The sequence below is a fragment of the Pseudophryne corroboree genome, chromosome 8 (assembly GCF_028390025.1).
Source record: "Pseudophryne corroboree isolate aPseCor3 chromosome 8, aPseCor3.hap2, whole genome shotgun sequence".
Taxonomy (NCBI): Eukaryota; Metazoa; Chordata; class Amphibia; order Anura; family Myobatrachidae; genus Pseudophryne; species Pseudophryne corroboree.
In genome coordinates this window covers 19,158,777-19,275,764 of record NC_086451.1, presented here as the reverse complement: position 1 = coordinate 19,275,764, position 116,988 = coordinate 19,158,777, and the positions used below count along the sequence as shown (strand labels likewise).

The window sequence follows — 116,988 nt, the reverse complement described above, 5'->3', positions numbered from 1 at the left end:
CTGTTCTGGTGTAAACCGTGTGCGGCAGGCGGGGGTTCCTGAGGCAGGGTGCGATGTGCTGCATTACCCCGGGCTGTACGCGCCGAGTGTCCGGGACGTGTGCCCCCGGGTGCCCGGTATCTGCCAGCCGTGGGGTCAGCTGGGAACGGTAGGGGGCAGCCAGAGGGAGTGCTCGGTGCCCACTGCTAGCGGGAGGGGGGACCTGCCCTGTGCACGCCGCAGCCTCCCCTTCATTGTCTCCGCGCGGCACTGCTGGGCATGTCTTCGATGCCTCATATGCCGCATCCCCGGTGCCTCATCCCTGGCAGCCCGGTACGCCCCATCCCCGGGAGCTCTGGCCGCTGTGAGGGGTGGCAGCAGGCATGTGGGTGACACTGAGCATATATACAGTGTTGCTGCATGCCGTATGGTTATAGTGCATGTTGCAGGGATATCCCGGGATCAGAGTAAATGGGGCTGTCCCGGGTCGATCCCAGGTCTTAGTGCAGTGTGAAAGGGGTCAGTCCCGGGAATGCATCCCGGCTGTGTGAGTGTAAAAGGGGTATTAGAGTGCACATTGACCCGGGTCGGACCCGTGTATAACACTGCTTTTATACCGGGTTGAAATGCAGGGTTACTCGACCCGGGATATTCAAAAGTGGTGCTTTTAGATTGCACCTCGACCAGGGTCGAGCTGGCTCGCCACGGCAATATCCCAGGATATATTTGCGGTGTGAAAGGGGTATTATTAGGCTTACCATATGTACTATCCCTTTAAGCCGGGACACTCATTAATTACACAAGTTCTGTGGCTGGCTGACTTCAAGCCTGCATTTCACCTGGCTTTAAGCAGCCCCAGAACCTGTGTAATCCATGAGTGTCCCGGTTTAAAGGGATAGTATGGTAAGCCTACTTATAATGATTTCTTGGATCATCAATGTCACCCGGGTGGGGGCTCTTGGCCTTATGGAGCATGCTGGACAAAGTGCGCCTGGGACAGGAGAGATTAGCCGCCCGTGTTTCCTCCAGCTCCAGGTGGTCCAGATGGTATCTGGATGGAAGAGAATGTGGAATATGACCATCAGATCCGAGAGTGAAGAGGAAATAGGCTGTGGGTGCTGGGTGTGCACAGAGTAATGAAAGGAGGAGAATGGACGAAGAACAATAAGTATGATGGAAACAAAGAAGAGGAAAGCAAGCAAATCATCAGTGATCAGTAAAGGTGTCACACACTAGTCACACCTGTGCCTTACACCTGTATCACAATACATTAGTAAGTTTGTTTCTGGACTTATTATGGTCACAGATTTATAAGGCACCACCGTGCGCCACACCCCTGGACAGTGGGGATAGCAGGACATACTGTACACAGACGGGGAGGTTCTGCTCCAGAGGGGATGCGCCGAGTGAGCAGCAGCGGGCTTTTGTATTTTATTATATAATAAAATTGCTGATGTTATTAAAATACTGGAGGGGAGATGTATCAAACCTTTGCACAAGATGAAGTGGAGAAGCGGTCCATAGTGACCAGTCAACTTTCCAGCTATCATTTATCTGGCACAGTTTATAAAATGACAGTTAGAAGAGCATGTCCGCCGCAGTGTATTATGCTGGTGATATATATAAATCTAAAGCCATCAAAACACTGCATGTGGATGTTGTGCCCAGCAATGTGACCTTTTGTCATATTAAATCCCCCGTAATAACATTCTGTCCTTGTGTTCTTAAACAAGTGACAGGTCAGGTTTGGTTTTTATACTGCTGATTGTGTGGTTTACCGTAAAACCGACTATAAACATTACTATTTTTTCTAATATATATATTTTTTTTTAACATGCATCGACAGATCTGTTGACAAATGGGATTAAAAGTCTGGTACATAAAAGACACGAATTTCTGTTGTGAAAATATATCAAACCTTTTATTGATAAACACAGCGAAACGCGTTACACCCGGTGAGATCACACATTTTAATTGATTGTGAAACAGACGGTCTCTCTTTTTGCCAATTTAATAGACAAAGGTAGAAAAGGAGAGAGGAAGGAATCTGTACAGTCACTACATATATAAGGTAACGGATATTTAAAGCGGCGACTATGAGGAAAAGAGCAAATTTAGAGATGAGAAATATTTTGATGATAATGTCTGCTTTGGCTCTTCAGGGTATACGGTACGATAACATACTGTACAGCCAAACATCGATTGTCAAACTTGACGATTATTTAAATGCCTGGTGAAAATGAATATATATATATATATATATATATATATATATATACACACACACACACACACACACACACACACACACACACACAGGTATGTATATATATATATATATATATATATATATATATATATATACACACATATATATATATATATATATATATACATATACACTATCGCAGCTATGACTGCTGGTCCGGACATCACACCAGACATCACAAGGGTTTCATAATTAATGAACTAACACAGGAACTTTGCGCCAGTTAATTGTCTTTCTAAGTGGGCGATAGTTGCATATTAAACCAAGAGGTCTATTTACTAAGCTTTGGATGGAGATACAGACCCAACCAATCAGCTCCTAACTGCCATCTTACAGGCTGAGTTTGAAAAATGACAGTTAGGACCCGGTTGGTTGGGACTTTACCTCCGTCCACTTTATCTCTCTCCAAGGCTTAGTACAGTGGATCTCAAACTCGGTCCTCAGGACCCCACGCGGTTCACGTTTTCCATGTCACCCGGCAGCTGCACTGTGTATCACCAACTGTCACAAAAATCTACATGCGACCTACAAAACATGAACCGTGTGGGGTTCTGAGGACCGAGTTTGAGAACCTGTGGCTTAGTAAATAGACCCCCTAGGTCTCTAATGCTTGTGCATTTTAACAAATGTATTGGTGTTTATTAGCCAAGTGCTGTTCTAATAGATGTAGTTTATATATATTTATATATAGATTTTCATATATATATATTTTACAGTATGTATCTAGAACATTATGTGAAAGTTTTATATAATGTATGGCTTCATTGTTCTAGCATCGCTTTGTGCTTTTCATCAATGCATTCTACATATAATCAGTTGAAGTTTTATATCACTCTTCTGGAACAGGAGATATATCTCCTCTGTGGTTTCAGTTGTAATAAATACATAGAGGGGCAGAACGGTGTCATATGCAGCACAAAGAAGTAGCACATCTACGATCAGCTTCCCTGACACGTGGGGGGACGCCCAGCACAGGGCTAGTCCGCCCCGCATGTCAGGCCGCCCCCCCCCACACAAGTACAAAAGCATCGCACAGCGGCCATGCTTTTGTACTTCAAGAGTAGCTCCCCACCAGTGCATGTCCTGCGCGCTGGTAGGGAGACACTCGCTGCTCAGGTCGCAGCGGCTGCGTGTGATGTCACCCAGCCGCTGCGAACCGCCCCCTCAACAGTCCGGGCACGCCTGCGTTGCCCGGACCGCGCCCCTAAACGGCGGCCGAACGCCACCGGCCCACCCCCTCCCGCCCAGCGACCACGCAGAGGCAATCGCAGGGCTGAGACAGACGTCTGCTGTCTGGCATGCACCGGCGCACTTCGGCGCCGGCACATGCACACTTCAGACCTGATTGCTGCTGTGTGACCGATCAGGTCTGAATCAGCCCCTCTGTGTAATGATTTAAAAACATTCCTGAAAAGCACAGAGCCAAAAAATAAGATTTTACTCACCGGTAAATCTATTTCTCGTAATCCGTAGTGGATGCTGGGAACTCCGAAAGGACCATGGGGAATAGCGGGCTCCGAAGGAGGCTGGGCACTCTAGAAAGATTTATGACCACCTGGTGTGCACTGGCTCCTCCCACTATGACCCTCCTCCAAGCCTCAGTTAGGACACTGTGCCCGGACGAGCTGACATAATAAGGAAGGATTTTGAATCCCGGGTAAGACTCATACCAGCCACACCAATCACACCGTACAACTCGTGATACTATATCCAGTTTGACAGTATGAAAACAACTGAGCCTCTCAATAGATGGCTCAACAATAACCCTTTAGTTAGCAATAACTATTTACAAGTATTGCAGACAATCCGCACTTGGGATGGGCGCCCAGCATCCACTACGGACTACGAGAAATAGATTTACCGGTGAGTAAAATCTTATTTTCTCTAACGTCCTAGTGGATGCTGGGAACTCCGAAAGGACCATGGGGATTATACCAAAGCTCCCAAACGGGCGGGAGAGTGCGGATTACTCTGCAGCACCGAATGAGAGAACTCAAGGTCCTCCTCAGCCAGGGTATCAAATTTGTAGAATTTTGCAAACGTGTTTGCCCCTGACCAAGTAACAGCTCGGCAAAGTTGTAAAGCCGAGACCTCTCGGGCAGCCGCCGAAGATGAGCCCACCTTCCCTGTGGAATGGGCTTTCACTGATTTAGGATGCGGCAGTCCAGCCGCAGAATGCGCCTGCTGAATCGTGTCACAGATCCAGCGAGCGATAGTCTGCTTAGAAGCAGGAGCACCCAGCCTGTTGGGTGCATACAGGATAAACAGCGAGTCAATTTTCTTGACTCTAGCCGTCCTGGAAACATAATTTTTCAAGGCCCTGACTACGTCCAGTAACTTGGAATCCTCCAAGTCCCTAGTAGCCGCAGGCACCACACTAGGTTGGTTCAAGTGAAAAACTGATACCACCTTAGGGAGAAACTGGGGACGAGTCCTCAATTCTGCCCTCTCCATATGGAAAATAAGATAAGGACTTTTATATGACAAAGCCGCCAATTCTGATACACGCCTGGCCGAAGCCAAGGTCAATAACATGACCACTTTCCGCGTGAGATATTTTAGATCCACGGTTTTTAGTGGTTCAAACCAATGTGATTTTAAGAAACTCAACACCACGTTGAGATCCCAAGGTGCCACTGGAGGCACAACCGGGGGCTGAATATGCAGCACTCCTTTTACAATGTCTGAACTTCAGGTACTGAAGTTAATTCTTTCTGGAAGAAAATCGACAGAGCCGAGATCTGTATCTTAATGGAGCCTAATTTTAGGCCCATAGACACTCCTGCTTGTAGGAAATGCATAAAATCGACCTAGTTGAAATTCCTCTGTTGGGGCCTTTTGTGGCCTCACCCCAAGCAACATATTTCCGCCATATGCGGTGATAATGTTTTGCAGTTACATCTTTCCTGGCTTGAATCAGCGTAGGAATGACTTCCTCCGGAATGCCCTTTTCCTTTAGGATAAGGCGTTCAACCGCCATGCCATCAAAACGTAGCCGCGGTAAGTCTTGGAACAGACAGGGCCCCTGCTGCAGCAGGTCCTGTCTGAGCGGCAGAGGCCATGGGTCCTCTGATATAATTTCTTGAAGTTCTGGGTACCAGGCTCTTCTTGGCCAATCCAGAACCACGAGTATCGTTCTTACTCCTCGCCTTCTTATTATTCTCAGTACCTTTGGTATGAGAATCAGAGGGGGGAACACATAAACTGACTGGTACACCCACGGTGTTACCAGAGCGTCCACAGCTATCGCCAGAAGGTCCCTTGACCTGGCGCAATATCTTTTATAGCTTTTTGTTGAGGTGGGACGCCTTCATGTCCACCTGTGGCCTTTCCCAATGGTGTACAATCCTTTGGAAGACTTCTGGATGAAGTCCCCACTCTCTCGGGTGGAAGTCGTGTCTGCTGAGAAGATCTGCTTCCCAGTTGTCCACTCCGAGAATGAACACTGCTGACAGTGCTAACACATGATTTTCCGCCCATCGGAGAATCCTTGTGGCTTCTGCCATCGCCATCCTGCTTCTTGTGCCGCCCTGTTGGTTTACATGGGCGACTGCCGTGATGTTGTCTGATTGGATCAGGACCGGCCTTTTGAAGCAGAGGCCTTGCCTGACTCAGGGCATTGTAAATGGCCCTCAGTTCCAGAATATTTATGTAGGGAAGTCATCTGACTTGACCAAAGTCCCTGGAAGCTTCTTCCCTGTGTGACTGCCCCCCAGCCTCAAAGGCTGGCATCCACGGTCACTAGGACCTAGTCCTGTATGTCGAACCTGCGGCCCTCTTGAAGATGGGCACTCTGCAGCCACTACAGTAGAGATACCCTGGTCCTTGGAGACAGGGTTATCAGCCGATGCATCTGAAGATGTGATCCGGACCACTTGTCTAACAGGTCCCCCTGAAAAGTTCTTGCATGGAACCTGTCGAATGGGATTGCTTCGTAGGAAGCTATAATTTTTCCCAGGACTCGCGTGCAATGATGCACCGATAACTGTTTTTGCTTCAGGAGGTCTCTGACTAGAGATGACAGCTCCATGGCATTCTCCTCCGGGAGAAACACTTATTTCTGGTCTGTGTCCAGAACCATCCCCAGGAACAGTAGACGTGTCGTAGGAAACAGCTGTGTCTTTGGACTGTTTAGAATCCAACCGTGCTGTTGTAGCACTTTCCAAAATAGTGCTACCCCGACTAGCAACTGCTCCTTGGACCTCGCCCTTATAAGGAGATTGTCCAAGTATGGGATCATTAAAAACTCCCCTTTTTCGAAGGAGTATCATCATTCCGGCCATTACCTTGGTAACACCCTCGGTGCCATGTACAGTCCAAACGGCAGAGTCTGGACTTGGTAATGGTAATCCTGTACCACAAATCTGAGGTACTCCTGGCGAGGATAGTAAATGGGGACATGCAGGTAAGCATCCTTGATGTCCCGGGATACCATGTAATCCCCCTCGTCCAGGCTTGCAATAACCGCCCTGGGCGATTCCATCTTGAACTTGAATTTTTTTATGTATGTGTTCAAGGATTTTAAATATAAAAAAGGGTCACACCGAACCATGCGGTTTCGGTACCCCAAACCGTGTGGAATAGTAACCCCGTCCTTGTTGAAGTAGGGGCACCTTAAGTATTACCTGATGGGAATACAGCTTATTAATTGCCTCTAGCACAGCCTCCCTGCCTGCCTGAGGGAGTTGTCGGCAAGGCATATTTGAGGAAACGGCGGGGGGAAGACATCTCGAATTCCAGCTTGTACCCTTGAAATACTACTTGAATGAAACAGGGATCCACCTGTGAGCGAGCCCACTGATCGCTGAAATTTTTGAGACGGCCCCCCACCGTACCTGGCTATACCTGTGGAGCCCCCGCGTCATGCTGTGGACTCAGAGGAAGCGAGAGAAGAATTATGATTCTGGGAACAGGCTGACTGGTGCAGCTTTTTCCCTCTTCCCTTGTCTCTGTACAGAAAGGAAGCGCCTTTGACCCGCTTGCTTTTCTGAAGCCTAAAGGACTGTACCTGATAATACAGTGCTTTCTTAGTCTGTGAGGAAAACTGAGGTAAAAATATTTCTTCCCAGCTGTTGCTGCGGATACGAGGTCCCAGAGACCATCCCCAAATAATTCCTCACCCTTATAAGGCAGAATCTCTATGCGCCTTTTAAAGTCAGCATCACCTGTCCAGTGACAGGTCTCTAATACCCTCCTGACAGAATGGACATTACATTCATTTTGGATGCCAGCCGGCAAAATATCCCTCTGTGCATCCCTCATATATAAGACGACGTCTTTAATATGTTCTCATGTTAGCAAACTAGTATGTTTGACAGGGTCACCGACCACGCTGCAGCAGCACGCTCTGCAGGTTTCAGTCTAGTACCTGAGTGTGTAAATACAGACTTCAGGATAGCCTCCTGCTTTTTATCAACAGGTACCTTCAAAGTGGCTGTTCCTAAAACGGCAGTGCCACCTATTTTGACAACCGTGTGAGCGCCTTATCCACCCTAGGGGATATCTCCCAGCGTAACTTATCCTCTGGCGGGAAAAGGTACGCCATCAGTAACTTTTTTGAAATTACCAGTTTCATATCAGGGGGAACCCACGCTTCTCACACACTTCATTCATTCATCTGATGGGGGAACAAAACACTGCCTGCTTTTTCTCCCCAAACATAAAAACCCATTTTTAGAGGTTAATGTCAGAAATGTGTAACACATTTTTTATTGCCGGGATCCAGTCACGGATGTTCCTAGTGGATTGTGTATATGTCTCAACCTTGACGACACTGGAGTCAGACTCCGTGTCGACATCTGTGTCTGCCATCTGAATGAGCGGGCGTTTTTGAGCCCCTGATGGCCTTTGAGACGCCTGGGCAGGCGCGGGCTGAGAAGCCGGCTGTCCCACAGCTGTTACGTCATCCAGCCTTTTATGTAAGGAGTTGACACTGTCGGTTAATACCTTTCACCTAACCATCCACTCTGGTGTCGGCCCCACAGGGGGCGACATCACATTTATCGGCATCTGCTCCGTCACTATATAAGCCTCCTCCTCAAACATGTCGACACAGCTGTACTGACACACCGCACACACACAGGGAATGCTCTGACTGAGGACAGGACCCCACAAAGCCCTTTGGGGAGACAGAGAGAGAGTATGCCAGCACACACCAGAGCGCTATATAATGTGGGGATTAACACTATAACTGAGTGAAATTTCCCCAATAGCTGCTTGTATATACAATATTGCGCCTAAATTTAGTGCCCCCCCTCTCTTTTTAACCCTTTGAGCCTGAAAACTACAGGGGAGAGCCTGGGGAGCTTTCTTCCAGCTGCACTGTGAAGAGAAAATGGCGCCAGTGTGTCTGAGGGAGATAGCTCCGCCCCTTTTCCGCGGCCTATTCTCCCGCTTTTTTATGGATTCTGGCAGGGGTATTTACCACATACATAGCCTCTGGGGCTATATATTGTGGTATTTTTGCCAGCCAAGGTGTTTTTATTGCTGCTCAGGGCGCCCCCCCCAAGCGCCCTGCACCCTCAGTGACCGGAGTGTGAAGTGTGCATGAGGAGCAATGGCGCACAGCTGCAGTGCTGTGCGCTACCTTGGTGAAGACTGATGTCTTCTGCCGCCGATTTTCCGGACCTCTTCTTGCTTCTGGCTCTGTAAGGGGGACGGCGGCGCGGCTCCGGGACCGAACACCAAGGACTGGGCCTGCGGTCGATCCCTCTGGAGCTAATGGTGTCCAGTAGCCTAAGAAGCCCAATCCGGCTGCAAGCAGGCGAGTTCGCTTCTTCTCCCCTTAGTCCCTCGCTGCAGTGAGCCTGTTGCCAGCAGGTCTCACTGAAAATAAAAAACCTAATTCTATACTTTCTATCTAGAGGCTCAGGAGAGCCCCTAGTGTGCATCCAACCTCGGCCGGGCACAAGATCTAACTGAGGCTTGGAGGAGGGTCATAGTGGGAGGAGCCAGTGCACATCAGGTGGTCATAAATCTTTCTAGAGTGCCCAGCCTCCTTCGGAGCCCGCTATTCCCCATGGTCCTTTCGGAGTTCCCAGCATCCACTAGGACGTTAGAGAAAGGTGCATTAATGTATTTAGTAAAAGCTGCAGGAGGACTCGACAGCCAAGCACATTAAAAATATCTGAAGGTGGAACAATGTGTCAGGGGCCGGAACCACAGCCACCAAGACCTAATACTAAGGGGCAGGGGCACAGTTCGTTGTGAAGACGGGCCTTATACAGAAACTGTGCCAAGCACCAAAGGGGAGGTGGTTGCACCATCTTGGGGGAGTAATTACACCTGCTTGGTGGGACCAGACCCCACACAAACCCAGGTAATTTGTACCTGTCCTCCCCCTCCTCCGCTCTCAATGCCCCTGGCGGGAGCGGGTCAGTGGTATAAGTAGCACTTATAAACAGGCTTGCCATACTGTCCCTTTAAACCGGGGCACTCATAAATTACACATGTTTTGTGGCTGGCTGACTGCAAGCCTGCATGTCACCTGGTTTTAATCAGCCACAGAACCTGCGTAATCCTTGAGTGTCCCGGTTTAAAGGGATAGTATGGTAAGCCTAATTATAAATTCTTATTTAATAACAAAGTTCAATGAATACACATGAATTTGCAATTAGCAGCAGATCAAATGTCCAAGCAACATATTGTTGTACCAAATAGAAACAATATAGATTTTCCGCGCATTTAGCTTGTGTTCCGCTGCAGTCTGGTTTTTTCCACGAATCCCTTCTCTTCCCATCTCAGTGACCTCATCACTAAATGCCTATGAAAAGCAACAGAGTTTATTGTGCATTCTTACTTTGCGTGTGCACACACTTGCTTAGTGTAACTTCTAGAATAATATAATGCAGCTGTGTGTTAGAAGAGGTTTGTGTATCCGCACCATGTGATTATACTGTACAAAGCCGGACAGTATTTTGTCTCAGGTGCGATCGGTGCACATAAGAAAATTGTAAAAGGTTTTCAAACGTTCTGTTTTCTTGTATAGTAATAATCTGCAGGACAAAAGGCCGTTTCGCTTCAACCGCCCTTGTTACTTGTTTCTTTATAAAACACTGATGTAAATGACAATGTGGAGACCCGGCCCTGATTCTGAGACCGATGCAGGTGGAACTGCACGCTGGATTCGCGGATATCTGCATACTGCGCTAGCAGCAAAAAGAAAAGCAGATTTGTGGAAGGGCAAGCGGACGCCGGTGAAACGTGCGTTGCTGAGGGCAGGATGGTCTTCCACGCACAGTAGCACGGATATTTGGCATACGCGAATGGAGTCTCACATAAGGAAGTAGGCTACCGTGCCTGTATGGTAAAGCATCCGCGGTTGCATCAGACTAAGGATCAGACCCACTATGTGCATTGAGTACAGCTGGACACTGTTATATCCATGCTGATATTATACTAGTTCTGAGCAGCGGAGCGAAGCAACCAATGAGGAACATTTATAAAAAAAAAACAATACTCACGGTAACCTGCATCTTCAAAACTATGCTATAAGTGTGATAGATGTTTTCCGCTATGTCCCTCAGTGACATTGAGCGATGTCCCTCAGTAGCTCCACCCTCTGGTAGGTGGCGTGCTGAGTGATTGGCGCAGTGCAGCGTTGCTTAGAAACCAGTTTAATGTGCACATTTGCTGGATCAGAGGCACCTTCCCTGCTCTCCACATCCATCACCTCGTCTGCCAGTCACTTGCTCCTCAGTCAACGACAAGAGGAAGTGGGCGACAATTTGCTGACAGTCCCTACCCGCTTCCACTTTCCAGTGTCAGAAAAGCGGCTTTGACGGACAGTCGGGAGTCATAGTACGAGGTTATCGCGTTACGCCAGAGAATAAATAACTACTTCCCCTGCCACCCTCTAGATGCTGCCAGGTGGGGAATACATAATGAGGTTAAAAGGGATCACCGCATCCTTCTGCCAGAGGCCAACAGAGATCCAAAAATACAAAACTAAACTGAAAAGTTCCTGTAGCAGCAAAGTTCCTCCGTTCACAGTTTCCAGACTTATCCCAGGAATCCCTCATGCATCAGAAAATTAGGAGACCGGACACTCGAGTGCTGCTGTGCAGCCTTTGTCATGACATATATTTCTTTTTAGTTCCATTACAGGCACAATTTATATGTAACACCTAAACAATATAAAAAAATGAATGCACATAAACCCTCCTATTCACTTTCCTACCAAGCCCAGGGCCCGGCCTTAATGTAGACTTTTCTGAAAGCAAACACCTCCCCCACCCACATCACACCCCTGACAAGATCCAGCCTTTGTTCCCCGTAGCCCAAAAGAAATAAGGCATTAGGTGAGGAGACACAGAGGCTACAACAACATGGAGGCACATTCGTCCACACAGTAGCAATGCACCCAATGCAGCAGCTACAGCCACGTTGTACACAAGGCACCGCCTGTTTATGTAAAAGGCACAAAGAAAATATAGTTAGAAACCTTTATGTCAGTTATATCCTTACATTAGCTTTACATTATATTAAGTACAATAGATTTTACACAGACCTTTTCCGTCAAACCTAATAAGCAGTATATATATCTGATAATAAGCAGCTCATATATTCTATGTCAGCAAACAGGTGGGGGCTTTCCTCATTATGAAAGTGCCCCAGGTACAAAAATAAGTGCTTTAAGGAGTGAGTTTGCATCTATACCATAAGGAGTTATTTCATTCCTTCACAAATAAGAATGACGAGAAGGGTCCACAGCTGCAATCCTGCATAAACTGGGGTCTACAGCAGGAGAACTGCGCCACCTACAGGTAGGAAAACTGAGCAGCAATAATTTACCTGTGGCTTTTGCATGTCATACCTTTCAGTAGACCCCTCTGTGTACCCTAATTCCCCCAGAACCTCTGTCCTGTCAGTTACGTCCGTCGGGCATTTACTAACACTAAACCTGCAGCATAACTCAAACCCTGACTGAGAGAACAGTCACATTGCATATGTACTATAGGACCAGGACCAATATACGGGGACTCTGAAATAATCTGCAATGACCACCATTGCACTATACATATGAGAAAATAGGAAAAGGAAAAATAGGAAATAGGAAAATAGGAAAAGAGATTACACCAGCTCTTTGCTGGTGGAATTCTGTAAAAAAAATAAAATAGTTTTTTGTGCAATCTGCGGGGTCATTCCAATTAGGTGCGACTTCACACGAGAATTCTCCAAGCCAATTAAAATGCCTACTCGCGGTACTCGCAGCGGGGGGTTGCAAATTGTCAGCCATATGCCATTTGAGAGAAGGGCATGAAAAAGGTGGGGTGACCTTCCTAGACCCCAAAAAAGTGACAATTTTGTTTGCAGAATCATACAGAGGCTGTTAGTTTGTATAAGGAAAGTATTGGAGGTATATAAACAGTGTGAAATGTCTGATTTATGCATTAAGAAAACAAAATTGCTAAAAAGCAAACTTTCACATGAAAAAAAAAATGCCAAAAAAAAAAGTAGGAAAAAGAAGCTTTAGGGGTACTTTGAGATAACGTTAAAAAATTCTAAAAAGCAATTGTTTAAAAAATAGACTAATTAAAGTTAGGGTGCATAAAGCAATACAAAAGTTGATTTAGAAGTGATTTGAGGCCATTTTTTAAACACCCCCAAAATGACATGTAATTATTGGACTAATTAAGCTAACCTCTAATTGCCTAATTAGTCATTAGGGAGGGGGGTGTCTTTGGTCCAAGGGGTTCAGCACGGTGTCCCAACATTTTATTCTTAAATAAGGATTTTCCCCACATTTCACCCTCAGTGAGGTGCAAACGGAAAAATATGAGTTTACTCTGCCAGGGTAAATGCGAGTTTCTAATACCCCTTTCACACATGCAGCTATATCCCGTTTTTTTGCACGTAAACATGCATCAACCTGGGATTTCTGCACGCATTAAAGGAAACGACCGACCAGGGTCATGGAGCTGAGACCCGGGAATTTGCCAGCTTGCTAGACCCGGCAAATTCCCGGGTCACATCTGAAAGCAGCAGAATTGGATTGCAACATGAATTTGCATAGAAATCTTCAACTTGCACTTCAGTGGATTGACCCCTGAATGTCTTCGTGTCCCCATCTTTCTTATGGGCGGGGTTAGAGCATGCAACAGACTGAAATGTAAGCAGCAGAAGGAGCCAGATCCTCCAGCAGTACATAGCAGCGCCAGAAGCACCCCATATCCATCCTCCTCTTCTGTTCTCGGCTGCTCAGCTGCCTGCAAGCACTGCAAAAAACCATCTCCTGATTGCCCGCTGCGCTTTAAAGTGCGTGGAGCAGATTGCCGCAGAGCCAGCTATAGGTGCAGCCACTCGGTTCTGATAGACCCGATATATTATTCAATATAGCCGTGTTTCTGGATCGAACCGCTGCTTCTGTAATCTGACGACCTGCTCTGACCTTAAGTCCTGAGGGCAACCATAGATCCGAATGACTACATACATCTATAATGAATTACTGTGAGTTACAGTGCACTTACATTACTCTTAATGTAAGCACATTTATGTGTGCACTGCACATAAACTACATTTTCTGGGGTGGAGTTACTGTCAGACTATAAAAGAACGGCGTCCCTTTGTCCTCACGCCGGCCTCCTCTTTTCGCTTAGCTGGGGACTCGGGCTGGAAGTTCTGTAAGCGTCTGTGTAATTGCAAACATAGGGGCTAATTCATGTTTGTACGTGATGGCCGATTATCCTGAAACGGGGCGATTATGGGCAAAGTGCGCATGTGCCGTGATCGCAATGCACATGCGCAAAAGTAATTCCAGTCTCTTTGGGGCTTACTCATCATTCCTTAAAGTACTTTTGTGTACAGGTCTCTTACGGTGACTTTCATTCATCAAACTTTGCCTGTGGGAAACTACTGTACGCCACCTTCAGACAGCTTCCGTTCCCGAAGCCCAGCGCCTTCCTAAGGGAAGTAGGTCCTGGCTTCGAGGATTCAGACTCCTCTGCCCCTCTGCTCTGCGTCCCCTCCAGCACCGAACATACGTGAACTCAGTGTATGCATGCGCGCTAACACACGTTACCGAATATACCCCTAAATCCCTGATAAGCAAAAGGTGAGGCTGCTGTGAAGATAAGGGAAGCATCTCTTTTATAGCGGGCCAATAATTCCACCAATAAGAAACGTAAATTATAAGAGGGACACTGTGAAAGGGCCTCACGCAGTGTCCCCACGCCGTTCCGACAGCACAGAGCAAGTATAAACGGTTTTCTCCCTGTCATTATTATGCAATGCCTGCGGCATTTGGGACGCCGTCAGCATAGAGCCGGAGGGAGAAGTATAAAAATTATATATCCGGAATAAGCAGCTAGAACAATGTAGAATTCCCTAAAACTATTATATAGCAAAATACAGCGACTGGCCCACTGTAATGGGAGGAATATTCATCTATGGGATATATTGCAGGACTAGGTTATTCGTAACACGAAAAATTCTGCAATGGATGCTAAATTTAAGCAATGACGCTCTAGGGCCCGCTGTGGCCCCACTTATATGTGGGCGGAAGCTATTAACACCCCACCTGAGCGGTGAATGGATTCTTAGGGGCCTCATCTGTAAGGGCTAGCAAACCTTAAACTATTTTATTTTATACACCCCTCGAGTAACGTGCATGGACCACTCCCAGCTGGCAGTCTCCAGTGGCCGCACACTTCTGTCATGGTGTCCTGCAGGCAAGGGCGTAGTTACCATAGGTGCAGGCAGTGCAGCTGCTGTGGGGCCAGAGCTGAGAGGGGCCACCTTCCCTGTCACAGTTACATGTGTTATATACAGGGTGTAGCTACCATATGTGCAGGGAGTGCAGCTGCTATGGGCCCAGAGCTGAGAGGGGCCACCTTCCCTGTCACAGTTACATGTGTTATATACAGGGTGTAGCTACCATAGGTGCAGGGAGTGCAGCTGCTATGGGGCCCAGAGCTGAGAGGAGCCACCTTCCCTGTCACAGTTACATGTGTTATATACAGGGTGTAGCTACCATAGGTGCAGGCAGTGCAGCTGCTATGGGGCCCAGAGCTGAGAGGGGCCACCTTCCCTGTCACACTTACATGTGTTATATACAGGGTGTAGCTACCATAGGTGCAGGGAGTGCAGTTGCTATGGGGCCCAGAGCTGAGAGGGGCCACCTTCCCTGTCACAGTTACATGTGTTATATACAGGGTGTAGCTACCATAGGTGCAGGGAGTACAGCTGCTATGGGGCCCAGAGCTGAGAGGGGCCACCTTCCCTGTCACAGTTACATGTGTTATATACAGGGTGTAGCTACCATAGGTGCAGGCAGTGCAGCTGCTATGGGGCCCAGAGCTGAGGGGCCACCTTCCCTGTCACAGTTACATGTGTTATATACATGGTGTAGCTACCATAGGTGCAGGGAGTGCAGCTGCTATGGGGCCCAGAGCTGAGAGGAGCCAACTTCCCTGTCACAGTTACATGTGTTTTATACAGGGGCGTAGCTGCCATAGGTGCAGGGAGTACAGCTGCTATGGGGCCAGAGCTGAGAGGAGCCAACTTCCCTGTCACAGTTATATGTGTTATATACAGGGTGTAGCTACCATAGGTGCAGGGAGTACAGCTGCTATGGGGCCCAGAGCTGAGAGTGGCCACCTTCCCTGTCACAGTTATATGTGTTATATACAGGGTGTAGCTGCCATAGGTGCAGGGGGTGCAGCTGCTATGGGGCCCAGAGCTGAGAGGAGCCACCTTCCCTGTCACAGTTACATGTGTTATATACAGGAGTGTAGCTACCATAGGTGCAGGAAGTGCAGCTGCTATGGGGCCAGAGCTGAGAGGGGCCACCTTCCCTGTCACAGTTACATGTGTTATATACAGGGTGTAGCTACCATAGGTGCAGGGAGTGCAGCTGCTATGGGGCCAGAGCTGAGAGGGGCCACCTTCCCTGTCACAGTTACATGTGTTATATACAGGGTGTAGCTACCATAGGTGCAGGCAGTGCAGCTGCTATAGAGCCCAGAGCTGAGAGGGGCCACCTTCCCTGTCACAGTTACATGTGTTATATACAGTGTGTAGCTACCATAGGTGCAGGGAGTGCAGCTGCTATGGGGCCCAGAGCTGAGAGGGGCCACCTTCCCTGTCACAGTTACATGTGTTATATACGGGGGTGTAGCTACCATAGGTGCAGGGAGTGCAGCTGCTATGGGGCCCAGAGCTGAGAGGAGCCACCTTCCCTGTCAAAGTTACATGTATTATATACATTTTTGCCATTGGGTAGTATGTAGGGGTCCTTTCAAAATTTTTCCTTGGGGCCTGCAATATATCTAGGTATGCCCCTGGACCTGCTCATTGTAGTGTGGTATAAAATGAACTGGAGGGCATTTGAATGTTATAAATAGAATATGAGCCGGGGCACTGTAATGAGGCACAATATGAACAGGGAGTACTATATAACATAATGTGAATTGGGGGTACTGTGCGGCATAATGTGTACTGGCAGCTCTGAAATGTGACATAGGGTAAACTTAAGCACTACTGCGATTCATAAGGCACTACTATGGGGCATAACATTAAATAAGGCTCTACTATGGTTCATAAAATGAAATAGGGCACTATTATAGGGCATAAAATTAACAACTGCTGCAGAGAAGTGTCTCTCTAGAAGCATTGGGACGGGGGGCCCTTCAAAATGTTGCTATGGGGCCCACAAAGTTCTGGCTACGCCTCTGCCTGCAGGGGTACAATAGTCCTGTCGCCCTTCTCTATAGTCTGTAGACAGTGGAGACTGCCAGCTGTTGGGAGTACCAGCTGTCTGTAGCCCCGCACGACCAATGGAGAGGCAGATATAAAATGAGAATCATTACAGATGAGGTTCACCAGTCAGTAAATCCCGTCTCGCTTTTTCCCGCTCTGTTCTCCATAATCTTTATAATCCTCTCTGCGAAATGCTTCTGCTCCCCAGCACGCGGAGGAGTTTATAAGGGGTGTAGTGAGGTCTTTGGTTCTAAAAAATGTGCCAGTAAGCCTCCCTGCCGCTCAGTTCAGTGTGTGTATTGCAAACAAACGTCAGTAAAAACTGTCAGTAATAAATCCCAAAAAAAGGCCAATCAGCATTTGTACCTTGTATAAGTGCTTTCTTCATATTTGCAGCAATAATTCATGAAAAGTGTCCGAAGCAACTCACCGAGCCTCTCATTACCTACGAGAAAACCTCCCCAGCGTCCTCAGCGAACCTTCCTTTGGTTATTACTAACATACACAATATATACTTCTAGTTATCGATCGGGGTCAATATGGCGTGGTTCCATCCCACTCTACCAGGTACTGGACTTTGCCCTCGGGGGTGATCCTCCGCGCCAGCACTTGGTATTTTTCTCCACACGCCAACCTCCCCGCAGCGCCAAAGTAATTTGTGATGGAGGTTTTGAGGTGAGGCAGAGACCGGTCGTCCTCACTGATGCTTTCAGTCAGGGTTAGGGTGTGACAGCCTAGGCCATTGTCAGGGAAGGCCGAGGTCCGGGTGTACTCTACGGCTTCAGGGCCACAGCCGTTGGCTCTGTCTGAGAGATCCGCGGGCCGCCTCTTCGACTCGAAGGAAGTGTGCAGCTTCGAGGTCAGCTTCCTCTTCCTGCTCCCTACGTGACCTCTGTAAGAAGAAGAGAAGGCTTTAGTATGTAACGGCAATTGTTTAAACACCGCAGGCGGTGACCGCCAACAGCGGCACAGATGATACACCTGCGGATTGAGAATGGCGCCCCCCGCTTACCGCGACTCGTACGACAGGCTGGTGGAGGCAGAGCCGGAGGTGCTGGCCGCATCATTGGAATCCAGATCCGATGTGAAGTTCTGTCCAGAACTAGCACTGAAAGACAATGACATGAGCGACAGTAAGACGGGGAAGCCCTTATTGTATGAGTTACCGTTATATTACGTATGCAGACCCAGCCTGTCCGCACAGCCCCCTCCATTAGGTCACATTTGTATAGCTCTGATAAGAAAGATGGACGCACAATGCAAAACTGGCTATATTATGTGTATAACGCACAAGTGATGCTAATATGCGTATAAACTCCTGCACATAATATATGTATAAACACATGAGTGCTCACTAGGGAAACCTGTGTATTATAAGGAATAATGGCCCCCCCTGCGCTAAATTATTACAGACACGATTTCTGAGATCTATAGAACAATGCTCGTCTGCTGCATTTACAGTGCCTTCTAATATACATAGAAATGGCAGAAGTGGGCGCAATATCACGGGCAGCATGGTGGTGCAGTGGTTAGCTTTGCTGCTTCACTGAAGACATGGGTTAGATTCCGACCAGTGCTACATCTGTGTGGAGTTTGTGTGTTTCCCGTAATTTGGGATTCCTTCAGGTGTTCTGGCCTCCTCCCACAAGCGTACTGCTAGGATATTTGGCTTCTGCCAAAAATAATAAGCCCTAGTGTGTGTACATGTAACAGGGAATAGAGGGGGTAATTTCGAGTTGATCGCAGAAGCAAATTTGTAAGCAGTTGGGCAAAACCATGTGCACTGCAGGGGGGCGGATGTAACATGTGCAGAGAGAGAGTTAGATTTGGGTGGGTTATATTGTTTCTGTGCAGGGTAAATACTGGCTGCTTTATTTTTACACTGCAATTTAGATTTCAGTTTGAACACACCACACCCAAATCTAACGCTCTCTGCACATGTTACATCTGCCCCACCTGCAGTGCACATGGGGGGTCATTCCGAGTTGATCGCTCGCTGCCAATTTTCGCAGCGCAGCAATCAGGTGAAAAAACGACATTTCTGCGTATGCCCCGCAATGCGCACGTGCGACGTACGGGTACAAAGCTCTCTGTGGTTGTGCACAGGTTCTAGCGAAGTTTTCCTTCGTACTGGCGGCCGCAAGAAGATTTACAGGACGGGGGCGTTTCTGGGTGTCAACTGACCGTTTTCAGGGAGTGTTTGCAAAAACGCAGGCGTGTCTGAAAAAACGCAGGCGTGGCTGGGCGTTCGCTGGGCGGGTGTATGACGTCAAATCCGGATACGAATAGGCTGAAGTGATCGCAAGCGCTGAGTAGGTTCAGAGCTACTCCGAAACTGCACAAACTGTTTTTGCAGAGCTCGGCTGCACAATCGTTCGCACTTCTGCTAAGCTAAAATACACTCCCCAGTGGGAGGCGGCATAGCGTTTGCACGGCTGCTAATACTAGCTAGCGAGCGATCAACTTGGAATGACCCCCATGGTTTTGCCCATTAGCTAACAAATTTGCTGCTGCGATCAGGTCTGAATTACCCCCATAGAGTGTAAGCTCCACTGGTTCAGGGACTGATGTGAATGACAGAAAAAGTCTCTGGAAAGCGCTGCAGTATATGTGTGCGCTATATAAATAACTGGCAATAGATAAATAATAAATACATGAACATCTATAGATGATATCGGTCTGAGCGATGAACTTACAGCACAAGTCATACTCATGTGCATCTAACCTCAATGCTTTACTCTCATGTTATATATTATATACTGTATACTGTATATTATATACCTTTTCAGACTTTGGATTTCATCCAGGGTAAAATCAAAGATGCTGGCCAGATGGTGATTTGTGCTCCACGCAGACGTAAAGTCGCTCTGCAACGCATAAAGGGGGGAGTGAGGTTACTGCGCCGCTCCCAGCATCCGGTTATACAGCCGTGCGGACTGAACGGGATATAAGTCAATAAGTAACATGTTCTGCTATAGGCTCCTCCGGCTGTCGCTGCATCACGGGAGCAGGAAGACGCTACAGTCACAGTCCTGACGCTGCCACCACTGTGCCCAGCTGCAGCGGGGTTCACTACGGGTGGCCGGCGGTCGGGCTCCCGGCGACCAGCATCCCGGCGCCGGGAGCCCGACCGCCGGCTTACCGACAGCTTGGCGAGCGCAAATGAGCCCCTTGCGGGCTCGCTGCGCTCGCCACGCTACGGGCACGGTGGCGCGCTACGTGCGCCACACTATTTTATTCTCCCTCTATGGGGGTCGTGGACCCCCACGAGGGAAAATAAGTGTCGGTAAGCCGGCGGTCGGGCTCCCGGCGCCGGTATACTGAGCGCCGGGAGCCCGACCGCCGGCAAACAGAAGACCACCCGCTGCAGCGGACTCTTTGTAATATCTCCCATGAAACGCTGTCATCTATACACAGACAGGACTCATGTATACACAGAGGGGAACCAAAAGCACATCGGACTGAAAAAATAAGAATTTACTTACCGATAATTCTATTTCTCGTAGTCCGTAGTGGATGCTGGGGACTCCGTCAGGACCATGGGGATTAGCGGCTCCGCAGGAGACAGGGCACAAAAGTAAAAGCTTTAGGATCAGGTGGTGTGCACTGGCTCCTCCCCCTATGACCCTCCTCCAAGCCTCAGTTAGGATACTGTGCCCGGACGAGCGTACACAATAAGGAAGGATTTTGAATCCCGGGTAAGACTCATACCAGCCACACCAATCACACCGTATAACCTGTGATCTGAACCCAGTTAACAGCATGATAACAGAGGAGCCTCTGAAAAGATGGCTCACAACAATAATAACCCGATTTTTGTAACAATAACTATGTACAAGTATTGCAGACAATCCGCACTTGGGATGGGCGCCCAGCATCCACTACGGACTACGAGAAATAGAATTATCGGTAAGTAAATTCTTATTTTCTCTGACGTCCTAAGTGGATGCTGGGGACTCCGTCAGGACCATGGGGATTATATTAAAGCTCCCAAACGGGCGGGAGAGTGCGGATGACTCTGCAGCACCGAATGAGAGAACTCCAGGTCCTCCTCAGGCAGGGTGTGCCCCTGACCAAGTATCAGCTCGGCAAAGTTGTAAAGCCGAGACCCCTCGGGCAGCCGCCCAAGATGAGCCCACCTTCCTTGTGGAATGGGCATTTACATATTTTGGCTGTGGCAGGCCTGCCACAGAATGTGCAAGCTGAATTGTACTACACATCTAACTAGCAATCGTCTGCTTAGAAGCAAGAGCACCCAGTTTGTTGGGTGCATACAGGATAACAGCAAGTCAGTTTTCCTGACTCCAGCCGTCCTGGAAACTATATTTTCAGGGCCCTGACAACATCTAGCAACTTGGAGTCCTCCAAGTCCCTAGTAGCCGCAGGTACCACAATAAGCTGGTTCGGGTGAAACACTGACACCACCTTAGGGAGAAACTGGGGATGAGTCCGCAGCTCTGCCCTGTCCGAATGGACAATCAGATATGGGCTTTTTTGAGACAAACGCCGCCAATTCTGACACTCGCCTGGCCGAGGCCAGGGCCAACAGCATGGTCACTTTCCCTGTGAGATATTTCAAATCCACAGATTTGAGCGGTTTAAACCAATGTGATTTTAGGACTCCCAGAACTACGTTGAGATCCCACAGTGCCACTGGAGGCACAAAAGGGGGTTGTATATGCAGTACTCCCTTGACAAACTTCTGGACTTCAGGAACTGAAGCCAATTCTTTCTGGAAGAAAATCGACAGGGCCGAAATTTGAACCTTAATGGACCCCAATTTGAGGCCCATAGACACTCCTGTTTGCAGGAAATGCAGGAAACGACCGAGTTGAAATTTCTTCATGGGGCCTTCCTGGCCTCACACCACGCAACATATTTTCGCCACATGTGGTGATAATCTTGTGCGGTCACCTCCTTCCTGGCTTTGACCAGGGTAAGAATGACCTCTTCCGGAATGCCTTTTTCCCTTAGGATCCGGCGTTCAACCGCCATGCCGTCAAACGCAGCCGCGGTAAGTCTTGGAACAGACATGGTACTTGCTGAAGCAAGTCCCTTCTTAGCGGCAGAGGCCATGAGTCCTCTGTGAGCATCTCTTGAAGTTCCGGGTACCAAGTCCTTCTTGGCCAATCCGGAGCCACGAGTATAGTTCTTACTCCTCTACGTCTTATAATTCTCACTACCTTGGGTATGAGAAGCAGAGGAGGGAAGACATACACCGACTGGTACACTCACGGTGTTACCAGAACGTCCACAGCTATTGCCTGAGGGTCTTTTGACCTGGCGCACTACTTGTCCAGTTTTTTGTTCAGGCGGGACGCCATCATGTCCACCTTTGGTCTTTTCCAACGGTTCACAATCATGTGGAAGACTTCCCGATGAAGTCCCCACTCTCCCGGGTGGAGGTTGTGCTGAGGAAGTCTGCTTCCCAGTTGTCCACTCCCGGAATGAACACTGCTGACAGTGCTATCACATGATTTTCCGCCCAGCGAAAAATCCTTGCAGTTTCTGCCATTGCCCTCCTGCTTCTTGTGCCGCCCTGTCTGTTTACGTGGGCGACTGCCGTGATGTTGTCCCACTGGATCAATACCGGCTGACCTTGAAGCAGAGGTCTTGCTAAGCTTAGAGCATTGTAAATTGCCCTTAGCTCCAGTATATTTATGTGGAGAAAAATCTCCAGACTTGATCACACTCCCTGGAAATTTTTTCCCTGTGTGACTGCTCCCCAGCCTCTCAGGCTGGCCTCCGTGGTCACCAGCATCCAATCCTGAATGCCGAATCTGCGGCCCTCTAGAAGATGAGCACTCTGTAACCACCACAGGAGAGACACCCTTGTCCTTGGAGATAGGGTTATCCGCTGATGCATCTGAAAATGCGATCCGGACCATTTGTCCAGCAGATCCCACTGAAAAGTTCTTGCGTGGAATCTGCCGAATGGAATCGCTTCGTAATAAGCCACCATTTTTCCCAGGACTCTTGTGCAATGATGCACTGACACTTTTCCTGGTTTTAGGAGGTTCCTGACTAGCTCGGATAACTCCCTGGCTTTCTCCTCCGGGAGAAACACCTTTTTCTGGACTGTGTCCAGAACCATCCCTAGGAACAGCAGACGTGTCGTCGGAAACGGCTGCGATTTTGGATATTTAGAATCCACCCGTGCTGTCGTAGAACTACTTGAGATAGTGCTACTCCGACTTCCAACTGTTCTCTGGACCTTGCCCTTATCAGGAGATCGTCCAAGTAAGGGATAATTAAGACGCCTTTTCTTTGAAGAAGAATCATCATTTCGGCCATTACTTTGGTAAAGACCCGGGGTGCCGTGGACAATCCAAACGGCAGCGTCTGAAACTGATAGTGACAGTTCCGTACCACGAACCTGAGGTACCCTTGGAGAGAAGGGCAATTTGGGACATGGAGGTAAGCATCCTTGATGTCCAGGGACACCATATAGTCCCCTTCTTCCTGGTTCGCTATCACTGCTCTGAGTGACTCCATCTTGATTTGAACCTTTGTATGTAAGTGTTCAAATATTTCAGATTTAGAATAGGTCTCACCGAGCCGTCTGGCTTCAGTACCACAATATAGTGTGGAATAATACCCCTTTCCTTGTTGTAGGAGGGGTACTTTGATTATCACCTGCTGGGAATACAGCTTGTGAATTGTTTCCAATACTGCCTCCCTGTCGGAGGAAGACGTTGGTAAAGCAGACATCAGGAGCCTGCGAGGGGGAGACGTCTCGAATTTCCAGTCTGTACCCCTGGGATACTACTTGTAGGATCCAGGGGTCCACTTGCGAGTGAGCCCACTACGCGCTGAAACTCTTGAGACGACCCCCCCACCGCACTTGAGTCCGCTTGTACGGCCCCAGCGTCATGCTGAGGACTTGGCAGAAGCTGTGGAGGGCTTCTGTTCCTGGGAATGGGCTGCCTGCTGCAGTCTTCTTCCCTTTCCTCTATCCCTATGCAGATATGACTGGCCTTTTGCCCGCTTGCCCTTATGGGGACGAAAGGACTGAGGCTGAAAAGACGGTGTCTTTTTCTGCTGAGATGTGATTTGGGGTAAAAAAGGTGGAGTTTCCAGCTGTTGCCAAGGCCACCAGGTCCGATGGACCGACCCCAAATAACTCCTCCCCTTTATACGGCAATACTTCCATGTGCCGTTTGGAATCTGCATCACCTGACCACTGTCGTGTCCATAAACATCTTCTGGCAGATATGGACATCGCACTTACTCTTGATGCCAGAGTGCAAATATCCCTCTGTGCATCTCGCATATATAGAAATGCATCCTTTAAATGCTCTATAGTCAATAAAATACTGTCCCTGTCAAGGGTATCAATATTTTCAGTCAGGGAATCCGACCAAGCCACCCCAGCGCTGCACATCCAGGCTGAGGCGATCGCTGGTCGCAGTATAACACCAGTATGTGTGTATATACCTTTTTAGGATATTTTTCAGCCTCTCAGCTGGCTCCTTGAGGGCGGCCCTATCTGGAGACGGTACCGCCACTTGTTTTGATAAGCGTGTGAGCGCCTTATCCACCCTAAAGGGTGTTTCCCAACGCGCCCTAACTTCTGGCGGGAAAGGGTATACCGCCAATAATTTTCTATCGGGGGAAACCCACGCATCATCACACACTTCATTTAATTTATCTGATTCAGGAAAAACTACAGGTAGTTTTTTCACACCCCACATAATACCCTTCTTGTGGTACTTGTAGTATCAGAAATATGTAACACCTCCTTCATTGCCCTTAACATGTAACGTGTGGCCCTAAAGGAAAATACGTTTGTTTCTTCACCGTCGACACTGGAGTCAGTGTCCGTGTCTGTGTCGACTGACTGAGGTAAATGAGCGTTTTACAGCCCCTGACGGTATTTGAGACGCCTGGACAGGTACTAATTTGTTTGCCGGCCGTCTCATGTCGTCAACCGACCTTGCAGCGTGTTGACATTATCACGTAATTCCTTAAATAAGCCATCCATTCCGGTGTCGACTCCCTAGAGAGTGACATCACCATTTCAGGCAATTGCTCCGCCTCCTCACCAACATCGTCCTCATACATGTCGACACACACGTACCGACACACAGCACACACACAGGGAATGCTCTGATAGAGGACAGGACCCCACTAGCCCTTTGGGGAGACAGAGGGAGAGTTTGCCAGCACACACCAAAAACGCTATAATTATACAGGGACAACCTTTATATAAGTGTTTTTCCCTTATAGCATTTTAATATATATATACATATCGCCAAATAAGTGCCCCCCCTCTCTGTTTTAACCCTGTTTCTGTAGTGCAGTGCAGGGGAGAGCCTGGGAGCCTTCCCACCAGCATTTCTGTGAGGGAAAATGGCGCTGTGTGCTGAGGAGAATAGGCCCCGCCCCCTTTTCGGCGGGCTTCTTCTCCCGTTTTTCTGAGACCTGGCAGGGGTTAAATACATCCATATAGCCCCCAGGGGCTATATGTGATGTATTTTTAGCCAGAATAAGGTACTATCATTGCTGCCCAGGGCGCCCCCCCCCAGCGCCCTGCACCCTCAGTGACCGCTGCTATGAAGTGTGCTGACAACAATGGCGCACAGCTGCAGTGCTGTGCGCTACCTTATGAAGACTGAAGAGTCTTCTGCCGCCGTTTCTGGACCTTCACTTTTCGGCATCTGCAAGGGGGGTCGGCGGCGCGGCTCCGGGACGAACCCCAGGGTGAGACCTGTGTTCCGACTCCCTCTGGAGCTAATGGTGTCCAGTAGCCTAAGAAGCCAATCCATCCTGCACGCAGGTGAGTTCACTTCTCTCCCCTAAGTCCCTCGATGCAGTGAGCCTGTTGCCAGCAGGACTCACTGAAAATAAAAAACCTAACAAAACTTTTACTCTAAGCAGCTCTTTAGGAGAGCCACCTAGATTGCACCCTTCTCGGCCGGGCACAAAAATCTAACTGAGGCTTGGAGGAGGGTCATAGGGGGAGGAGCCAGTGCACACCACCTGATCCTAAAGCTTTTACTTTTGTGCCCTGTCTCCTGCGGAGCCGCTAATCCCCATGGTCCTGACGGAGTCCCCAGCATCCACTTAGGACGTCAGAGAAATACATTTTACGGGTGACCATTACCACGTGCGCTGGCATTCCGTGCCCAGTGAGTGGGAGTTATCAGGAGGACGTATAGAAAACTGTGGACAGGTCTTCAGCAGACACAGAGGAAGTCGCCCCCTCGTCCACTGCACACCCTGCACCCGTTACAGATACAACACTGAGCAGACATACGGCTATATGATGACGGATAGCCGTTCCCATGACGGAAGAACCCCTTACTCCGCACAGATATATAGAAACACAGGGGGATGAGCTGTCAGATGGATGTGGATCATCAAATCGACAATGTTTGGGTCGACCACTATAGGTCGACAGTCACTAGGTCGACAGTTTGAAGGTCAACAGGGTTTCTAGGTCGACAGGGTTTCTAGGTCGACAGGTCAAAAGATCGACATGAGTGGGGGGTTTTGTGTCGTTTTCTGCGTACAGTGACCGGCAAGCCCAATTAGTGCACCGTGTCCCCTCGCTTTGCTCGCCATGCTTCGGGCAAAGTGCCGCACTCCACTGCCGCTTCGCTCGCCACAGATTACCGTTCCAATCGTAGTCCACGTGGATCGTGAAGTATGAAAAAGTTCAAAAAAAGAAGAAAAAAAAAAATAAGAATTTACTTACCGATAATTCTATTTCTCATAGTCCGTAGTGGATGCTGGGGACTCCATAAGGACCATGGGGAATAGCGGCTCCGCAGGAGACTGGGCACATCTAAAGAAAGCTTTAGGACTATCTGGTGTGCACTGGCTCCTCCCCCTATGACCCTCCTCCAAGCCTCAGTTAGGATACTGTGCCCGGACGAGCGTACACAATAAGGAAGGATATTGAATCCCGGGTAAGACTCATACCAGCCACACCAATCACACCGTATAACCTGTGATCTGAACCCAGTTAACAGCATGATAACAGAGGAGCCTCTGAAAGATGGCTCACAACAATAATAACCCGATTTTTGTAACAATAACTATGTACAAGTATTGCAGACAATCCGCACTTGGGATGGGCGCCCAGCATCCACTACGGACTATGAGAAATAGAATTATCGGTAAGTAAATTCTTATTTTCTCTAACGTCCTAAGTGGATGCTGGGGACTCCGTAAGGACCATGGGGATTATACCAAAGCTCCCAAACGGGCGGGAGAGTGCGGATGACTCTGCAGCACCAAATGAGAGAACTCCAGGTCCTCCTCAGCCAGGATATCAATTTTGTAGAATTTTACAAACGTATTTGCTCCTGACCAAGTAGCTGCTCGGCAAAGTTGTAAAGCCGAGACCCCTCGGGCAGCCGCCCAAGATGAGCCCACCTTCCTTGTGGAGTGGGCATTTACAGATTTTTGGCTGTGGCAGGCCTGCCACAGAATGTGCAAGCTGAATTGTACTACAAATCCAACGAGCAATAGTCTGCTTAGAAGCAGGAGCACCCAGCTTGTTGGGTGCATACAGGATAAACAGCGAGTCAGTTTTTCTGACTCCAGCCGTCCTGGAAACATATATTTTCAGGGCCCTGACAACGTCTAGCAACTTGGAGTCCTCCAAGTCCCTAGTAGCCGCAGGCACCACAATAGGTTGGTTCAGGTGAAAACGCTGAAACCACCTTAGGGAGAAACTGAGGACGAGTCCTCAATTCCGCCCTGTCCGAATGGAAAATCAGATAAGGGCTTTTACAGGATAAAGCCGCCAATTCTGACACGCGCCTGGCCCAGGCCAGGGCCAACAGCATGACCACTTTCCATGTGAGATATTTTAACTCCACAGATTTAAGTGGTTCAAACCAATGTGACTTTTGGAACCCCAAAAACTACATTGAGATCCCAAAGTGCCACTGGAGGCACAAAAAGGAGGCTGTATATGCAGTACCCCTTTTACAAACGTCTGAACTTCAGGGACTGAAGCTAGTTCTTTTTGGAAGAAAATTGACAGGGCCGAAATTTGAACCTTAATGGACCCCAATTTCAGGCCCATAGACACTCCTGTTTGCAGGAAATGTAGGAATCGACCCAGTTGAATTTCCTCCGTCGGGCCTTACTGGCCTCGCACCACGCAAAATATTTTCGCCAAATGCGGTGATAATGTTTTGCGGTTACATCCTTCCTGGCTTTGATCAGGATAGGGATGACTTCATCCGGAATGCCTTTTTTTCCTTCAGGATCCGGCGTTCAAAACCGCCATGCCGTCAAACGCAGCCGCGGTAAGTCTTGGAACAGACAGGGTCCTTGCTGGAGCAGGTCCCTTCTTAGAGGTAGAGGCCACGGATCCTCCGTGAGCATCTCTTGAAGTTTCGGTTACCAAGTCCTTCTTGGCCAATCCGGAGCCACGAATATAGTGCTTACTCCTCTCCATCTTATCAATCTCAGTACCTTGGGTATGAGAGGCAGAGGAGGGAACACATACACTGACTGGTACACCCACGGTGTTACCAGAGCGTCTACCGCTATTGCCTGAGGGTCCCTTGACCTGGCGCAATACCTGTCGAGTTTTTCCCAACGGTTTATAATCATGTGGAAGACTTCTGGGTGAAGTCTCCACTCTCCCGGGTGGAGGTCGTGCTGAGGAAGTCTGCTTCCCAGTTGTCCACTCCCGGAATGAATACTGCTGACAGTGCTATCACATGATTTTCCGCCCAGCGAAGAATCCTTGCAGCTTCTGCCATTGCCCTCCTGCTTCTTGTGTCACCCTGTCTGTTTACGTGGGTGACTGCCGTGATGTTGTCCTACTGGATCAACACCGGCTGACCTTGAAGCAGAGGTCTTGCTAAGCTTAGAGCATTGTAAATGTCCCTTAGCTTCAGGATATTTATGTGAAGTGATGTCTCCAGGCTTGACCATAAGCCCTGGATATTCCTTCCCTGTGTGACTGCTCTCCAGCCTCGCAGGCTGGTATCCGTGGTCACCAGGACCCAGTCCTGAATGCCTAATCTGCGGCCCTCTGGAAGATGAGCACTCTGCAACCACCACAGGAGGGACACCCTTGTCCTTGGTGACAGGGTTATCCGCTGATGCATCTGAAGATGCGACCCGGACCATTTGTCCAGCAGGTCCCACTGGAAAGTTCTTGCGTGGAATCTGTCGAATGGGATTGCTTCGTAGGAAGCCACCCTTTTACCCAGAACCCTTGTGCATTGATGCACTGAGACTTGGTTCGATTTTAGGAGGTTCCTGACTAGCTCGGATAACTCCCTGGCTTTCTCTTCCGGGAGAAACACCTTTTTTCTGGACTGTGTCCAGGAACATCCCTAGGAAACAGAAGACAAGTCGTCGGAACCAGCTGCGATTTTGGAATATTGAGAATCCAATCGTGCTGCCGCAACACTACCTGAGATAGTGCTACACCGACTTCCAACTGTTCCCTGGATCTTACCCTTATCAGGGAATCGTCCAAGTAAGGGATAACTAAAATTCCCTTCCTTCGAAGGGATATCATTTCGGCCATTACCTTGGTAAAGACCCGGGGTGTCGTGGACCATCCCTACGGCAGCGTCTGAACTGATAGTGACAGTTCTGTACCATAACCTGAGGTACCCTTGGTGAGAAGGGTAAATTTTGACATGAAGGTAAGCATCCTTGATGTCCCGAGACATCATGTAGTCCCCTTCTTCCAGGTTCGCAATCACTGCTCTGAGTGACTCAATCTTGAATTTGAACCTCTGTATGTAAGTGTTCAAAGATTTTAGATTTAGAATCGGTCTCACCGAGCCGTCTGGCTTCGGTACCACAATAGTGTGGAATAATACCCCGTTCCCTGTTGCAGGAGGGGTACCTTGATTATCACCTGCTGGGAATACAGCTTGTGAATGGCTTCCAAAACTGCCTCCCTGTCAGAGGGAGACGTCGGTAAAGCCGACTTTTGGAAACGGCGAGGGGGAGACGTCTCGAATTTCAATATGTACCCTTGAGATATTACCTGAAGGATCCAGGGGTCTACTTGCGAGTGAGCCCACTGCGCACTGAAATTCATTGAGAACGGGCCCCTACCGTGCCTGAGCTTGTAAGGCCCTAGCGTCATACTGAGGGCTTTGCAGAGGCGGGAAAGGATTTCTGTTCCTGGGAACTGGGTAATCTCTTCAGCCTTTTTCCTCTCCCTCTGTCACGAGCAGAAAAGAGGAACCTTTTGTCCGCTTGCCAACAAAGGACTGCGCCTGATAATACGGCGTCTTATTTTGAGAGGCGACCTGGGGTACAAACGTGGATTTCCCAGTTGTTGCCGTGGCCACCAGGTCTAAAAGACCGACCCCAAATGTCCCCTTTCAAAGGCAATACTTCCAAATGCCGTTTGGAATCCGCATCACCTGACCATTTTACTGGTAGAATTGGACAACGCACTTATACTTGATGCCAGTCGGCAATTATTCCGCTGTGCATCCTGCATATATAGAAATGCATCTTTTAAATGCTCTATAGGCAATAATATACTATCCTTATCTAGGATATCAATATTTCCAGTCAGAGAATCCGACCATGCCAACCCAGCACTGCACCTCCAGGCTGAGGCGATTGCTGGTCGCAGTATAACACCAGTATGTGTGTGAATACATTTTTGGATACCCTCCTGCTTTCTATCAGCAGGATCCTTAAGGGCGGCCATCTCATGAGAGGGTAGAGCCCTTGTTCTTACAAGCGTGTGAGCGCCTTATCCCCCCTAGGGGGTGTTTCCCAACGCACCCTAACCTCTGGCGGGAAAGGGTATACAGCCAATACTTTTTAAGAAATTATCAATTGTTATCGGGGGGAAACCCACGCATCATCACACACCTCATTTCTCAGATTCAGGAAAACTACAGGTAGTTTTTCCTCACCAAACATAATACCCCTTTTTGGTGGTACTCGTATTATCAGAAATGTATAAAACATTTTACATTGTCTCAATCATGTAACGTGTGGCCCTACTGGAAATCACGGTTGTCTCTTCACCGTCGACACAGGAGTCAGTATCCGTGTCGGCATCTGTATCTGCCATCTGAGGTAACGGGCGCTTTAGAGCCCCTGACGGCCTATGAGACGTCTGGACAGGCACAAGCTGAGTAGCCGGCTGTCTCATGTCAACCACTGTTTTTTTTATACAGAGCTGACACTGTCACGTAATTTTCAACAGTACATCCACTCAGGTGTCGACCCCCTAGGTGGTGACATCACTGTTACAGACACTCTGCTCCGTCTCCACATCATTTTTCTCCTCATACATGTCGACACAAACGTACCGACACACAGCACACACACAGGGAATGCTCTGATAGAGGACAGGACCCCACTAGCCCTTTGGGGAGACAGAGGGAGAGTATGCCAGCACACACCAAAGCGCTATATATATATACAGGGATAACCTTATATAATTGTGTTTTTCCCCTTATAGCTGCTGTATGTTCTAATACTGCGCCTAATTAGTGCCCCCCTCTCTTTTTTAACCCTTTCTGTAGTGTAGTGACTGCAGGGGAGAGCCAGGGAGCTTCCCTCCAACTGAGCTGTGAGGGAAAATGGCGCCAGTGTGCTGAGGAGATAGGCTCCGCCCCCTTTTCGGCGGCCTTATCTCCCGTTTTTCTGTATATTCTGGCAGGGGTTAAATGCATCCATATAGCCCAGGAGCTATATGTGATGTATTTTTTTTGCCATGTAAGGTATTTTTATCATGTTTTATTGCGTCTCAGGGCGCCCCCCCCAGCGCCCTGCACCCTCAGTGACCGGAGTGTGAAGTGTGCTGAGAGCAATGGCGCACAGCTGCAGTGCTGTGCGCTACCTTATTGAAGACAGGAACGTCTTCTGCCGCCGATTTTTCCGGACCTCTTCGCTCTTCTGGCTCTGTAAGGGGGCCGGCGGCGCGGCTCCGGGACCCATCCAGGCTGGGCCTGTGATCGTCCCTCTGGAGCTAATGTCCAGTAGCCAAGAAGCCCAATCCACTCTGCACGCAGGTGAGTTCGCTTCTTCTCCCCTTAGTCCCTCGATGCAGTGAGCCTGTTGCCAGCAGGTCTCACTGAAAATAACAAACCTAAACTAAAACTTTCACTAAGAAGCTCAGGAGAGCCCCTAGTGTGCACCCTTCTCGTCGGGCACAGAAATCTAACTGAGGCTTGGAGGAGGGTCATAGGGGGAGGAGCCAGTGCACACCAGATAGTCCTAAAGCTTTCTTTAGATGTGCCCAGTCTCCTGCGGAGCCGCTATTCCCCATGGTCCTTACGGAGTCCCCAGCATCCACTTAGGACGTTAGAGAAATAGGATTTTAGTACCTACCGGTAAATCCTTTTCTCCTAGTCCGTAGAGGATGCTGGGGACTCCAAAAGGACCATGGGGTATAGACGGATCCGCAGGAGCTTGGGCACACTATAAAGACTTAAACTGGGTGTGAACTGGTTCCTCCCACTATGCCCCTCCTCCAGACCTCAGTTAGAAAACTGTGCCCAGGAGAGACGGACATTTCGAGGAAAGAATTTATACTTCAAACACAGTGAGTGTTATACCAGCCCACACCACGAACATACCGCAAGCCATGGCCTTCAACAGAATACCAGCCCACGGTATGAAAACCATACAGCAATATGCTGAGAAAATATGTAACACAACCTGTGTGTCAACCCAACCAATAATAAGAAACCACATGCCACGGCATGAACAACATCAGCAATAGCCTGACAGAGAAGAATCACCACAAAGTGCAACCAAAATCAATAACTGCAGACACAGTACGCACTGGGTCGGGCGCCCAGCATCCTCTACGGACTAGGAGAAAAGGATTTACCGGTAGGTACTAAAATCCTATTTTCTCTTACGTCCTAGAGGATGCTGGGGACTCCAAAAGGACCATGGGGTCTATACCAAAGCTCCAGAACAGGCGGGAGAGTGCGGACGACTCTGCAGCACCGATTGAGCAAACATGAGGTCCCCATCAGCCAGGGTATCAAACTTGTAGAGCTTAGCAAAGGTGTTTGAAACCCAACCAAGTAGCCGCTCTGCAAAGTTAACCCGCTGAGACACCTCGGGCAGCCGCCCAATAAGAGCCCACCTACCTAGTAGAATGGGTCTCCCCCGACTTCGGTCACGGCAATCCAGCCGTAGAGCTAGCACGCCGAATCGTATCACAGATCCAACGTGTAACAGACTGCATAGACGCAGGCGCCCCAAGCACGCTGGGAGCATACCGGACAACCAGAGCCTCTGTTACCCCAAACTGAGCCCAATTGGCGACATAAATCTTCAAAGCCCAGACTACATCGAGAGACTTTGAATCGGCCAATGCTGAAGTTACCACAGGCAACAAAATAGGCAGGTTGTTGATAAACACCGAAAACCCTTTTCGGCAGAACTACTATCCGAATTCTAAATTCTATCCACTTGGAAGATCAAACAGGGGCTCTTGTGAGACAAAGCCGCTACTTCCGACAACCGCCTCGCATGACCACTCTCCAAGAGAGAAAATTTAACACAACCTTTAATAAAGGTTCCAATCAGTGAGACACAAGAAACGCAACACCACGTCAAGATTCCACTGTGCCAATGGGGCACAAATGGAGGTTGGATGTGCAGTACTCCTTTCACGAAAGTCTGAACTTTTTTTTTTTTTTTTTAAGAAAATTTATAAGGCCAAAACTGCCCGGAAACCCAAATACGGTGGTAAGGCTTTGCCGTTACTTCTTTTCTAGCATGAAGAAGTGTGGAAATGACCTCACTGGGAATACCCATTCGGACTAGGATATGGCGTTCAACCGCCACGCCGTCAAACGCAGCCGCGGTAAGTACTGATACACGCCCGGATCTTGTTGTAACAGTTCCTCCCGTAGAGGAAGAGGCCAGGGATCTTATATGAAGAAATCTTGAAGAACTGGATACCAAGCCCCCCTTGGCTAGACCGGAACAATGAGGATCGCCGGAACCTCTGTTCTTCTTACGTTTATCACCTTCAGCAGAGTGAAAGCGGAGGGGACACATATACAGACTGAAAACACCCAAGGTGTCACGAGGGCGTCCACTGCTATAGCTCGAGTGATCCTTGACCTGGAATCCTATTCCTGAGGTCTCTCGTTGAGGCGAGACGCCAACATGCCCAATTGAGACACTGCTCAAAGACTTGTCACTTCTGTGAAACTTCTCCATGACGACAGTCTTTCTCCCGGTTGGAGAGCGCATCTGCAGAGGAAATCTATTTCTCCTTCGTTTACGTCCGGAACGAAGACTGCTAATATAACGTTTACCAGTCTTTCCACTCAGCGGAAAACTATTTCAGCTTCTGCCATTGCCGCTTTGTTCCTTGTTCCGCCCTAGCGACTTACTTACGCCACTGCTGTCAAGTCGTCTGACAGAATTAACACGGGCAGATCACGAAGAATATGTTCGTTGAAAACCGCTCTTAATTCAAGAAAGCTTATTGTAGACAAGCTTCTCAGCCTGACCTTTTCTTCTGGAAATACCTCCCATGTAAGGACTGCTCCCCAGCCTCGGAGATCTGCACACATGGACACCAGGATCTAATCCTGGATCCCGAACCTTCGTCCCTCCAGGAGGTGAGAACTGAGCAGACACCACAGGAGCGGTATCCTGGCCATTAGGATTATATTTCGGAGCATGTGCCGGTGAGACCCGGACCACATTCCCAACAGGTCCCATGAAAACCACTCTGGCATTCGACCTGCTCACCGAAAAGGCCTCTTACGCCGCACCCAACTTCTTCATCAACGGAACATATTGATGAAGTGGCACTACAAATCTGATCCGACTCAGGATCCTCAGACCTCTTTTCCACAGGAAACACAGAACCTCAACCGTTCAGTATCTACCCTGATACTACCTCCGACATCTGCGCCGTTGGGAACAACAGCCATTCCCTGTGTTGAAGAACAGTCAGAGAGAAACAACGATTTGCACCACTTGTTTCTTGACCTCGCCTCAATCAGGCGAACATCTCAGTACATAATAACAATGGCTCTTACTATTGAAAGAACACCATCATACTACCATCACTCCAGTGAAATGGCCAAGACACTCCTGGCTATCCCTCCAGGTAATCTGATTGCGTAGAACGACGCATGTAAACTTTTTTTTTTTTTTTAAATAACCGGGACAGGAGGACAAGGCCCTGAACCTGACGCACCCCTGGTATGGCGTCGCGTACTACCTCCTCTTCCAGAGGGGAAACGGCAATATCCATTAGAAAATCAGTGAGGGGAAACATCTGTAACTCCAGAATGTCCCCCTTTGGATTCTATAAGTAACTCACCGGTCCTAGTCTATACCCGGACTAACTGAAAGTAGTAACTGAGTCCTCACCGGCGCGGGGTCCCGCCATATAGACTCTGCGACATGTGGTGTATGTGGTAGAAATAGAAACAACATCCTCTTCTGCGAACCTAACAAGGCTGCAGAACTCTTACCTTTTCACCTTCCACAGGCTGTACAGAAAGGGAAAAACAAAAAACTGTATTTAACCGATTAAAATGACTGCATCCCCCAAAACAATGCGTCACCAACTGTTGCCAGGGAATCTAACTCCCGAAGTTAGACTTACCAGGAATATCCACCGAGATTGGCTGAACTGAGGCATCCCCCCCAACCAGCGGTACACCGTCCCAGGGAAAAACTCCAGTAACTCTCGGAGTCAGCCTCAGCAGTCCCCCGGCCACACTACCTGTATACGTACGGCAGCCTGTCTCAAAGGTATAGAGAAGAACCAACCTAAGGAACCTCCCCTCACTCTATAGGGTAAATCTATTTTATGACTTATCGAACACAAACACTCCCTCATGTGCCTGTAATGCAAAAAAAACCCACAGCATAGAAAAATATCATATCACTTAGCTTTCCTGTATACGATCCTTTGAGACAGGGCCCCGTGTCGACCAGTCGTTGACTTTCACAATGGGGGTCATTCCGAGTTGTTCGCTCGTTATTTTTTTCTCGCAACGGAGCGATTAGTCGCTAATGCGCATGCGCAATGTCCGCAGTGCGACTGCGCCAAGTAAATTTGCTATGCAGTTATGTATTTTACTCACGGCATTACGAGGTTTTTTCTTCGTTCTGCTGATCGGAGTGTGATTGACAGGAAGTGGGTGTTTCTGGGCGGAAACTGGCCGTTTTATGGGTGTGTGTGAAAAAACGCTGCCGTTTCTGGGGAAAAACGCGGGAGTGGCTGGAGAAACGGAGGAGTGTCTGGGCGAACGCTGGGTGTGTTTGTGACGTCAAACCAGGAACGACAAGCACTGAACTGATCGCAGATGCCGAGTAAGTCTGAAGCTACTCAGAAACTGCTAAGTAGTGTCTATTCGCAATTCTGCTAATCTTTCGTTCGCAATTTTGATAAGCTAAGATTCACTCTCAGTAGGCGGCGGCTTAGCGTGTGCAAAGCTGCTAAAAGCAGCTTGCGAGCGAACAACTCGGAATGACCCCCAATATTCCATCCGTGGCGGAAAAAGAATAACCCTTCGGACTTCTGGAGAGGGTGTGAGTCACAGCCGACCTAGAGCTTTATCAACAGAGCGACCAGCACATGAGAAGGAATACTATTACACCAGTATTCATCATAAATCATAATATGAATATACATATTGTAATACACATATAGATACATATCCTAAATATATATATATAACATACATATAATTGGATTGTCTCGAGCCTTCTGGTCCCCAGTGACATTAATGTGTTCTGAACGTGTATGATCATGTACTGAAAAGCCCCAGTTGTGGATCTACCAGGAAACATTATAGTCGACAGAAAACCCCAGTATTCGTCGACAGCAGGGATTAGTAGCCAGGCAAAATTACCGTCTTGCGACCCCAAGCGGTCCGAGGGAAGTAACGTACAACTATATATACACAGGTATAAGTCAGATACAGCATGTCCATTTACCCCCGGTGACAACAGTTGGTGCCGACAGGGTCACCCACATACCATTGTGCCTCCCCTATAATATTTACTTTTTATGTTGTAGCAAGTACCCACGTGCGTCGGCGATGCCGACAGTGAACCCCATAGGTGTTTATAACAGAACACTCACGCCTGTCGACACAAGTGTACTAAAATGGGTATATCTGACAGGGAGCACACAGAAAATACACACAAGAATGATTTCATGCTCATTCCTACCTCAACTAGTGTTATCTATGTGTAACATAACACTAAAACACTGTGCCCCCCCCCCCTTGTTTGTGCATTACATACTTCTTGGCGGGGACAGAGAGAAAATGGCGCTGACCCTGTATGTGTGCGGGCTAAGCCCCGCCCCCCTCGGCGCGCTATAGCTCCATTATATTATATATATACACAGGTCGGGCACCGTAAATAGTGTAAGACACTATATACCATCGGAAACTAATGCTGCTCAGGGCGCCCCCCCGTGCGCCCTGCGCCCAAGCAAACCATCGGCGCGTGGGAGCACCGGCGCGCAGCGCGCCCGCAGCTATCAAATGGCGGGGGTATCGGCCGCGGCGTCTGGGGCCCATCGTATGCACCTTTTTTCCTAGTGAAACCAGCCCCCAGTAACTGCCGCCCAGGGCACTCCCCCCCAGCGCCCTGCACCCATGGAAGCCGGCGGCGCTGGAGAAATGGCGCGCAGTGCGCTATAACATGCTGGCGGGGGTCTGGGACACGGAGCCCCGGCACCGCAAATGCAATACTTTACAGCCCTTTAAAAAAAAAAACTATAACTTGCTGCCCAGGGCGCTCCCCCCCCAGCGCCCTGCACCCGTGTAAGCCGGCGGCGTGGGATCAAAGGCGCGCAGCGAGCTGTAACATGCTGGCGGGGGTATGAGACACGGTGCCGAGGCACCGAAAATGCTTTCACTGCCAGCCTTATCTAGAAAACAGTAACCTGCTGCCCAGGGCGCTCCCCCCCCAGCGCCCTGCACCCTGTGAGTGCTTTTAGTGTGTGGGAGCATGGAGCGCAGCGCGACCGCTGCATGTTACCTCCGTTACTGAAGTCTTCTGCCGTCACTGAAGTCTTCTGTTCTTCACATACTCACCCGGCTTCTTTCTTCTGGCTTCTGTGAGGGGGAGTGACGGCGCGGCTCCGGGAACAAGCAGCTAGGCGCACCAAGTGATCAGACCCTCTGGAGCTAATGGTGTCCAGTAGCCGAGAAGCAGAGCCTTAAACTAAGAAGAAGTAGGTCTGACTTCTCTCCCCTCAGTCCCACGCTGCAGGGAGCCTGTAGCCAGCAGGTCTCCCTGAAAATAAAAAACCTAACATAAAGTCTTTCAGAGAAACTCAGGAGAGCTCCCCTAGTGTGTGTCCAGTCTCTCCAGGGCACAGAATCTAACGGAGGTCTGGGGGAGGGGCATAGAGGGAGGAGCCAGTTCACATCCAGTTTAAGTCTTTATAGTGTGCCCAAGCTCCTGCGGATCCGTCTATACCCCATGGTTCTTTTGGAGTCCCCAGCATCCTCTAGGACAGGCTTTCCCAACCACGGTCCTCAAGGCACACCAACAGTGCAGGTTTTAGTGATATCCAGGCTTCAGCACAGGTGACTTAATTAGTAGCTCAGTTATTTTGATTTAACCATCTGTGCTGCAGCCTGGATATTACTAAAACCTGCACTGTTGGTGTGCCTTGAGGACCGTGGATGGGAATGACTGCTCTAGGACGTAAGAGAAAAGGAAAAAACTCATGTCGACCTTTTGACCTGTCGACCTAGCACATGTCGACCTAGCGACTGTCGACCAAAACATTGTCGACCTAGACAGTGTCGAACTTCAGACCAGATCCCGTACAGATACCCAGGTCGGTTTCTACATTTAATCCTGAAAGAGGAAATATACTGAATAGTTCTAATTTCATGAACTTGGCGGCATTGCAGAAGAAAACGATATTTACTGACACTGGGAATGGCGTCCTCCAGAAGGAACCTGGACTGCTTCCTGCCGATCCCCCGCCTCGTCTGTCGCGGACAGTCATGGGGCAGCAGGCTGCAAGAAGAAGACCATACGTCAAATAAAAGCGGATTGCGGCAATGTTCACGATCTCAGCATCTGCTGCCTACGGCCATTGACTGGGCACTCTGGGAGTTGTAGTGCTGAGCTGTGGCAGGTGGGCGGCCAGGAAATGTGACAGATATCGGGAAAATGCTTTATGTTGGGCTTACACATATATAATTGTGAATATAGGTGATCTATGGATTACTTCAGGGGTGCCACTAAGGGTGTGCGGGCCGCAGCGGGTGACACCACCTGTGGGGGTAACACCAAAATAGCAGATGTGCCGGAACTCGGGAGAGAGGCTGGGGGCTGGCCAGTGTGACAAGGGTGCATTGGCTTCATGCCACGAGGCCTTACCCCTCTCACAACCGCGAACGCCTTAGGCGCGCGCCCACACTACGATACTACGGCAGCGGGTGTCACCAATAGTAGTGACGCTGCTGCATCAGGTAATTATCATTTTATGTTTTGTAGCATTTAATTATTCATAGACAAGGTGCAGTACACAGTGTCCTTCTGCTATGTGACAATAGCCATCTAGCACATGCATACTGTAGGTAAGTCACCGTGGCTGTACGTATGCTCTTATAGCAAGAAAGTGTCAGCTAATCTGTATTTAATGCTAGCACATAGAATAGCGTATTATCCATATATACATATGTGGTGTTAAAAGTTGGGGAGGGGGGGGGCGCAGTAAAATGGTCTTGGGGAGTGCGGGCAAGCTCCCATAACACTTTGAAAGACAGACGTATCAAACCTTCAAGGGAGATACTGTATGTAGAGAAGTTTCCCATAACAGCCAATCAGATTATAGCTACCATTCATCTAGCACGGTCTATAAAATGACGTCTGTGCTGATTGGATGCCATCTCCACATCCCAATCCCAGGTGTGATATATCTCCCTGTATCTATGTAGTATAACGCCTGAGTCGCGCAGCCAGGGATGTAACCGTACCTGTTTTTGTGAGAGTATTTGCTTCGCCCTCTCTTCTTTATGTCTCCACCGGACCTATTCTCTGTCTGACCAAGCAGTTTGTCTGGCAAAAGCTTGCCGGGCGGACTTGGCGGAACTCGGATTCTCAGTCGGAAGATGCACTTTTTTCTCTTGATCTCTTTGCCACAGAGAAACCTGGAGTGTCGACAGAATTCAGCGGAGGAGGATCAACGTGGGGGCGGTATAATCACAAGACAGAGCATGAACTATAAGGACGCACAATACTTCTAGGTAGGCTGCACGAATGATGTTTGCAGACATCACAAGCTGACCTAGTCCGGTATTCAGAGACCTTTAGGTTCACACGACTGTTAAACAACAAGTACTGAAAAACAGTAACCCACCACCATGTGTGCCTGAAAAAATGGGAGTGAAGGGAAGGGAAGGACAGGGAAGGGGAAGGCTCACCTGCTCTTATAGCTGTTTAGTGCATCTAGAAGGTGCTGACCTCGATCTTCAACTGGGGTGACCGACAGCTAAAACGGAATGATTGACAGGTCAGACAGCAGCGACATGAGAGGCTGAAATTAGGCATTAACACTGGGTAACATAGTATTCTGAAAGAACAGCATTATATTCATTGCAGTTAAATGAAATATAGCAAAGAGAAAATAACAATATGGCAGATACTGTAACTGCAGATATACACATATATACACACATATATATACACAGATATACACACGCTCAGTGCAGTCCCTGTAATATATTCTGTTCAGGCTTGTGTGCTTAAAGCTTTGCCCAAAAATAACTATTGTTGCACTACAAAACATAGCATGCCACGTTAGCCTATGGGAGGTGTGCTTTAACAACTGCTCAATGAATTGAGAGGGGGAAGGTTTTCTGTCCTTGTAGTGCAGCAGCATATGCATAAATACAGTACAGTACATTACATTGGGGGTCATTCCGAGTTGATCGCTCGCTAGCTGCTTTTAGCAGCACTGCAAACGCTAGGCCGCCGCCCTCTGGCAGTGTATGTTAGCTTAGCAGAAGTGCGAACGAAAGAATCGCAGCATTGCTACAAAAAAAGATTGTGCAGTTTCTGAGTAGCTCGAGACTTACTCCTACCTTGCGATCACTTCAGACTGTTTAGTTCCTGTTTTGACGTCACAAACACGCCCTGCGTTCGGCCAGCCACTCCCCCGTTTCCCCAGGCACGCCTGCGTTTGTATCTGACACGCCTGCGTTTTTCAGCACACTCCCGGAAAACGGTCAGTTCCCTCCCAGAAACGCCCCATTCCTGTCAATCACTCACCAATCAGCAGTGCGACTGAAAAGCGTCGCTAGACCTTGTGTGAAACTGCATCGGCTTTTGTGAAAGTACGTCGCGCGTGCGCACTGCGCGCCATACACATGCGCATAAGAGACGATTTGTTTGCCTGATCGCTGGGCTGCGAACAACGGCAGCTAGCCAGCAACTCGGAATGACCCCCATTGTTACAGCGACATTAGTGTAATTCATGCTGTGACCACAAGATCTAATACCGGAAACCCAGAGACGATTTCACAAAGAAAAAAAGTTCCTTTGTGGAGCACTCTAAAGGAACTTTTTTTCTTTGTGAAATCGTCTCTGGGTTTCCGGTATTAGAGTATGTGATATTCAGTTCCGTGGAGCACCTCCAGCTGGGATACTAAAGGAATGTAAGAAAATTATTGTAATTGCTGGTTCATATACATTGTATCTATTTATTACTGTTTATGTTTTGTGCGGGATATACAGTTTTCTTTCTATATCTGTGACCACAAGATGGCAGCAAAGCCTTGGTTTTCCACACTATGATTTTCTGCTGTGAGGTTTCCAGAGTTCTCAACATGAACCAGCTCAAGTATAGCAGCAGCGTAGAAGGAAAATCATTCACAGAAATACAGACAGGCTCACAGCTGACCTGGGAGGAACACACTTGTATGACTGCTTTACAACCGTTCCTGGTTGCTCCGATTACTATGTAGTGATTGCGTTATGCCAAGTCCAACAGTAAATCTAACCGCTGCAGTTATAGGCTTTAGAACCCAGTTGATGGACATCGGCCTGTGTTATAACTTGTAGATATCGCGTCACTTCTTGTCCTGCACTCTGACTGGCTGGAAACTGAGCTCATGCCGCTAGTAAGTGGGAAACCCCATAGGGAAAGGGAGCTCATTGGCCGCTGTAGAAAGCAGTCAGTATTGCAGACTAGCCACCAGAAAGGAAAGCTATACTGTACACTTCCCATCAGTGTACATGAGCTATCATGACAGCTTGTATTATAGGGGCTCCATACAGTGCTCTAGTTGCTATGGAGGGCTGTGTTCTACATTAGCCAGCAGGAAAATTGCTTTAAAATATACATAAACCCCTAGAGAAGATGTCTGTACCCCAGTAACCATAGAGGTCAGTACCGTCCACTAGTCACAATGTAGGGTGTCTGTACCGTACACCAGTCACATTGTAGGTGGTCTGTACTGTCCACCAGTCACAATGTAGTGGGTCTGTACTGTCCACCAGTCACAATGTAGTGGGTCAGTACTGTCCACCAGTCACAATGTAGTGGGTCTGTACTGTCCACCAGTCACAATGTAGTGGGTCAGTACTATACAGCAGTCACAATGTAGTGGGTCTGTACTGTACACTAGTCACAATATAGGGTGTCTGTACCGTACACCAGTCACATTGTAGGTGGTCTGTACTGTCCACCAGTCACAATGTAGTGGGTCTGTACTGTACACCAGTCACAATGTAGGGGGCCAGTACTATACTGCAGTCACAATGTAGGGGGTCAGTACTATACTGCAGTCACATTGTATTGGGTCAGTACTGTACACCAGTCACAATGTAGTGGGTCTGTACTGTCCACCAGTCACAATGTAGGGGGCCAGTACTATACTGCAGTCACAATGTAGGAGGTCTGTACTGTACACCAGTCACAATGTAGTGGGTCAGTACTGTACACCAGTCACAATGTAGTGGGTCTGTACTGTACACCAGTCACAATGTAGTGGGTCAGTACTGTACACCAGTCACAATGTAGGGGGTCAGTACTGTACACCAGTCACAATGTATTGGGTCAGTACTGTACACCAGTCACAATGTATTGGGTCAGTACTGTACACCAGTCACAATGTAGGGGGTCAGTACTATACTGCAGTCACAATTTAGGAGGTCTGTACTGTACATCAGTCACAATGAAGAGCGCCAGTACTGTACACAAGTCACCATGAAGCAGGTCAGTACTGTACACCAGTCACAATGCAGAGGGTCTGTACTGTACACTAGTCACAATGAAGGGGGTCTGTACTGTACACCAGTCACAATGGAGGGGGTTTGTACTGTACACCTGTCAATGAAGGGGGTCAGTGCTGTACACAAGTCACAGTGTAGGGGGTCAGTACTGTACACCAGTCACCATGAAGAGGGTCAGTACTGGACACCAGTCACCATGAAGGAGGTCAGCTCTGTACACCAGTCACCATGAAGAGGGTCAGTACTGTACACCAGTCACCATGGAGGTCAGTACTGTACACCAGTCACCATGAAGGTGTGTACTGTACACCAGTCACCATGAAGAAGGTGTGTACTGTACACCAGTCACAATGAAGGAGGTGTGTACTGTACACTCGTCACAATGTAGGGGGTCAGTACTGTACACTAGTCACCATGGAGGTCAGTACTGTACACCAGTCACCATGGAGGTCAGTATTGTACACCAGTCACCATGAGGGAGGTCTGTACTGTACACCAGTCACAATGAAGGAGGTGTGTACTGTACACTCGTCACAATGTAGGGGGTCAGTACTGTACACTAGTCACCATGGAGGTCAGTACTGTACATCAGTCACCATGGAGGTCAGTACTGTACATCAGTCACTATACAGGAGGTCAGTACTGTACACCAGTCACCATGGAGGTCAGTACTGTACACCAGTCACCATGGAGGTCAGTACTGTACACCAGTCACCATGGAGGTCAGTACTGTACATCAGTCACTATACAGGAGGTCAGTACTGTACACCAGTCACCATGGAGGTCAGTACTGTACACCAGTCACCATGGAGGTCAGTACTGTACACCAGTCACCATGCGGGAGGTCAGTACTGTACACCAGTCACCATGGAGGTCAGTACTGTACACCAGTCACCATGGAGGTCAGTACTGTACACCAGTCACCATGCGGGAGGTCAGTACTGTACACCAGTCACCATGGAGGTCAGTACTGTACACCAGTCACCATGGAGGTCAGTACTGTACACCAGTCACCATGCGGGAGGTCAGTACTGTACACCAGTCACCATGGAGGTCAGTACTGTACATCAGTCACTATACAGGAGGTCAGTACTGTACACCAGTCACCATGCGGGAGGTCAGTACTGTACACCAGTCACCATGGAGGTCAGTACTGTACATCAGTCACTATACAGGAGGTCAGTACTGTACACCAGTCACCATGCGGGAGGTCAAATATACTGTAAATCAACAATCATTTTTTTTGAATCAATGTCGTATTATATGAAGGCAGGCTGCATCGTATAATAAAGAATATTATAGTTAATTTAGTAATATTATTGAACAGTCCTTTGATACGGGAACAATGTTGAAAGAATACAGCGCACCTACAACAGACAATGCTTTCACTGTATTCTACCATAGCCTCCCCCCTCCCCCCCCCCCCCCCCCCCCCCCTCACCCCACCACTGACTTACCCAACAGGCACATAGGATACTGTGCTGCTGCCATGGTGCCGGAGCCACAGACTGCAGACATATGCAGAAATTGCCCAGTAACCATCCCTGACCGGCTGAACGTTATCTTATACACGTGTATACCACAGATGGGGATAAAGAATAGAGAATTAACACTGAAAGAACCCTGCACCTTCCGTGTCACCCTATAATGCATGTCAGAGGAACACAGAATCCAACACACATCACTATTCTTCATCTGCTATCCTGTGCTATCCACTGGCCCGTGGGCCTACGTCAGACCCGATCTCTCCTCCGCCTTGCGAAAAGCTTTGCATACGCCGGTCAGCCACAAATCCGGACAGAATCGCCGGAATGCCCGTACAGCCTGCAGCTCGCAGGCTATTACCTAAGCCCATAGGAATTCATATGACCCCCCGCCCCCCCCTGTCATTGGAGGGAACCACGTACCTTCCCGAGCTGCAAATGGTCCCAGTTATCATTGACAAAAGTCAGGATCTCCTCGAAGTCAAAGTATTTCTTCTTGCTGAGGACTCCAAGGTTGTAGAGGGCGAGGTGAACGACATCCACCCTGTAATCACACAACGCGTTTCACACCACAGACCAGGAACTCATACTAGAAAATGGCGCCCACGTTTCCCCAATTTATCAAAAGAATTTATAAGAATTAAAAAGTATTTGCAAAAAAGTTTTCAATACCCCCAAGAACTAGTAAAAACGGTCACTAATACCCCTTTCCCACCGCCAGTGCAAATCCCACCCGGGAATTGGAAACGGGTCCTTTCCGGGTGGGGGCATTGGACGCTGCTCCCGGCTTCCCCGATGCCGGGCGGGTTGCCATAGCAGTGGGGGACGGAGCCAGCAGCAGGGGCGGAGGCGGCGCTGGGAGATGAGATCATCTCCGCGCCGCCTCTCCCTGTTGTAGACCCGGGAGCCCGTTTACGCTGCCATTGACCCGGTATTCAACACTGCTTTATTCCCGGGTTAAATTGCCGGGTCAGGCAACCCGGCGCTTTCACACCGCACGCTGACCCGTGTCAACCTAGCAATATGCCGGGTCGATACCGGGTTATTTGTGCGGTGTGAAAGGGGTAATACTGAGATATTACTGCAAATGACAGTTAGGAGCTACTTTATCTCTCTCCAAGCCTTGATGCACCCCCCCCATAATACTTTATTAAGGAACTTGCACGTAACACAGATGTGGGAGAGTCCTACTCAGGAAAGGGGGCTCTACAAGACATATAGGTGGTCATTCTGAGTTGTTCGCTCGCTAGCAGCCGTGTAAACGCTATGCCGCCGCCCACTGGGAGTGTATTTTAGCTTAGCAGAAGTGCGAACGAAAGGATCGCAGAGCGACTACAAAATAATTTTGTGCAGTTTCAGAGTAGCTTCAGACCTACTCAGCGCTTGCGATCACTACAGACCGTTCAGTTTCTGTTTTGACGTTACGAACACACCCTGCGTTCGCCCAGCCACGCCTGCGTTTTTCCTGCCACGCCTGCGTTTTTACCAACACTCCCTGAAAACGGTCAGTTGACACCCAGAAACGCCCACTTCATGTCAATCACTCTGCGGCCAGCAGTGCGACTGAAAAGCTTCGCTAGACCCTTCGTTGTAATAGCACGACGCGCGTGCACATTGCGCCGCATACACATGCGCAGAACTGCCATTTTTATTTTCAACTCTGAATGACCCCCATAGTACTGCTTACAAAAAGTCATTTCCCAGCATGATCATTTCCCAGCAGTGTCCCCAGTATGGGGTAATTACCATCGCAGGGGCAGCCGCTTGATGAATTCCGCTCCCTGGTTGCAAACGGAGCAGAAAAATATAAAAAACCTGCCAAGAAGAGAGAAATAGGAGTAAGAACCAGTTTTATCATCGGAAAATCTCATTGGTAGAGGCATGTAGACTGTATGATCAGCCCACGGATGGACAATCCATTCGTACGATGCTGGTTGCACATTACGGTGATACACCAAACAAAATACAGGGTGGCATTACATAAGAAACCCAATAATAAAATGTCATAGCCGACCCTGGGTTGCAGCGGCCGGACGCAGTGGCTGTGCCACACGTGTTGGAATGCAAGAGATCCAAACTCATGAGAATAAGCACAGTCCCGCCTCTTAAGAGGTCCACCTGGACCGGAGACTGGAGGCGGAGCAATACCGGAGGACAGCAGAAGAACTATGTGACCACTTATGATTGGCTGACCAGTAGTCCCACAGAATAGCGCTGCAGCTATGTTACGAGGTGTGGCTATTAAATAATGAGACACTGACGCTATAATTTCTGTTTAATTAAATCAATTACATTTTAACACCGTTCCTTTTCTATGTCCTCCCCTTCTGCAGCCACACGCCGCTGCATTCACACTTTCCATTGGCGAAAGCCGCGCTGTGGCTCACATCCGTCATCCGTCTCACGAGCTCCGTCGGTTTCTTCTTTACCTCAGTGACTGACGCAGAACGGGTTCCCCTGGGTACAGATGTGACTTTAGGGAAAAGAAAGAAGTCACCCTGTGCTAGGACCGGCGAGTACGCAGGGGGTTCTAGCACTGCAATCTATTTCTCGGCCAAATACTGCGTCACAGAGAGCGCTGTTTGGGTCGGTGCGTTGTCCTGGTGGAGGATGAAACCGTTTTCCACATCTCTGGTCTCTTTCTTCTGACTTTTTCCTGCAAAGTCTCTAGAACACGTTTGTAGTAATGCTGATTCATTGTTACGCAGTCTGCCAAAACAACGCCATGATAACAAAGAAAACATTTACAGTAACATGGCTTGGAGTTTGGATTTGCTTTGACGTGCTTTCTTCATCTTGGTGACGATGGTGTTTCCAGCGCACGGACTGGCGCATTGTCTCAGGATCGTACTGGAAGATCCGTATTTCATCACAGGTAATGACTTTATCTAAATATCCAAATCCAATTGAATTTGTTCCAAAATGTCTGCACCGTTTCACTTTCGATTCTCTTTCTGCTCAGCAGTGAGAAGCCTCGGAACCATCTTAGAGCCTAATTCAGACCTGGACGCACGCAAGCGGTTTTTTGCACTGCTGCGACGAGGTAATCGCCCCCTACAGAGGAGGGGGTAATCGCATCGCAGGGGTGCGACAGTTTGTGCAGTTTCTGCACAGCCCAGGACTTAGTTACTCACCCGCTGAGACGATCCGGGTCACCGATGACGTCCGGAACATTCCTCTGGAATGGGTGGACACGCCTGCGTTTTCTCCGACACTGCCAGGAAACGATGAGTTGCCGTCCAGTAACGCCTTCTGCCTGTCAATCTTCTTGCGATCCCCCTGCGATCGCTTCCGTTGTATAAAGTCGCTGGCCGGCGCCGGCCGTTGCCGGCCAGCGACGGGTCTGCGCATTGCGGCCTGCACGCATGCGCTGTTCAGACCCGACCGCACGGCTGCAAAAAACTGCAGCGTGCGATCGGGTCTGAATGATCACCTTAGTACAAACTTTTGTAATGTTGAGATCTAAGGGGGCCATTCCGAGTTGATCGTAGCTGTGCTAAATTTAGCACAGCTACGAACAGGCACTCAGACATGCGGGGGGACGCCCAGCACAGGGCTAGTACGCCCCGCATGTCTCTGCCGACCCCCCTGCAGAAGTGCAAAAGCGGTGATGCTTTTGCATTTGAGGAGTAGCTCCCAGCCAGCGCAGCTCCTGCGGCTAGCTGGAAGAACCTCTTCGCTGCCCGGGTCGCAGCAGCTGCGTGTGATGTCACACAGCCGCCGCAGCCCAGCCCCCCCTCCCCCAACGGTCCGGCCACGCCTGCGTTGGCCGGACCGCGCCCCCTAAATGGCGGCGCGTCCAACCCCCTCCCGCCCAGCGACCGCCTCTGCCTGACCGCTAGGGAGCAACGGCCTTCGGCCGTCCAGCATGGGTGGGCGCACTGTGGCACGGGCGCATGCGCAGATCCAACCCGATCGCTGTGATAAACTGCAGCGAGCGATCGGGTCGGAATGACCCCCTAAGAACAGTTTCTTTGTCGATATTTCTGCTATCATTCCGAGTCGATGGTCAATTCAGACAATTTCTCACTTTTTGTTTGTCTTTGTCAGGCAAGGCCTGCCGGAACGTTCATCATCTTCGTCATCCTCACAGCCGTCATTAAATCTTTTGTGCCGCTGAAACGCACGTGCGCGTGACATACAATCTGCCGTGTAAGTCTCGGTTAGCATATGGAGATGGACGTTTTTTACCGGGGCTAATTGTCCCGCCGGGGACTATCTAATTAGCCCCGATAAGCCGGTGTGTGCCGCGGCTTATCTGGGATTTTGTTTCACCTGCCTCCAGGCGAAGCAGAATCCCCGGAAACAGCCCCGTTTTCGTCAGAAAACCGAGCTGTTTCACACGAAAAAGTCTGAAAAACGGACGAAAACAGCCGTTTTTCGGACCCGATGTTTTAACCGGGATAATTAGATATCCCCCTAAGCATTTTTACGACGCACGGGAAACACACAACTTCTTCCAACGCTGTGTGACAGCCAACTGTGCGAGAGGGGTGAAACGTGCAAAACCATTTTGGGACAGCCCAAGGTCAATCTTCCCCCCTACTATCTTTATCTCATGCAGTATGGTTTATTTTTTACAAGTACAGTCTCGTTATTTAATAGCCACGCCCATATGTTGCAGCCCTCTGTTCCGATTTCTGATTGTCCGTTTCCATTTGGACTATCGGTTTTATTAAGAGGTAAATTAGAGATGTGGACAAGTTATTCTATATGAAAAATGCAACTTTGGCACTTATTAATTACATAATCAAGAATATAATTTTCTCTTTTGCCTTTTATTATTATCCGCAAAGTACATAAACAGAAACAGTATGAACGAAACAAGACAAACATGACTTACAGGACAGAACATGCAAGACATCATGGTATATAAACATTTCTGCATCAGCAACACCCAAATAAGCAGAGGAAGGCAGAACCCAGGGGTTAGGTGCCGCTATACGCAGTGGGGAGGAGATGATGGTAAAAGTGATTGGAACCAAAAGTATATGAGGATAGAGGGCTCTGCTCGTTACAATCTAAAAGGGGAGTGGCAGACAGACAGGGGTGACACACAGGGGAGAGACAGCGAGCGAGGAGCATAGGTGGTCATTCCGAGTTGATCGCTCGCTAGCAGTTTTCAGCAGCCGTGCAAACGCTATGCCGCCTCCCACTGGGAGTGTATTTTAGCTTAGCAGAAGTGCGAACGAAAAGGATCGCAGAGCGGCAACAAAATAATTTTGTGCAGTTTCAGAGCAGCTCCAGACCTACTCAGCGCTTGCGATCACTTCAGACTGTTCAGTTCCTGTTTTGACGGCACAAACACGCCCTGCGTTCGCCCAGCCACGCCTGCGTTTTTCCTGGCACGCCTGCATTTTTTCGAACACTCCCTGAAAACGGTCAGTTGACACCCAGAAACGCCCACTTCATGTCAATCACTCTGCGGCCAGCAGTGCGACTGAAAAGCTTCGCTAGACCTGGTGTGAAACTACATCGTTTGTTGTAATAGTACGTCGCACGTGCGCATTGCGCCGCATACGCATGCGCAGAAGTGCCGTTTTTTTGCCTGAACGCTGCACAGCGAACGAAAGCAGCTAGCAATCAACTCGGAATGACCCCCATAGAGCGGTGGGTTAGGAGGACAGCTGTAAGGCTTTGCTAGAGAAGTAGGTCTTGAGAGCCCAATTGAAGCTTTGTAGAGAGGTGGAGAGTGTGGTAAGTGGAGTATCTGTGACCTGTACATGGTTACATTGTGTACGAGTAGGGTACGTTTTAAGTTGGACGCATCTAGAAACACGTGAACACAAGTTCGATTCCTTTGCAACAGACTTTTTTCACGGACGGCCAGAGCACAAAATGCGCCGACTCTACATGAGGCCAGAGATGAAGATCCGCAGCCGGGGTGCAGTAACAGGCCGGGGAGACTGGGCCTTCCCACTGATCCTATAAGCTATTTGGTAGCAATGCCTGAAAGGGTGGTCTTCAGTATGCCGACTGACGGGATCCCGGCGCGCAGTATACCGGCGCCGGAATCCCGACAGCCGGCATACCGACACTTATTCTCCCTCGTGGGGGTCCACGCAAGGGGCTCATTTGCGCTCGCCACATTGTCGGTAAGCCGACGGTCGGGCTCCCAGCGCCGGTATGCTGGTCGCCGGGAGCCCGACCGCCGGCATACCATACTGAACCCGCCTGAAAGCGGTAAGACGTCAGAGGTGCTGGTGTTATGTCAGCTTGAGCAGAATCCGAGGATTGGTCTCGCAGCTCGGAGCTGATGTCAGGAGATTTAGCAGCACCGGCCGCTGGTGGGAACTAGTCACGGGCAGAAATAACGCAGCCAGGCGACAGAGGAGGGAGACGCTGTGTGAGTGTGCGAGCCGGCAGGACACTTCTAACCCGCTACACTGGGTTTCTCATCTGCACTCCTGTAAAAGGGTTAAATGTGGGGAATGTGCCGTCTTGTAAGACTGGAAGGCCCCATCGCAGTGAAAGGCCGTCTCTCGGGAAGGTTTAAGAATGCGCAGAATGCTATTGAAACCGCATTGAATTTATTCTGAAAGCCGTCACTTCAGTCTGACTGTACACACACATGAGCCAAGGCCAGGGCCAGTCCCATCCAAAGACAGCTACCAAATTCACTGGGGAACCACAGAGGCCGCGGGAGAAACACCAGCCAAAGACATGACCGCCATAAACGCCAATACTAACGGGGGGAAGTAATCCAGAAAACATGTCACAATACTGCACCATATGGCCTTTAGAATAAGTCTGTCTCCTAGCTAACTCAGCCCAGCAGAATGGCCAGTGCGGCTGCTAAGGTGCTAAGGTTAGGCAGGGCATGCTTGGCCGTACCCCTCGCAACCAGCTGTTGGCTCGTGCCCACCTCCCTTACGGGGGGGAAATGGCGCCATTGTAGAATCTTCAGCCCTAACATTGCAGCTGTATTTACACCTACTCTATACTAGGTTCAGAAGATACTGGGTCTAATTCAGACCTGATCGCAACAGCAAAATCTTTCTCTAATAGGCCAAACCATGTGCACTGCAGGTGGGGCAGATGTAACATGTGCAGAGAGAGTTAGATTTGGGTGGATTATAGTGTTTCTGTGCAGGGTAAATACTGGCTGCTTTATTTTTTATGCCGCAATTTAGATTTCAGACTGAACACACCCCACCCAATTCTAACTCTCTCTGCACATGTTACATCTGCCCCACCTGCAGTGCACATGGTTTTGCCCATTAGAGAAAAATGTTGCTGTTGCGATCAGGTCTGAATTAAGCCTACAGCCCGCGGGACACTTTTGTCCATGCGCACTCCCTACTGCCGCACAGTGCCCCCCCCCCCAGTAACGCCCATTCGCCCGCCGTAGAGAAAACACCGAGATGGATACGAGTCAGAACCGCTCGTAAGTACTTAGACACGTGTACGCAGCCTGCAACATCTGCGCAGTTTGTTCCCAATCGCTAGATGGCGCCGCCTTTGTACTTGCATGAGCATCGAGCGGGTTGTACTGTACAGCACGCTGAATAAGAGAGTATAAACAAGGCCCCTGCAGCGCAAATCCGCTTCCCCTTCAGAATGGTCCCTGTTAATGTGTTAGTATAGTGGTTTCTTGCTGGAGAAACCCCCCCCCTGTTTTACTGCGCTGCCGACATTCCTCTCACCGGCTCTCCCACTCACTAACGCTGCGGAGCAAAAACAAGTTGTTTTAACAGACCGCTCCAGCACAATTTACAAAGGTAATAAGCCGTCAGCGCCGGACCATTTACTGGCTGTTAACGGCTCGTGGGGCTGAGTGTTAACAGCTAAGAGGCTGTATAAATAAACCAGTCATTCCCCGCGCTGCAGGGAAGCGAGGGGGGCCGGGGGGCACGTTTCGGGGCTCTGTGTGATCCTACTGGCAGGCTCTACCTGTCTCCGAACATCATGGACTCATTGAGGCACTGGATGCAGGCTTCGTGGAACCACTGGCGACACCGGTAGCAGTGGATCATCTTTAGGTACCACCTGCGGGAACACAAGGAGGTCAGTTACAGACGGAGGGTGGAAGCGCTAATCTCATTTCTAGGCGGTGAGGCTCATTTATCAAAGTGCAAACGCGACGGCCTCTTGTGACATCACATGTACTTTTACAAGGAAGCGTCTGGGATTATACGCCGTGTAGCGCGAGCGAGCCGGCCGCTGCTGTACGACTACGCTAGCGCCAGCCGTCTCTTTACCCATCTCAGTCACAATGCGACCAGGAGACACTGCCGATTCATTCGACATGCGACACTTGTATAGGATCAGTGCGACGTTATACTGTACATAGCGCCATCTTACTCTCCGGGGCCGCCGCAGTAACAGTAACACTGCTGCTGATTGGTTCTGTGCGGAGAGTCCCAGTCCAGATCTTCGGGACTGTACGTCAGAAACATCTTCACCGCCTGGAGGGTCTTCGCGATTGGTCCTTTCTTCAAGGCGCCCCCTTTCTGCCGAGACAAAACAACATTATCTCAGGAGACATTAATCATTTCTTACCTGCTGTGCAATGTAGAACTTAGGGGTCTATTTACTAAAACCTTGGAGAGAGATAAAGTGGACGGAGATAAAGTACTGGCCAATGAGCAACTACCTGCCATGTCACAGGCTGGGTTTGAAAAAACGAGTTTTATGGTAAGAACTTACCCTTGTTAAAACTCTTTCTGCGAGGTACACTAGGCTCCACAAGGAATAGACATAGGGGTGTAGAGTAGGATCTTGATCCGAGGCACCAACAGGCTCAAAGCTTTGACTGTTCCCAGAATGCACAGCGCCGCCTCCTCTATAACCCCGCCTCCCAGCACAGGAGCTCAGTTTTTAGTTAACCAGCCCAATGCAGTAGCAGGAAAAGAGACGACAACGGTTAGTAGCCACAAACACCACATTCTCACGACAGGAGACGTGTCAGCGGCTAATGCCATACCAACCCAAAGAAGCTAAGTGCGCCAGGGTGGGCGCCTTGTGGAGCCCAGTGTACCTCGCAGAAAGAGTTTTAACAAAGGTAAGTTCTTACCATAAAACTCATTTTCTGCTGCGGGGTACACTGGGCTCCACAAGGATTGGACAATGGGGATGTCCTAAAGCAGTTCCTTATGGGAGGGGACGCACTGTAGCGGGCACAAGAACCCGGCGTCCAAAGGAAGCATCCTGGGAAGCGGCAGTATCGAAGGCATAGAACCTTATAAACGTGTTCACAGAGGACCACGTAGCCGCCTTGCACAATTGTTCAAGGGTCGCACCACGGCGGGCCGCCCAAGAAGGTCCAACAGACCGAGTAGAATGGACCGTAATGTGAGCAGGAGCTGACAGACCAGCCCTCACAAAAGCATGTGCAATCACCATTCTAATCCATCTGGCCAAAGTTTGCTTGTGAGCAGGCCAGCTCCGTTTGTGAAATCCAAACAGCACAAAGAGAGAATCAGATTTCCTAATAGAAGCAGTTCTCTTCACATAGATACGGAGAGCCCGTACCACATCCAAAGACCGCTCTTTGGGAGACAGATCAGGAGAAACAAGTGCCGGAACCACAATCTCCTGGTTAAGGTGGAACGAATAAACCACCTTAGGTAAATACCCGGGACGAGTCCTAAGAACCGCCCGGTCACGGTGAAATATCAGATATGGGGAACTACAGGACAAGGCACCCAAATCCGACACTCTTCTAGCTGAAGCAATAGCCAGCAGAAACACCACCTTAAGGGAAAGCCACTTAAGGTCAGCTGAACCAAGAGGTTCAAACGGAGACTCTTGTAACGCCTCCAAAACCACCGACAAGTCCCAAGGAGCCACAGGCGTGATATAGGGATGCGAAGAAAAAGAACGAGCGAACAACTCGGAATGAGGGCCATTGCCGATATGGCCAGTAGATGGCGTTCTGCCCAATGTAGAATCCGTGAGACTTCTTCCTTCATTGCCAAACGGCTTTGAGTGCCGCCTTGATGATTTATGTAAGCCACTGTGGTGGCGTTGTCCAACTGCACTTGAACAGGACGGTTCTGAATTAAATGCTGGGCTAGGTTCAATGCATTGAAGACCGCCCGCAATTCCAGAATGTTGATTGAGAGGGGGGACTCCTCCTTGGTCCACCGACCCTGAAGGGAGTGTTGCTCCAGCACTGCGCCCCAACCTCTTAGACTGGCATCTGTCGTCAACAGGACTCAGTTGGATATCCAGTAGGGACGGCCCCTGCACAATTGTTGGTCCCGGAGCCACCAGAGCAGCGACAGACGGACCTCCGGAGTCAATGAGATCATTTGAGACCTGATCCGTTGAGGCAGGCCGTCCCACTTGGCTAGAATCAGCCTCTGGAGGGGACGAGAATGGAATTGAGCATACTCCACCATGTCGAATGCTGATACCATGAGGCCCAGCACCTGCATTGCCGAATGTATCGATACTTGCGGACAAGAAAGGAAGCAACGAATCCTGTCCTGAAGCTTCAAGACTTTCTCCTGACACAAGAACAACCTCTGGTTGTGAGTGTCCAATAGCGCTCCCAGATGCACCATGCTCTGAGCAGGGATCAGGGAGGATTTCTTCCAGTTGATGAGCCACCCGTGGGCTTGTAGAAACCGGACCGTCATATCCAGATGACGCAGGAGAAGTTCTGGGGAATTTGCCAGGATTAACAAGTCGTCCAGATACGGCAGTATCCTGACCCCTTGACGGCGGAGTACCACCGTCATCACCGCCATAACTTTGGTGAAGATTCGCGGAGCCGTTGTTAAACCAAAAGGTAACGCCCAAAACTGGTAATGGAGGTTGCCAATAGCAAACCTCAGGTATTGCTGATGTGACGCTGCTATAGGAATATGCAGGTAAGCATCCTGTATGTCCAGGGAGACCATGTAGTCCCCAGGTTCCAAGGCCAGAACTATAGAGCGAAGGGTTTCCACACGGAACTTGGAAACCTTCACAAACCTGTTCAATGCCTTGAGGTTGAGACTGGGCCGGGAGGACCCATTCGGTTTCGGGACTAGAAACAGCGGAGAATAGTACCCCCGGTCCCTCTGCGCAAGAGGCACCTGTACTACGACTCCTGTATCCAGGAGGGTCTGTACCACCGATTGCAGAGTGTATGCCTTTGTCTGTCTGGCAAAATCGATGAGGGGGTCGGTTTTTGAAGGCTATGGCGTAACCTCGAGTGACGACTTCCCATACCCAGGCATCTGAAGTGGTCTTCAACCATTCCTGGGTATACCCTAGAAGCCGGCCCCCCACCCTGGGATCCCCCAGGGGGAGGCCCCCCCGTCATGCGGCAGGCTTATCGGCCTTGGAAGCTGGCTGATGGGCTGCCCAGGCTCTTTTTGGCTTTGGCTTACCAGGTTTGGAAGTGCGGACCTGCTTGTTGTACGCCTGACCTTTTGCTTTACCTGAAGGACGAAAGGGGCGAAAGGAAGTACCTTTAGCCTTCGACACAGAAGGAGCGGTACTTGGCAGACAGGCAGTTTTGGCAGTAGCCAAGTAAGCCACTATCTTATTTAAGTCCTCCCCAAACAGAATATCTCCCTTGAAAGGGAGTACCTCCAGGGTTTTTCTAGAGTCCAGATCCACAGACCAGGATCTCAGCCACAATATCCGGCGAGCCAGGGCTGACGTAGTAGAGGCCTTGGCTGCTAGGATACCGGCATCAGAAGCTGCCTCTTTAATATAGTGAGAAGCTGTGACAATATATGACAAGCATTGTCTAGCATGGTCAGAAGAGATGTCAGCTTCTAACTCCAAGGCCCATGCTTCAATAGCCTCTGCAGTCCATGTTGCTGCAATAGTGGGCCTTTGTGCAGCACCCGCGAGGGTGTAAATCGCTTTAAGACAACCCTCCACACGTTTATCCATAGGCTCTTTTAGAGACGTGACGGTAGTAACAGGCAGAGCTGAGGAAACCACCATCCTAGCCACATGTGAGTCTACTGGAGGAGGCGTTTCCCAATTCTTAGACAGCTCTGGCGCGAGGGGATAGTGAGCCAGCATCTACTTTTGAGGCACAAACTTCGTACCCGGGTTTTCCCAGGGTTCCTGACGTATATCCACTAGGTGATCAGAGTGAGGTAAAACTTGTTTAACCACCTTCTGACGCTTGAACCTATCTGGTTTCTTAGGAGGGACGGATGGCTCGGGATCATCCGTAATCTGTAGAATTAACTTAATAGCCTCCAAAAGATCAGGAACATCCACATGTGAACTACCCTCCCCATCAGCAGTATCCGAGTCAGAACCTGTGGGGTCAGTGTAAGTGCCGTCTTCATCAGACGAGGTGTCAGTGACAGCAGTGGATTGTGAGGAGACAAGCGCTCGCTTAGAGGACCTCTTGGACTTAGGCGAGCGTTGGTCAGACTTTTTTGTAGTCAGGGACTGGTTCAACTTCTTCAATTGAGCAGATAAATCGCCCGCCCACGGCGGGTTAGCTGCAGGGACCACATACGGTTGTACCGGCATTGGGGGTCCCATAGGGGGTGTTAGTTTATGAACTAGCGTATGCAGAAGCGTGGAAAAAGCGGCCCACGGTGGGTCATTATGTACCTCCGTTGACACAGTCCCACTGGGGGGCAAGGAGCCCCCAGAACCAGAGCCCGCAGCTGCTATATTCTCCTCATAGTGATCTGCAGCTTCAGCAACACCGGCAGTGTGTTCAGCCCCAGAACCGTTACCCTCAGAAGCAGACATGATATAACTTGCAGTATAAGGTAACACAGTACAATTGGCAGCAGCACAATACCTCTTACCCAAACCCCTTTCGCAGTGTAGTCAGCACCAGCAGAGATAAAGGAGAGATATGGTGACTAAATCACAGAGAAAAATACGTAATACAGTATATCTTTGTGAAAATCCTATATTAGATAACACCTGACGCACCAAGCCCCCTCAGGTTATGGAATATAGGGATAGCAGGTTGAGTGAAAGACACGAAATGGACACCACTCAGCTATCAATGCACACACAGATAGTCACAGTTTGTACAATGCAGAGGTTATTACTGACAATAATACTGCACTGGACTAGCTTACACAGCTATATAACAATAGATATAACAGTACACAGTAAGAACTGGATGTATATCACAGGGTAATTGTACTAGGAAACCCTGACTAAATGCACTCTTTCTTACTAACACTGACTTAAAAGGCAGGTAGAATACTTAAGTGTCATGTAAAGTCACAGCACTGACAACCAGGCGGCTTTACATAGGAGGATTTGCCTAAGCAGTCCCAGGAACAGTGAGCTGAGGGATAATGGCGCCCAGACACTGACAGAGAGTGAGGGAGAGACAGAGATGAAGCTCCAGGGCGGGAACACTTGCTGGAAATGGTGCCCTGGGGCTGGGGGAGGGGCTTCAGGTCTAAGCCTTATCCCCTGCTGGAAAAACCACCAGGTACTGTGGGCTACTGAAAATGGTTTAGAGAGAAAACCTGACCTGCACCCATGCCCTGGTGATCTAGTGGGATCGCCTGTACTGCCACAGTGTCCACCGCCAGCGCGCGCGGCCCGCCTCCCACTGACCGCGCCGGATCGCGATAAAGACAAGGTCCTGCAAACGGAACCCACTCACCACCTCCCGAAGCGCGGCCACGCGATCCCGGAGAGCCCCCGTCGTGTGTGCCTGACAAGAAGAAAACAGGAGCCTCCTGCTGTAGTTACCCGGCAACCAGGGCTCGGGAGTGTACAGCGCCGCTGTGGAGAGCTGGAGCTGCAGCAGTGAATGTCTTCTGACATGTAACACTGCTGCTGCCCTTGAAGTCTTCACTTTTCTTCTCAAAAAGCTCTTCTTAGGGCTGCCTGGAGCAGCCCCTCTGTTATGTGCCTGCTACTGCAGCACCAACTACAAAACTGAGCTCCTGTGCAGAGAGGTGGGGTTATAGAGGAGGCGGCGCTGTGCATTCTGGGAACAGTCAAAGCTTTGAGCCTGTTGGTGCCTCGGATCAAGATCCTACTCTACACCCCTATGTCTATTCCTTGTGGAGCCCAGTGTACCCCGCAGCAGAAATGACAGGAGCTGGTTGGCTGGTACTTTGGGGGTCATTCCGAGTTGATCGCTCGCTAACAACTTTTTGCAGCGCTGCGATCAGGTTATAGCTCGGCAAAACTGTGCATGCGTATGCACCGCATTGCGCAGGCGCGTCGTACGGCTACAAAGAGGATCTGTGCTGGGCGATGGATTCAACGAAGAATCGATTCGCACAGCCGATCGAAAGGAGATTGACAGGAAGGGGGCGTTTGTGGGCGTCAACTGACCGTTTTCTGGGAGTGTTTGGGAAAACGCAGGCGTGTCCAAGCGTTTGCAGGGCGGGTGTCTGACGTCAATTCCGCCACCAAAAAGACTGAAGTGATCGCAGCGGCTGAGTAAGTCCAGAGCTACTCATAAACTGCAAAAAACTTTTTTGTGCCGTCGGCTGCAAAAGCGTTCAAAAACTTGCAAAGCGAAAATACACTCCCCATAGGCGGCGACTATCTGATCGCAGCGCTGCAAAAAGTAGCTAGCAAGCGATGAACTCGGAATGACTCCCTCTATTCTCCAGCAACTTTATCTCCATCCAAGGCTTAGTAAATAGACCCCATAGTCTGGAGCAAGTCCCCACAAGAATGGGAGGTCCGCGCTGCCACCTAGCTCTCATTCTCCGCCTTTGCGCCCCAACTGGTCAAGTGAACCAGCTGTCAGTCAGCCAGGTAGCATCTAGTCAGATACTGTAAGCCACACATTAATGATGACTTCAGCATCGCACATGAAAGGAGAGCTCTAGTGTCCCTGGCACCGGCGTTAGACTTCTGTTTGACGACTGTACGGTGTGATTTTCCTACGCAGGACACGGCTGGAGAGGAACTTTCATTTTCCATGGACTGTGGTAGAGAAGACACTGGTTCATTGTGAGGCAGCAAATGCCGTTATTTACCTGGCACAGATAGCGGAACATAACTTACTCAGAGACAGCATCATGCGGCCGGAGTGACCGAGAGGCTATTGGATTCCTGCGCTTCTCACCACAACCCATTCCTATTGGCTGGCAGAAAGAGCTCAGCACCATCTCCATTATTAAAAGGGAATTTGAGCAAATTAAATTTTATTATTGCAAACTGGCGACAAAAATATTAAGCAAGGAGGTTTCAAAATACTCTGCCAATAGGACTTTATCTAGATTTCATGGTGGTGATTGCATAGTTACCATTCAGTACAGTTCCATTGTTTTTCTACTACAACACTTGCCGGTTTGTCCTAATGTATGGCTTTCATAAATCGTGAGGGCGAGTGAGTGCCCAGTATTTATTCGATGCAGCACTTTTGTGGGCGCGAACCCTTCTGTTACAGTGCGCAAAGCACGCCGAACAGAGTAATGATAAAAGTGAAACGCTTCCAGCTCAGAGCGCGTGTAACAGTGAGTACAATAAAATTAGCCGGGTGGCCTCCGCTCAGCAAGCTACAGCCCTGACAATGATGCCTCACAATGAGAGGGCAAGACAGCCCTCACTAAGCCCAGCTTCCAGGGCCAACGTCCGCTCTTAACTGGAAAACACTGCCATTCTGTTCTATAGACCCATAGTCTCTTTGGCAGAAATCCAGGCATGCGGTACCACCAACAGTTTTGTACAGACACAGGACTCAATTCAATTCTGTGCCACGTTAATAGCGTCGGGAAGGAGCTGCCGGAGCTATTCAATTGATCGTGATGTTGTGCCTGACTACAGGAGGGTTGCGAGCAGAAATCCGACTAAACTAGTGCCGCCATGCTGTTTTCTGCCTATATCGCGGCGCAGACAGCATCTTGACAGGCGCTTAAGTCGGAGAATGACGGTTCTAGCGACTAATCGCCCGGCTGTAGGCGAGAGAACTGGCATCTCACGACTAGCGATGACAACAATTGAATAGCCAAATACCAAATGGCCAGATCTGCCATAGAGCCCTCGCAGTTCTTACCCTGACAGCCAGGACGAAGATGCAGCGCCTGCAGAACCACGGCTCCAGGACTCCCTTCTCTCCACTCTCCACGATGGGGATGTGACACTTCTGATGATAGCCTGAAACACAAACAGATCACAGCAGGTCTCATTAGCTACAGTCCCTCTGGAGGAAAAGAGCATGAGACTTGTAGTCCTCCATGGCTGAGCGTTCACAAAGAGGAAAAAAAAAAAAAACAGGCAGAACTCAGTTCAGTGTAAGCGCCCACGGGCGACTGCCGGAATTGGTAATGCGGGTGAATGATCGGAGCATAGACGCTGTCTATACCCCATTGTTTATAGTCTCCAGTGTCCCCTAGTGGATGAAGAAGAAATAATGTAAGCGGTTACAATGTTGCATCTCTCTACAATTGTTATAGGGACACCTCAATAGTACACACTACGGGACTGATTCTGCATCGCTCTGATCATTCATTGGGCGTTTTTGGGGTTGTGGTCTGATCGCAAGATTTCACCTAAAAAAATGGAAAAACCTTGTGTTGAGCTTTCATCCCTGTACACCTAACATATGTCGATCATATGGTGTCAATCTACTTGACCGTCAACCTAGACACTGTCTATCTATCATCCGGATACCGTTTCTGGTCGGCGGCTGAGCAGTTAGCTTGTAGGTGGGCAACCTGACTATAAAATTATACGTAGCAGCTGATTGGTTGCCACGGGCAACTTCTCCACTGGCTCACTACTCCACTCATCACTGCTTCATGAATAGACCCCCATTGTCTGAGAATTACAGCTACGCCGTCCTCGTTGGTGTGCGCCATTTCTACATTGGTTATGATGAACTCGCCTACATATTGCTGAGGCAGAAATGTATAAATGAAGGTGCTTGTGAAAAGCCATTTATAGTACTGGAATAGTAGTGAACGATTTGTGCTTTGCGCTGGAATTTGTGCGCAGAGTGTCCAACTCACCAAGGCCGCTGGAGCCCGTGCCACTGCGTGATAAATTGGCTGGTAATGTATCAGCGTGCAATCAGCTCCTAACTGTCATGTTACAGGCTGTGTTTGAAAAATGGCAGTTAGGAGATGATTGGTTGGTGCGTTATCACCGTGCAATGTATCACTCTCCGAGGCTTGATAAATCTGGACCTAAATGTGTGTGGGGTGTGGCATGGAAGGTCGACAGTAACTAGGTCGACAACTATTGGTCGACAGTAAGTAGGTCGACAGGGATGCTAGGTCGACAGGGTCTCTAGGACGACAGGTCAAAAGGTCGACATAAGTTCTTAATGTTTTTCTAGTGTCATTTTCTCCGTACAGTGACCGGGAACCCCAATTAGCGCACCGTGTCCCCTCGCATGGCTCGCTTCACTCGCCATGCTTCGGGCAAGGTACCTCGCTGCGCTCGCCACAGGTTACTATTCCCAATCGTAGTACGCGTGGATCGTTAAGTATGAAAAAGTTCAAAAACATGAATATTTTTTTTGAAAAACTCATGTCGACCTTTTGACCTGTCGACCTAGAACATGTCGACCTAGAGCTAGACCTAGAGAAAATCGGTCGACCTAGTTACTGTCGACCAATAGTGGTCGACTTATACAGTGTCGACCTAGTTACTGTCGACCTAGAGACCAGGGGGTTCATTCCGAGTTGATTGCTAGCTGAAAATGTTCGCTGTGCAGCGATGATGCAAAAAAACGGCACTTCTGCGTATGCGGCGCAATGCGCACGTGCGACGTACTTTCACAACGGACAATGTAGTTTTACACAAGGTCTAGCGAAGCTTTTCAGTCACACTGCTGGACGCAGAGTGATTGACAGGAAGTGGGCGTTACTGGGTGTCAACTGACCGTTTTCAGGGAGTGTTTGAAAAAACGCAGGCGTTCCAGGAAAAACGCAGGCGTGGCTGGGCGAACGCAGGTGTGGCTGGGTGAACGCAGGGCGGGTGTGTGACGTCAAAACAGGAACTGAACAGTCTGAAGTGATAGCAAGCGCTGAGTAGGTCTGGAGCTACTCTGAAACTGCGCAAAAAAATTTTGTAGCCGCTCTGCGATCCTTCCGTTCGCACTTCTGCTAAGCTAAAATACATTCCCAGTGGGAGGCGGCATAGCGTTTGCACGGCTGCTAAAAACTGCTAGCGAGCGAACAACTCGGAATGACCACCCAGATCCCGTGTGTGTGATGTGCGGACGGATGCAGTACAGTAAATGTGACGTCTGTTTCTGCATCCTGCAAACGCTGTGCATCGTGATGTGAGCTGTAAGTGGCTGGGAAGCAGAGTAGAAGCAGTAACAGGTGGCTCTGTGCACAGCCGCTGCCAGGACATTACTGCAGACCTGCAGGTGCTCTGGAACCGGTCGGCTTCCAGCAAACTTTAATCAGCGACCAGTGACTTGTGAGTCCGCTCAGCTGCAGACCTCCCGCATATAACTCAGGAGCCGTCACTTCCTCTGGTCTTCCAGAGGGAGCCAATAATGCTCGCCAGATCCGGGGCCACCGGAAAACGCTTAAAGGGGCCGCACAGCTTTATTTTTCTTTTACATTTATATACGGCCACCGAGAATCCTGATCTATGGGTACAACTGTGAGCCTAATTCAGACCCGATTGCTGCAACGGGAGCCATCGCAGTCTGAAGCCCTTTGGGGAGTGTACGCACACCCCGTGAGGCCCAGTGAGATGGGAAAGCATCCCAGAGCTGCGAACCCCTCTGACTGATTGACAGGCAGAGGAGGTCGCGAGGCGGGAGGGGGCTTGACAACGGCGTTAGAACGCCGTTGGTGGGGCGCGGTCCGGACAATGCAGGTGTGTCAGGACCTTTGCGTGTGACCTCACATGGCCGCTGCGAGCCGGAACGCAGCAGGCAGCCGCCTGCCAGGCTGCGCAGGCAGGGAGCTACTTGGTGGGTGCGAAAGCATCACCACCGTGCGATGCTTTCACACCCGTGGGGAGGGAGGGGGTAGGGCCTGACATGCGGGGCGGACTAGCCCAGTGTTGGGGGTCCCCCTGCATGTCAGAGAAACTGATCGTAGATGTGCTAGATTTAGCACATCTACAATCAGGTCTGAATGACCCCGTGACCCCTGTACTCAGGAGAGCAAAAACGACTGTGCCTGTACTATGTTCTAGCCTTGCTGAAAGGCACAGATGGGAATCAGGAAGAAAAAGCAAGGGACTGCGATGGTAATCCATAGGAAGAACACCCAGGACGTAAATCACGTGTCACAGTTTTCGGTGGGAGGTTTTCGATCAGCCACCCTATAATCCGGACCTTGCTCCAGGCGACTTTTACCTATTCACTAAGCGCAAAGAGTTTCCGGGCAGAAAACGTTTTGGAAGTGACGATGAGTTGAAGCTTACAGTCAGCAACTGGTTCGATGGACTGGAGCAGGCCTGGGCGACCCGAGGCTCTCCAGCTGTTGTGAAACTACAAGTCCCAGCATGCCCGCCACAGTACTGCTATTAGGGAATGATAAAACTGTGGCAGGGCATGCTGGGATGTGTAGTTTCAAAACAGCTGGAGAGCCGCAGGTTGGCCAGGTCGTTACTTACTGGATTACCATCGTAGTAAAAGTTGCAGGAGGGCATGTACAGAACAATGTGGAGAGATGGCCTATTTTAAGCATTTTGCTGAATGCAAGACAATGTCAGAGCCTTTTATTTTTAAATACAGTGGGCCTGAGACGGATGCAAGTTGATATGAGGACGGACGCAGCGGAGATCTGCACCATAGAAAGATACTGCTGACTGGCGGTGGTGATAGAACACTTGGAACCACCTTGTTCTAAGATCTGAAACATGCATGATGGGCCGAGCAGCTGGTAAAGCCTATGGCAACATCACCACCAGCAGCCACATTCACTGCCAATTATACCACATTTCATGCCACCCCGTGTATCATAGTTTCTAGCAAATAGAATGAAGCAGGACCCTGGTCACAGACGTTGGTTCTGAGATGAACATTCATAATATAAATCCACCTACCCAGACCACACTTCCCACAGATCAGAATCTCATTTAGCGGGACGGAGGTCTTCCCCATGCAGATGTAGCACTTTGGTTCCTCTCCGGGGACCCCAGCTGCGGGAAGAATACAAGAGATCAGTGGATAAAATCACATTTATTGTAGCAGAGACGACGTGCTGTTATTCTCACACTTACTGCGGAGGATAGGATACAGTGTTATATTCACACTAACTGTAGCAGAGAGGAGGCAGCGTCACACTCACAGCAGAGAGGAGGCAGCGTCACACTCACAGCAGAGAGGAGGCGGCGTCACACTCACAGCAGAGAGGAGGCGGCGTCACACTCACAGCAGAGAGGAGGCGGCGTCACACTCACAGCAGAGAGGAGGCGGCGTCACACTCACAGCAGAGAGGAGGCGGCGTCACACTCACAGCAGAGAGGAGGCGGCGTCACACTCACAGCAGAGAGGAGGCGGCGTCACACTCACAGCAGAGAGGAGGCGGCGTCACACTCACAGCAGAGAGGAGGCAGCGTCACACTCACAGCAAAGAGGAGGCAGCGTCACACTCACAGCAAAGAGGAGGCAGCGTCACACTCACAGCAAAGAGGAGGCAGCGTCACACTCACAGCAGAGAGGAGGCAGCGTCACACTCACAGCAGAGAGGAGGCAGCGTCACACTCACAGCAGAGAGGAGGCAGCGTCACACTCACAGCAGAGAGGAGGCAGCGTCACACTCACAGCAGAGAGGAGGCAGCGTCACACTCACAGCAGAGAGGAGGCAGCGTCACACTCACAGCAGAGAGGAGGCAGCGTCACACTCACAGCAGAGAGGAGGCAGCGTCACACTCACAGCAGAGAGGAGGCAGCGTCACACTCACAGCAGAGAGGAGGCAGCGTCACACTCACAGCAGAGAGGAGGCAGCGTCACACTCACAGCAGAGAGGAGGCAGCGTCACACTCACAGCAGAGAGGAGGCAGCGTCACACTCACAGCAGAGAGGAGGCAGCGTCACACTCACAGCAGCAGAGAGGAGGCAGCGTCACACTCACAGCAGCAGCAGAGAGGAGGCAGCGTCCCACTCAAAGCAGAGAGGATACAGCGTCACACTCACAGCAGCAGCAGAGAGGAGGCAGCGTCACACTCACAGCAGCAGCAGAGGAGGCAGCGTCACACTAACAGCAGAGAGGAGGCAGCGTCACACTCACAGCAGAGAGGAGGCAGCGTCACACTCACAGCAGAGAGGAGGCAGCGTCACACTCACAGCAGAGAGGAGGCAGCGTCACACTCACAGCAGAGAGGAGGCAGCGTCACACTCACAGCAGAGAGGAGGCAGCGTCACACTCACAGCAGAGAGGAGCGTCACAGTCACAGCAGAGAGGAGGCAGCGTCACACTCACAGCAGAGAGGAGGCAGCGTCACACTCACAGCAGAGAGGAGGCAGCGTCACACTCACAGCAGAGAGGAGGCAGCGTCACACTCACAGCAGAGAGGAGGCAGCGTCACACTCACAGCAGAGAGGAGGCAGCGTCACACTCACAGCAGAGAGGAGGCAGCGTCACACTCACAGCAGAGAGGAGCGTCACACTCACAGCAGAGAGGAGGCAGCGTCACACTCACAGCAGAGAGGAGGCAGCGTCACACTCACAGCAGAGAGGAGGCAGCGTCACACTCACAGCAGAGAGGAGGCAGCGTCACACTCACAGCAGAGAGGAGGCAGCGTCACACTCACAGCAGAGAGGAGGCAGCGTCACACTCACAGCAGAGAGGAGGCAGCGTCACACTCACAGCAGAGAGGAGGCAGCGTCACACTCACAGCAGAGAGGAGGCAGCGTCACACTCACAGCAGAGAGGAGGCAGCGTCACACTCACAGCAGAGAGGAGGCAGCGTCACACTCACAGCAGAGAGGAGGTAGCGTCACACTCACAGCAGAGAGGATGCGGGGTCACACTCACAGCAGAGAGGATGCGGGGTCACACTCACAGCAGAGAGGATGCGGGGTCACACTCACAGCAGAGAGGATGCGGGGTCACACTCACAGCAGAGAGGATGCGGGGTCACACTCACAGCAGAGAGGATGCGGGGTCACACTCACAGCAGAGAGGATGCGGCGTCACACTCACAGCAGAGAGGATGCGGCGTCACACTCACAGCAGAGAGGATGCGGGGTCACACTCACAGCAGGGAGGATGCGGGGTCACACTCACAGCAGGGAGGATGCGGGGTCACACTCACAGCAGAGAGGATGCAGCGTCACACTCACAGCAGAGAGGATGCAGCGTCACACTCACAGCAGAGAGGATGCAGCGTCACACTCACAGCAGAGAGGATGCAGCGTCACACTCACAGCAGAGAGGATGCAGCGTCACACTCACAGCAGAGAGGATGCAGCGTCACACTCACAGCAGAGAGGATGCAGCGTCACACTCACAGCAGAGGGAATGCAGCGTCACACTCACAGTAGAGAGGATGCAGCATCACACTCACAGCAGCAGCAGGGGATGCAGCATCACACTCACAGCAGCAGATGCAGCGTCACACTCACAGCAGCAGACAGGACGCAGCGTCACACTCACAGCAGCAGCAGAGAGGATGCAGCGTCACATTCAGAGCAGCAGCAGACATGATGCAGCGTCACACTCACAGCAGCAGCAGAGGATGCAGCATCACACAGCAGCAGAGAGAATGCAGCATCACACTCATAGCAGCAGCAGAGAGGATGCAGCGTCACAATCACAGCAGCAGCAGGGAGGACGCGGCGTCACAATCACAGCAGAGAGGATGCGGCGTCACACTCACAGCAGAAAGACTGCAGCATCACACTCACAGCAGAGAGGATGCAGCGTCACACTCACAGCAGAGAGGAGGCAGCGTCACAGTCACAGCAGAGAGGAGGCAGCGTCACAGTCACAGCAGAGAGGAGGCAGCGTCACACTCACAGCAGAGAGGAGGCAGCGTCACACTCACAGCAGAGAGGAGGCAGCGTCACACTCACAGCAGAGAGGAGGCAGCGTCACACTCACAGCAGAGAGGAGGCAGCGTCACACTCACAGCAGAGAGGAGGCAGCGTCACACTCACAGCAGAGAGGAGGCAGCGTCACACTCACAGCAGAGAGGAGGCAGCGTCACACTCACAGCAGAGAGGAGGCAGCGTCACACTCAAAGCAGAGGAGGCAGCGTCACACTCACAGCAGAGAGGAGGCAGCGTCACACTCACAGCAGAGAGGAGGCAGCGTCACACTCACAGCAGAGAGGAGGCAGCGTCACACTCACAGCAGCAGAGAGGAGGCAGCGTCACACTCACAGCAGCAGCAGAGAGGAGGCAGCGTCCCACTCAAAGCAGAGAGGATACAGCGTCACACTCACAGCAGCAGCAGAGAGGAGGCAGCGTCACACTCACAGCAGCAGCAGAGGAGGCAGCGTCACACTAACAGCAGAGAGGAGGCAGCGTCACACTCACAGCAGAGAGGAGGCAGCGTCACACTCACAGCAGAGAGGAGGCAGCGTCACACTCACAGCAGAGAGGAGGCAGCGTCACACTCACAGCAGAGAGGAGGCAGCGTCACACTCACAGCAGAGAGGAGGCAGCGTCACACTCACAGCAGAGAGGAGGCAGCGTCACACTCACAGCAGAGAGGAGGCAGCGTCACACTCACAGCAGAGAGGAGGCAGCGTCACACTCACAGCAGAGAGGAGCGTCACAGTCACAGCAGAGAGGAGGCAGCGTCACACTCACAGCAGAGAGGAGGCAGCGTCACACTCACAGCAGAGAGGAGGCAGCGTCACACTCACAGCAGAGAGGAGGCAGCGTCACACTCACAGCAGAGAGGAGGCAGCGTCACACTCACAGCAGAGAGGAGGCAGCGTCACACTCACAGCAGAGAGGAGCGTCACACTCACAGCAGAGAGGAGGCAGCGTCACACTCACAGCAGAGAGGAGGCAGCGTCACACTCACAGCAGAGAGGAGGCAGCGTCACACTCACAGCAGAGAGGAGGCAGCGTCACACTCACAGCAGAGAGGAGGCAGCGTCACACTCACAGCAGAGAGGAGGCAGCGTCACACTCACAGCAGAGAGGAGGCAGCGTCACACTCACAGCAGAGAGGAGGCAGCGTCACACTCACAGCAGAGAGGAGGCAGCGTCACACTCACAGCAGAGAGGAGGTAGCGTCACACTCACAGCAGAGAGGATGCGGGGTCACACTCACAGCAGAGAGGATGCGGGGTCACACTCACAGCAGAGAGGATGCGGGGTCACACTCACAGCAGAGAGGATGCGGGGTCACACTCACAGCAGAGAGGATGCGGGGTCACACTCACAGCAGAGAGGATGCGGCGTCACACTCACAGCAGAGAGGATGCGGCGTCACACTCACAGCAGAGAGGATGCGGGGTCACACTCACAGCAGGGAGGATGCGGGGTCACACTCACAGCAGAGAGGATGCAGCGTCACACTCACAGCAGAGAGGATGCAGCGTCACACTCACAGCAGAGAGGATGCAGCGTCACACTCACAGCAGAGAGGATGCAGCGTCACACTCACAGCAGAGAGGATGCAGCGTCACACTCACAGCAGAGAGGATGCAGCGTCACACTCACAGCAGAGAGGATGCAGCGTCACACTCACAGCAGAGAGGATGCAGCGTCACACTCACAGCAGAGGGAATGCAGCGTCACACTCACAGTAGAGAGGATGCAGCATCACACTCACAGCAGCAGCAGGGGATGCAGCATCACACTCACAGCAGCAGATGCAGCGTCACACTCACAGCAGCAGCAGACAGGACGCAGCGTCACACTCACAGCAGCAGCAGAGAGGATGCAGCGTCACATTCAGAGCAGCAGCAGACATGATGCAGCGTCACACTCACAGCAGCAGCAGAGGATGCAGCATCACACAGCAGCAGAGAGAATGCAGCATCACACTCATAGCAGCAGCAGAGAGGATGCAGCGTCACAATCACAGCAGCAGCAGGGAGGACGCGGCGTCACAATCACAGCAGAGAGGATGCGGCGTCACACTCACAGCAGAAAGACTGCAGCGTCACACTCACAGCAGAGAGGAGGCAGCGTCACACTCACAGCAGAGAGGAGGCAGCGTCACACTCACAGCAGAGAGGAGGCAGCGTCACACTCACAGCAGAGAGGAGGCAGCGTCACACTCACAGCAGAGAGGAGGCAGCGTCACACTCACAGCAGAGAGGAGGCAGCGTCACACTCACAGCAGAGAGGAGGCAGCGTCACACTCACAGCAGAGAGGAGGCAGCGTCACACTCACAGCAGAGAGGAGGCAGCGTCACACTCACAGCAGAGAGGAGGCAGCGTCACACTCACAGCAGAGAGGAGGCAGCGTCACACTCACAGCAGAGAGGAGGCAGCGTCACACTCACAGCAGAGAGGAGGCAGCGTCACACTCACAGCAGAGAGGAGGCAGCGTCACACTCACAGCAGAGAGGATGCGGGGTCACACTCACAGCAGAGAGGATGCGGGGTCACACTCACAGCAGAGAGGATGCGGCGTCACACTCACAGCAGAGAGGATGCGGCGTCACACTCACAGCAGAGAGGATGCGGCGTCACACTCACAGCAGCAGCAGAGGATGCAGCGTCACACTCACAGCAGCAGCAGAGGATGCAGCGTCACACTCACAGCAGCAGCAGAGGATGCAGCGTCACACTCACAGCAGCAGCAGAGGATGCAGCGTCACACTCACAGCAGCAGCAGAGGATGCAGCGTCACACTCACAGCAGCAGCAGAGGATGCAGCGTCACACTCACAGCAGCAGCAGAGGATGCAGCGTCACACTCACAGCAGCAGAGGATGCAGCGTCACACTCACAGCAGCAGCAGAGGATGCAGCGTCATACTCACAGCAGCAGCAGAGGATGCAGCGTCACACTCACAGCAGCAGCAGAGAGGATGCAGCGTCACACTCACAGCAGCAGCAAGGAGGATGCAGCGTCACACTCACAGCAGCAGCAGATGATGCAGCAACGTCACACTCACAGCAGTAGCAGAGAGGATGCAGCATCACACTCACAGCAGCAGCAGAGAGGATGCAACGTCACACTCACAGCAGCAGCAGAGAGGATGCAGCATCACACTCACAGCAGCAGCAGAGAGGATGCAACGTCACACTCACAGCAGCAGCAGAGAGGATGCAACGTCACACTCACAGCAGCAGCAGAGAGGATGCAGCATCACACTCACAGCAGCAGCAGAGAGGATGCAACGTCACACTCAGCAGCAGCAAGGAGGATGCAGCGTCACACTCACAGCAGCAGCAAGGAGGATGCAGCGTCACACTCACAGCAGCAGCAAGGAGGATGCAGCGTCACACTCACAGCAGCAAGGAGGATGCAGCGTCACACTCACAGCAGCAGCGAGGATGCAGCGTCACACTCACAGCAGCAGCAGAGGATGCAGCATCACACTCACAGCAGCAGCAAGGAGGATGCAGCGTCACACTGAAAGCAGCAGCAGAGGGGATGCAACGTCACTCAGCAGCAGCAGAGAGGATGCAGCGTCACACTCACAGCAGCAGCAAGGAGGATGCAGCGTCACACTCACAGCAGCAGCAAGGAGGATGCAGCGTCACACTCACAGCAGCAGCAAGGAGGATGCAGCGTCACACTCACAGCAGCAGCAAGGAGGATGCAGCGTCACACTCACAGCAGCAGCAAGGATGCAGCGTCACACTCACAGCAAGGAGGATGCAGCGTCACACTCACAGCAGCAGCAAGGAGGATGCAGCGTCACACTCACAGCAGCAGCAAGGAGGATGCAGCGTCACACTCACAGCAGCAGCAGAGGATGCAGCGTCACACTCACAGCAGCAGCAGAGGATGCAGCGTCACACTCACAGCAGCAGCAAGGAGGATGCAGCGTCACACTCACAGCAGCAGCAGAGGATGCAGCGTCACACTCACAGCAGCAGCAGAGGATGCAGCGTCACACTCACAGCAGCAGCAGAGGATGCAGCGTCACACTCACAGCAGCAGCAAGGAGGATGCAGCGTCACACTCACAGCAGCAGCAGCAGAGGATGCAGCGTCACACTCACAGCAGCAGCAGCAGAGGATGCAGCGTCACACTCACAGCAGCAGAGAGGATGCAGCGTCACACTGACAGCAGCAGCAGAGAATGCAGCGTCACACTGACAGCAGCAGCAGAGGATGCAGCGTCACACTGACAGCAGCAGCAGAGAGGATGCAGCGTCACACTGATAGCAGCAGCAGAGAGGATGGAGCGTCACACTGACAGCAGCAGCAGAGAGGATGCAGCGTCACACTGATAGCAGCAGCAGAGAGGATGGAGCGTCACACTCACAGCAGCAGCAGAGAGGATGCAGCGTCACACTGATAGCAGCAGCAGAGAGGATGCAGCGTCACACTCATAGCAGCAGCAGAGAGGATGCAGCGTCACACTCATATGGAAAGAGAGGGGGGTAATGTAAAGAAACTATACACAATAGAAAGGTGTAAATGCATAGTTCTGTATTCTCTATTATTGCAAGTATAATAAACAGCAGGGATGGGAACAATATTAACGATAATGGATATACTCCATAGAACTCTACAGACCGCAGAAACGCCAGGTCATGCTTTATTCCATCTTATTTCCAAACACAACTGTTCTCAAAAAGGACTTGCGCCTTTATGAAAATAACGCCAAATGTAACACGGACACGACTTTAACCTGTCGCATTTCCGCAGTCTTGATAAAAGCCCTATTTCCTAAGTGTAGACGTGGTTACACTGTGCTCTTTGAGGCAGATACAATCTGCCCTTTATCTTCCAGACTCTAACGTGTCTTCATTCATTCGCTCCCTAACACAGCGTCCTGATAGCTGTTCAATGATGGCTGCCAAAGCTATAATTCCCGCTGTGCAGGTTTCCATCCACATGTATACTATATACTAGTACAGTAAGTAATGGTCATTACTGTGCACTGGATTCTTCATACTCCCTGTATAAACTTTATTCCTGCAAATTAGTCTCATCTCTGCTCTTCCTGACAACACTTCATTGTGTCTCTACGAAGGACGATTGTGAAAAATCCTCAGGGTGGGAACCTCAGGAGATCCACGCTTTAATAATACTAAAGTGTCCCCAGCAACCAATAGGGGTATAGTGGGGGAGGAGCTTGTAAGTTTGCAATCTTTAAAGTGCCCAAACGTATTTTTTTTATTACTTTCACGTCTAGTATATTATTTACCCAATGAGTTCTGAAAGCAGACACTTTCTGATACCCTCTTGGGTGGTCATTAGTGGTGTCTGCCACGTGGACAAATCCTCTTGCGTCACGTGTTTACATTACGTGACGCAAGAGGATGTGCCAGTTACCAAAGCGAAGTCTCAGTTTCCACTTCAGTTCCCAGTTTTTAATCATTAAGGACAGAGCATCTGTTTCTTAGTTGCGGCAGCCTGTTACATCGCAAGTAAACAGGACGGTACCACAACCCTTGCGGTAAGCGGATTAGCCGCAGTGGTTTACTGAATGTTATAAACAGGGACAGTTTTCCCCAATTTCCTCACATTCTCAGCAAGCCCCTAATCCGCGCACTCGCAAAGGCTCGTTAAGTGATATTTGATAATCAACTAATCCGTTTCATTTAAAAATCTTCCCTGGAATCATGTTTCCCATCTTCCAGCGGCCTGTGGAGCACGGGAGGCCTAAGTGGCTGCTTATCCCGGTTATAAACACAGGGGTGACGTGGCGCAGATTGCTCTCGCAGGTCTGTAGTAGGATGAGACGGGAAAAACAACGGCATCTCTGACACACCTGGGATTTTGTAGCTAACTTTGGTAAATGTCAGGGCTAATTTGGCAGGGTTTCTTACTTAAAAGCAGGGTCCCGGCAAAGAGCGACGGTGGGGGGGGGGGGGGGGGCATGTTGCCGCTGGCAACATGGGGCATCGGCCGCATCGTTCATTTCATCGCCTAGTGTGTACCCGGAATAACAGCGGCATCACGGAGTAGCTGGTTACAAATGAGCTATTAGGCTGCCTTGTGACGACAGGAACATTGGTTTGCCCCAACAAAAATGGCTGCCTGCTCTGTTTGGGGGCGAAAGGTACACATTAAACAGTCTAAGCCGACAAGTTTCGTCTGCAAGGGTCAGCCAGCGATGGGGTACAGTTGGCGATCAGAAGAGTACGTTAATAGTTGGTTTGCAGTGAGCCAGAGGTCAGCCATATTGTAACTGTTCTCAAATTGTTCCTCAATAGTAGGAACAAAGCACAACTAATACCTGTACAGTTCAGTGATGTCACCATCATAATCCAGAGCCGGGTACATGACATATAATGCTTAGTAGAGGAATATGGGGAAGATGTACTGTATCAAGCAGTGAACAGAGTGCATAATTGGACCATAGCAACCAATTGCTTATTTTACAGAATGCATCAGATAAATGATAGCTGGAATATGGTTGGTTGCTACGGGTAACCGCAACACTGGTCCTAATTAGAAGGTTTGATAAGGGGGGAGGGGGGGGGGGGGGGGGGCTGGCAGCTGTAGGTTACATGTACGTACCATGCTGAATGTCTTTCCAGAGGACCCAGTATTTAGAATTGTCTTCAAATGTCACCAGGCAGCTTTGCTTGGAGCTACTCACCTGCAACAGAGAACGACAGTCACCTACACTCGTATACAGCACACAGGAGGTAATGCACGCATAGTGCGGTCAGCAGTACAAGCGTCCGTCAGTCTGGGGTAAGTTATTCTCAATGGGCCTGATTCGGATTTGGAAGCAAGGCAGAGAAAGCAAGTAACTTTGTGTCTGGAACAAACCATGTCGCCATGCAAGGGGAGGAAATACATTTATATTGTTTATGTGCAGGGTAAATACCGGCTGCTTTTGCATGTAGCCCTCAAAAGTTAGACAGCTTTATTTTTACACGCCAATTTAGATCTCAATTTGGACACCCCCCACCCAAATATAAATCTCTCTGCACATGTTACATCAGCCCCACCGGCAGAGCAGCACGGTTTTGCCCAGTTGCTTGCTTTTTTGGTTTGCTTCCACATCTTAATAACTCCCCAAACATTTTATGCAGCACTATCCAATCAGATCATTGTACACAGAGAAATCTATCCCTGCCCAAGGTGAGCTTACAGTCTAATTTCCCTTCCGCAGGCAGAAATTAATCAGGAAGCAATTATTCTAGTTGGTCTGTGGGTAAAAAGCAAAACAAAAACCTTTTATAAACACTAGAGACAATACAAACTCCACACAAATAGCACCATGGCCAGATTCGTGCGCAAACGCTGCAAGGCATCAACATCTTAGCACTGTTATTATTAATATTTATTTAAGTGGTTAAGAGGTTACAATCTACAGGGCAAATATACGTGAGGGCAAGGGTCACATACAGTATCGTACATTGGTCCAGCCAGGTGGCAATGGGGAACAATGCCTGGTGAGGTTATATGGTCCAGTCACACAGCAAGGCTGCTTCGGGGGTCAGAGGGTTACTCAAGTTTAGAAAGAGAATGCATAGACCAGGGGTATTCAACATGCGGCCCTGCAGCTGTTGTGGAACTACACATCCCAGCATGCCATGACACAGTTTTGCTATTAGAGCATGATGGGATGTGTAGTTCCACAGCAGCTAGAGGGCATCAGGATGATAACCCCCCCACTAAAAACTACACATACGGTGTGTGTATCTATATTATATTATAGGAGACTGTGCTGAGTAATGTGATATATGACACTTGCATATCTGTGTGTGACTGAGGCTGTATACGGAGCACAACACAACTTGTAAAGGAAAAAAGTTGCGGCTGCTACATTGTAGCACTTCGTATACAGACTCAGTGACTCAGGCACACACAGATATACACGTGTCATATATCACAGTATTCAGCGCAGTCTCCTTGTGCATGCTAGTCGCACTGCGTTGCGTCTAAGATGCATTTTCAGCAAAAAAGACACTGAACGCTAGCAGAGTCTCAGGGGACCCAGAACGCGCCTGCAGCAGAGATATATGTGGATGCACTCTGGTCCAAAAAGCGTCATCACTAAGGGCAACAGCAGTATAGGCAGAAGCCTGACCTTACCCTCTTTATCTTCCCAAGGTAATAGAGCCCATCCGTCCATCGACACAGCACGTACTGCCCTTCAGCCTGGCTGACCATCAGCTCCGTACAGCCCTGTCCATTCTTCACAGCGGCCTCCATAGCAGAATGATGCAGGTGCCTGTAGGCTGCGTAGACATCACGCAGAGCAGGTTCCATGCCTCGGTCCTCCATCGCCAGCGAAGGGGGTCTGCCAGATAAAACACACAGTGACTCACTTATAACATGTCCAGGATTCGGGTTATTCTATGGACAAATATGAAGCCCCCCAGAATATACTCTGATCAGACCAACCAGAGGCAATACAGGACAGAGCTCCTATTCCATATAGAGTACTGGGACAGGCTGCGGCCTCACTGCCTTACCCCAACTACAGTACTAGGCTATTCCTCATTCTTACAAATGGAAAAGCCTGCGCCCATCCAATGGAATGAGAAGTCGCTGGCCCTTTGGGTACGTGTTACAGAGGAATTAGAAGGCTCTGTTATTATTTGCAGCAAGAATAAGGCCTAAGAACATCGGTTCACGAAACAACGGGGTGGGAAAAACATAGAAGGAAGTTTCAGGGCTGCAGCCCCATTTAGCATGTGCCCAAGGCATCTGCCTATAGGGCCTGTCCCTAACTCCGGCACAATAGAGGGACTCGTATTGGAAATGCATATGGTGCAGGAAATGCATACACGGTAAAGAAGTCGGCGTGATTAGGCATCGCAGCACACAGGGCCTGATTCAGGCGCTTTTCTGTTCAGCCTACTCACCTCCTTATGCTAATGCAAGAACGCCCCCTGAGATATTAAATATGTGCGAGTCCGCTCGCTGAAGCCTAACCCACCGGCCGTATTTATGTCACCAGCCCAGAAACAGCGACTTTGCGGATAGCGTGATTCGTTCAGGAACAGATCAATCTGTACGCGCTAGCAATCTCCGTCCTGGTCCTGCGACAATCTCTTTCTCTGGCGCACTCTGCTGAAATCTGCAGCATCCACCCCACTCAGAATCAGGCCCACAGAGTGCAGACTGAATGCTTTCCATAACGCACATAGCGCAGGGTACTGGGGTTACTGGGGCGTCTTCTTGTGCAGGATAAGGGCAGAGAGAAGAGGAAAGGATGTCACACATGCAGCAGGCGATACAGGGAGACACGCGGCCTCTTACTGACGCTAAAGGGTTAATGAGAACATTACTTGCTAGAAGTAACAGAAGTCAGAGCGCAGCAGTTGTGCTGGTTTCTGAGTATGAGTCAGAAGCCACTTCCTTATCCTGTGTCCTCACCCAGACAGGGGGGCTCATCACACATCACTGTCACGTACCAGTGTCACATCACACATCACTGTCACATCATACATCAGTGTCATATCATACATCAGTGTCACATCATACACCAGTGTCACATCATACACCAGTGTAGTATCATACATCAGTGTCACATCATACATCAGTGTCATATACCAGTGTCACATCATACACCAGTGTCACATCATACACCAGTGTAGTATCATACATCAGTGTCACATCATACATCAGTGTCATATACCAGTGTCACATCATACACCAGTGTAGTATCATACATCAGTGTCATATCATACATCAGTGTCACATCATACACCAGTGTCACATCATACACCAGTGTAGTATCATACATCAGTGTCACATCATACATCAGTGTCATATACCAGTGTCACATCATACACCAGTGTAGTATCATACATCAGTGTCACATCATACATCAGTGTCATATCATACACCAGTGTAGTATCATACATCAGTGTCACATCATACACCAGTGTCATATCATACATCAGTGTCATATACCAGTGTCACATCATACATCAGTGTCATATCATACATCAGTGTCACATCATACACCAGTGTCACATCATACACCAGTGTAGTATCATACATCAGTGTCACATCATACACCAGTGTCATATACCAGTGTCACATCATACATCAGTGTCATACACCAGTGTCACATCATACATCAGTGTCATATCATACATCAGTGTCATATACCAGTGTCACATCATACATCAGTGTCATATCATACATCAGTGTCACATCATACACCAGTGTCATATACCAGTGTCACATCATACATCAGTGTCACCTCATACACCAGTGTCACATCATACACCAGTGTCACATCATACACCAGTGTCACATCATACATTAGTGTCATATACCAGTGTCACATCATACACCAGTGTCATATACCAGTGTCACATCATACATCAGTGTCACCTCATACACCAGTGTCACATCATACATCAGTGTCACATGATACACCAGTGTCACATCATACACCAGTGTCACATCATACATCAGTGTCACATCATATATCAGTGTCACATCATATATCAGTGTCACATCATACACCAGTGTCATATACCAGTGTCACATCATACACCAGTGTCACATCATACATCACTGTTATATACCAGTGTCACATCATACATCAGTGTCATATACCAGTGTCACATCATACACCAGTGTCATATCATACATCAGTGTCATATACCAGTGTCACATCATACACCAGTGTCATATCATACATCAGTGCCACATCATACACCAGTGTCATATCATACATCAGTGCCACATCATACATCAGTGTCATACACCAGTGTCACATCATACATCAGTGTCATATCATACATCAGTGTCATATCATACATCAGTGTCATATACCAGTGTCACATCATACACCAGTGTCATATCATACATCAGTGCCACATCATACACCAGTGTCATATACCAGTGTCACATCATACATCAGTGTCATATACCAGTGTCACATCATACATCAGTGTCATATACCAGTGTCACATCATACATCAGTGTCACATCATACACCATTGTAGTATCATACACCAGTGTCATATCATACATCAGTGTCACCTCATACACCAGTGTCACATCATATATCAGTGTCACATACATCAGTGTCACATCATACACCAGTGTCATATACCAGTGTCACATCATACATCAGTGTCACATCATATATCAGTGTCACATACATCAGTGTCACATACATCAGTGTCACATCATACACCAGTGTCATATACCAGTGTCACATCATACACCAGTGTCACATCATACATCACTGTCATATCGCACATCACTGTCATATACCAGTGTCACATCATACATCAGTGTCATATACCAGTGTCACATCATACACCAGTGTCATATCATACATCAGTGTCATATACCAGTGTCACATCATACACCAGTGTCATATCATACATCAGTGCCACATCATACACCAGTGTCATATTATACACCAGTGTCATATCATACACCAGTGCCACATCATACATCAGTGTCATACACCAGTGTCACATCATACATCAGTGTCATATCATACATCAGTGTCATATACCAGTGTCACATCATACACCAGTGTCATATCATACATCAGTGCCACATCATACACCAGTGTCATATAACAGTGTCACATCATACATCAGTGTCATATACCAGTGTCACATCATACATCAGTGTCATATACCAGTGTCACATCATACACCAGTGTCATATCATACATCAGTGTCACATCATACACCAGTGTCACATCATACACCAGTGCCACATCATACATCAGTGTCATACACCAGTGTCACATCATACATCAGTGTCATATCATACATCAGTGTCATATACCAGTGTCACATCATACACCAGTGTCATATCATACATCAGTGCCACATCATACACCAGTGTCATATACCAGTGTCACATCATACATCAGTGTCATATACCAGTGTCACATCATACACCAGTGTCACATCATACATCAGTGCCACATCATACATCAGTGTCATATACCAGTGTCACATCATACATCAGTGTCATACACCAGTGTCATATCATACATCAGTGTCATATACCAGTGTCACATCATACATCAGTGTCATATCATACATCAGTGTCACATCATACACCAGTGTCATATCATACACCAGTGTCATATCATACACCAGTGTCACATCATACACCAGTGTCATATACCAGTGTCACATCATACACCAGTGTCATACACCAGTGTCACCTCATATACCAGTGTCACCTCATATATCAGTGTCACATACATCAGTGTCACATCATACACCAGTGTCATTTACCAGTGTCATATCATACATCAGTGTCACATCATACACCAGTGTCACATCATATATCAGTGTCACATACATCAGTGTCACATCATATATCAGTGTCACATATATCAGTGTCACATCATACACCAGTGTCACATCATACACCAGTGTCACATCATACACCAGTGTCACATCATACACCAGTGTCATATACCAGTGTCACATCAGTGTTATATACCAGTGTCACATCACACATCAGTATAATATACCAGTGCCACATCATACACCAGTGTCATATACCAGTGTCACATCATACATCAGTGTCATATACCAGTGTCACATCATACATCACTGTCATATCATACATCAGTGTCACATCATACATCAGTGTCATATACCAGTGTCACATCATACATCACTGTCATATACCAGTGTCACATCATACATCAGTGTCATATACCAGTGTCACATATATCAGTGTCACATCATACATCACTGTCATATCATACATCAGTGTCACATCATACATCAGTGTCATATACCAGTGTCACATCATACATCACTGTCATATACCAGTGTCATATGCAAATGACAGGGAGGACGGAGAGAAAAGAAGCAATGAAGTCCAGAGGTTATTTCATTAAATGCCATCATTACCCCACCAGTGATTACTACACTCACTCCATCACTATCCTACCAGTAATTGTTACACTCAAAGGCCATAACTATCCCACCTGTGATTATTACACTCATAGGCCGTAACTATCCCACCAGAGATTGTTACACTCATAGGCCATCACTATCCCACCAGTGATTATTACACTCACTCCATCACTATCCCACCTGTGATTATTACACTCACTCCATCACTATCCCACCTGTGATTATTACACTCATAGGCCATCACTATCCCACCAGTGATTATTACACTCATAGGCCCTCACTATCCCACCAGTGATTATTACACTCACTCCATCACTATCCCACCAGTGATTATTACACTCATAGGCCATCACTATCCCACCTGTGATTATTACACTCACTCCATCACTATCCCACCAGTGATTATTACACTCATAGGCCATCACTATCCCACCAGTGATTATTACACTCACTCCATCACTATCCCACCTGTGATTATTACACTCATAGGCCATCACTATCCCACCAGTGATTATTACACTCACTCCATCACTATCCCACCTGTGATTATTACACTCATAGGCCATCACTATCCCACCAGTGATTATTACACTCACTCCATCACTATCCCACCTGTGATTATTACACTCATAGGCCATCACTATCCCACCAGTGATTATTACACTCACTCCATCACTATCCCACCTGTGATTATTACACTCATAGGCCATCACTATCCCACCAGTGATTATTACACTCACTCCATCACTATCCCACCTGTGATTATTACACTCACTCCATCACTATCCCACCTGTGATTATTACACTCATAGGCCATCACTATCCCACCAGTGATTATTACACTCACTCCATCACTATCCCACCTGTGATTATTACACTCATAGGCCATCACTATCCCACCAGTGATTATTACACTCACTCCATCACTATCCCACCTGTGATTATTACACTCACTCCATCACTATCCCACCTGTGATTATTACACTCATAGGCCATCACTATCCCACCAGTGATTATTACACTCATAGGCCATCACTATCCCACCAGTGATTATTACACTCACTCCATCACTATCCCACCTGTGATTATTACACTCATAGGCCATCACTATCCCACCAGTGATTATTACACTCACTCCATCACTATCCCACCTGTGATTATTACACTCATAGGCCATCACTATCCCACCAGTGATTATTACACTCACTCCATCACTATCCCACCTGTGATTATTACACTCATAGGCCATCACTATCCCACCAGTTATTATTACACTCACTCCATCACTATCCCACCTGTGATTATTACACTCATAGGCCATCACTATCCCACCAGTGATTATTATACTCATAGGCCATCACTATCCCACCAGTGATTATTACACTCATAGGCCGTAATTATCCCACCAGTGATTATTACACTCATAGCCCGTAACTATCCCACCAGTGATTATTACACTCATAGGCCATCACTATCCCACCAGTGATTATTACACTCATAGGCCATCACTATCCCACCAGTGATTATTACACTCATAGGCCGTAATTATCCCACCAGTGATTATTACACTCATAGCCCGTAACTATCCCACCAGTGATTATTACACTCATAGGCCATCACTATCCCACCAGTGATTATTACACTCATAGGCCGTAATTATCCCACCAGTGATTATTACATTCATAGCCCGTAACTATCCCACCAGTGATTATTACACTCATAGGCCATCACTATCCCACCAGTGATTATTACACTCATAGGCCGTAATTATCCCACCAGTGATTATTACATTCATAGCCCGTAACTATCCCACCAGTGATTATTACACTCATAGGCCATCACTATCCCACCAGTGATTATTACACTCATAGGCCGTAATTATCCCACCAGTGATTATTACATTCATAGCCCGTAACTATCCCACCAGTGATTATTACACTCATAGGCCATCACTATCCCACCAGTGATTATTACACTCAAAGGCCATCACTATCCCACCAGTGATTATTACACTCATAGGCCATCACTATCCCACCAGTGATTATTACACTCATAGGCCGTAATTAGCCCACCAGTGATTATTACACTCATAGGCCATCACTATCCCACCAGTGATTATTACACTCAAAAGCCATCACTATCCCACCAGTGATTATTACACTCGCATTATTATCCCACCAGTGATTATTACACTCATAGACCATCACTATCCCACCGTTGATTATAACACTCACATTATTATGCCACCAAAGAATATTACACTCACATTATTATGCCACCAGAGAATATTACACTCACATTATTATGCCACCAGAGATATTACACTCGCATTATTATGCCACCAGAGAATATTACACTCGCATTATTATGCCACCAGAGAATATTACACTCGCATTATTATGCCACCAGAGAATATTACACTCGCATTATTATGCCACCAGAGAATATTACACTCACATTATTATGCCACCAGAGAATATTACACTCACATTATTATGCCACCAGAGAATATTACACTCACATTATTATGCCACCAGAGAATACTACACTCACATTATTATGCCACCAGAGAATATTACACTCACATTATTATGCCACCAGAGAATATTACACTCACGTTATTATGCCACCAGAGAATATTACACTCGCATTATTATGCCACCACAGAATATTACACTCGCATTATTATGCCACCAGAGAATATTACACTCACAGATGATCATTATTACCCAGAGGACATATTGGTAACCCCATAGTGTACAGTATACTTATATAATGCAGCAACCAGCTATCCCACAGAAATCTACAATTAGTCCCATACATCCAAAATCTACCTGTATATATTTATAAATGCAATAATATATTGCTCTTCTGTATAGAATATAAATATTAAACACAGGTTTCCTCTAGCAGCTGTCATCTGTATTACCTATATCCCAATGATTTATACACACGGTCTCTGTACCTTGGTGTCATGCTGACCGGGTGCAGCCGTGCTCCACATATTTACAGCAAACACGTAGCACCCGGTCAGCGCCGCCCGCTTTCAGGTGCTTTAAAGGGCAACGCCGCTCCTAATTCATATCCCCAAATGGCAATAAAATTGTTTGCAAATTATTCCTATTAATGTTTCATTTGCAAAGACAAGCTTATATTAAAGTTAGACTCTAACCCATCTACTTCACAGCTCAGGATTTCAAACACCAGGTATGTCTCCTGTCTGGGAACAGCAGCCGAGGATCTCACACCCCCCAGTCACACTCACTGGGATACAACTTCGCAGCCAGGCTGTTTTGCTTTTGATCTGCTGTAACAATACTGATGTTATCCGCAAACCAGCAGAATTTTTATTAGGGTGAGACACGCCCCAAAAACGGTCGTTACACGCCTGCGTTTTTGGCCGCCACATCCCATAACTGCCTCCAAACACCCCCTGTCAATCACTGCAAACGGGCGTCACTAAGGTACCTTGGGGCAGATGTATTAACCTGGAGAAGTCATAAGGAAGTGATAAGTGCAAGGTGATAAACGCACCAGCCAATCAGCTCCAATATGGTAATTGACAGTTAGGAGCTGATTGGCTGGTGTGTTTATCACCTTGCACTTATCACTGGTTTATCACTTCCTTCTGCCGTCTCCAAGTTTTAATACATCTGCTCCCTTTTTCGCTTACACAGTGCGACCCCAACGCGCAAGCAGTCAGATGATAATCGCTCAACTCCGTAAATATCAGCATTGAGTTCGTCAATGTCCACCCGACTCATCGATGTTTTTACAATTAATATTAAGGCCCAGATTTATCAAGCCTTGGAGAGTGATAAATTGCACGGTGAAAAAATTACCAAGCAATCAGCTCCTAACTGTCATTTTTCAAATGCAACCTGTAACATGGCAGTTAGGAGCTGATTGGCTGGTGCTGTATCACCGTGCAATGTATCACTCTCTAAGGTTTGATAAATGGGGGCCAAAGGACGCTACAGATTTTGGCCTCAGCCAAAACATGTATCGGCGATCTCTGATTATAGCATTTGCACCCGAATGTCTGCAGGGGTTCACAACCGTGTCCAACAAAAACGTGCGAATCTGCGCTCGCTGTACGGTCCGCATACAGTGCAGATCTCCCCCCACCCCGCCTTGTTCTCGGAGAAAGCTCGTGTCCATCCTCAGTGCAGGAACATCACTGACAGCGTTGCGATGGCGAGTATTCCCTTACATAAAAAAAGAATAACAATTGTGCGCTCAATGGCCGCACTGCTCAGACCGCGCAGTCATGGCACCTGAGAACCGTCCGGCTGGAGACCCGGGGGCCACTATGGGCTTTAAAAGACGAAGCAAAGTGACTATTGAGCATCACTGAGCCACTTTCTTTATTTCCAGATTATTGGCCGGCGTTTGTGACGGATCGCTATTACGCGGATAAGCCTGTAATCAGACCTCAGGCAATCTATGGGGCTTATTTCAGAATTGACACTTTATTACAGATTGGCACTAATCCCGCCGTCACCCACGGAGCAGCTGCCAAGGAGCCTCGGGCGAGGTACAGGATCATTTCCCCAACCACTTATAGGTATTATACGAGGTGAGTCGCGCGTTACTCACCAGCCACAATGATTTTTGACACGCTTCCCAACACTTTACAGCAGCAACCACCGGATTACACGCCCTCGGGCTAGGAAACGCAGGCTGATGGAAGCCATCTACACACAGCGGTAGAAGTCGTGTTACCAGGAGGACCACTGAACCCAGGAGGCGCGGATCTGTAGCGGAGAATCCCTCTGGCGCTGTGCATCTAACGGCATTGCAACGCAGCCAGGCGTCCGCTATCGGTCCAGTTGTACGCAGCTGATCAGGTGGGAATCTCAGGTGTGTCACAAGAGGCATCTTATTTGCATATGCAGGTACCTCTTGCAGCTGCGGCTGTCAGGAGGCTGCAGCGCCCTGTGACGTATCACTCCAGCGCACTCATAATATTAATAATTCAAAAGTCAGCAGCTGCAATCGTTACCTTACTTATACCGGGGCTGAGAGTGAGTACGGGGCAGCCTTCAGCCCGCATCCGGGCCACTTATTTATTTGCACAATGCACGTGAGGCACAGAGTGCAGCTCTCAGCTCGGTTATCCTGATTTCCCGGTGCTTCCCCCCCTGTGCATCCTCACTCGTCCTCTGCTGCTCACCGCCCTGTGGCGCCCACTCACACGCAGCCTCCTCTAATAGGTGTCCAGCAGGTCAACCAAAAATAAGCAGCCTCCACAGCTGGCTGCCCATTGGCTGGTTCAAAAACTCTGACTCCCCTCAGTAGAGTGCACGGTGCGAGGGACGGCTCATTGCACAGACAGCCGTGACTCACTTAGGCAGAGCACACTGATCACAGTCACCGACCGCGTGCATGCACATATAGGCTTCTTTAACCTTTTATCCACACTTCCTGTGCACCTATCAGTTATACTGTATATAGTATTATTATTACCAGTTATTATAATTTTTTATTATTATTATTATTATTATTATTATTATTATTATTATTGGAATAAGGTGCAAACTTTAATAAACTAAATGTTAAGAATTTTTTGGGAAATGGACAATACTATATTATTAGACAATACATTGTATCATTTGGGGGTTTCAGCAGGTATAGTAGCATTATAACGTATTACATGCTCTTATCCCCAATTTACATACAGTACACATGTGTACAGGTGCATGACGCCTGTTTTCCAGTCCCCCCCTATGAGTGACAGTGTAATGTAATTGCAGCAGATGTACAGAGCTGACGGCTTTATCTCTGCGCCCGGTAGCAGTCCTGCAGGTGACGTTACACCTCACTTACCGGACAGGTTCCGGTCTACGTGTAACACTGATATAACACCTGTAACACCCCACAGGCCGGCATGAGGGGAGGCAGAGACCCCACACCCAGTAACCCATGTGTGACACCTGCTGTATCAGCAGCTATGGCAGGTGCAGCGGTAGCAGAGACCACCCTCATTGCACCCCATGGTGACAGGAGGAGGATATGTTTATTAACCCCTGCCTGGCTGCAACTGTAGCAATGAATGGCCCACGCTCATTAACCCCAAACAGGCTGCAGTACTATCAGTAAGAGGAGCTCTTATTAACCCCTGGGTGACAGAACCAGCAGCAGTGAGAAGAAACCAGTCATTAACCCCTCAGTGACAGCGGCAGCAAGATGCACAGATCATTAACCCTTCAGTGACAGCGACATTAGGTGACAGGACCCCCGGACACATACATTAACCCCTCAGTGATAGCGGCATCAGGAGACAGGACCCCCAGACACATTAATCCCTCAGTGACAGCGGCATTAGGTGACATGACCCCCAGACACATTAACCCCTCAGTGACAGCGGCATTAGGAGACAGGACCCCCAGACACATTAATCCCTCAGTGACAGCAACATTAGGAGACAGGACCCCCAGATACATTAACCCCTCAGTGAAAGCGGCATTAGAAGACAGGACTCCCAGACACATTAACCCCTCAGTGACAGCGGCATTAGAAGACAGGACCCCCAGACACATTAACCCCTCAGTGACAGCGACATTAGGAGACAGGACCCCCAGACACATTAACCCCTCAGTGAAAGCGGCATTAGAAGACAGGACTCCCAGACACATTAACCCCTCAGTTACCGCAGCATTAGGAGACAGAACCCCCAGATACATTAACCCCTCACTGACCGCAGCATTAGGAGACAGAACGCCCAGACACATTAACCCCTCAGTGACCGCAGCATTAGTAGACAGAACCCCCAGACACATTAACCTCTCAGTGACCGCAGCATTAGGAGACAGAACCCCCAGACACATTAACCCCTCAGTGACCGCAGCATTAGGAGACAGAACCCCCAGACACATTAACCCCTCAGTGACCGCAGCATTAGGAGACAGAACCCACAGACACATTAACCCCTCAGTGACAGCGGCATTAGGAGACAGGACCCCCAGACACAATAACCCCTCAGTGACAGCGGCATTAGGAGACAGGACCCCCAGACACAATAACCCCTCAGTGACAGCGGCATTAGGTGACAGGACCCCCGGACACATTAACCCCTCAGTGACAGCGGCATTAGGTGACAGGACTCCCAGACACATTAACCCCTCAGTGACTGCGGCATTAGGTGACAGGACCCCCAGACACATTAACCACTCAGTGACAGCGGCATTAGGTGACAGGACCCCCAGACACATTAACCCCTCAGTGACAGCGGCATTAGAAGACAGGACTCCCAGACACATTAACCCCTCAGTGACAGCGGCATTAGAAGACAGGACCCCCAGACACATTAACCCCTCAGTGACAGCGGCATTAGAAGACAGGACCCCCAGACACATTAACCCCTCAGTGACAGCGGCATTTGGTGACAGGACCCCCAGACACATTAACCCCTCAGTGACAGCGGCATTAGAAGACAGGACCCCCAGACACATTAACCCCTCAGTGACAGCGGCATTAGGAGGCAGGACCCCCGGACACATTAACCCCTCAGTGACAGCGGCATTAGGTGACAGGACCCCCAGACACATTAACCCCTCAGTGACAGCGGCATTAGAAGACAGGACTCCCAGACACATTAACCCCTCAGTGACAGCGGCATTAGGTGACAGGACCCCCGGACACATTAACCCCTCAGTGACAGCGGCATTAGAAGACAGGACCCCCAGACACATTAACCCCTCAGTGATAGCGGCATTAGGTGACAGGACCCCCAGACACATTAACCCCTCAGTGACAGCGGCATTAGGTGACAGGACCCCCAGACACATTAACCCCTCAGTGACAGCGGCATTAGGTGACAGGACCCCCAGACACATTAACCCCTTAGTGACAGCGGTATTAGGAGACAGGACCCCCAGACACATTAACCCCTCAGTGACAGCAGCATTAGGAAACAGGACCCCCAAACACATTAACCCCTCAGTGACAGCGGCATTAGAAGATGGGACCCCTGGCACATTAACCCTTCAGTGACAGCGGCATTAGGAGACGGGACCCCCAGACACATTAACCCCTCAGTGACCGCGGCATTAGGAGACAGGACCCCCGGACACATTAACCCCTCAGTGACAGCGGCATTAGGAGACAGGACCCCCAGACACATTAACCCCTCAGTGACCACAGCATTAGGAGACAGGACCCCCAGACACATTAACCCCTCAGTGACAGCGGCATTAGGAGACAGGACCCCCAGACACATTAACCCCTCAGTGACCGCGGCATTAGGAGACAGGACCCCCGGACACATTAACCCCTCAGTGACAGCGGCATTAGGCGACAGGACCCCCAGACACATTAACCCCTCAGTGACAGCGGCATCAGGTGACAGGACACATTAACCCCTCAGTGACAGCGGCATTAGGCGACAGGACCCCCAGACACATTAACCCCTCAGTGACAGCGGCATCAGGTGACAGGACCCCCGGACACATTAACCCCTCAGTGACAGCGGCATCAGGTGACAGGACCCCCGGACACATTAACCCCTCAGTGACAGCGGCATCAGGTGACAGGACCCCCGGACACATTAACCCCTCAGTGACAGCGGCATTAGGTGACAGGACCCCCGGACACATTAACCCCTCAGTGACAGCAGCATTAGGAAACAGGACCCCCAAACACATTAACCCCTCAGTGACAGCGGCATTAGAAGATGGGACCCCTGGCACATTAACCCTTCAGTGACAGCGGCATTAGGAGACGGGACCCCCAGACACATTAACCCCTCAGTGACCGCGGCATTAGGAGACAGGACCCCCGGACACATTAACCCCTCAGTGACAGCGGCATTAGGAGACAGGACCCCCAGACACATTAACCCCTCAGTGACCACAGCATTAGGAGACAGGACCCCCAGACACATTAACCCCTCAGTGACAGCGGCATTAGGAGACAGGACCCCCAGACACATTAACCCCTCAGTGACCGCGGCATTAGGAGACAGGACCCCTGGACACATTAACCCCTCAGTGACAGCGGCATTAGGCGACAGGACCCCCAGACACATTAACCCCTCAGTGACAGCGGCATCAGGTGACAGGACCCCCGGACACATTAACCCCTCAGTGACAGCGGCATTAGGCGACAGGACCCCCAGACACATTAACCCCTCAGTGACAGCGGCATTAGGCGACAGGACCCCCAGACACATTAACCCCTCAGTGACAGCGGCATCAGGTGACAGGACCCCCGGACACATTAACCCCTCAGTGACAGCGGCATTAGGCGACAGGACCCCCAGACACATTAACCCCTCAGTGACCGCAGCATTAGCAGACAGGACCCCCAGACACATTAACCCCTCAGTGACAGCAGCATTAGGTGACAGGACCCCCAGACACATTAACCCCTCAGTGACAGCGGCATTAGGAGACAGGACCCCCAGACACATTAACCCCTCAGTGACAGCGGCATTAGGAGACAGGACCCCCAGACACATTAACCCCACAGTGACAGCGGCATTAGGAGACAGGACCCCCGGACACATTAACCCCACAGTGACAGCGGCATTAGGAGACAGGACCCCCGGACACATTAACCCCTCAGTGACCGCGGCATTAGGAGACGGGACCCCCAGACACATTAACCCCTCAGTGACCGCGGCATTAGGAGACGGGACCCCCAGACACATTAACCCCTCAGTGACCGCGGCATTAGAAGATGGGACCCCTGGCCCATTAACCCTTCAGTGACAGCGGCATTAGGAGACGGGACCCCCAGACACATTAACCCCTCAGTGACCGCGGCATTAGGAGACAGGACCCCCGGACACATTAACCCCTCAGTGACAGCGGCCTTAGGAGACAGGACCCCCGGACACATTAACCACTCAGTGACAGCGGCATTAGGAGACAGGACCCCCGGACACATTAACCCCTCAGTGACAGCGGCCTTAGGAGACAGGACCCCCGGACACATTAACCCCTCAGTGACAGCGGCATTAGAAGACAGGACTCCCAGACACATTAACCCCTCAGTGACCGCAGCATTAGGAGACAGAACCCCCGGACACATTAACCACTCAGTGACAGCGGCATCAGGTGACAGGACCCCCGGACACATTAACCCCTCAGTGACAGCGGCATCAGGTGACAGGACCCCCGGACACATTAACCCCTCAGTGACAGCGGCATAAGGTGACAGGACCCCCGGACACATTAACCCCTCAGTGACAGCGGCATCAGGTGACAGGACCCCCGGACACATTAACCCCTCAGTGACAGCGGCATTAGGAGACAGGACCCCCGGACACAGTAACCCCTCAGTGACAGCGGCATTAGGTGACAGGACCCCCAGACACATTAACCCCTCAGTGACAGCGGCATTAGGAGACAGGACCCCCAGACACATTAACCCCTCAGTGACAGCGGCATTAGGTGACAGGACCCCCAAACACATTAACCCCTCAGTGACAGCGGCATTAGGAAACAGGACCCCCAGACACATTAACCCCTCAGTGACAGCAGCATTAGGTGACAGGACCCCCAGACACATTAACCCCTCAGTGACAGCGGCATTAGGTGACAGGACCCCCAAACACATTAACCCCTCAGTGACAGCGGCATTAGGAGACAGGATCCCCAGACACATTAACCCCTCAGTCACAGCGGCATTAGGAGACAGGACCCTCAGACACATTAACCCCTCAGTGACAGCGGCATTAGGAGACGGGACCCCCAGACACATTAACCCCTCAGTGACAGCGGCATTAGGAGACGGGACCCCCAGACACATTAACCCCTCAGTGACAGCGGCATTAGGAGACGGGACCCCCAGACACATTAACCCCTCAGTGACAGCGGCATTAGAAGACAGGACCCCCAGACACATTAACCCCTCAGTGATAGCGGCATTAGGTGACAGGACCCCCAGACACATTAACCCCTCAGTGACAGCGGCATTAGGTGACAGGACCCCCGGACACATTAACCCCTCAGTGACAGCGGCATTAGGTGACAGGACCCCCAGGCACATTAACCCCTCAGTGACAGCGGCGTTAGGAGACAGGACCCCCGGACACATTAACCCCTCAGTGACAGCGGTGCTAGGAGACAGGACCCCCAGACATATTAACCCCTCAGTGACAGCGGCATTAGGAGACAGGACCCCCGGACACATTAACCCCTCAGTGACAGCGGCATTAGGAGACAGGATCCCCAGACACATTAACCCCTCAGTGACAGCGGCATTAGGAGACAGGACCCCCAGACACATTAACCCCTCAGTGACAGCGGCATTAGGAGACAGGACCCCCAGACACATTTACCCCTCAGTGACAGCGGTATTAGGTGACAGGACCCCCAGACACATTAACCCCTCAGTGACAGCGGCATTAAAAGACAGGACCCCCAATCACATTAACCCCTCAGTGACAGCGGCATTAGGAGACAGGACCCCCGGACACATTAACCCCTCAGTGACCGCGGCATTAGGAGACGGGACCCCCAGACACATTAACCCCTCAGTGACCGCGGCATTAGGAGACGGGACCCCCAGACACATTAACCCCTCAGTGACAGCGGCATTAGAAGACGGGACCCCTGGCACATTAACCCTTCAGTGACAGCGGCATTAGGAGGCGGGACCCCCAGACACATTAACCCCTCAGTGACCGCGGCATTAGGAGACAGGACCCCCGGACACATTAACCCCTCAGTGACAGCGGCATTAGGAGACAGGACCCCCAGACACATTAACCCCTCAGTGACAGCGGCATTAGGAGACAGGACCCCCAGACAGATTAACCCCTCAGTGACAGCGGTATTAGGTGACAGGACCCCCAGACACATTAACCCCTCAGTGACAGCGGCATTAGGAAACAGGACCCCCGGACACATTAACCCCTCAGTGACAGCGGCATTAGGTGACAGGACCCCCAGACACATTAACCCCTCAGTGACAGCAGCATTAGGTGACATGACCCCCAGACACATTAACCCCTCAGTGACAGCGGCATTAGGTGACAGGACCCCCAGACACATTAACCCCTCAGTGACCGCGGCATTAGGAGACAGGACCCCCAGACACATTAACCCCTCAGTGACAGCAGCATTAGGAGACAGGACCCCCGGACACATTAACCCCTCAGTGACAGCAGCATTAGGAGACAGGACCCCCGGACACATTAACCCCTCAGTGACAGCAGCATTAGGAGACAGGACCCCCGGACACATTAACTCCTCAGTGACAGCAGCATTAGGAGACAGGACCCCCAGACACATTAACCCCTCAGTGACAGCAGCATTAGGTGACAGGACCCCCAGACACATTAACCCCTCAGTGACAGCAGCATTAGGAGACAGGACCCCCAGACACATTAACCCCTATGTGACCGCAGCATTAGGAGACAGGACCCTCAGACACATTAACCCCTCAGTGACAGCAGCATTAGGAGACAGGACCCCCAGACACATTAACCCCTATGTGACCGCAGCATTAGGTGACAGGACCCCCAGACACATTAACCCCTCAGTGACAGCGGCATTAGGAGACAGGACCCCCGGACACATTAACCCCTCAGTGACAGCGGCATTAGGTGACAGGACCCCCAGACACATTAACCCCTCAGTGACAGCAGCATTAGGAGACAGGACCCCCGGACACATTAACTCCTATGTGACCGCAGCATTAGGAAACAGGACCCCCGGCACATTAACCCCTCAGTGACAGCGGCGTTAGGAGACAGGACCCCCGGACACATTAACCCCTCAGTGACAGCGGTGCTAGGAGACAGGACCCCGCAAAAAATTAACCCCTCAGTGACAGCAGCATTAGGTGACAGGACCCCCAGACAAATTTACCCCTTAGTGACAGCGGTATTAGGTGACAGGACCCCCAGACACATTAACCCCTCAGTGACAGCGGCATTAAAAGACAGGACCCCCAATCACATTAACCCCTCAGTGACAGCGGCATTAGGAGACAGGACCCCCGGACACATTAACCCCTCAGTGACCGCGGCATTAGGAGACGGGACCCCCAGACACATTAACCCCTCAGTGACCGCGGCATTAGGAGACGGGACCCCCAGACACATTAACCCCTCAGTGACAGCGGCATTAGAAGACGGGACCCCTGGCACATTAACCCTTCAGTGACAGCGGCATTAGGTGACAGGAACCCCAGACACATTAACCCCTCAGTGACAGCGGCATTAGGTGACAGGACCCCCAGACACATTAACCCCTCAGTGACAGCAGCATTAGGTGACAGGACCCCCAGACACATTAACCCCTCAGTGACAGCGGCATTAGGAAACAGTACCCCCGGACACATTAACCCCTCAGTGACAGTGGCATTAGGTGACAGGACCCCCAGACACATTAACCCCTCAGTGACAGCGGCATTAGGAGACAGGACCCCCAGACACATTAACCCCTCAGTGACAGCGGCATTAGGAAACAGGACCCCCGGACACATTAACCCCTTAGTGACAGCAGCATTAGGTGACAGGACCCCCAGAAACATTAACCCCTCAGTGACAGCAGCATTAGGTGACAGGACCCCCAGACACATTAACCCCTCAGTGACCGCGGCATTAGGAGACAGGACCCCCGGACACATTAACCCCTCAGTGACAGCAGCATTAGGAGACAGGACCCCCAGACACATTAACCCCTATGTGACCGCAGCATTAGGAGACAGGACCCTCAGACACATTAACCCCTCAGTCACAGAAGCATTAGAAGACAGGACTCCCAGACACATTAACCCCTCAGTGACCGCAGCATTAGCAGACAGGACCCCCAGACACATTAACCCCTCAGTGACAGCGGCATTAGGAGACAGGATCCCCAGACACATTAACCCCTCAGTGACAGCGGCATTAGGTGACAGGACCCCCAGACACATTAACCCCTTAGTGACTGCGGTATTAGGAGACAGGACCCCCAGACACATTAACCCCTCAGTGACAGCAGCCTTAGGAAACAGGACCCCCGGCACATTTACCCCTCAGTGACAGCGGTATTAGGTGACAGGACCCCCAGACACATTAACCCCTCAGTGACAGCGGCATTAAAAGACAGGACCCCCAATCACATTAACCCCTCAGTGACAGCGGCATTAGGAGACAGGACCCCCGGACACATTAACCCCTCAGTGACCGCGGCATTAGGAGACGGGACCCCCAGACACATTAACCCCTCAGTGACCGCGGCATTAGGAGACGGGACCCCCAGACACATTAACCCCTCAGTGACAGCGGCATTAGAAGACGGGACCCCTGGCACATTAACCCTTCAGTGACAGCGGCATTAGGAGACGGGACCCCCAGACACATTAACCCCTCAGTGACCGCGGCATTAGGAGACAGGACCCCCGGACACATTAACCCCTCAGTGACAGCGGCATTAGGTGACAGGACCCCCAGACACATTAACCCCTCAGTGACAGCGGCATTAGGTGACAGGACCCCCAGACACATTAACCCCTCAGTGACAGCAGCATTAGGTGACAGGACCCCCAGACACATTAACCCCTCAGTGACAGCGGCATTAGGAAACAGTACCCCCGGACACATTAACCCCTCAGTGACAGCGGCATTAGGTGACAGGACCCCCAGACACATTAACCCCTCAGTGACAGCGGCATTAGGAGACAGGACCCCCAGACACATTAACCCCTCAGTGACAGCGGCATTAGGAAACAGGACCCCCGGACACATTAACCCCTTAGTGACAGCAGCATTAGGTGACAGGACCCCCAGAAACATTAACCCCTCAGTGACAGCAGCATTAGGTGACATGACCCCCAGACACATTAACCCCTCAGTGAAAGCGGCATTAGGTGACAGGACCCCCAGACACATTAACCCCTCAGTGACCGCGGCATTAGGAGACAGGACCCCCGGACACATTAACCCCTCAGTGACAGCAGCATTAGGAGACAGGACCCCCAGACACATTAACCCCTATGTGACCGCAGCATTAGGAGACAGGACCCTCAGACACATTAACCCCTCAGTCACAGAAGCATTAGAAGACAGGACCCCCAGACACATTAACCCCTCAGTGACAGCGGCATTAGAAGACAGGACTCCCAGACACATTAACCCCTCAGTGACCGCAGCATTAGCAGACAGGACCCCCAGACACATTAACCCCTCAGTGACAGCGGCATTAGGAGACAGGATCCCCAGACACATTAACCCCTCAGTGACAGCGGCATTAGGTGACAGGACCCCCAGACACATTAACCCCTTAGTGACTGCGGTATTAGGAGACAGGACCCCCAGACACATTAACCCCTCAGAGACAGCAGCCTTAGGAAACAGGACCCCCGGCACATTTACCCCTCAGTGACAGCGGTATTAGGTGACAGGACCCCCAGACACATTAACCCCTCAGTGACAGCGGCATTAAAAGACAGGACCCCCAATCACATTAACCCCTCAGTGACAGCGGCATTAGGAGACGGGACCCCCAGACACATTAACCCCTCAGTGACAGCGGCATTAGGAGACAGGACCCCCAGACACATTAACCCCTCAGTGACAGCGGCAATAGAAGACAGGACCCCCAGACACATTAACCCCTCAGTGATAGCGGCATTAGGTGACAGGACCCCCAGACACATTAATCCCTCAGTGACAGCGGCATTAGGTGACAGGACCCCCGGACACATTAACCCCTCAGTGACAGCGGCATTAGGAGACAGGACCCCCAGACACATTAACCCCTCAGTGACAGCGGCATTAGGTGACAGGACCCCCAGACACATTAACCCCTTAGTGACTGCGGTATTAGGAGACAGGACCCCCAGACACATTAACCCCTCAGTGACAGCAGCATTAGGAAACAGGACCCCCGGCACATTAACCCCTCAGTGACAGCGGCGTTAGGAGACAGGACCCCCGGACACATTAACCCCTCAGTGACAGCGGCATTAGGAGACAGGACCCCCGGACACATTAACCCCTCAGTGACAGCAGCATTAGGTGACAGGACCCCCAGACACATTAACCCCTCAGTGACAGCAGCATTAGGTGACAGGACCCCCAGACACATTAACCCCTCAGTGACAGCGGCATTAGGAGACAGGACCCCCAGACACATTAACCCCTCAGTGACAGCAGCATTAGGTGACAGGACCCCCAGACACATTAACCCCTCAGTGACAGCGGCATTAGGAGACAGGACCCCCAGACACATTAACCCCTCAGTGACCGCGGCATTAGGTGACAGGACCCCCAGACACATTAACCCCTCAGTGACAGCGGTATTAGGTGACAGGACCCCCAAACACATTAACCCCTCAGTGACAGCGGCATTAGGTGACAGGACCCCCAGACACATTAACCCCTCAGTGACAGCGGCATTAGGAGACAGGACCCCCGGACACATTAACCCCTCAGTGACAGCAGCATTAGGTGACAAGACCCCCAGACACATTAACCCCTCAGTGACACCGGCATTAGGAAACAGGACCCCCGGACACATTAACCCCTTAATGACAGCAGCATTAGGTGACAGGACCCCCAGAAACATTAACCCCTCAGTGACAGCAGCATTAGGTGACATGACCCCCAGACACATTAACCCCTCAGTGAAAGCGGCATTAGGTGACAGGACCCCCAGACACATTAACCCCTCAGTGACCGCGGCATTAGGAGACAGGACCCCCAGACACATTAACCCCTCAGTGACCGCGGCATTAGGAGACAGGACCCCCAGACACATTAACCCCTCAGTGACAGCGGCATTAGGAGACAGGACCCCCAGACACATTAACCCCTCAGTGACAGCGGCATTAGGTGACAGGACCCCCAGACACATTAACCCCTCAGTGACCGCAGCATTAGCAGACAGGACCCCCAGACACATTAACCCCTCAGTGACAGCAGCATTAGGAGACAGGACCCCCAGGCACATTAACCCCTCAGTGACAGCGGCATTAGGCGATAGGACCCCCAGACACATTAACCCCTCAGTGACCGCAGCATTAGGAGACAGGACCCCCAGACACATTAACCCCTCAGTGACCGCAGCATTAGGAGACAGGACCCCCGGACACATTAACCCCTCAGTGACAGCGGCATTAGGTGACAGCAGCAGCAGCAGCAGGCGGGATCCCGGTGACAGCAGCGGCAGCAGGCGGGATCCCGGTGACAGAAGCGGCAGCAGGCGGGATCCCGGTGACAGCAGCGGCAGCAGGCGGGATCCCGGTGACAGCAACAGCAGGCGGGACCCCCGGTGACAGCGGCAGCAGCAGGCGGGATCCCGGTGACAGCAGCAGGCGGGATCCCGGTGACAGCAGCAGGCGGGATCTCGGTGACAGCAACAGCACAGCAACAGCAGGCGGGACCCCCGGTGACAGCGGCAGCAGGCGGGGACCCCCGGGGCTCAGTGCGGGGCGGGGAGCTCTCACCTGGCCGGCACACATGGAGTCAGGCTCCCGGGCAGCGCTCCGCCATGCTGGGGCTCGGGTTCAGCTCAGCAGCCGCTTTTCCCGCGAATTATTGACGTTTCAGTTATGTAATTACCAGTCTCCCCCTCCCTCTGCTGCTCCATCATTGGCCGGACAGCCCCCGACTCTGCCCCCCACCCTGCCGCTGGGACAGCCCGGGGCCGCTCTCACCGCTCCCCGGCTCCCTGTACATGTGTCTCCCTGTACTGTACATGTATGTCCCTGTACTGTACATGTGTCTCCCTGTACTGTACATGTGTCTCCCTGTACTGCACATGTATGTCCCTGTACTGTACCTGTGTCTCCCTGTACTGTACATGTATGTCCCTGTACTGTACCTGTGTCTCCCTGTACTGTACATGTATGTCCCTGTACTGTACATGTGTGTCCCTGTACTGTACATGTGTCTCCCTGTACTGTACATGTATGTCCATCTGTACTGTACATGTGAGTACCTGTACTGTGCATGTGTCTCCCTGTACTGTACATGTGTCTCCCTGTACTGTACCTGTGTCTCCCTGTACTGTACATGTATGTCCCTGTACTGTACATGTGTGTCCCTGTACTGTACATGTGTCTCCCTGTACTGTACATGTATGTCCATCTGTACTGTACATGTGAGTACCTGTACTGTGCATGTGTCTCCCTGTACTGTACATGTGTCTCCCTGTACATGTGTCTCCCTGTACTGTACATGTCTCTCTCTCTCTCTGTACTGTACATGTCTCCCTGTACTGTACATGTATGTCCCTGTACTGCACACGTGTCTCCCTGTACTGTACACGTGTCTGTCCCTGTACTGTACATGTGTCTCCCTGTACTTTACATGTGTCTCCCTGTACTGTACCTGTGTGTCCCTGTACTGTACATGTGTCTCTCCCTGTACTGTACATGTGTCTCCCTGTACTGTACCTGTGTGTCCCTGTACTGTACATGTGTATCTCTGTACTGTACATGTCTTTCCCTGTACTGTACATGTGTCTCTCCGTGTACTGCACATGTCTCTCCCTGTACTGTACATGTGTCTCCCTGTACTGTGCATGTCTCTCCCTGTACTGTACATGTGTATCCATCCATTTACTGTACATGTCTTACCCTGTACTGTACATGTATGTCCCTGTACTGTACATGTGTCTCCCTGTACTGTACATGCATGCCCATGTACTGTACATGTGTCTCCCTGTACTGTACATGTGTCTCCCTGTACTGTACATGTGTCTCTCCCTGTACTGTACATGTGTATCCCTGTACTATACATGTATGTCCCTGTGTACTGTACATGTATATCTCCCTGCACTGTACATGTGTTTCCCTGTACTGTACATGTATGTCCCTGTACTGTACACGTGTCTCCCTGTACTGTACACGTGTCTCTCCCTGTACTGTACATGTATGTCCCTGTACTGTACATGTGTCTCCCTGTGCTGTACATGTATGTCCCTTTACTGTACATGTGTCTCTCCCTGTACTGTACATGTGTCTCTCCCTGTACTGTACATGTCTCCCTGTACTGTGAGTGTGTCCATGTACTGCACATGTGTCTCTCCATGTACTGTACATGTTTCTCCATGTACTGTACATGTATGTCCCTGTACTGTACACGTGTCTCTTCCTGTATTGTACACGTGTCTCTCCCTGTACTATACATGTCTCTCTCCCTGTACTGTACATATGTGTCCCTGTACTGTACGTGTGTCTCTCCCTGTACTGTACATGTGTCTCCCCCTGTACTGTACATGTGTCTCCCTGTACTGTACATATCTCTTCCTGTACTGTACATGTGTATCTCCCTTTACTGTACATGTGTCTCTTCCTGTACTGTACATGCCTCTCCCTGTACTGTACACGTGTCTTCCCATGTACTGTACATATGTCTCTGCCTGTACTGTACACGTGTCTTCCTGTACTGTACATGTCTCTCCATGTGTTTCCCTGTACTGTACATGTGTCTCTCTGTCATGTACATGTCTCTCCCTGTCAGGGCTGTTTCTAGCCAACTTGGCTCCCAGTGCGAGATTTAAAAATGCGCCCCCCCCCCATGACATAAAAAAAATGTCCCCCCCCCACACACACCTAGATGAAAAAAAACAAACTTGCGCGCGCACCCGGCAAGGGGCCACGGTCTTATCTAAATGGGTGTGGCCTCATTTAAATGGGCATTGCCTCGTCTGAAAAGACTACCTCACAATCCAGTTTTTGACCCTGCTCCAACAAATCACGACAACCACAGGAAAAAAAATTCTACCATATTAAGCCCCACACAGTGATGCCCCCTGCACCATATTATGCCACACACCGCAATGCCCTTGATACATTAAATCCCCACACTACGGCAGGCAAGAGTCCCCATTTCACACATTATGTCCCTTTACTGTACATGTGTCTCTCCCTGTACTGTACGTGTGTCTCTCCCTGTACGGTACGTGTGTCTCAATACTGTACATGTCTCTCCCTGTACTGTACACGTGTAGTATTATTATTATTTTCTCTATCGTCCTAGTGGATGCTGGGGTTCCTGAAAGGACCATGGGGAATAGCGGCTCCGCAGGAGACAGGGCACAAAAAGTAAAGCTTTTCCAGATCAGGTGGTGTGCACTGGCTCCTCCCCCTATGACCCTCCTCCAGACTCCAGTTAGATTTTTGTGCCCGGCCGAGAAGGGTGCAATTCTAGGTGGCTCTCATAAAGAGCTGCTTAGAGAAAGTTTAGCTTAGGTTTTTTATTTTACAGTGATTCCTGCTGGCAACAGGATCACTGCAACGAGGGACAGAGGGGAGAAGAAGTGAACTCACCTGCGTGCAGGATGGATTGGCTTCTTGGCTACTGGACATCAGCTCCAGAGGGACGATCACAGGTACAGCCTGGATGGTCACCGGAGCCGCGCCGCCGGCCCCCTTGCAGATGCTGAAGTAAGAAGAGGTCCAGAATCGGCGGCTGAAGACTCCTGCAGTCTTCTAAAGGTAGCGCACAGCACTGCAGCTGTGCGCCATTTTCCTCTCAGCACACTTCACACGCAGTCACTGAGGGTGCAGGGCGCTGGGGGGGGGCGCCCTGGGAGGCAAATGTAAACCTATATAAAGGCTATAAATACCTCACATATAGCCCCCAGAGGCTATATGGAGATATTTAACCCCTGCCTGTATTCACAAAATAGCGGGAGACGAGCCCGCCGGAAAAGGGGCGGGGCCTATCTCCTCAGCACACGGCGCCATTTCCTCTCACAGCTCCGCTGGTCAGGACGGCTCCCAGGTCTCTCCCCTGCACTGCACTACAGAAACAGGGTAAAACAGAGAGGGGGGGCAAAGTTAATGGCAATATCTTGATATATATAAAGCAGCTATAAGGGAGCACTTATTATAAGGCTATCCCTGTCATATATAGCGTTTTTTGGTGTGTGCTGGCAGACACTGTCTCCCCAAAGGGCTAGTGGGTCCTGTCTTCGTTTAGAGCATTCCCTGTGTGTCTGCTGTGTGTCGGTACGTGTGTGTCGACATGTATGAGGACGATATTGGTGTGGAGGCGGAGCAATTGCCAAATATGGGGATGTCACCTCCTAGGGGGTCGACACCAGAATGGATGCCTTTATTTATGGAATTACGGGATAGTGTCAACACGCTAAAGCAGTCGTTTGACGACATGAGGCGGCCGGACAATCAATTAGTGCCTGTCCAGGCGCCTCAAACACCGTCAGGGGCTGTAAAACGCCCTTTGCCTCAGTCGGTCGACACAGACCCAGACACAGGCACTGATTCCAGTGGTGACGGTGACGAATCAACCGTATTTTCCAGTAGGGCCACACGTTATATGATTTTGGCAATGAAGGAGGCGTTACATTTAGCTGATACTACAGGTACCACTAAACAGGGTATTATGTGGGGTGTGAAAAAACTACCTATAGTTTTTCCTGAATCAGAAGAATTAAATGACGTGTGTGATGAAGCGTGGGTTGCCCCTGATAAAAAGCTGATAATTTCAAAGAAATTATTGGCATTATACCCTTTCCCGCCAGAGGTTAGGGAGCGCTGGGAAACACCTCCTAGGGTGGACAAGGCGCTAACACGCTTATCAAAACAAGTGGCGTTACCTTCTCCTGAGACGGCCGCACTTAAAGATCCATCAGATAGGAGGATGGAAAATATCCAAAAAAGTATATACACACATGCAGGTGTTATACTACGACCAGCTATAGCGACTGCCTGGATGTGCAGTGCTGGGGTAGTTTGGTCAGAGTCCCTGATTGAAAATATTGATACCCTGGACAGGGACAATATTTTACTGTCGTTAGAACAAATAAAGGATGCATTTCTTTATATGCGTGATGCACAGAGGGATATCTGCACACTGGCATCACGGGTAAGTGCTATGTCCATTTCGGCCAGAAGAGCTTTATGGACGCGACAGTGGACAGGCGATGCGGATTCAAAACGGCATATGGAAGTTTTGCCGTATAAAGGGGAGGAGTTATTTGGAGTCGGTCTATCAGATTTGGTGGCCACGGCTACAGCCGGGAAATCCACTTTTCTACCTCAAGTCACTCCCCAACAGAAAAAGGCACCGACTTTTCAACCGCAGCCCTTTCGTTCCTTTAAAAATAAGAGAGCAAAGGGCTATTCATATCTGCCACGAGGCAGAGGTCGAGGGAAGAAACAGCAACAGGCAGCTCCTTCCCAGGAACAGAAGCCCTCCCCGGCTTCTACAAAAGCCTCAGCATGACGCTGGGGCTTCTCAAGCGGACTCGGGGACGGTGGGAGGTCGTCTCAAAAATTACAGCGCGCAGTGGGCTCACTCGCAGGTAGATCCCTGGATCCTGCAGATAATATCTCAGGGGTACAGGTTGGAATTAGAGACAGATCCACCTCGCCGTTTCCTGAAGTCTGCTTTACCAACGTCCCCTTCCGAAAGGGAGACGGTTTTGGAAGCCATTCACAAGCTGTACTCTCAGCAGGTGATAGTCAAGGTACCTCTTCTACAACAAGGGAAGGGGTATTATTCCACTCTATTTGTGGTACCGAAGCCGGATGGCTCGGTAAGGCCTATTCTAAATCTGAAGTCCTTGAACCTGTACATAAAGAAGTTCAAGTTCAAGATGGAGTCACTCAGAGCAGTGATAGCGAACCTGGAAGAAGGGGACTTTATGGTATCCTTGGACATCAAGGATGCGTATCTCCACGTTCCAATTTACCCCTCACACCAGGGGTACCTCAGGTTCGTTGTACAAAACTGTCACTATCAGTTTCAGACGCTGCCGTTTGGTTTGTCCACGGCACCTCGGGTCTTTACAAAGGTAATGGCCGAGATGATGATTCTTCTTCGAAGAAAAGGCGTATTAATTATCCCATACTTGGACGATCTCCTAATAAGGGCAAGGTCCAGAGAACAGCTAGAGATGGGATTAGCAATATCTCAAGAGGTGCTAAAGCAGCACGGATGGATTCTGAATATTCCAAAATCCCAATTAATGCCGACAACTCGTCTGCTATTCCTAGGGATGATTCTGGACACGGTTCAGAAAAAGGTTTTTCTTCCCGAGGAAAAAGCCAAGGAGTTATCCGACCTGGTCAGGAATCTCCTAAAACCAGGAAAGGTGTCTGTACATCAATGCACGCATCTTCAGATGCACCTGCGGATAACCCTGTCTCCAAGGACAAGGGTATCTCTTCTGTGGTGGTTGCAGAGGGCTCATCTATTGGAGGGCCGCAGATTCGGCATACAGGATTGGATCCTGGTGACCACGGACGCCAGCCTGAGAGGCTGGGGAGCAGTCACACAAGGAAGAAACTTCCAGGGAGTGTGGTCGAGCCTGGAAAAGTCTCTTCACATAAACATTCTGGAACTAAGAGCAATCTACAATGCTCTAAGCCAGGCGGAACCTCTGCTTCAAGGAAGACCGGTGTTGATCCAGTCGGACAACATCACGGCAGTCGCCCATGTAAACAGACAGGGCGGCAAAAGAAGCAGGAGTGCAATGGCAGAAGCTGCCAGGATCCTTCGCTGGGCGGAGAATCACGTGATAGCACTGTCAGCAGTGTTCATCCCGGGAGTGGACAACTGGGAAGCAGACTTCCTCAGCAGACACGATCTTCACCCGGGAGAGTGGGGACTTCATCCAGAAGTTTTCCACATGCTAATAAACCGTTGGGAAAGACCAATGGTGGACATGATGGCGTCTCGCCTCAACAAAAAACTGGACAGGTATTGCGCCAGGTCAAGAGATCCGCAGGCAATAGCTGTGGACGCGCTGGTAACACCTTGGGTGTACCAGTCGGTGTATGTATTTCCTCCTCTGCCTCTCATACCAAAGGTATTGAGAATCATACGGCAAAGCGGAGTAAGAACGATACTAGTGGCTCCGGATTGGCCAAGAAGGTCTTGGTACCCGGAACTTCAAGAGATGGTCACGGACGATCCGTGGCCTCTACCTCTAAGACAGGACCTGCTTCAGCAGGGACCGTGTCTATTCCAAGACTTACCGCGGCTGCGTTTGACGGCATGGCGGTTGAACGCCAGATCCTAAAAGGAAAAGGCATTCCAGAAGAAGTCATTCCTACCTTGATTAAGGCAAGAAAGGAAGTCACCGCGAAGCATTATCACCGCATTTGGCGGAAATATGTTGCGTGGTGCGAGGATCGGAGTGCTCCGACGGAGGAATTTCAACTGGGTCGTTTCCTACATTTCCTGCAATCAGGATTGTCTATGGGTCTCAAATTGGGATCTATTAAGGTTCAAATTTCGGCCCTGTCAATATTCTTCCAAAAAGAATTGGCCTCAGTTCCTGAGGTCCAGACTTTTGTCAAAGGAGTACTGCATATACAGCCTCCTGTGGTGCCTCCGGTGGCACCGTGGGATCTAAATGTAGTTTTAGATTTCCTAAAATCCCATTGGTTTGAACCACTAAAAAATGTGGATTTGAAATATCTCACATGGAAAGTGACTATGTTACTGGCCCTGGCGTCCGCCAGGAGAGTATCTGAACTGGCGGCTTTATCTTATAAAAGCCCTTATTTAATTTTCCATTCGGATAGGGCAGAGCTGCGGACGCGTCCGCATTTTCTCCCTAAGGTGGTATCAGCGTTTCACCTGAACCAGCCTATTGTAGTGCCTGCGGCTACAAGCGACTTGGAGGACTCCAAGTTGTTGGACGTTGTCAGAGCTTTAAAAATATACATTTCAAGGACGGCTGGAGTCAGAAAATCTGACTCGCTGTTTATACTGTATGCACACAACAAGTTGGGTGCACCTGCTTCTAAGCAGTCGATTGCTCGTTGGATTTGTAACACAATTCAACTTGCACATTCTGTGGCAGGCCTGCCACAGCCTAAATCTGTTAAGGCCCATTCCACAAGGAAGGTGGGCTCATCTTGGGCGGCTGCCCGAGGGGTCTCGGCATTACAACTCTGCCGAGCAGCTACGTGGTCAGGGGAGAACACGTTTGTAAAATTCTACAAATTTGATACCCTGGCAAAGGAGGACCTGGAGTTCTCTCATTCGGTGCTGCAGAGTCATCCGCACTCTCCCGCCCGTTTGGGAGCTTTGGTATAATCCCCATGGTCCTTTCAGGAACCCCAGCATCCACTAGGACGATAGAGAAAATAAGAATTTACTTACCGATAATTCTATTTCTCGGAGTCCGTAGTGGATGCTGGGCGCCCATCCCAAGTGCGGATTATCTGCAATACTTGTACATAGTTATTGTTAACTAATTCGGGTTATTGTTTAGGGAGCCATCTTTCAGAGGCTCCTCTGTTATCATACTGTTAACTGGGTTTAGATCACAAGTTGTACGGTGTGATTGGTGTGGCTGGTATGAGTCTTACCCGGGATTCAAAATCCTCCCTTATTGTGTACGCTCGTCCGGGCACAGTACCTAACTGGAGTCTGGAGGAGGGTCATAGGGGGAGGAGCCAGTGCACACCACCTGATCTGGAAAAGCTTTACTTTTTGTGCCCTGTCTCCTGCGGAGCCGCTATTCCCCATGGTCCTTTCAGGAACCCCAGCATCCACTACGGACTCCGAGAAATAGAATTATCGGTAAGTAAATTCTTATTATTACATTTTATTTGTAAGGTGCCAGAAATGTTTTGCAGCACTGTACAAAGGACAGCACAGGGAGTCAATACTTAGCATTATATATAAAAATAAATATAGTACAGGTAACAAAGAGAGTGTATCTCCCTGTACTGTACATGTCTCTCTCCCTGTACTGTACATGTGTCTCTCCCTTTACTGTACATGTGTCTCTCACTGTACTGTACATGTGTCTCTCTCTGTACTGGTCACGTGTCTCTCCCTGTACTGGTCATGTGTCTCTCCCTGTACTGTACATGTGTCTCTCCCTGTACTGGTCATGTGTCTCTCCCTGTACTGTACATGTGTCTCTCTCTGTACTGGTCATGTGTCTCTCCCTGTACTGGTCATGTGTCTCTCCCTGTACTGTACATGTGTCTCTCTCTGTACTGGTCATGTGTCTCTCCCTGTACTGGTCATATGTCTCTCCCTGTACTGTACATGTGTCTCTCCCTGTACTGTACATGTGTCTCTCCCTGTACTGTACATGTGTCTCTCCCTGTACTGGTCATGTGTCTCTCCCTGTACTGTACATGTGTCTCTCCCTGTACTGTACGTGTGTCTCCCTGTACTGTACATGTGTGTCTCTCTGTGTTGTACATGTGTCTCCCTGTGCGGTACATGTCTCTCCCTGTACTGTACATGTGTATGTCCCTGTACTGTACATGTCTCTCCCTGTACTGGTCATGTGTCTCTCCCTGTACTGTACATGTGTCTCTCCCTGTACTGTACATGTGTCTCTCTCTGTACTGGTCATGTGTCTCTCCCTGTACTGTACGTGTGTCTCTCCCTGTACTGTACGTTTGTCTCCCTGTACTGTACATGTGTCTCTCCCTGTACTGTACATGTGTCTCCCTGTACTGTACATGTGTCTCTCCCTGTACTGTACATGTGTCTCTCCCTGTACTGTACATGTGTCTCTCTCTGTACTGGTCATGTGTCTCTCCCTGTACTGGTCATATGTCTCTCCCTGTACTGTACATGTGTCTCTCCCTGTACTGGTCATGTGTCTCTCCCTGTACTGTACGTGTGTCTCCCTGTACTGTACATGTGTGTCTCTCTGTGTTGTACATGTGTCTCCCTGTGCGGTACATGTCTCTCCCTGTACTGTACATGTGTATGTCCCTGTACTGTACATGTCTCTCCCTGTACTGTACATGTGTCTCTCCCTGTACTGTATATGCCTCTCCCTGTACTGTACATGTATTTCTCCCTGTACTGTACATGTGTCTCCCTGTACTGTACGTGTGTACTATACGTGTGTCTCTCCCTGTGATGTACATATGTCTCCCTGTACTGTACATGTGTCTACCTGTACTGTACGTGTGTCTCCCTGTACTGTACGTGTGTCTCTCCCTGTACTATACATGTGTCTCTCTGTACTGTACAAGTGTCTCCCTGTAGTTTACATGTGTCTTCCCCTGTACTGCACATGTGTCTCTCTGTACTGTACATGTCTCTCCCTGTACTGTACATGTCTTTCTCAGTACTGTACATGTGTCTCCCTGTTCTGTACATGTGTGTGTCTCCCTGTACTGTACAATATGCTACCTATACTGTACATGTGTGCCTTTGTACTGTACATGTGTCTCTCTGTACTGTACGTGTCTCTGTTCTGTACATGTGTCTCTGTACTGTACATGTGTGTCGCTCTGTACTATAGATGTGTGTCTTTACTATACATGTGTCTCTGTATGTCTCACCATATTCCTGTACTGTGTAATTAATGCGTGCTCATATAGATCACCATTATATTGTACTGAGAGCTAGAAGCGCGTTCCCAGAGCCTCCCTACAGTCCTAGTGTACTGTGTAACTGATGCGTGCTCATATAGATCACCATTATATTGTACTGAGAGCTAGAAGCGCGTTCCCAGAGCCTCCCTACAGTCCTAGTGTACTGTGTAACTGATGCGTGCTCACATAGATCACTATTATATTGTACTGAGAGCTAGAAGCGCGTTCTCAGAGCCTCTCTGCAGCCTAGTGTACTGTGTAACTGATGCGTGCTCACATAGATCACCATTATATTGTACTGAGAGCTAGAAGCGCGTTCTCAGAGCCTCCCTGCAGCCTAGTGTGCTGTGTAACTGATATGTGCTCACACGGAGGAGGTCATGTGACTGTCGGTCAGCTGACCGGCGGTCACATGAATACCACCCGTACTGAGAGCTAGAAGCGCGTTCTCAGAGCCTCTCTACAGCCTAGTGTGCTGTGTAACTGATATGTGCTCACATAGATCACCATTATATTGAACTGAGAGCTAGAAGCGCGTTCTCAGAGCCTCCCTGCAGCCTAGTGTGCTGTGTAACTGATATGTGCTCACACGGAGGAGGTCATGTGACTGTCGGTCAGCTGACCGGCGGTCACATGAATACCACCCGTACTGAGAGCTAGAAGCGCGTTCTCAGAGCCTCCCTGCAGCCTAGTGTGCTGTGTAACTGATATGTGCTCACATAGATCACCATTATATTGTACTGAGAGCTAGAAGCGCGTTCTCAGAGCCTCCCTGCAGCCTAGTGTGCTGTGTAACTGATATGTGCTCACATAGATCACCATTATATTGTACTGGGAGCTAGAAGCGCGTTCTCAGAGCCTCTCTGCAGCCTAGTGTGCTGTAACTGATGCATGCTCACATAGATCACCATTATATTGTACTGGGAGCTAGAAGCGCGTTCTCAGAGCCTCCCTGCAGCCTAGTGTGCTGTGTAACTGATGCGTACTCACATAGATCACCATTATATTGTACTGGGAGCTAGAAGCGCGTTCTCAGAGCCTCCCTGCAGCCTAGTGTACTGTGTAACTGATGCGTGCTCACCTAGATCACCATTATATTGTACTGAGAGCTAGAAGTGTGTTCTCAGAGCCTCTCTGCAGCCTAGTGTACTGTGTAACTGATGTGTGCTGACATAGATCACCATTATATTGTACTGAGAGCTAGAAGCGCGTTCTCAGAGCCTCTCTGCAGCCTAGTGTGCTGTGTAACTGATGCATGCTCACATAGATCACTATTATATTGTACTGGGAGCTAGAAGCGCGTTCCCAGAGCCTCCCTGCAGCCTAGTGTACTGTGTAACTGATGCGTGCTCACATAGATCACCATTATATTGTACTGGGAGCTAGAAGCGTGTTCTCAGAGCCTCTCTGCAGCCTAGTGTACTGTGTAACTGATGTGTGCTGACATAGATCACCATTATATTGTACTGAGAGCTAGAAGCGCGTTCTCAGAGCCTCTCTGCAGCCTAGTGTGCTGTGTAACTGATATGTGCTGACATAGATCACCATTATATTGTACTGAGAGCTAGAAGCGCGTTCTCAGAGCCTCCCTGCAGCCTAGTGTGCTGTGTAACTGATGCGTGCTCACATAGATCACCATTATATTGTACTGAGAGCTAGAAGCGCGTTCTCAGAGCCTCCCTGCAGCCTAGTGTACTGTGTAACTGATGCGTGCTCACATAGATCACCATTATATTGTACTGGGAGCTAGAAGCGCGTTCCCAGAGCCTCTCTGCAGCCTAGTGTACTGTGTAACTGATGCGTGCTCACATAGATCACTATTATATTGTACTGAGAGCTAGAAGCGTTTTCTCAGAGCCTCCCTGCAGCCTAGTGCACTGTGTAACTGATGTGTGCTCACATAGATCACTATTATATTGTACTGAGAGCTAGAAGCGTTTTCTCAGAGCCTCTCTGCAGCCTAGTGTGCTGTGTAACTGATGCGTGCTCACATAGATCACTATTATATTGTACTGGGAGCTAGAAGCGCGTTCTCAGAGCCTCTCTGCAGCCTAGTGTGCTGTGTAATTGATGTGTGCTCACATAGATCACCATTATATTGTACTGTGAGCTAGAAGCGCGTTCTCAGAGCCTCTCTGCAGCCTAGTGTGCTGTGTAACTGATGCGTGCTCACATAGATCACCATTATAGTGTACTGGGAGCTAGAAGCGCGTTCTCAGAGCCTCCCTGCAGTCCTAGTGCACTGTGTAACTGATGCGTGCTCACATAGATCACCATTATATTGTACTGAGAGCTAGAAGCGCGTTCTCAGAGCCTCCCTGCAGCCTAGTGTACTGTGTAACTGATGCGTGCTCACATAGATCACCATTATATTGCACTGGGAGCTAGAAGCGTGTTCTCAGAGCCTCTCTGCAGCCTAGTGTACTGTGTAATTGATGTGTGCTCACATAGATCACTATTATATTGTACTGAGAGCTAGAAGCGTGTTCTCAGAGCCTCCCTGCAGCCTAGTGTACTGTGTAACTGATATGTGCTCACATAGATCACCATTATATTGTACTGAGAGCTAGAAGCGTGTTCTCAGAGCATCCCTGCAGCCTAGTGCGCTGTAACTGATGCATGCTCACATAGATCACCATTATATTGTACTGAGAGCTAGAAGCGTTTTCTCAGAGCCTCCCTGCAGCCTAGTGTGCTGTGTAACTGATGCATGCTCACATAGATCACCATTATATTGTACTGGGAGCTAGAAGCGTTTTCTCAGAGCCTCTCTGCAGCCTAGTGTGCTGTGTAACTGATGCGTGCTCACATAGATCACTATTATATTGTACTGGGAGCTAGAAGCGCGTTCTCAGAGCCTCTCTGCAGCCTAGTGTGCTGTGTAACTGATGCATGCTCATATAGATCGCCATTATATTGTACTGGGAGCTAGAAGCGCGTTCTCAGAGCCTCTCTGCAGCCTAGTGTACTGTGTAATTGATGTGTGCTCACATAGATCACCATTATATTGTACTGTGAGCTAGAAGCGCGTTCTCAGAGCCTCCCTGCTGCCTAGTGTGCTGTGTAACTGATGTGTGCTCACATAGATCACCATTATATTGTACTGGGAGCTAGAAGCGCGTTCTCAGAGCCTCTCTGCAGCCTAGTGTGCTGTGTAACTGATGCGTGCTCACATAGATCACCATTATAGTGTACTGGGAGCTAGAAGCGCGTTCTCAGAGCCTCCCTGCAGTCCTAGTGCACTGTGTAACTGATGCGTGCTCACATAGATCACCATTATATTGTACTGAGAGCTAGAAGCGTGTTCTCAGAGCATCCCTGCAGCCTAGTGCGCTGTAACTGATGCATGCTCACATAGATCACCATTATATTGTACTGAGAGCTAGAAGCGTTTTCTCAGAGCCTCCCTGCAGCCTAGTGTGCTGTGTAACTGATGCATGCTCACATAGATCACCATTATATTGTACTGGGAGCTAGAAGCGTTTTCTCAGAGCCTCTCTGCAGCCTAGTGTGCTGTGTAACTGATGCGTGCTCACATAGATCACTATTATATTGTACTGGGAGCTAGAAGCGCGTTCTCAGAGCCTCTCTGCAGCCTAGTGTGCTGTGTAACTGATGCATGCTCATATAGATCGCCATTATATTGTACTGGGAGCTAGAAGCGCGTTCTCAGAGCCTCTCTGCAGCCTAGTGTACTGTGTAATTGATGTGTGCTCACATAGATCACCATTATATTGTACTGTGAGCTAGAAGCGCGTTCTCAGAGCCTCTCTGCAGCCTAGTGTGCTGTGTAACTGATGCGTGCTCACATAGATCACCATTATAGTGTACTGGGAGCTAGAAGCGCGTTCTCAGAGCCTCCCTGCAGTCCTAGTGCACTGTGTAACTGATGCGTGCTCACATAGATCACCATTATATTGTACTGAGAGCTAGAAGCGCGTTCTCAGAGCCTCCCTGCAGCCTAGTGTACTGTGTAACTGATGCGTGCTCACATAGATCACCATTATATTGCACTGGGAGCTAGAAGCGTGTTCTCAGAGCCTCTCTGCAGCCTAGTGTACTGTGTAATTGATGTGTGCTCACATAGATCACCATTATATTGTACTGAGAGCTAGAAGCGTGTTCTCAGAGCCTCTCTGCAGCCTAGTGTACTGTGTAATTGATGTGTGCTCACATAGATCGCCATTATATTGTACTGAGAGCTAGAAGCGCGTTCTCAGAGCCTCCCTGCAGCCTAGTGTACTGTGTAACTGATATGTGCTCTCATAGATCACCATTATATTGTACTGAGAGCTAGAAGCGTGTTCTCAGAGCCTCTCTGCAGCCTAGTGTACTGTGTAACTGATGTGTGCTCATATAGATCACCATTATATTGTACTAAGAGCTAGAAGCGCGTTCTCAGAGCCTCCCTGCAGTCCTAGTGTACTGTGTAACTGATGCGTGCTCACATAGATCACTATTATATTGTACTGAGAGCTAGAAGCGTGTTCTCAGAGCCTCTCTGCAGCCTAGTGTACTGTGTAACTGATGTGTGCTCATATAGATCACCATTATATTGTACTAAGAGCTAGAAGCGCGTTCTCAGAGCCTCCCTGCAGTCCTAGTGTACTGTGTAACTGATGCGTGCTCACATAGATCACCATTATATTGTACTGGGAGCTAGAAGCGTGTTCTCAGAGCCTCTCTGCAGCCTAGTGTGCTGTGTAACTGATGCGTGCTCACATAGATCACTATTATATTGTACTGAGAGCTAGAAGCGCGTTCCCAGAGCATCCCTGCAATCCTAGTGTACTGTGTAACTGATGCGTGCTCACATAGATCACCATTATATTGTACTGTGAGCTAGAAGCGCGTTCTCAGAGCATCCCTGCAATCCTAGTGTACTGTGTAACTGATGCGTGCTCACATAGATCGCCATTATTTTGCACTGTGAGCTAGAAGCGCATTCCCAGAGCCTCCCTGCAGTCCTAGTGTACTGTATAACTGATGTGTGCTCACATAGATCGCCATTATTTTGTACTGTGAGCTAGAAGCGCGTTCTCAGAGCATCCCTGCAATCCTAGTGTACTGTGTAACTGATGCGTGCTCACATAGATCACCATTATATTGTACTGTGAGCTAGAAGCGTGTTCTCAGAGCCTCCCTGCAGCCTAGTGTACTGTGTAACTGATGCGTGCTCACATAGATCACCATTATAGTGTACTGGGAGCTAGAAGCGCGTTCTCAGAGCCTCCCTGCAGCCTAGTGTACTATGTAACTGATGCGTGCTCACATAGATCACCATTATATTGTACTGGGAGCTAGAAGCGCGTTCTCAGAGCCTCCCTGCAGTCCTAGTGTACTGTGTAACTGATGCGTGCTCACATAGATCACCATTATATTGTACTGGGAGCTAGAAGCGTGTTCTCAGAGCCTCTCTGCAGCCTAGTGTGCTGTGTAACTGATGCGTGCTCACATAGATCACTATTATATTGTACTGAGAGCTAGAAGCGCGTTCCCAGAGCATCCCTGCAATCCTAGTGTACTGTGTAACTGATGCGTGCTCACATAGATCACCATTATATTGTACTGTGAGCTAGAAGCGCATTCCCAGAGCATCCCTGCAATCCTAGTGTGCTGTGTAACTGATGCGTGCTCACATAGATCACCATTATATTGTACTGAGAGCTAGAAGCGCGTTCTCAGAGCCTCTCTGCAGCCTAGTGTACTGTGTAACTGATGTGTGCTGACATAGATCACCATTATATTGTACTGGGAGCTAGAAGCGCGTTCTCAGAGCCTCCCTGCAGTCCTAGTGCACTGTGTAACTGATGCGTGCTCACATAGATCACCATTATATTGTACTAAGAGCTAGAAGCGTGTTCTCAGAGCCTCTCTGCAGCCTAGTGTACTGTGTAACTGATGCATGCTCATATAGATCGCCATTATATTGTACTAAGAGCTAGAAGCGTGTTCTCACAGCCTCCCTGCAGTCCTAGTGTGCTGTGTAACTGATGCATGCTCATATAGATCGCCATTATATTGTACTGGGAGCTAGAAGCGTGTTCTCAGAGCCTCCCTGCAGCCTAGTGTACTGTGTAACTGATGCGTGCTCACATAGATCGCCATTATTTTGCACTGTGAGCTAGAAGCGCATTCCCAGAGCATCCCTGCAATCCTAGTGTACTGTGTAACTGATGCGTGCTCACATAGATCACCATTATATTGTACTGTGAGCTAGAAGCGCGTTCTCAGAGCATCCCTGCAATCCTAGTGTACTGTGTAACTGATGCGTGCTCACATAGATCGCCATTATTTTGCACTGTGAGCTAGAAGCGCATTCCCAGAGCCTCCCTGCAGTCCTAGTGTACTGTATAACTGATGTGTGCTCACATAGATCGCCATTATTTTGTACTGTGAGCTAGAAGCGCGTTCTCAGAGCATCCCTGCAATCCTAGTGTACTGTGTAACTGATGCGTGCTCACATAGATCACCATTATATTGTACTGTGAGCTAGAAGCGTGTTCTCAGAGCCTCCCTGCAGCCTAGTGTACTGTGTAACTGATGCGTGCTCACATAGATCACCATTATAGTGTACTGGGAGCTAGAAGCGCGTTCTCAGAGCCTCCCTGCAGCCTAGTGTACTATGTAACTGATGCGTGCTCACATAGATCACCATTATATTGTACTGGGAGCTAGAAGCGTGTTCTCAGAGCCTCCCTACAGTCCTAGTGTACTGTGTAACTGATGCGTGCTCACATAGATCGCCATTATATTGTACTGGGAGCTAGAAGCGTGTTCTCAGAGCCTCTCTGCAGCCTAGTGCGCTGTGTAATTGATGCGTTCTCACATAGATCACTATTATATAGTACTGAGAGCTAGAAGCGTTTTCTTAGAGCCTCCCTGCAGCCTAGTGCGCTGTGTAATTGATGCGTGCTCACATAGGGGGTCATTCCGAGTTGTTCGCTCGTTATTTTTTTTCGCTACGGAGCGATTAGTCGCAAACTGCACATGCGCAATGTTCGCAGTGTGCCTGCGCCAAGTAAATTTGCTCAAAAGTTTGGTATTTTACTCACTGCGTAACAAGGTTTTTTCATCGTTCTGCTGATCGTAGTGTGATTGACAGGAAGTGGGTGTTTCTAGGCGGAAACTGTCCGTTTTATGGGAGTGTGCGGAAAAACGCAGGCATTTCAGGGAAAAACGCGGGAGTGTCTGGAGAAACGGGGGAGTGGCTGGACAAACGCTTGGTGTGTTTGTGACGTCAAACCAGGAACGAAAAGGACTGAACTGATCGCAGTGTAGGAGTAAGTCTCTAGCTCTGGCCTGGCCAACCTGTGGCTCTCCAGCTGTTGTGAAACTACACATCCCAGCATGCCCTGCCAAAGTTTTAGCAGTCCCTAATAGCAAAAGTGTGGCAGAGCATGATGGGACTTGTAGTTTCACAACAGCTGGAGAGCCACAGGTTGGCCAGGCTTGCTCTAGCTACTCAGAAACTGCTAAGAAATTTCTATTCGCAATTCTGCTAATCTTTCGTTCGCATTTCTGCTAAGCTAAGATACACTCCCAGAGGGCGGCGGCTTAGCGTGTGCATTTGTGCAAAAAGCAGCTAACGAGCGAACAACTCGGAATGAGGGCCATAGATCACTATTATATTGTACTGGGAGCGAGAAATGTGTTCTCAGAGCCTCTCTGCAGCCTAGTGTGCTGTGTAACTGATGCATGCTGACATAGATCACCATTATATTGTACTGGGAGCTAGAAGCGTGTTCTCAGAGCCTCTCTGCAGCCTAGTGTGCTGTGTAACTGATGCATGCTGACATAGATCACCATTATATTGTACTGAGAGCTAGAAGCGCGTTCTCAGAGCCTCTCTGCAGCCTAGTGTGCTGTGTAACTGATGCATGTTCACATAGATCACCATTATATTGTACTGGGAGCTAGAAGCGTGTTCTCAGAGCCTCTCTGCAGCCTAGTGTGCTGTGTAACTGATGCATGCTGACATAGATCACCATTATATTGTATTGAGAGCTAGAAGCGCGTTCTCAGAGCCTCTCTGCAGCCTAGTGTACTGTGTAACTGATGCGTGCTCACATAGATCACCATTATATTGTACTGGGAGCTAGAAGCGTGTTCTCAGAGCCTCTCTGCAGCCTAGTGTGCTGTGTAACTGATGCATGCTGACATAGATCACCATTATATTGTATTGAGAGCTAGAAGCGCGTTCTCAGAGCCTCCCTGCAGCCTAGTGTACTGTGTAATTGATGTGTGCTCACATAGATCACCATTATATTGTACTGAGAGCTAGAAGCGTGTTCTCAGAGCCTCTCTGCAGCCTAGTGTACTGTGTAACTGATGCGTGCTCACATAGATCACCATTATATTGTACTGAGAGCTAGAAGCGCGTTCTCAGAGCCTCTCTGCAGCCTAGTGTACTGTGTAACTGATGCGTGCTCACATAGATCACCATTATATTGTACTGAGAGCTAGAAGCGTGTTCTCAGAGCCTCTCTGCAGCCTAGTGTGCTGTGTAACTGATATGTGCTCACATAGATCACCATTATATTGTACTGAGAGCTAGAAGCGTGTTCTCAGAGCCTCTCTGCAGCCTAGTGTACTGTGTAACTGATGCATGCTCATATAGATCACCATTATATTGTACTGAGAGCTAGAAGCGCGTTCCCAGAGCCTCCCTGCAGTCCTAGTGTACTGTGTAACTGATGCGTGCTCACATAGATCACCATTATATTGTACTGAGAGCTAGAAGCGCGTTCTCAGAGCCTCCCTGCAGCCTAGTGTGCTGTATAACTGATGCGTGCTCACATGGATCGCCATTATATTGTACTGGGAGCTAGAAGCGCGTTCTCAGAGCATCCCTGCAATCCTAGTGTACTGTGTAACTGATGCGTGCTCACATAGATCGCCATTATATTGTACTGGGAGCTAGAAGTGCGTTCTCAGAGCCTCTCTGCAGCCTAGTGTGCTGTGTAACTGATATGTGCTCTCATAGATCACCATTATATTGTACTTGAAACTAGAAGTGCGTTCCCAGAGCCTCCCTGCAGTCCTAGTGTACTGTATAACTGATGCGTGCTCACATAGAACGCCATTATATTGTACTGGGAGCTAGAAGCGCGTTCTCAGAGCATCCCTGCAATCCTAGTGCACTGTGTAACTGATGCGTGCTCACATAGATCACTATTATATTGTACTGAGAGCTAGAAGCGCGTTCTCAGAGCCTCTCTGCAGCCTAGTGTGCTGTGTAACTGATGTGTGCTGACATAGATCGCCATTATTTTGTACTGGGAGCTAGAAGCGCGTTCTCATTGCATCCCTGCAATCCTAGTGTACTGTGTAACTGATGCGTGATCACATAGATCGCCATTATTTTGTACTGGGAGCTAGAAGCGCGTTCTCATTGCATCCCTGCAATCCTAGTGTACTGTGTAACTGATGCGTGCTCACATAGATCGCCATTAT

General features: G+C 49.8%; 1 protein-coding gene across 2 annotated transcripts; it reads right to left on the bottom strand.

Annotated features, from left to right (window-relative positions):
• Positions 1-17,304: 17,304 nt before the first annotated feature.
• PHF19 (PHD finger protein 19) lies at positions 17,305-97,804 on the bottom strand. 2 transcript variants are annotated; one of them, XM_063935987.1, is made up of 15 exons: positions 97,696-97,804; positions 75,527-75,734; positions 73,997-74,078; positions 64,480-64,575; positions 60,515-60,615; positions 52,912-53,060; positions 52,501-52,596; positions 46,354-46,422; positions 45,031-45,151; positions 40,312-40,379; positions 39,865-40,038; positions 38,812-38,899; positions 19,727-19,812; positions 17,958-18,053; positions 17,305-17,837 (listed from the first exon to the last, which is right to left on the bottom strand). In XM_063935987.1, the coding sequence occupies exons 2-15, from the start codon at positions 75,716-75,718 to the stop codon at positions 17,480-17,482; spliced, it is 1,776 nt and encodes a 591-aa protein (XP_063792057.1). In that variant the 5' UTR covers positions 75,719-75,734; positions 97,696-97,804; the 3' UTR covers positions 17,305-17,479. The 2 variants fall into 2 exon arrangements, with proteins under 2 accessions (XP_063792057.1, XP_063792058.1); XM_063935988.1 differs by lacking the exon at positions 97,696-97,804 and adding an exon at positions 85,313-85,573.
• Between the last annotated feature and the right edge of the window lie 19,184 nt (positions 97,805-116,988).

Bases quoted from the DNA above. Each gene is read 5' to 3' on its own strand.
- PHF19 (XM_063935987.1), bottom strand. From the start codon at position 75,718: ATGGAGGACCGAGGCATGGAACCTGCTCTGCGTGATGTCTACGCAGCC. The intron at 46,423-52,500 runs GTAGAGCCTGCC...TCTTCTTGGCAG, and splicing joins TCCATGATGTTCGGAGACAG to GTTTTTTATATTTTTCTGCT. The intron at 38,900-39,864 runs GTACGGTTACAT...TTCTTCTTGCAG, and splicing joins AAATACTCTCACAAAAACAG to CCTGCTGCCCCATGACTGTC.